Here is a 139,880-nt window from a genome sequence, read left to right as displayed (position 1 = left end):
GTTTCAGTTAAAAAAAAACCCAAATCAACAGCTTCTGAAGAGACCTAAATGTAGCAACGCCTCCAAAAACATCACAAGGTGCAGTGCGAAGCCAAGGGCTTGTTAGATACCAACGAGCTCTTCCTGATGCGGCGCATCAATGGTTTGCCCCCTTTTGGCTATGAAAGGAAGGTTTTTGTTGCACCTCAGTGAGCAGGAAATGAATGCGCTGAAGCAGGATATCTGCTGTTGTGCGCAGTGCTGTTGCAGCTGTGTGGGTCCCGGGATATTAGCGAGACAGGGTGAGCGAGGTCGTATCTGCTATTGGACCAACTTCAGCTGGGGAGAGAGACGAATTTGCGAGTCGAGCTGTCCTGAAGACAAGCTCTGCAGCGCCAAGGCTGGTCTCTCTCCCCAGCAGCAGCTGCTGGTCCAATAAAAGATCTGGCCTCCCCCACGCCATCTCTGAAACATGGTGCTGTTCTCTGCCTAAATCCCAACAAGGCACATTTTGTTAACAATCGTTCTACTAGGAATGTCAAAACTCTTAACAGCCCTGATGCTTCCTTTCATTTTTCCAGGGTAAAAATGGTGACAAGGATGCAGTTTGACTTTAAATCGGCTCCACCAAAGTAAGGTTTTCCACTCTCACATGCTCTCAGGGGTCAACTTCTGGGAAACTGCCTTGTTTCCTGGGAACTTCAGAGAAAGAAGCACAAAGAAACCGGTTAAAAAAAACAAACCCAAATCCACTTCCAAGTGGGAGAGTATTAAAACTACTTTGCACCATACCATATAAGCGTTTGTGGCTGGAGCGAGCCAGCAAGTCCTTTGACTGGCTATACCTAAATCCCATTGCTATGAAACTAGTTAACATCCACTCGCTCCTGGAGTGCGAGCGGCACAGATGGGAGACATCCCAGAGCCTCGGAAGGCATCTTGGTCTGGTTCTGCCAGCCTGACCCACCCTGTGCAAACTGGTTTGGGACCTGCCCAAGGCTCTGGCATTGTCTCTTAATGACCCTTAAGTGGAACCCACTGTTAGAAAGGGCCCCCTCCCTTTAGGCTGGGCTACCACCCAGATGCCCCCCAGGAGGAAACAGCCCGTCTCCATGCATCGAGTTCAGACAGGAATTATTTCAGGCTGGGATCTAGCCTGTGCAGTGCAGGCGGTGAAGAAGGTGATCACAAATCTCTGCCAGCACTGGCAGTGCAATGCCCAGGAGGGCAGAGTGGCAGTCCCCTGGGCTGGGTGATTGATCATCTCCCTGCCCAGCCCCATCTCCAAGGACAGGTGGGTCATGAGAGCTGGGCGTTTGCTGGGTGTTATCTGAGCCGTCAGGCCGAAAGATTTATTCCTCCCGCGCCTGCTGGGGCCAGGCGGTGCTGGGACTGTGTGTGCAATCCAAGTGGCAGAGATCACTCGGGCACATGCTGATGGCACTGCCAGGTTCTGCTCAGGGCCTAGCAACAGTCAGGAACCAGTGGGCTGGGCACCCCATGGGGCACCTCCCACCAACGGTTCAGAGCCAGGGACCCCTTGACTTTGCACATCTGGAGAGTGCCCCAGCCAGCCCAGAAATGCAGCTGCCTCTGGGGTGAGGCACAGCAGCCGTTCACCAGATGCACAGGAGGGGAAAGAGGGGCCTGTATGGAACTGATCCTGCAGGGGGCATTTAGGGAGGCGAAACGGAGGCATGACAGATGGGCTCTCCGGCCCAAACAGGCAGCAAGACAGCCTGGCTGAGACAGACCTGGGGGAGATGCCATGGCCCAGGTGGCTCAGATCTCATCCAAACTCACCGCCTGCAGCACAGGCCCCCATGCAGCGGCCTGGTGTCGAGGCCAGCACTGACTGCCTGGGCACAGCTCCCCCACCCCACAACCGGCAGACTGCCCAGCCAGGGTTGTGGGGCTCCCATGTCCTTACCAGGAAGGGCCTGCCCACAGGGTGTGGGTGAAACTGGGACAGAGAGACAGGAGGGAACTTCCCACAGCCATTCAGTGCACCAGTGGCCACGCTGGGGACAGAACCCAGGAGGCTTGGCTCCCAGCCTCCCAGCTCTAGCTCACAAGGCTCCCCTCCCCAAGTCAGGAAAGGAACCTAAGAGTCCTGGCTCTCAGCCCCCCACTCTGTCTGGTGAACCGTGCTTCCTGTAAGTAAATGATCAAACCTCCCCCCCACCGCCCCGCACCCTGCGAGGGGAGGGAAGGGGCCGGGGAAGGACCCTGGGTCTGAGCGGAAGGAGAGGCGGATGCTTGAGCAATCCCTGCTCCACATCCTTGTCCCAGGTGACCAAGGTGTCCCCGACCACCCCAGCTGCTCTCCTAGGCCTCGCCCAGGTGAAGTGCCCTACCCAGCCCAGGCTGGGAGCTGCCCCCTCCACCAGTCAGCCTGGAGTGGAGGGCAAAGGGGCAGATGGGTGAGGACAGGGATCCTGGGGGACTAGGGAAGGGTCCCGCCTCCTCAATGGGCTGCAGCCATGAGCCAGGCTGAGCCAGCCTGGGGGCAAGGGGAGCAGGGGATGGTGCAGGGCTCTGCCCCACGCTGCCTCCTGCCAGTGCCTGCCTGCCTCCCCCTCTGCCCATGCCCCGTGCCCCTTTCCCGTGCCAGTGCCCTCCCCCACCCCATAATTCTGCCAGTGTCCACCTCCACCCCTTCCTTGCCAATGTCCTCATCACCCTCCCCACTCCTCTGCCGGTGCCCACCCCCACCTCATTCTGGGGGACAGCGCCCTTGGCCCCATAGCTGGCAGACCCTTGGAGTGCCTGGGCAACCCACCCAGCTGCCTGGGCATTGCTGTCTCTATGTCCTGCCCAATAACTCTTTGCAGAATCCCACACTCTGCCTGGGATGCCCTCCTCGGAGGGCGGAATCTGAGGACAAATGCTTCCTGATGCATTTGTGCTCAGCACCTGCCCCGGGCATCTCATCCAGCCATGCCCCGAAGGAGCTCTCTCACACACAGAGGTTTTAAGAAGCCCAGAGCAAAGCTGAATTAATAATATTCCTGATGCACAGAATAGCCTTCCCTTCCCGCCACATGGGCTTCTCTCAGGATCCCCTGCTCTGTGTGAGTTCCTGGCCGCCCCTCAGCAGGCTGGGGGCTGAGATCAGTGGGTGCCCTGAGCTGGGAGAGGCTGCTGCTGATGGCACTGCCTAGGCCAGGGGTCCTCCCAGGTTGCATGGAGCCTTGAGGGGGGGATGTGTTTGGTCAGAGATGGGTGCTCCCAAGGCAGTGACTTGCCAGGAGAGGGAAGGCGGGGGTGGCAGCTGGGCGTCACGTTGGCTTCCAGATTGACCACAGCACCTGGCCTGCCAAAGCCACCGTCTGGCAGGCCACAAGGGCGGGAAACCAGGATCTCGCCCCCGCTCACTGGCCAAACAGCCATCTGACCTCACTGCTCCAGCCCACACTCCCTGAGTCAGGGCCTGGCTCTGGGCCCTGCTCTGTGAGGGGGGCTGGAACAGGGTCGGTCACACCCCCCAGCCTCCTCCAGCCAGGGCTGTGCTGGTGTGGCCTACTCTGCTCCTCCGAGCTGCTGGGAGGGTGGGAAGTACCGGGCAGCCCCTCCTCCACATCACCAGGCAGTGCTCTTTGTGCCCCTTACACTGAGGGGTCCTGTGGTGGTGGATGGGGCAGGACTGTCTTCTGTCCTCTTAGCTGAGGCTGATTTGGGGGAGCAAGACCCCCATAGCCTGCAGGTAGGAGTGGCTTTCAAACTTAGCAGGGCCTGATAAGGGAAAGGGGCCTTCCTCTTGCCCCCCTGCCCAGGGTATGGCAAAATTCCTGGCAAGCTTCATTTCAACCCACCAGACGGAAAAAGAGCTGGGAAAGGCTCTGTAAACACGGTGCCCTTTGAAAACACAAGCTGTAATTCTCCTGTCCGCGGTGACTCACAGTGTTGGGTTTGCATTAAAGCACCAAATCCTCCACACAAAAACGGGGATTTGCCTCTTTAAAACAACGCTGATGGGACTAAAAAACCGGGTCTGGGTCAGCTACTGAAAAGGAGGCACAGTCTGAGTGTGTGTGTGAGTGACATACAGGCAGAGTGGGCGTTGGCTCCAAGCCAAGCAGAAACTGACAAATGGTTTAATTATAAATATCTGGCTACATGTTATTTGCAAGAAGTGCCCTGCAAAGCCCTGACCCCTCTGGGGTGGTCGCTAAATATTGTAATTAACACAGATTGTCCTCTTCCAAAAACACCCTTGAAATAAGCCAACCTGGAGACAGCATAAACCGGAAGTGGGGAGAAAATCCACTCCCCAGGCAGGTTCTGGCACCACAGGTCAGCCTGTCTCGAGCTTTACAAACATATTAAAGATAATTAGACACAACAGTGGCGTCTATAAACAAGCCTATGGTCTGGAAAGACTTTCCCCCTCGGCGGGGAGCTCGATCTGTTCATGAAAAGGCCCTATGGTTGTCAGTGCAGACAAGAACACAGAGCTCTGGGAAATGGAGATTGCAAAGAGCTCATTTGCCATCCAAACCATCTTTCAGCATGGGAGGTGGCTAGAGCAGGTTTTTGATTTTATCTTTGGGCCTTATCAAAGCCATAAAACAGCTAATAGCCCCGATTGCAACATAACCAGCAAAGCCCAGCAGCTGGGCCACTGATTGCCAAAAATCTGGCTTTTCAGGTGGGCAGTTTTGGGGGCTTTGGGTTGGGGAAGTCGGGACAAAGGCTAACCACTTGCGATAGACACTCTTGTCAGACATGAATAGATGGTCTCTCTGTCACCCAGAGGAGAAAGCAGCAATGAAAGTAACCAAACCATTAGTGACTTATTAGTCAAGCAGCAGGATCTTATTATACCAGGTGGAGGGCTATACAAAAGAGTTTGAAGTTCACCTCCTAGAGTATAATGCCAGCCATCTCTTAAACTTGTCTACATGGTGTTTCAGTACAATTCAAACTGATATTGTTACAGGGGTTACACCAATCTGATGGCAGTGATGCCACGGGAACAGCGGGAGACAAGGCGTAAAGCAGCCGCTGCAGAACATTGCTTACTCTGAGTTCTCCAGTTCATTTTGCCTGGCGGCTCTGTCTGCAGAGCAGGGATGCCTGCCCACAGCATTAAGGAATATGCCCTTTTTTGCGTCAACTGATCCTCTCTACAGGTGTTGTGAGCCCTACAGACAGGATCCAGTCACAGGATCAGGCCCAGAAACCTTAGCTGCCCTCTGTTATACTAGTCACAAAAGTGGGGACTTAGGAGTAGACAAAGAATTCAGTGGGCTGGCCGATGCAGCAGATTGAAAGGAATTGCAAACCTGCTTGCAAATTAAGCACATCCAGGAAGGACGGTCCAGCAGTTGGGGCACTAGTCTATGACTTGGATTCAATTCCATGCTCTGCCGCAGACTTCCTGTGTGACCACGGGCAAGTCACTTAGTTATCTGTGCCGCAGTTCCCCATCTGTACAATGGGGACAAGAGTCCTGTCCTACAGGGGTGTGTGAGAACATACACATGAAAGAAGTGCTGTAAGATACTGATGCTATATAAGAGCCGGACGTTATTATTATTTCCCACTAACGTCCAAGTGCATTCATTCCCTCTTTGGGATCACTTTTCGGGACATTTCTAGCCAAGAAACATCTTAGAAACTCTGAATTTTTAACAACTATTTCTGGATATTTGCAATGAGCCAGCTTCCAATGTGTAATCACAAGCTTTTGCACCAGTAAATGGTTCCTAAGAGCGATGCTCAACCAATCAGGAAAGAGAAATAAAGCACCTGTCCAACAAAAACAGCTTGGTCGTTGTCTGCGGAATGGTCTTGGGAACCAGCTCACCAATGAGCTGCAGCCCAAAGATCGCTCATAGAAATGATACAGCAAATCACTAGCTCACGCTAGCTCGTTGTGGGGGGGAGGGGGCATCGTAGACAGGGCTGGCTCTAGGTTTTTTGCCGCGTCAAGCAAAAAAAAAAATTTGACTGCCCCCCACCCCAGACCTGGGTTCTCACCCCCCCCACACCAGTGCCCTCCCCCACCCACACCCACACCCACACCCCCTGCCGTCACAGCCCTGAGCTTCTCCTCCCACTCCACCCGCACTCCTTGCCCCCTCAGCCCTGGGCTCCCCACCACCAGTGTTGACTCTGCCTGCTCCCCCCTCACCTCCAGCCGTTCCAGCGCTGGCAGGGTCGGGATAAGCAGCGGGGCTCTCACACCGCATCTCAGCCCAGGGTCCCTCCAGCCAGGGATCCTGCCTCCAGAACCGGCCAGGACCTGGGAGGGCAGAGCTGGGGGACCGCCCTGGCAGGGGGCTGAGGAGCCGGGGCAGGGCAGCCCTAGAGGGAGCGGAGAGCCAGAGAGTGGGATGAGGACCCTGCATGGCAGTGCCCCACCCTCTATGGCCCCCTGATGTTGCTGCTTCTGGCCGTCCTGCCGCAGTCCCTGGGTGGCTCGGGCCACTTCACCCAGCCCTAGCTGCGGTGCTGGGGGGCAGACACCCTGCGGCACTTGCAGGCAGCTCCCCCCAGCCCAAGTGTCCCCCACTCAGAGCCTGCCTGGCCCAGCCACAAGGTGTGGACACTGCTCCCCTGCAGTGCAAACTGCACCCCCCATGCACGATGCGCTGCTGCTGTCGGGGATGGCTCTAGGCTTTTGCCACCCGAAGCAAAAAAAAAAAAAAAGTGTCTGGAATGCTGCCCTTGAAAATGTGCTGCCCCAAGCATGTGCTTGATTTGCTGGTGCCTAAAGCCGGCCCTGATCGTAAATGAGAACTCCATTGTACTGGGTGCTGTACACACATGGCACAGAAAGAGAGGCCCTCCCGCAAGGATCTTACAATCTAAGGCCCTGTTCCTGCAGATGCCTAGGAGACTACTTACTCATGGGAAAATGAAGCACATGCAGGATCAGGGCAGAACAGGACTATGGGTACAAAAAAGAGGCACAAGGTCTAACTGAAAGGCAGTCATCACAGAGTGGGGCAGGGGCCCTGACCAGGAGCAGATTGTGTGCAGGATACCTATGTAGTAAGGAATAACTGCGAGAAAGTCGTGATCTAATGGCAGACAGAAATTCATCCATTATTCATTAACCACTAACGAGCTAGGCTGGGTAACTCTTCCCGGTCAAGAGCGACACTGGGCCAACGTGTCAGCAGCTGTGTCTCTTTGCATCAAAGAGCTGCCTGGAGCCTGTCATTCCCAGAATGCACTACCCCATTCTGAGCTCTAAAGCAGTGGTGCTTCACCTTTTTGGGCTCAGAACCCATTAATAAATGTTTATGGCCAGTCACAACCCAGGGGTGGAGGCCCTGGGGCGGTTTTGGTTGGATCCCACCTTCTGTGTTGTTAAAATGGCTGGGCTTGGCTCTCCACTCCAAGCTATGCAGCCTCTGGGGTTGCAGCGCTACTCAGCCCCGCCCCCCCGACTGGACCAAATTTGTGTGAGTGGAGTTGTGACCTGGCTCATGGGGTTGCAGTGTCACTCACTTAAATTAGGCCTCCCCAGGCTCTCATCATCATGACAGCTAGGCCAATCATGAGTGGCAGGAGGATCCCAGAGATTGCAGTGCCTGGAAGATATAGGCAAGCCCAGTCTGTCCTTCGGGACAGCAGCTGCCACGCAACCCTTTGAAACGTTCTGTCGACCCATTTTTGGGTCCCGACGCACAGGTGGAGAAACCCTGCTCTAAAATACTACTTTGCTTTGTAGGCTGCTTGGATCAAGATTCAGCACCACTGGCAACCTATGTTCCTGCACCCGCATTTGGATCAAGACAGACCAAGTGTCTCAGGCGCTAAGCATTGTGGGCTGCACAGGGGCCCCCATCCCATTGTCAAGGGGAGCTTTGGTGTTGTAAGAGCGTCACAGTGAGACCTGTCCTGCTTTGCATGGCCCTGCCTGATCTGTGTTAGAGCGACCCATAGAAGCTCAAAGCCCTGCCCTCCATTGCCAGTCCCACCCACTCATGGTTGGAGGGAGGGATAGCTCAGTGGTTTGAGCACTGGCCTGCTAAACCCAGGGTTGTGAGTTCAATCCTTGAGGGGGCCATTTAGGGAACTGGGGTAAAAATCTGTCTGGCGCTTAGTCCTGCTTTGAGCTGGAGGTTGGACTAGATACATCCTGAGGTCCCTTCCAACCCTGCTATTCTATGCACATCATGTTCTGGGCACCCCACAGTGCATGGGCAGGACTGTGGGGCTTGTGCCAAGCCCTAGATTGATCTGTTCCTGTTTCTGGCTGGCAGAGGGTGTGGTGTCCTTTGAGCCAGCTGATGATGTTTACTGGGAATGCAAGTCATGATCCCTCCTAAAACCAGAACAAATAAGTGCAGGGATCATTTAGGAGCCCAGGGTCAGACCCAGTCCCTCCTAGAAGGTTGGGAGAACAAGCTTCCCATGGGAAAACAGGTGAGAGAAATAAACCAAGGGGGTCTTTCCCAGCTCCGGGGGGGGATAGGAGGGAGGGAGGAAACCCAGCAGCTGGTGGGGCTGGGAGCAGACCCTGCATTGGGGCAGACTCAGCCTGCTTGTACCAACCCTCGTTCCCAATCAGCCGGCTCCGGCCCTTCGTTAGGGTCCAGAGTGAACAGCCCCTGGCCCGGGTCGACTGCAGCCGGAGCAGGACCCACCACAGCAGGGGGCGTGGCCAGGATCCCGAGGTGGCGAATGGCCGAGCGGCAGCGAGAAAGGGGGCCGCGTTCTCCCTGCGTCACGCGTCGGATGCGTGCTCGGCCGGGGGGCGGGGCCGGATGGTCACGTGGCCGGCTCAGGCTATAAAATGCGGCCGGCGCCGGCGGCAAGCTGCGTGCGCTGGGAGCTGGTCGGGACGGAGAAGCCGGTTTGAACCAGCTCGATACCTCGGTGAGCGCCGCGCTCGGGCCGGGGGAGTGGCGGGGCCCTGCGCTGCCCGCCGGCGGGAACCGGGGCGGGAAGGGGCGCGCGGCGCGCCCCCTCCCCCCACGTGCGCCCGGCTGCCCGCGCGGCCCTGGAGCCGCCTGAGGCGAGGCGCGCGCGGGAGCAGCCGTTTCCTGCTGCGCGGGAAGGCAAGGCGGCCGCGCGGGAGGGGTGTCGGGGGGGGGGAGCGCAGGGGGGCTGTGCGGCGCTGCGCTGACGCCCCATGTGTAAGGGAGCTGGTGGGGGGGCGGGCGGTGCTGAGGCTGGGCACTGGGGAGGTGGTGCGAGGTGCTCTGGGCACAGCCCCCTCGCGCTGGCAGCAGGGCACGCTCGGGATGCCCACCTGTGCGCCCGGGGTCGCGGCCTGGCCGAGCTCAGGGCTCAGAGGAGCGTGGGGCTGCCCTTGGGCTGGTTGGGAGGGGAGGGCTCTCAGAGCAGCGTTTGAATTCACACGGAGGTGCCATGTGGCTACAGCGGGGCAGGCGAGCTAGGCAGCTCTGGGGCTAATTCACCTGACCTGACTAGTGCAAAATGGAGGGTGAAGGTTGAGTTTGCTGGGATTTTATATTGTGGTGGCTGAGATAAGGCTCGGGTTCTTCACTATTTGTAGCTAGTTTGAGGCCCCCATGTACCTCCCACCTGAGGCTTGATATAGCCAATTGGTGTAAAAACAAGTGACTTGTTCCCTTGAGATTTTGACACTGAGGCCAGGTCTACAATAGGAAACTGGATTGATATAGTTCCACACCCCTGAATAAAGCTGTTAGGTCAGTTTAACTCCCTGTGTAGACTGTGCTGGTCAACGGGTTCCCTTGTCAACCTAGCTAATGCCTCTCAGAGTTAGGGTTCTGGCTACAGCATAGGTAACCTGCATGTCAGTGTGGGTAGTGTCTTCACTGAAGTGCTGCTGGAGCATTTTAAGTGTAGACAAACCCAAAGATGGCTAATTTGATGTAAAAACACTTTTTTTTTTTTTTTTTTTTTTTTTTTGGTGTGAAGACTTAGCCTTAATGGGTGCCTGAAACAGTGAGGGGTTGAGTATCCACAGAGCCTGTTGATTTCCAGGTGAATGGTGGCTATTTGGTTCCTCAAGTGATAAGGCTCACTTACATGTCCCAATGTGGACCTCATAATTTCCTCAGGGGGCAGATGGTGGGCAGTCCCTCTTGAGAGGTTCCATCTTGGAATCTGAGTGCCAGCTGGGTCCCTCACTTGAGATACTGCAGCCACATAGAAAACCCATAGAAAAGTCTTCTGCCTCCATGCAGCAGATGCTGTTTCCCCAGAGTGTGCTTTGTAGGCTTGCCTTTTCAGGCAGATTGTTCTGCCTTTCCTCTCTCCAGTCTAGTAGGGGGATGATCCTTGGCAGTGTTTCAGGGAGTTTCAGTTTAAGTGTGCCTGTTGCTTAGATGAAAGGTGTTGCTGCCTCCATTCCAACTCATGGTCAAGGTATCTGCAGTCCTTCCTCCGACTTGGCAGCAAAGGTGGTAATGGTGTGTGAGGAGGTCTGGGGCTGGTGCAGTGCAAGACCTGATGTTAAATTGGCTGGAAATTAATCTCCTGCCTCTTCTCAGTGTTGTGGTGAAGCATAGCTGCAACACAGATAGAGTATGGGGGGAAATAACTGAGATGTAGGACCTTCTGTTAACATCTGTGATGGGCTCCTTCCTTCCCAAATGCTCTTGGGGAAAGGCAAGAATCTCAATGAACAGTGTCTTTCCTGCTCTAATTCTTGAGTGCTGGGAGAGGGCTTGCTCCCTCTTCTGATGGCCATTTTCAGGGACATCCAGAGCCAGTGCTGTCACCGTGGGGACAGGCAGCAAACAAACCAAGAGTGAGTAATTTCTGCAGCAGCAATAGCCAGGCTAAGCACAAAAGACTGCAGCTTAGGACACAAGGTACTATGGGGAATTCAGCTGAGCTGCCAACATGCCTTACTCAAGTCATTGTTCAGGTAAAGGATTTGCAGACTGACTGGGGCTTTTCCTTATTTTGGTGCTTGTCCACACTAGGTAGAAGTGCTGTTACCTTTCAGATTTTAACATGTTAAAATCCTGGTGTAGATGGGGTAAGTTGCAGTTTTAAAATGTTAGCTGGCCAGGGATGAGCCATGATGTTAGTTGTCTTGCAGCAGGGCTTCAAAGGGAAGCCACTTCCACTCTCCTGCTCCACTGCAGCTTGCATCTGTGGCCTAGCAACAGCCCACTTAGTCCAGGAATCTTTCCTGGTAGGCAGAGCTAGCGATCTTGGGGTTTTGTTATACCCAACGTAGTATCTGAACACCTGCCGTTTAATAGCAGTGGCAGTAGTGAAGTCCCTTAAGGGCTTCATGAAGTCTGACATGTCTCTTTTTGGGGCCAAAACTCTGCTTGGGTAAAGGTGATTTTTGGTAGGGTTTTAAGGATTGAGAGGGCTCTGTGCTGAGTGTCTTATGAAAGAGCTGAAATTGGTAGACCCAGGGCCTGATGTGTCTACCTTCCAGCAGATAATGTTTTCCTTTCTTACTTTTGTGGTTTTGGCTGCACTTCTCCCACCTTCGTGTATATGCACACCCTGTCTGTGGCCCCATAAAGTTGCGGGGCATCATCAACCTCCTCCCAGCAGTGGCCAAAGTGGCAGTCTTTAACACCAGAGAGGAGATGTTGGCTGAATGGGTTCTCTCTGAATGTGGAGCCTGTTTCCAGTCCTCTCTCCACTTACATATCCAGGCAGAGTTCCTCTGTGCAGCAACTGCAGGCTCCTTTGACACCTTTGAGGATCAGTGGGTGTTGTCTGGGGTTCTCTGCTTGGTGTCCCCTTCAGGTTCCCTACTTTTGACCCTCACCTTGACTTTGTTTTCTGTTGTCCCATGTAATCCTGGGCCCTGTGGATCCTCCCCATAGGCTGGGGAAGAGTCCTTTAGTTCCTTCCTGGAACCCAACAAGAGCAGAATGTTTGTAGCCTGTTCAGGAAATACTTGGCCCAGAGTGTGCCTTTCAGGCTAATAGGGATGGTGGCTATGTTTGTCCTAATAGATTTAAGGTAGGGTTCTGTGTTACTGCCTGCTTGCTTTTAGGTCCTTGCTCCACACAGCAGCATGGTGAGTTGGAATTGGCCCCATTCTTCTAGTCCAGAGCTTGTATCTCTCTCCCCAAGAAATAATTGATCTGGTACTTGCCATGGGTCTCATACCCTCTTGTTTTACCATGTTCAGCAACTAGACTCCACTGAAGTGCTCTCTAAAATCACTGGCTCAAATCCTCTTCTCTATAGGCTAGAGAGCAGCTCCATTCCAAATCATGATGGCATTGTCAATGTAGTGGTACTCTTTTAAGCATGCCAGCAGGGGGGAGCTGGCATTCAGCTTGGATTGTGGGAGGGTAGAAATCACAAGGGATCTTGTGTCCCCATCTGCGTTGTGTAACATAGGCAGAAGGCCAGGAATACAGCACTAATGGAGCAGCAGATAGTCACTTAGTTTCCTAATGGGTACCCAGTGTGGCCTCTTGCTGCTAAACAGGGATGTAAGCTTGGCCTTGCTCTAACTATTTGGGGGAAGTCTCGCTATGCTATAGCCTTGTGCTCACTTATCCAGCATCAATGGATCATGGGGACTCAGTTCTCCCTCTCTCATTTCAGGATGAAGAACTTGTGTTCTCTATTTTCTGCACCATGGAATTTTATTCAGCCCTTCTAATTCTCCAGAGCCACAGGAACTCTAGAAAAGAGATTCCCATGCACACCGTATAGCAGTAACTCTCTGGTTCTGAACATATCTTTGTTTAGTTTATTTAATTTTGTAACATTATTTATTATAATATTTTCATACCTCATATTTTGTTTATGTATCAAAGTTGCAAATTCCTGTTAATTTGAAACCACTAAATTAATAACATGGAATCCACAATTGAATCAACAACGGCTCTGATGGATCTGCTAATAGGAAGTAAGGCATCTGGTCCCATGGTAGCTTTCCTCTGGATGCTGATATTGGGCTTCATCATTGCCTTTGTGTTGGCGTTTTCTGTGGGTGCCAATGATGTGGCAAACTCATTTGGAACTGCAGTGGGGTCAGGTGTGGTGACTCTGCGGCAAGCATGTATCCTGGCATCTATCTTTGAAACGGTGGGCTCTGTTCTGCTGGGTGCTAAAGTGAGTGAGACCATCCGGAAGGGGTTGATTGATGTGGAGATGTACAACTCGACACAAGAGCTACTCATGGCTGGCTCAATCAGCGCTATGTTTGGTGAGTAACATTTTAGCTGCAGCAGCAAAGTGATTAAGTACACATGGATTAGTTATCTTGTTGGAGTGTCTGTCCCCAAATCTGCCATATATTGTAATGGTGACTAGTCACTGACACGCAACTTTGTTGCTTTAGGGTCAGCTGTGTGGCAGCTAGCAGCTTCATTCTTGAGGCTTCCCATTTCTGGTACCCATTGTATTGTTGGAGCGACAATTGGCTTTTCGTTGGTGGCCAAAGGACAGAAAGGCGTCCAGTGGTCAGAGCTGCTTAAAATTGGTAAGTAAAGTACAACCCACTAGCTTTTTCATATGGTAAGGTGTGGCATTAATAAACAATCCTAGAATATTAGGGTTGGGAGAGACCTCAGGAGGTATCTAGTCCAATCACCTGCTCAAAGCAGGGGCAACGCCAACTAAATCATCCCAGCCAGGGCTTTGTCAAGCTGGGCCTTAAAAACCTCTAAGGATGGAGATTCCACCACCTCCCTAGGGAACCCATTCCAGTGCTTCACCACCCTTCTAGTGAAAGTGTTTCCTAATATCCAGCCTAGACCTCACCCACTGCAACTTGAGACTATGCTCCTTGTTCTGTCTATGGCCTTGGACAACCTTGGATTAGTATGAAATAATAACTGGGTTTTACTTCTCAGAGCCATCTTCTAGTAGCCAGGATATTAATTGCCTTTTTATCTTCTGTCCTAGTGTTGTCCTGGTTCATCTCTCCCCTGCTTTCTGGCATCATGTCTGCTATCCTGTTCTTCCTTGTCCGTATGTTCATTCTTCGTAAGGTAAGGGTGCCAGATCTCCACAATGTGCATCTGCTGTGTGAAAATTGTTCTGCAGCTGAAATTGTATGAGCTAATAGGAATAACCACTCCCGGTCAGGTCAATCTTAAATGCTTATTACTGAGAACTTCGTGATCTTTAATGTTTTGATCTATACATCTCCCACACTAGCACCCTAGCTGCTGGGCTGCCCTTCATAATTACTGGGTACGTACTTGCCACAGGCTGATATGAACTTTTTGTGGGAAAAGGGAGCATGGAGATCCAGTGCAGTGTTCTGAGAAGCCCTGTCCCCAGCAGTGAGCATGGAAGAAGTTGCTGGGATAGTAACCTGTCATAAGAAATGCTTATGAATACCAGGCCTTGTTTGAATGCTTGTTTCATATCTGTCTCTGGCTAGTGGTTATCTCAGCATTCTGGAGACTTGAAGACAGGAGGAGCTTTCTCTTTTTCCCCTTCTATTCAAAGCTGCCAGTTCAGGGATTAATATTGCACACCTATCTCATGTCCAATCAGATGGAGAACAGAAGCAGGCATAGCTTCTCCAGCAGCAGCAGCATGAAACTGATAAAATGCTGGCTACTTGTGCTGCTGTCCAATGCCTTGTGGGCTGCAAATCAAACTGACCAGTGTCATCTTGGCTTTGTGTTGCCGCTGCTTTACCTAGTGCAGCCAGAATTAACTACTGCTAGACTGGAAAGCATCACTGCAACTGGAAGAGCTAGAAACTTCTCTTTAATAAAACGTAAAGTCTGTAGACACTGGCTTATGCATCAGACTTCAAAGGGCAGGCTAGCTGAGTAGACCAAATAGATTGTGAAATACCTTATCCTCAGACCTATTTCATGTTAATACCATTCTGCCTGCCTCTTATTTATACTGTCCAAGTCTCTCTGCCCCCAGCTTGTACTATGCAGTGTTGTTGTAGCTGTTAGGATTGTAAAGAGAGCTCTTTAGTCTTTCAAAGGCAGGAAGGAATCTGGCACCTTGATTGCCACTTGGCACTCAATGGAACAGTTTGTGGAAGTGCCAATTAGAGCTAGTTGTAACTTGAATGACCTGCCTTAGCATTGAAATGCTTGGGAGAGCTCTGCCCTTGTGATGGAAACTCTGCTTCTCTGCATGACTGAACTGGCAGCTTGCCTACACAGGGAAACTTGGGGCTTGTCTACACTGGCACTTTACAGAGCCAAAACTTGCAGTGCTCAGGGGTATGTTTTTTTCACACCCCTGAGGGTATGGCTACATTTGGAATTTCAAAGCGCTGCCCCAGCAGTGCTGCGGGAGCGCTGCCGCAGCAGTGCTTTGAAGTGTGAGTGTAGTCGAAGCGGCAGCACTGGGAGAGAGCTCTCCCAGCGCTGCATGTAAACCACATCCCTTACGGGTGTAGCGTGCAGCTGCCGCCCTGATTACACTGATGCTTTACAGCGCTGTATCTTGCAGCGCTCAGGGGGGTGTTTTTTCACACCCCTGAGCACGAAAGTTGCAGCGCTGTAAAGTGCCATTGTAGATGGTGCACCAGCGCTGGGAGCTGTTCTCCTTGTGGAGGTAGTTTGTTTGTTTTGTTTTTTTCTCCAAGAGCACTGGGAGAGTGCTCTCCCAGTGCTGTGCTGTGACTACACAAGACACGTTAAAGCATGTGGCAGTGCTTTAACGTAGCCAGTGAAGACATGCCCTTAGCAGCAGAACTGTACTGATACAGATATTTGCCATAGCTCCCCATGTACTTGAATGTGTCAACATAGGTAGTTGTATTGGCATAACTACAGCAATATAGTCTTGCTAATTTCTTGATGTTGGCAAGCCCTGGTGGATCTTGGACTCATGTCTTAAATTAAACCTGCAGACCAGAGGTTCCCAAAACAAGTTCTTGAGATTCCACCAACCTAAACCAGTTGCTTGAACTTCAGGATGGGCTTTGTCTGGGAGGTTTGACTGTATTGGGCTGAACTCTACTCAACCAGACAAATGCTTTCTGTTGTGAGTCTCTTTGGTTTGGAACTCTTTACAAATACTGTTCTCGTAAGTGGAACAAAAGTAGCAGTTGGAAATGGGAGCATGAAATGAAACTTGTTTGAATGATTTAACACAAGCCACTCTCTATACTCCTGCTGTTCAGTATGCTGAGTAGATCAGTAATCTGAACATGAATTAACACTAAGCATGCTGGTAGTATACAGACTAGATTACAATTAAAGCATCTGTTTAACCAGCATAGTCTGGTGTCCAGGATTCAACTTGTGTGTAAACAGTTCACAAATATAAAACATAATACTAGCTCTGGTTTACCAAGTGTATTTTGAGGATGTTATTGAGTAGCTTAAAACGAACTTCAGATCTCAAATCTAACGCTTGTGGATTCTGCTTTGAAAAATGCAGTAATTGTTTTCTCTTAACCTTCCATGGTCATTTGCAACCTGGCAATAGTTCATTTAGCACAGCTGTCAGATTAATATTGTATAACTGGTCTTTCAGAGTTGTACTCACTAATTAACACTTGTTCAGATGCTTTTATAATAGGACAGAGCAAACACTTTTTTCAATACATTAAATTTCACTGAGCATCAGAACACTTGGATTTGGCTCCTGGTCAACAGTCTCAAACAATGCCACTGCCTGGGTGAGGTGTTGCTTTCAGTACATAGGAATGCATTTGTGAATAATCTCTCTGAATCAGTCAAATGACTTGAACAATTTGCCTGACTCACCTGGGGAAATGGAGGAAAAAGCCCTTTTGACAAATGAGACTTTTTTCCAAAAGAGACTTCCTTTAGTGGATTGAAGCAAAGACTTCTAGAAAGTGCTGTTGAAAACTGACAGTTTTAGAGAGCATCTGTTCTGATGGGTAGGCTATTGAATACCTGAGAGCAAAATCCAGAGCCTTACAGAATACAGAGAGCAAACAGTCTTGTGACTAGCTACTTTGATGTCTAAAACCTAAAAAGTAAAATGCTCTTAAGTGAAGAGTTCTCAAGCATCAGATTCCATCCACTCTTTCTGTGGGATGGGCTGTTCAAAAGGCAACATTGCTGTTTCAGGGAATGTGCATTTCTGCTTTGAAACAACAATGGCAACAGGGAGAGGCCCATTTCTGTCTTCAACATCGAAAGTGCTCTGTTCACTAGCAAGGGGAGAGACTAATTGTCAACCCTAAAATCCCACTGGATCTTGTGATGCACAAGTTCTAAGGGTTCTTCAGGCCCAGTTCTCTCCTTGCTGACTCCTATGCAACCCCACTGTGGACAGAGCTTTTGCAGCTGTAATAGATAAGCCTATAATTGGCATTTAGGAAACAATTGTTTGCACAAGAGACTCCCATCTCCCTCTTCTGGAGCTGCCTCTGCTGGGCTAGTAGGAGGGAAGTAGTAAACTTTGAAGTCTAAGTGCACAAAACAGATCTTTGTAAGAAATTACTATTTTTCTACACTCTTCCATGTAGAAGTGTACTTTTAAGTGTCTGCTTTGCTGTTAATTTCAGAGTCTGGGGTCTGGACTTGTATAGCATCAAAACTAATCTGTTTTACAGGCAGATCCAGTTCCAAATGGGTTGCGAGCTTTGCCAATCTTCTATGCCTGTACCATAGGGATCAACCTCTTTTCCATCATGTACAGTGGTGCACCTTGTAAGTACATGTCAGAATACTTCAGCGCTGCTTTTATAATTCTTTATAAAAACCTCCATTAAATGCATGATTTACCCCTTTTGCTTTACAGGGCTGAAATCTCCTAGAAGGCTGCTGGCCTGTGCCGGCTACAGAAGGCTGCAGGCTAGCGTGCGCTGAGTTCTAACCTAGATAGTTACCCAACCAAAGAGGCCTGCTCAAAGTCTAAATCACTACAGAGCTTTCTCCTTAGTCTTCACAGGAACAGCAGATAACATGACTTCCCCTTTCCTCTCTCCTACTTATGCTAGAGCTCTGAATCCAGCTGCTGAAGAGTCTCCTTAAGCTTTTCCTATTCTCCAGTAAGGCTAGTTAGCACTGGAGTCTTGTATTGGATTTGCTCAGTTTGGCCTTTCCAGCATGAGAGCTTGCTTGCTTTTCATCCCTAAGAATATATTAACTGCTCCAAAACTTCCTGACCAAGAAGAACAGGCATGTCCTAGCCGGCACAAGTACTCCGAAGAGGAATTCATGCTTCGGAGTTGAAATCTTTTGGGAGCTCCAGATAAAAATGTTTGTTAACTTTCTGTTGCGGTGGGGGGAGAAACACAACTGACAAATGGAACAGGCAGCTGCCATCATAATCCAATGTAGTTTGGCACAGAAGGGCCTGGAGACGTGCAGAGTTAAAAGGCAAGCTGTAGAAAATCAGTCACAGCTACCTTAACAGTCAATTTCAAAACTCTGTATACTGAACTACTTTATTCAGGGCCTTCTGCCTTGGACTGTGGTGGCAGCTTCAGCTGGGGCTTTCTGCTGTGATGTATTATAAAACAGGTCATCAAGGAACCAGAGCTAGGTAGAGGCTGACAGTGGCAGGTATTCAGTGTCATTCAGACACTTTAGATCTATTTCAGTATTTAGTAGTGAATAGCCTGGTGTGTAGCTATGAAGTAATGACCCCAGCTTTCCTTTCATACATAGGTCCCTTCAAATGCACTTTATGGTCCTGAAATTCTAACAGATGTTGCAGCGCTAGTGGAGTTCAGCCAAAGTGGTGTTTATGCCTGTCAATGACATTGTCTTGTGAAGTAGGGATCTTAACCAGTTAAAGCATAAACAGCATTGCACCATGTGATCCAGTTTATAAGTTTGCACATTACTAGCCAGATTCATGTCATTTACATTCTGTAGACAAGGTTTGGTTAAACTTTGTTCCGCTTTAAGCTGGGGGTTTTGCCAGACTCTGTATTTGTTGTAAGCTGCTATTAGTGTTCCATGTTAACTAAGCCATATGAAATAGATGTGACATTGTGCACTTGACCTCTGCAGTACTTTTTATCTGCCCTCTATGTACTGGGAGTGTTTATAGTTCTTGGCTGCAGCAGAAAATGCAGAAGCATTTTGATGGCCATTTAGCAAACGCCTGATACCTTAGCTTAAGGCTATAGTAAATATAAGTAAGTGTCTATGGAAAAAAGTTCAGCCACTCATTTGTAAATGCTTGTGTAACTAGGTCAGTTAAAACCTTAAAGCCTCTCCTGTTTCAAGAGATGTCGATTTGGTTCTAATTTAAAACTAAGTGCTCTGGAGTGAGATGTAGAAGCTATCATTGTTGCACCATGTGGCTGGAAAAGTCCTATCCTGTCACAAACCTAAAAAGCCACATCACTATAAATCTGTTAGAGATCTCCCTTGGGTACAGCTCTTCTCCCCCTGGCTATTAGCAGACTGGCATGCCAGGGGGAGTAGCACTGTCTGCTGCAGCAGCAGACTTGCTGCAATGTCAAAGCAAAAAAGCAAGTCAGGACATAAGCCTCTGTGTGTATACTATATTGAGAACTAAACTGAGGGAAGGATGGTAGTGCACGTCTAGTCAGTTGCTGCTGGGTCACCAGTTTTCCCCAGGGAGGGGAGAGGTCAGGTGAGTCTCCGAACATGTGAAAGAGATTAGCTGGTGAGAGATTGTAATCTGGTGGGGGCTCCCACGTGGGTTAAACTCTAATTTTTGCGAGGTTAGTATTGGATTTTCTATTACATATTCACATCTCGCAGATTTTCTGCTAATATAGCAAAGCTGGTGCAGGACACTGCAGACTCCTGGGAGGCAGCAGTGAATGTCATGTGCCAAGCATCCCTTGATCCAGTTTTGTGAAGAGGGTAGTCATACATTGAAGGGGCTCTTGCCCTGGGGTTTTCAAGATTCATTGTTTTATTTCCTAGTGCTGGGCTTTGACAAACTTCCTATCTGGGGTATCCTTCTAATTTCGGCGGGGAGTGCTGTTGTCTGTGCTCTCATCGTCTGGTTCTTTGTGTGTCCAAGAATGAAGAAGAAGATAGAACGTAAGTAATACTTTAGAATGACATAAAATCACATGTTCTGCTTAATGAGTTACTTAAATATCCTGTTTTGGCTTATCTTGCTTGTGGGTGGGGGGAGGGGCAGGAGAGTCTTGCAAATCTCACTTTTAACAGTCTATTTTTATTAAAGGATCTTAAGTGGGGGGGGAGTTAGCACTCAGATCTCACTCAGCTGCCTCTGAAAATCTCATGAGTCACTTAAGTGCTGTATTTGTAATCAAGCTTTTGCTGGTTACTATAAAACTAAACTTGCTTATAACAATGGGTGGCTTCTAAGAGGGCCCCTTAAGCATGCTTCTAGCTCAGTAGCCATCCACTGGCAAGAAAGTACTGTTGACAGGCTGCAGCTAACTTCTGTGCCTACTTATCTGTTTCAGATCAAGCTGCATGGAGTAGGCTTTAGGCACACAGCACAGAACAATTACCTGGAGTGGATATACTCCTAAACAGCACTATTTCATCATTAATCTTAAAGGGTGCCCAGGGTAGAGAATGCAGGAGGTAGTGTGCCTAATTGTGGTGTATAACCTTTAATACCATATGTACCTAATGAGCAATCTGACCTTGCTGATGCAGATTAGTTTTAAGTTGGTGATCTCATAACATCCCTGCCTTGTAGCAAAGAATACCTGTTGAAAGGCACTCAGATAGCATTCCTCAGCTTTACCTTCCTAATGTTCTGAGGGGCACCTCTATAAATTACATGCGAGACTTGGGAGAGGCATCCTAAGCAATAAGTAAGAGAAAATATCTATTCACAAGTACCCATGTCAGGTTTGCATAAGTGATGAGACTAATAGCTTGTTAAATACTTTCTGGTTGCCTTTGGAAATTTGTCTGTCTAGAGACAGCTCATGCTTGTGGCTGTTAAAGGAGTTTATTCTCTTGCCGGTAATTCAATTTCCCCCCCTTGCTGATGTAACTTAGCAAGTCTGTTTGCAGCTGGTGTGTGTGGAGGGGGGCGGTTCAGCATAGCCTATTCCTAAGCAGAACCCCGGTGACGCACATACTGCAGAATTTTGAGCAACCCCACACAGCGCTGCAGCAGAACTAGGGAACTACACAGAGGTTTCATGCTATTAGTATCTGACCTGACCAGCCAGGCTTAAAGTTCTGACCAAGTGCTTGCAGTGAGCTAGAGTTCTGAAATCAATGGTCTCTGCTTTCATATAGTGCAGATTGGGAAGATTTTAACTGACTTCTAGTGTTCTTGTTCTGAAGACTTCAAGCATTGGTTAGCTTTGCCCTCCCTCCTGTAAGGTAGAAGTCTTTCCATTTTATGGCCTGGAGAAACAGGCAGATATTAAAGCCAATTTTCAGTCCTGGCTATGCAGTTAGGCTCTTTAAATACCAGGCCATGCTTTCTCAGAGAAGAGCTGAGAACCCACAGCTCCTTTGGGAGTCATTGGAGACCTATGTTCAGATCCTCTGGAAAATGCTACTTGTATTTAGGTGTTTGCTTAGGCAGCCAAAAGTGAATTTAGGCCAAGGTTGTGCAGTCAGTCAGGATCACTCCAGAGTCCCTGTTCTGCCCTAATTAGTAGACTATCTTTCAAACGTGAACAGAAACCAAGTCCCACCATCAAGGCTCTAGATTAGAGCTGAGTGAATAATACACTTTTTGGTTTAGGGGCCAAACAGAACCTCATTTTTCAATTTGAAACTAGCCAGTGTTTCTCCCTGGAATGAGAACCAAAAATTTTTTTATGGGGTTTGGCCCAGACAAACTGTGGTGTGTTTGGTTATTTAGGTGGCTTTTACTTTTTTGGGTTTTTTATAACTAAATTTCAAAACAAATCACTGTTTTGAAAGTTAAAACATACAACATGAAACATTGTTTTGCAATGGCCAGAATGAACCATTTCAACAGAGTGGATGAGGTAATCTTTTTTTTTTTGCAGTGTTTCTCAACCTTTTTTGATACCAGAGACCAGATTTCTGCCTTCCTAAACTGTCAAGGAGATCTCAGGAACCGGTGTTGGTCCACAGATGGGTTGTTGAGAAGCACTATTTTATTAGTCCAACTTCTGTTGTGGGGGCAGGCGGGAAGGGAATCTGATCCAATAAAAGTACCTCACTCACCTTGTCTCTAATATCCTAAACCAACACCACTATAACATTATTTCCCCATTACTTTTTTAGCAGACTTATTGTTTGCTGAATTTTTTTGCCTGCCTCTGCTCCAGATGTTTAAAGTTGTGAGAGCTTTAAAGCTGAGCTTGGTTCATTTTTCCAAAACACTCCTTTCAGTGGAAACCCTAGTGTTGTCATGGCTCATCACCATGTGAAAAAGGTACCTTCCTGCCCAGTGCAGTCTCTGTATTGTCACATGCTTTAACCCAATGAAAGGCACAGATGAGTCACCTGTATACTCCTATGGCTCATGCATGACAAAGTGCAAATTGCAGCACTTCATTACTGATAACCTGGTGAGAGATTTGCTGCTTAACACTGCTCCCAAGAAGAGTGGCTCTGTCATCTGTATTTAAAATCTTAACTCGTAATCAAATAAGTTTTCTTTTGCACCATTGTAGTGTGGTGCAAGTCTTGGCCATATCATGGGCCAGCTTTCAACCATGTAACTTCTCTGGGCTGCTATTTGTGCAATACTAGGAATGTATCTTTAGCTTTTCCTAACACTAAAGTGGAAGCAAAGTATTGGCACCATCTGTTCAGTCAGTTCCTGGTGGCCCACCACTATTCTCATTGTGGAGTGAAGAACCAGTGCTCTGGGAGTAACAAACACAGAGCTCTGCTATGCCATTAGTCACTCTGCCAGTTATAACCATGCCTATACTGGGTGCCAAGAGGGGGCCTGAAATAGTAAAAAAGCACAGTTCAGACTAGTGAGTTCCGTCTTTAGGTCTGGCTGTCAGATGCACAGCACATGTGTAACACATCTAAGCATGTGAGTAGTTAGTTGGTTACTAACTTGAGCTGTAAACTGAAATCCAGCATGCATAAATCTGGGTTCTGACAGGTGCGAGCGTTGCTCAGGTCTCAGTGGATGCAGAGTAGGTTGGAATCAGGTGCTAATGGCTGAATGGGCTTTAAATGGCAGTAGCCTTTGGGAAAGGGGACTACTAAGTCATTGCTCCTTTCCACAGGAGAGGTCAAGTCAAGTCCTTCTGAGAGCCCCTTGATGGAGAAAAAAAACAGCCAGAAGGAAGACCAAGATGAGTATAAAGTGCCACTAGGCAACGGCGTGGGTGACAAGAGCTCTGTCACTGATGTGTCTGCTGTGCATCACAGGGCAGCTGTGGAGGAGAGAACAGTCTCCTTCAATCTGGGAGGCGTGGAGGAAGCCGCAGAGCGGGAAAGGCTCCCTAGTGTTGACCTGAAGGAAACCAACATTGATAGTGGTGAGTTGGGGTTAGCACCTGCCTTGACTCAAGGCCTTATGGCTGTAGGTTGAGATGGCCCTGGCAAGTCCAGATTTAGTGGGAATCCCTTAAGCATGCCAGGTGAATCATGACAAAGCACGAGGTCTGTAGTGTTTTTAGTTTGGCTCCTGTTTGAGGCGTGTTCCTCACTCCTGGACCATGTGGATGTGGGTTAAACTCAAGTTCCATTTGCAGGAGCTGTGCGGTTACCCAGTGGCAACCTTGTTCAGTTCAACCAAGCTGTCAGCAATCAGATCAATTCCAATGGCCACTACCAGTACCACACTGTACACAAGGATTCGGGCCTGTACAAAGAGCTGCTGCACAAGCTTCACCTGGCCAAAGTGGGTGATTGCATGGGGGACTCTGGCGACAAGCCCCTGAGACGCAACAACAGCTACACATCGTACACTATGGCCATCTGTGGCATGCCGCTGGATTCATTCCGTGCCAAAGAGGGTGAGCCCAAGGGGGAGGAGATGGAAAAGCTGACTTGGCCTGGAACAGACACTAAGAAGAGGATCCGTATGGACAGCTACACTAGCTACTGCAATGCTGTGGCAGATACCCACCCAGCTGCTGATGTGGATATGGATGTAGGCAAGGTGGAGATAGGCAGTGGTGACAGGAAGTGCAGCACTGGTTCTCTGGAGGAGTGGCATGACCAGGATAGACCAGAAGTGTCCCTGCTCTTCCAGTTCCTGCAGATTCTCACCGCCTGCTTTGGTTCCTTTGCTCATGGTGGCAACGATGTCAGGTCAGTAGACCTAATCTACGTGACAGGTTTTAGCTGGTTATGCTCACTGCAAATGTTAATGCAATATGTTCACTGATTCTCTAGAGCATGTATGTCTAGCTTGCTGGTGTGAAAGCTGCTTATTGTGAGGGCTCTTCTGGCAAATACTTGCTCCCCACTAACCTGGTCATCCAGAAAATGTTGCAAGTTAGGGTTTATAGCAAGATTGGAGTTCATCACTTCTCAAGTCAGCAGCATGGAAAGATTCCTTGATTGTTTCTGACTGGAATGCGTCTTTGTTTCCTTCCAGCAATGCCATTGGCCCTCTAGTGGCTCTGTACCTGGTCTATCAGACAGGTGACGTGGCTGCCAAAGTGGCAACTCCCATCTGGCTGCTGCTGTATGGAGGTGCTGGAATCTGCATTGGTCTGTGGGTCTGGGGGAGAAGAGTCATTCAGACCATGGGGAAGGATCTGACTCCTATCACACCATCTAGGTAAGCTGCTTCATGGGGGACACAGGAGGATGCTTATGGTATTTTCAGTACACTGTGTCCTCTGTACTCACCACTGTGTACCTAACACATTACTCAGAGGCTGGGTGAGCATGTAATTATACAATGTGGAGTCTGCAGCCTACTGAAATTGAAAGGTTCATTTAATTCTTTCCAGCTTGTTTGCTCACGTTCCAAACTTCCTAGTGCTCTGAGGTACAATAGCTTTGATAGTCATGACGTGGTGGGTTACCATCAGGAAGACCACTCCACAAATATCACCCCTAACTGATGTTTCCATTGGTATGGTTCTAATATGTGAATTTGAACAGATGGCTGTGGGATCAGGTGCTTGTACTAAACACACATGCCTTCCTCTCTAGGTCAAAAGCCATAAGAGCTGAACCTTCCACTGTACCTTATAGCTCCACCCTCTAGAACTGGGGGGTGGACTGTAAAGATCATCCACTGAATTCCCTGCCACCATCTCCAGGTGGCTATCCTAAAGGGGACTATCTCTGATATCCAGGTCCAAGATCATATCAGGGCAATACAGATCAAAGCAAATGCCTTGAGGAATTGGATGCAAATAACTAGAGCTCAGTGAGTGGCAGTGTGAAATCTGCTTAGTCTCCATTGTGTAAAGGGGGTTGCCCTAGAGTTATTTGACTTATCTAGATTCCTGCAGAGATGCATGTATCCACTAGAAATGGAAGGAAAAATGAAGCTCTGATTAAAGATCTCTAGTCTTGCTTCTGGCCTCCAGCTAGGAGCTGTCAAGAAGTCCCAGGTGCACTCTCCATACAAAGCAGAAGTGTGTGTAAACAAAAAAAATCTAATGCCTTAACAATTAAACTAGTTAATGAGGGAGACCTGGAACCCTGCATAGAACAGGAGCCATAAGCCAAAGTTCTATATGTGCCATGCCATGGACTGTCTGGTGTGCAGGAATCCCTTGCTAACGTTGTGTGGCCCATATCAGCCTCTGATTTTACTATCTTTGTGTGTACACAGTGGCTTCAGCATTGAACTGGCATCTGCTCTGACTGTGGTGATTGCATCAAATGTTGGTCTTCCTATCAGTACAACACACTGCAAAGTAAGTGAAATGCTTGTCTGTATGTTAAATGGCTCCTGTGGTGACCTCCTATTAGTTCTGCAGGAAGTGTCACTATTGTCTCAGGAGATGGAGTTAGTGGTGTAGGACCAGAAGTAATGGTCTGGTCTACTGAATGAGAATCCAATAGTCTCCCAAGTACTGGTTCTTGCCTTTTTTCCTCCTCAATCTCAGATCTGGTTTGTATTGACTTTTAGTAGAATAGTTTCCAAAATATACCAAGCATTGGTCTTGAGTTTGACAGGTCTACAATTTTGCGTGCAGATCTGTCCATTTGTGGATAATGAACATAGAGTAAATGTAGGAAGTGGTGGAAGGAGAAGCTGAAGGGAAAGACGTTGAGGAAAAGTACTGAACTACTTTTCTCCACAGAGGGCTGGTCACCTCCTCCCCATGCTGTGCTGCCAGTGCAGTAGTCTGGGAGTTGACCTTGTTCGTGAAGACAGAGGCAAAAAAAAAAAGCATTGAGTACATTAGCTTTTTCCACATCCTGTCAGTTGGTTGCCTCCCTCATAGAGTAAGTGGCCCACACTTTCCTTGACTTTCTTCTTGTTCCTAACATACCTGAAGAAACCCTTCTTGTTACACTTAACATCTCTTGCTAGCTGCAACTCCAAATGTGATTTGGCCTTTCTGGTTTCACTCCTGCATGCCTGAGCAATATTTTTATACTCCTTCCTGGTCATTTGTCCATCTTGTAAGCTTCTTTTTTGTTTAAGATCAGCAAGGATTTCACTGTTGAGCCAAGCTGGTTGCTTGCCATATTTACTATTCTTTCTACACATTGGTATAGTTTGGTCCTGCAACCTCAATAAAGATTCTTTAAAATACAGCCAGCTCTCCTGGACTCCTTTCCTTCTCATGTTGTTCTCCCAGGGGATCCTGCCCATCAGTTCCTTGAAGGAGTCAGTCTGCTTTTCTTAAGTCCAGGGTCTGTGTTCTGCTCTCCTTTCTTCCTGTGTCAGGATCCTGAACTCTACCATCTCATGGCCACTGCCTCCCAGGTTCCCATCCACTTTTCCTTTCCCTACTAATTCTTCCCTGTTGGTGAGCAGCAGGTCAAGAAGAGCTCTGCCCCTAGCTGGTTCCTCCAGCACCTGCACCAGAAAATTGTCCCCTACACTTACTGGATTATCTGTGCACCGCTTTATTGCTCTCCTAGCAGATATCAGGGTGATTGAAGTCTCCCATGAGAACCAGGGCCTGCAGTCTAGTAATTTCTAGTTGCTGGAAGAAAGCCTTGTCCACCTCATCACCATGGTCTATAGCAGATTCCCATCATGACATCACCCTTGTTGCTCTCACTTCTAAACTTAATCCAGGGACTCAAGTTTTTCTGCAGTTTCATACTGGAGCTCTGAGCAGCCATACTGCTCATACATACAGTGCAACTCCCCCACCTTTTCTGCCCTGCCTGTCCTTCCTGAACAGTTTATATCCATCCATGACAGTGCTCCAGTCATATGAGTTATCCCACCAGGTCTGTTATTCCAATCACATCATAGTTCCTTGACAGCCAGGATGTCCAGTTCTCCCTGCTTGTTTCTCAGGCTTCTTGCATTTGTGTATAGGTACTTAAGATTGTCCTGCTTTCTCAGTATGAGGCAGGAATCCTCCCCTCTTGTGCTCTCCTGCTCATGCTTCCTCCTGGTATCCCATTTCCCCACTTACGTCAGGGCTTTGGTCTCCTTCCCCGATGAACCTAGTTTAAAGCCCTCCTCACTAGGTTAGCCAGCCTGCTTGCGAAGATGCTTTTCCCTCTCTTTGTTAGGTGGAGCCCATCTCTGCCTAGCAGTCCTCCTTCTTGAAGCATCATCTCATGGTCAAAGAATCTAAAGCCTTCTCTCCGACACCACCTGCGTAGCCATTCGTTGACTTCCACTATTCAATGGTCTCTACCCAGGCCTTTTCCTTCCACAGGAAGGATGGATGAGAACACCACTTGCACCTCAAACTCCTTTATCCTTCTTCCCAGAGCCACGTAGTCTGTGGTGATCTGCTCAAGGTCATTCCTGGCAGTATCCTTGGTGCCCATGTGGAGAAGCAGGAAGCGTAGTGATCCAAGGTCTTGAGTCTTGGCAGTCTCTCTGTCACATTGTGAATCTTAGCTCCTGGCAAGCAGCAGACCTCTTGGTTTTCCTGGTTGGGGCAGCAGATGACTCAGTCCCCCTAAGGAGGGAGTCCCCAACCACCACCCCCACCTGCTGCCTTCTCTTGGGAGCAGTGGTCATGGAAACCCCATCGCTAGGACAGTGCATATCAAGCCTTCCAATCAGTGGAGTCTCCTTCTGCTCCCTTCCGTCAGATGTATCATCTGGTCCACTCTTTGCATTAGTATCTGTGGAGGGAACATGAAAACAATTGCTCACCTGTATCTCCATTGCTGGTACATGGACACTCCTCCTTCTGGAGGTCACATGCTGCCAAATTTCTTCACCGTCCTTCTGTTCCCACTGCACAGCCTGCTCTGATTCTTCAGAATGTTGTACCCATAGAAGCATATCCAGACATCTGTCCAGGAAATCTTCATTTTCTCTTATGCCATGCAGGGTTGATACTTGTTTCTCCAGACCTCGAACCTTGTCTTCCAATATGGAGACCAGCTTGCACTTTGTGCAAAGTCGCGTCTGTCCTGCGAAAGAGACAAACATGGCACATCTGTGCAGGTAACAGCTGAACACTCACCATCCATATTACCTTCATTCAAAGAGCTTCCTCAGCTGTTGCAGTAACTACTCACAGAAGCCTGCAAGATGAGAGCCTCAGTGCACTCTCCCCAGGTGAACTCCGAGGCAAACTCCTCCTGTTAGCCTCTGCTGTTAGCTGCTCAGCTTGTTCGCTGCTGACTGCCTTTTTAGAACAGTCAGGCCCACTAAAGGCACTCCCAATTCACACTTTTCAAACAATCAAGCGCATGGTCAAACTGACAAACTGGCCCTGAAACAGACACTCAATGCAGCATGTAGTGTACCTCCTCAGAGGCGGAGTTAGCGGGTGTGATTGCAGAGCCATTGGCCATTATCTCTGAAAACTCATGGTGATCTGGGGGAGGTCCTGGATAACTGGAAAAAGGCTAATGTAGTGCCCATCTTAAAGGAGGAGGATCGGGGGAACTACAGACCAGTCAGCCTCACCTCAGTCCCTGGAAATATCATGGAGCAGGTCCTCAAGGAATCAATTCTGAAGCCCTTAGAGGAGAGGAAAGTGATCAAGAACAGTCAGCATGGATTCACCAAGGGCAAGTCATGCCTGACTAACCTAATTGCCTTCTATGATGAGAACTGTCTCCATGAATGAGGGGAAAGCAGTGGATGTGTTGTTCCTTGACTTTAGCAAAGATTTTGATACGGTCTCCTACAGTATTCTTGCCAGGAAGCCAAGGAAGTACAGGCTGGATGAATGGACTAAAGGTGGATAGAAAGCTGGCTGGATCGTCTGGCTCAACGGATAGTGATCAATGGCTCCATGTCTAGTTGGCAGCCAGTATCAAGCAGAGTGCCCCAAGGGTCGGTCCTGGGGCCAGTTTTGTTCAGAAGATCTTCATTACTGATCTGGAGGATGGTGTGGACTGCACCCTCAGCAAGTTTGCAGATGACACTAAACTGGGAGGAGTGGTAGATATGCTGGAGGGTAGGGATAGGATACAGAGGGACCTAGACAAATTAGAGGATTGGTCCAAAAGAAATCTGAGGTTCAACAAGGACAAATGCAGAGTCCTGCTCTTAAGACAGAAGAAGCCCATGCACTGCTACAGACTAGGGACCGAATGGCTTGGCAGCAGTTCTGCAGAAAAGGACCTAGGGATTATAGTGGACAAGAAGCTGGATATGAGTCAGCAGTGTGCCCATGTCGCCAAGAAGGCTAAGAGCATTCTGGGCTGTATAAGTAGGAGCATTGCCAGCAGATCGAGGGACATGATTTCCCTCTATTCGACATTGGTGAGGCCTCATCTGGAGTACTGTGTCCAGTTTTGGGCCCCACATTACAAGAAGTATGTGGAAAAATTGGAAAGAGTCCAGTGGAGGGCAATGAAAATGATTAGGAGGCTGGAGCACATGACTTAAGAGAAGAGGCTGAGGGAACTGGGATTGTTTAGTCTGCAGAAGATAAGAATGAGGGGGGCTTTGATAGCTGCTTTCAACTACTGGAAAGGAGATTCCAAAGAGGATGGATCTAGACTTCTCAGTGGTAGCAGATGACAGAACAAGGAGTAATGGTCTCAAGTTGCAGTGGGAGAGGTGTACGTTTGGATATTAGGAAACACTATTTCACTAGGAAGGTGGTAAAGCACTGGAATGGGTTACCTAAGGAGGTGGTGGAATCTCCTTCCTTAGAGGTTTTTAAGATCAGGCTTGACAAAGCCCTGCTGGGATGATTTAGTTGGGGATTTGTCCTGCTTTGAGCAGGGGTTTGGACTAGATGACCTCCTGAGATCCCTTCCAACCCTGACATTCTTTGATTCAATGATACTTAGGCACCATACTGTGGTAGAACAAAAAACAGTTGTCAAACAGACCCATTACAAAGCTGCCTAGCTCCCTGGGCCACTCAGGTCATGGGGAAACTTCATTCCTATAAGCCTTGCACTTGTGCATCATATACCTGTAATCTCAATTGTGAAACTCTTCTCTGCTGGCCCCTTGCTGCCTGTCTTCATGCTGTGCTGGCTGTGCACCACAGTTCCAACAGGGAGACTGCTCTCCATAATGTGCACAAGGCACTTTGCCACATTTCAGCATGACTTGGGCTTTCTTTGGGCAGGTCTCATTGGATTCAGGCTTGTCTTGTATCTGAACCTAGTCAATGCTGCTGTCTTCTTAGTAAGGCCATATTGGAAACTGAGTTTGCCTGTGGAGGGGCAGTATGTTGGGATGCTGACAGATTGGAGAGGATACCTGAAGAGCTACAAGAATTACCTGAAGTCTAGAAAACCTGCCTTAGATTGAGCTTTTAGTCTAACTATCTTATTTAGAGAAGGCTGAGGTAAACTTTGAGAAGCATGCCCCCTGTTCTAGCAGATAAAGGCAGAATAAGATCAGTATCTGGAAGCTGAAGGTAGTACATTGGTTTTCAAACTTGGGGGTGCCCCCCAGGCACCATGAGATTACTGGGTGTGCAAGGACCTGACTGGTTATGGATTTTTTTAAGATTATCAAGTAGGTACTAATCTTATTCCCTGGGGATCCTATCCAACCCTAGTGTGCCTTGGTGCAGGGTGGTTGGGAGGAGGCTGGGCCCCATTAGCCATGGGAACTGCACAACCTTTGGAGAACTCATTCCCCTGTGGCTTCACTGGGAATCAACATGGCAGCTGTGCTAAACAGGTGTCCTGGCCCCATTGCAGAGACATCACGCCTGGTGCATGTGCAGGTAGGGGGTGGAGCAGCCATGCATGAGTTCCAACTCTAGGCAGCTGGGATTTGGGTGGGGTGTACAAGCTGCCTCCTGGTATGTGCTGCTCAGTCTCTAAAAATTTGCAATGTCTTTCTAAGATACTCTAGCTGACTAGAAGCTGTTGGGTTTGATGCTGGAAGCACTAGGTGGTGGTCTCTGGCCTGCTATGCAGGAGCTGAGACCCTAGTGGTCTCCTAATCTTTAAATTGGTCCCTTGGTGTATCTTCCATAGGTAGGCTCCGTGGTCTCAGTGGGCTGGCTCCGTTCCAGGAAGGCTGTGGACTGGCGTCTCTTCCGTAACATCTTCCTGGCATGGTTTGTCACTGTTCCGATTTCTGGCCTCATCAGTGCAGCTATCATGGCACTGTTCAAGTATGCCATCCTGGGAGTGTGAGACCAGCTCGAGTGAAATCCATATCATCTCACTGCTCTGAGCAACTGAAACAGTGCTAGGATGACTCGCCTGGGGAGGAGATGGGAATATTGCATTTATGCTGTAACTGCTTTCAGGCTAAGTGACTCATCTCTAAAATAGCTGCAAAATAACCAGTGTCCCTGACCTCAGGTCAGTTTCCTGTTTGGGCTGTGAATTACTGTACATATTTCTATATTCTTTTGTATCAAGCTTACCTTCCATTATGTGTGTTTGTCACTGAGGTATCCTTTTTTTTTAAATTTGTTTTTCCTTGGCGCTAAATCTTAGAACTGGCAGGCACAGTAAATTCTGGTGTGACCAGCTTGGAGGGGTGACTATTCCACTGACACATTTGCTCCAGGTTAGCAGTAATGGGCACTATAGCCAGAGGCCACACTTATTTTTTTAAAAATAAAACTTTTAAACTAAACATACCTATTGGCTGACTCCCTGTGGAGCAATACTTATTACACACCATTTCCTGACTATCCCCCCTCCTCTGCAGCTCACATGGTACCTGTGCAACATGTTGCCACCTCCCCAAGAGCTATGAAAGATGCTGGGGGTGGTTCTTGCTAGGAAGCATGTTGTATGTCTAGCTTTGCTTCCATTTCAGTACTTACAGGTGCGAACAAGAGAAACCTGCAGTACCCTGATGCTCCGGTCTTGTGTTGTCTTTTCATTTTGTGCAACTGCACCTGAAGCTCGGGCAGAGGAATTTTTGTTTTGAATCTAAGATGGGCTAAACTCTTAATAGGGTTGATTTAAATGTTGAGATCATGGACTGCTCCCACCCCCACTAGCCAAGAACTTAGCTCTCTCCAGTGACCCTGACACTACAGGACTCTGCTCCCCATTGCTACCTCTAACTAAATAAAAGCTTAATTTTTAAAACAAAAATCTTCTTTGGGATTTTCAATCCAGTGAAGTGTTAACATTGATTCCACAAGCAGTGTGCTCCATCTCATGATCTTAGCATGACTAGCTACAGCTGGAGGAACATGATCCCCTTCCAAAACTATAGCAGCTGGCAGGATTTGAGTGTGCTGGAAGAGCATGTACAAAGAAACTACAAGCAGCAGGAAAGGTGAACTAAGGTTGAGATCAGGGGAGGATCCTCTGTGGTCTAAACTCTATTGTTTGCCTGAGGAAAGCAGTAGGTGCCTAACTGCAGAGTCATTAGAAGCTGCCCTTGGCTACTGCTAGAACAGCTGCATTGCTGTATCCAACCTCTCATTTTCTTAGCTGATGTACTGTTAAAAGAGGCTTCTCAAGGCACACATTCTTGGTTTAAATCAACCCCTGATTTTGGCACACCCTCTAATCCAGTGCTCAGTCTGTTTTGTCAATTGGGGATTAAAAACCTAGCCTGAATGCTCATATTGGTGCAGTGTACTTAGGTTAGGGCAATCCTAGCTGGTGCTGTCACTGTAACAGCTAGGCCCATATCAAATACTGATGTTCCCCAGCTTATGCAAGCATTCTGTTCTGGAACATCTTGTAACTCTCACTCCTGACTTATGCAAAATTTATCTCCAACCGTTACATGGAAACCCTCACTCCTCCTATTTCTAGCTCACAGAACTTTTTCCATAAGCTTGGATGTGTATATGTTGGCTTTACCTAACTCAGGGAGTATCTGTAGGCTAGAGTGGGAACATTCCTCCCTCCAGCAGGAAGTATGGGTACAGACCTGCTTTGGAGCCAGGCTGAACCATACTGTTTGAACAGTCCCATTTTGCTACTGCCATAGTGGCAGAAGGCAGCATAGCATTCAAACAGTGGGGCCCTTTGTGCTGCAGCTTCCTGTCTTAAAGCATAAAGGAGCTGCCATGGTAGACTGAGAAGGGGTTTGGAAAGAAGGAGTTAATACCTGGCACTTTCCGTCAGTACCTCCCAAATGAGATTAGTGTTGTCTCCATTTTACAGGTTGAGAAACAAATCCACATCAGAGCTGGAGTGAGCTAGTCCCACTCAGCAGCCCTAGCCACTAGGTGGCACAGTCTCAGCCTGTTGCTGTGGAACAAGCCCTCCACCCCAATGGTCCAGCCTAGCACGAGGAATGGAGGAGTAATTTGAAGGTGCCCCCCACAGGGAGACAGTGCTCTTGCTCAGTATAGAGATGGGCATGGGCCTTCTGTTCTCAATTCTCCCTCCTGCTTCACTGGAGAATGAAAACATAGATGGGGTCAGGGCAGGCACAGTGGCAACTTTCTCAGCATGTCATGGTGGGGTTGAGGGTTGGTTTCCCCTATGCACTCCCAGACAGCTGACCCCTGTTTACAGCATTGCTCTTACCAGGCAGGGGTGATGGTGCAGTGACACAGCTGGCACTGACACAGAATGGTTCCTCAAGTGGTTGGGTTCAGGAGGTAGTAGGGGGGAGGGGTTAAGGAAGTGGCTTCTAGTACTCCATTTGCTGCTTGCAGTCTTGGGGATCTCCTAATGTAAAGTATCCTCCAGCAACCTGCCTGTGCTTGTGTTAAAGACTGCTGCAAACCCTCTTTCCTCTCTGCTGCTCTTAGCAGTAGATCTCCAAGCACTTGGTCAAGGCTTGTCCTGGCCTGTTTCACAGGAAGTGAAATGAAGGTGCAGAAAGTGGGAGTGGTTTGCCTGAGGCTGCAGAATCCTATGCTGTGCTCTGGCCCAACCTGCTACTCCTAGAAAAGAGAGAGGACATAAAGATGAGCTTTGCCCTTGGGGCAGGTGCTATGATAGCACCAGAGGAAGAGGTGAGAAGCAGAACAGCTTGGTGCAGGGGCAGAGGGAACTAGGGTGGGAAGAGGAAGCTGCTGGAGGGCTTTGTACAAGAGGGTGGGGTCCTTGATGCTTCCTCTGAACTCCTCTGCCTGGGGCTAGGGTGGAAACTCACTGAACCAGTTCCAGAATAGCGCACTGGCCCCTAGGATGGGCCTCTGCAGTGTGGGTGCCCAAGTGGAGCTGTGTAGGGCCTGAGTGAGTGCCCAATCCCTTCTAGTGCTGTTGCTGCCTGGAACTTCTCTGAATCCAGCATGATGGGCACCCATGTTACACGGTTGCTCTGGGAACACTGGCCTTCCTGATGCTGTGACCTAGCAAACCCACTGCACCCAGCCAGCCAGGTGACCTCAAACCATCCCCACTCTAGGGCAGATGCTGGACTTGGCATCCCAGCTTCTTCACTGGCCCAGCCATCCCTCCCCAGGAAGGGTGGGGGTGGACAACCCAAAGGAAAGAAGTTACAAGGCCATGCTTCTCTCCACCCTGACCCCCCACGTTTAGACCAGGGTAGAAGCCTGTTGGACCTCTGAGCTGCAGTTCCATGGAGGGGAGGGGTGTTCTTCCCATTGTGGGCCCCCAACCACTTTAGGGGTCACAGGTAACCACAACAGGTCATGCTGGGAGCCTGCTGCATGGCTTGGGTATGTGCTGGGTCCAGTAGACTAGGAGTGGGGGAAAGGGTGCACATGCCACTTCTGCTCTGGGGGGCAGCTCTGGCCAGACCAGCCTCACGTTAGCATGAGGTGATCCAGGGCTTTACCTCTTCCTGGGCGCATGAGCAATAGTGCTCCCCGCATGCCTGTCCCTGTGCAGTTTAAGACCCACCTGTGCTGCTTAGCCCTTTAATTGCCTGGCCGGGGCTGGCCTGGCACACAGAGCCCTCGTGTTCATCCTGATCCCCAGTGTCTCCTGCTTTGCAGGCTGCAGTCTGTAATTAGAGCATTACGTTAATTGATATACACCCCATGTCATGGGGGCAGCATAAATTAGCAGGAAACGTAGGTGTGGAAGATAACGGAGGCAGTGACTCTGAGTGAGCCCCTGGGTGCTTTCCCAGGCCTGTATCAGTGGGCTGAGGGGCACGTGCTCCCTCTGTTCTGTTGAGCAGTTCTAGGGTTAATAATGTGTCTGAATAAATCCTGCAGATGTGGCTCTCCTGGCTGCAATGGGTGAGGAGGAAGGTGTGTGCCTCCATTACAGAAGCTATTCCCTTGTTCACAGATGCCACCTGCAGAGGGTGCTCTGTGCTGCCCTGCCATGGATGTGGCATCCCCACAGAAACCCAGTCTGCTGCTTCCGTGTCCCTCCAGCTCGCTGCGCTGCAGGAGTAGTTCCAGCCTTGTCCTATGGATCCCGTCCGCCAAGCAGGCCGAATTCCCTGCAGCAGGCACCGTTCTGACTCCTGCTGCTGAGAAGCTCTCCACCTGCCCCAGCAGGGCCGGCTGCGGCCACAGCCTGGTGGATCTCCAACCCTTGTACCTCATCCTCAGTGAATTGGGTGACATCTCCCCATGGTCTAGTGTAGTATTTTCAGGCACCCCAGACTGCTGTGTGGAAACTAAAAGGCACAACCCAAGCAACGCCTTCCCCTCCAGCAGATGTGCAGACCACAGCCAGGGGCCTAGACGTTGCTGTATAGCAAACCCTGGCAGCTAGTAGCAGAGGGCTGCGTGGGGACCTCTCCTGGGCTGGATCCTGCTGCTGTGGGCAGGCCCTTTGGCAGGAGGAATTCCTGTACAGAGATGTCCCAGCCCGTACTTGGATACAGCCTGAAAAGCTATGCCGGAGGTGGGGGAAGGAGTTGGTTCCTGCTCTGGGTTGTGATGAGCTCTGTAGAATAGGAGGAATGAGAGGTGGAAATGCTGGTGTCTCCCATCCAAGGTCAGCCCCCTCAGGAGGCGGGTTGGTGCCACCTTGACCCCAGTGCCTGTCTGCCATCACTCATCTGGCTTTGCAAAGAGGCATGAGACTTCTTCCTGGATTACAGATGGGGAAACTGAGGAAGTAGAAAAGTCAGGGCTAGAATCCAGCAGTGGTGGTTGCTAGTCCTGTGCTTTAACCAATAGACTCTGCTGCTCCAATCTCGGGGGATCTGATAGCATGCTCTCTGTCACAGGGGGTGGTTTGATCTGCTACCCCAGGGCTGGTAGCAGGGACGGAATGGGGAGAGGTGGGTGATTCCTCAGCCTGCAGCAGCTCTGGGCTTTCCCACACACTGGCTGCTGGGATCTAGCATGTTGCTGTGCAGAGGTGAAACACTGAATCCAGCCTAGAACTGGGGGCAGGTAGCAGCCCTGATTTGTGCTGGCTCTAGGAAGGAACCCCTGGCCCCTCCACCTGCTGCTTGGCTATGGGCACCTTCCACCAAGCTCCAGCCCAATGTCAGTGCAAGGTCACTGGCAGCTGTCACAGTCAGATGTCACCAACTCATTTAGATCAACTCGCCTCTCGCCTGCTCCCGGCGCTGCTCTGCCAGACTGCAGCTCTGCAATCCCCAGTGTGCCAGATGCATGTGCGTGGAGGCGCTGGGCCCCCAGACTGATTTACCCACAGCATCTGCCATGCCCCAGCGGTGCTAGGAGACAGGGGCCTCCAGAGATTTATGTGAAAGGCAAGAGACAGGGTACTGCAGGCTGGGGGTGGCTGACAGTCCCCTGGGAGCTCACTGGACTCAGGGGCCATGTGGGGATGCTGCTTCTCAAGCAGAGCCGTGCAGTATCTCATCCCTGCAGGAGACAGCCCTGCACCCGTGAAGGGTGTCCCAGAGAATTAGCTCCTGGGGTTCCACTCCGAACTGTGCCACTGGTTCACTGCATGATGTGTTAATCTGTGATTTGGTTTCCCCATCTATGCAACAGGAGTGGTATTTATTTCCAGCGGGGGGGAGGGGGGGATTCTCTGAGCCCCCCACACGGCAGACGTGCCCTCCATCCCCACCCCGGTTTTCAGAGGGCAGCTCGGATCCCTCTGGCTCAGCTGCAGGCTGGATCCCGGGTGTCTGCACGGTGGTTGGAGGAGGATGGAGCCCTTGTGGGATCGGCTGTGTCTGGCCCTGGAGCTAAAGCCCCATCTTCTGCCCTGTGAATCATCCCCAGGGTGAGAGCCTGCAGCCAGGTGGGAGAATCCAGGGGACCAGTCAGTGGGTCTAAGCCCTTCCCCTGGGAGTGAACCTGTCGGGGGAAGAGAGGGGCTGTGAGACCACAGCAGGGACCATGCTGCGGGAGGGGTTCCCATGCATGTGAGGGGACGGGGAGAGGGCTGCGTGGGCCTAGCAGGCACAGCCACACCCTGGCCTGGCCCGCTGAGTTCTCATGTGCTTGTTTCCCATGGGGACAGGAGGTCCCCAGGCTGCACTGCCAGGGGCCATGACTCACTGGGTGTTCCCTTTGGATGCATGGAAGGGCCTAGGACCCCCCGCTGAGTGGAAGCAGCCCCCGCAAAGAACGGATTAGTGTCACCCCCTGATCACACCCCTCGGCTATCTGAGACACACAGGGAGGACACAGTCTCACATAGGATGCACACACACGGGATGCACACAGCTGGGATACATGTGTGCATGCACACAGGACATACAGAGATGGGTAACCCATGTGTATGCAGAGGATACACACACACAGATGGGATATGTGTGTGCACACGAGATAGGCACACAGAACACACACCAGACACACACATGGAATATGCACATGCACACTGATGGGATACACACGTGTACACATGTATGCATTCACACACGCAGGATGTGTATACACAACACCCCTGCCTGAGCTCAGAGCATTCCCCAGAGCACCCCATTCCCAGCCCCCATCCCAAATGGGCACGTGGAGCAGCCTGAGATTAGGCTCCAAGATTAGGCTGCCCTGCCCTGTTGCCCTGAGCTCTGTGGTTGGCTGCAGGGATGGGAAAACCCTGCCCAGTGCTGGCAACATTCCCATCCACGATCCTCCTGGGTGCAAGCAACACTGCACTACTACTGCGTAACCCGCCCGGGATCCAGTTGGCAGAACTGGGCAGCATCATGGGTTCTGCTAATCAGTTGGCACCATTGAGGTCAACAGTTTTTGGGGCCAAAATCTATTGACATTGGCTTTGGGTGAGGTCAAATGGAACTTCGATGCTGGGAAGGGCAAAAATTATTTCTGAAGCCAGCGCACGGGTTGGGAGAATTTCCCAGATGCTTCCATGATTTAACGGATGCTGGCCACACACAGGGGCTCTCTGGCCTGCACGTTTGCCTTTCGATATCAGCGGGAGAGAGGATTTGCCTGCACTTCCTGTCCTAGCCCTTGCCAGAAGCTGTGGTCTGGCATTGCTACATGCTGGTAGACAACGGCAATGCTCCACCCCAGAGATGGCTGCATTTCAGCGAGACTTGAAAGGTTCATGCTGCAATATGAAATGGCTCAAGGTCTTGTGGGATTCAAATGGCTAATAAATATGAACTGCTAATAAAGAGCGACACCTCATATGTGTGATTTAATTAGCAAGTGGTGTCATTATCCACACTGGAACAGAGTGCCGAATGGAATGGAGGCAATTGGTGGTTGTGCCGGGTGCTGCCCAGACCCCAACTGAAATTGGGGCCCAGTTGTGCCAGGTGCTGCACAGACAATTCCTGTTCCAAAGAGCTCAAAAAAGACATGACAGTCGAAGGGTGGGAGGGGAAACAAAGGCAGAGAAGAAGTGACTTACTGAAGCTCACACATAAGCCTAGCAGCAGATCTGGGGAGAGAACTGAGCTCTCATGCCTCCTGTGCAGCCCTCTCCACACCACTAGACCCCGCTGGCCTTGGGCAAGCTGAATGCAGATGTTCCTATTGTCTCACAGGCCCCTGAGGATACACCATTTGGGAGAATGGACAGCATCAGTTGCCCTTCCACACACATCAGGGATGGGCCAGGCGAGAGCAACAGTTGGAAGATAGAAGAAAAACACAAGATGCGCTTTAAAAACAAAAATATTCCATGTTTTTTGAGCCAATCTCCTGATGTTTTGGGGTCTGACTCGTGTTTTTTGCTCTCTTGAGGTTGGCAACAGCGGGACCTGCTCACGGGAGCCTGTGGTGCAGTGTTCGGAACCCCCTGGAGCTCTCCAAGGGCTTCATGCCCAGATCTATGGCAGTGCCGGAGCCCAGGTGGGAGGAGATGCTGGCCGGTAGCACCACTGCCAGGGCATTGCCTGCCAGGTGGGACGCAGTCTCCGAGCCAGCCAGAGATGGTGAAAGCAGTACCTGCGAGAGTTGAGCATCAGCGAGGAACCTAGGAAACCAAAACCCACAGACTGTACTTACCAGTGTTATGGGGGAAACTGAGGCATGGGGTGGGGAAAGGGACTGCCCTGAGGTCACACAATGAGAACAGAACACAGGAGGCCTGGCTCTCAGGCCTGTGGCCTATTCTCGCATGCTGGCAGCTGGCAGCTTTTGGTCACAGCATGAAATCCTGGAAGAAGCAGCCCTTGCCTGACACGGCTGAAAGACTTTGCCCCCAGAGCTTGGCAGCAGTGCAGGGTCCCAGTTGGCCCTGAGCTGTGGGCACCATGGGGTTATGGCAGAAATCAGCCCAGCCTTGCAGCCCCCAACCCATGGGATGCTATGGGAAAGCCAGGCTGCTGCTCCCACAGAAATGCCAGCTATGGAAGGTGACGGGCTTGGGAGGTAGGGGCCAGCAGGGCCCAGTTGAGCACGGGAGCCTTCCCCCCCCCCACCGCCTGGCACAGAGCATGGGCAGGACCCTGACATCTGGTGTGGGCTCTGTTATATAAGCTGCTCCTTGGGCAGTGGGCGCAGGGCCTGGTCCTGGGAAGGTTGCTCAGTGCTTTCACTACTCACGGGAGCCATGCCAGGGCAGGTTGGGGGGGCATTGGACTCTTCACCCGGGAACCAGAAACCCCAGCGGAAGCTCATTCAGAGCCCTGGCTGGCAGCACCATGGATGCCACAGGGGCTGAATACAAATGGGCTGTCCCTGCAGGCTGGGCACAGGATCACCAGGAGGCAGCAGCTTTCACAGGATTGCCAGTGCAGGGACCACAGGCAGCAGGGGTCTGCTCAGGGAGGGGCATGGGGGTTACAACAGCGGGACTGGGCGTCAGGCCTCCTCTGATATCAACACAGAGCAGCATGGGCTTTAAAACCAACCCTACCAAAACACACACACACCCCTGCTCCCCACGCACTATCCCCTGTGAGAGAACAAGCCACACGTGATAGGTGCTTCATGCATGACTGCAAGGAGCCCAGATATCATGGTGATGGGGTGGGATAAGAACTTATAAGAATTCCTACCTAGCACGTTTCATCCGTAGATCTAGAGCACTTTACCAAGGAGCTGAGTATCATTCCCCTGGAGCATCAGAACTGGTAGCACTGCCTGGAGTTAGCATTCCCTGGCATGTCCTAGGATAAGATCTTGCTTGTCACTTGACCATAATTGAACCGGTTTGGGCTGGTTCCAGCCTCCAGCTGCATATTTTGGAAAAGCTTCAGCTAAAAGGCTCAGCTGTTTCCAAGCAGGAGATATGGGGTCTTGGTTGGCCCACGCTAGGGCCACAGCAGCGACCTGAGGGCTTGAGTTAAACCCTCCCCCAGCTGCTGCAGGGGAGGTGGGAAGGGGGCAAACAGTGGATGGAGCTGGGTTGGGACAGCTCTGTGCTCTGGGTGATGGTGGGGGGGGGAGGGGGAGCAGGAAACAGCTGAGGCAACTAAAACAACCAGCAGCTGCATTGGCTAGGACCACACAGTAACCAAGTACCAGGGCTAGGCATGGCCGACAGGATCAGAGCAGGGAGGACTGGGGGTGGTTGGGGAATCTAGCTCCATACACCCCCATCTAGGTTTTCTTTCTTTTTTTCTTTCTCATGCTCAACATTAGGGGACCGAGGACTCTACACTCTAATAATAGCTAATAATCATCCTTCACTCTCTTTAGCCCCTTCCAGGTTGGGATCCCAAAGTACTTTTCAAACATCAGCAAACACTGCCCTCGACACCTCCTGCTCCTGTCTTCCTGCGGCTGTCAGGATTATCCACACTGGACAGCTGGGTAAACTGAGGCACAGCACCAGGGCATGACTTGCCCTGAGGTCACATGCTGGGTCTTCTGATTGCCAGCGCTACACTGACCACGCCCTGCGATAAGAATCCCAAGGGCAGAATGTCACAGAGGGTGGGGGAGACAAGGCCCTGCACCCCCGGCTTCCTGCGATTCACCATGACTCTCAGTCAGCCAGTAAAGCAGGTTTATTTAGACGACAGGAACACAGTCCAAGAAAGGTCTTGCAGGCACAGACAACAGGACCCCCTCAGTTAGGTCCCTCTTGGAGGTGGGGGGGCAGGGAGACCAGAGCCCCATCTAGGCTCCCCTCCATTTTCCCAGCCAGCTCCAAACTGAAACTCCCTCCTGCCAACTTACTCAGCCTCCTCGTGGCTCCTCCCCCAGCCTTTGTCCAGTTTCCCGGGCAGAGGTGTCACCTGGCCCCAACCTCCTTTCTGGGTTCTCATGTTCCCTGCTCAGGTATCTTCCCTCAAGGAAAGCCTCCCATCCCCCAACGCAGACAGTCCCAGCCACACTCCCCTGCAACCTTCCCAGGTCAATACTCCCCACTCAGTCTTCAAAGAACACATTAAGAACAGTCCCACTTCGTCACACACAGCTTTCCGTGGAGATAGGTTCGGGCTGGGGCCGTTCAGAAGCTTGTCTCTAGCAGTGAGCAGGGAAAGGCCCTGCCTGATTCCTGGCTCCGTGCCCGTACCCTGGATGATGCTCCGATGAGGGACAGATCCTGTCCCTACCCATGCAGCTGCCCATGGCCCCAGCCGGCCGACTGGTGGGTGTTTAACAAGCATTCCTGGGCTGTTTCTCCCACCTAGAATCTTGCCAGCCCATTTTGGAGGGTGTTGCCCAGAACCATGCAGCTGATAATGCCGGCATGCAGCTCAGCCTGTGTCAGGACGGAGAACTCCAGAGTGTCTGAGAAAAACAGCCCCTTCAAGGCTGCCATCTGCCCCCCGCCTCGCCCCCACCGATCTTGGCTTGGTGTGTAAGGTGGCGGGGGAGGGAGGGCCTGGAACCCCTGCTTCCTCCTGCAGCCTGTCCCTGGGGGAGAGAGAAGGCAGCAGGCGGCTGTGCTGACACCATCCTTATCAGGGCAGAGCAGCAAGGGATAGGCCCCACTGTCAGCACAGGGCCTTTCTCGTGCCTTATCAGTCAGGCCAGGCGAGGGCTGGCCAGCAGCTGGGGCGGGCTGGCAGGTCTTGCTCCACGGGACAGGGCTCCCTGCCAGGGAGGACAGAGCCCGAGGCAGGCTGTGCTACTGTTGCCAGGGCCAGCCTTAGAGAAAATGGTACTCTGGGAGAACTTGCATTTTGGTGCCCTTGGCCCCTAGGGTTGTGGCACTCCCCATTCCCCCCAGCCCCTTCACTGTGCCCCCTTCATCCCTGCCTGCTCCCACTCCCCTAATCCCTACACCCCCTTTGCTCCCAACCTCTGCCCCCCTCCTGTGCCATAATCCCTACACTGTGCCACTTCACCCCTAATCCCTGCACCTCCCTCCTTAGCCCCTAACCCCTGCACTGTGCCCCCTCATCCCAACCCCTGCTCCCTCCTGAGCCCCTAACCCCTGCCCTGTGCCCCCTCATCGCAATCCCCTGACCCCTCCTGTGCCCCCTCATCCCAACCCCTGCCCTCTGTTGCCCTGCGCAGCCCTAGGGGGCTGTGAGGGGGGAGGAAGAAGCCATGACAGGGCTTCCTGCATCCAGATCACTTTCCCTGCGGGCTGTTTAAGGGAAGGGCAGGAGAGCAGCAGCCTCTGCATGGGCCAGGTGGGGAAGTGACCTGGATCCAGGCAGCCCTGGGGTGTGTGAAGGAGGAGGAGTGTGTGACAGTGTGTGTGTCTGAGTGAGTGTAGGAGCACTCAGGGGCAGGAGCCTGAGCTAGGCTTGTGCAGACAGAAGCAGCCGCCAACAGCTCCGGCCCCAGAGAGGAGCAGCACTGACGGACTCCCTCTGTCCTGTCACCCCAGCTCAGTAGGAATTGGGGACACCACGCAGCACCATCAGCCCCCCCTGCAGAGCAGACAGGAGGAGGCTCCCAGTCTGGGGTGGCCAGGGGCGACTCTAGGGATGTATGGGGGGAGGGGGGACAGGAACAGCAGTGGCTGAGCACATGGAGCAGGGCGGGGAGGTACCCGAGGGCTGGGGGGGGGCACTCCAGCTCCTGTTTGCCCACCTACTCCCTGCAGCTCAGGTTTCTCCCCCTCTCAGATGGCTCTGAGCACAGGTCAGGTGGGAATCCAAACCCACCTTGGGCGGGAGCCTGTACACCCAGCCCAGAGGGAGGCCCTGTTACATTTCCCGCACACACCCCACCGCCCCAGGTTTTCCTGAGCCTCCCTGGCAGAACGCTGAGCCCCTAGGCACCTTTCCAGGCTCTGGGCAGCCGCTCCAGTCCCAGATCTGCTATGGAACTGAGGCCTGTGAGAGGGCTGCACCCCTCCTTACTCATGGCAGGCCATGGGGGTTCTGGTTTATAAGAGTGCGGGGGGTGGGGGGAAAGGGAGCCCTGTATAAATCCAGCAGGCTGATCGGGCACTTCATGTCCTGCCCGCCGGGAGCTTTCTTTCCTTCTGCAGTAGCCGGGGGTGCGGTCCTGGCCGCCCCCACTCAAAGGAGGTGCTCCATAGTGGTACTGGGGTATTTCTGGGTTGAGGGTCCTTGGCTCACGCTCACACCCTTGCTGCCTTAGCTGCTTCCCCACCATTCCCAACTGGGGGGGGAGAGAGTGAGGCACCCTGCAGCCCGCTTAGAGAGAGGGGCCCCAGGGAGTTTCCACGCAGTGTCTGGGCAGCCGGGAGGGCACAGCCGCTGGCTGGCACCTGGGGTAGGTGAAGGCCAGAGGTGAAAGTAAGCCAGTCCAGTCCGGTACAGGGTACTGGCAAGAACCGGTACGCCATGCCAGACTGGACCGGCTTCCTGGCAGTGATTTAAAGGGTCCTGGAGCTCCAGCCCCTGGGAAGCCCCACGCCCTTTAAAGCACCATCCGAGCCCTGCTGCCAGAAATCCAGCAGCAATTTAAAGGGCCTGGGGCTCCCCACAGTGGCAGGAATGCTGGGCCCTCTAAATCACTGCTGGAGCCCTGCTGCTGCTACCCCAGCCCTAACCTGAGTCCTGCTGCCCCAGGGTAGCAGCGGCAGGGCTCCCATGGTGATTTAAAGGGCCCGGACCTCTGCAGAGGCCAGTGTCCTGAGTCCTTTAATTCGATCATGAGCGCTGGGGCTCCCAGCTGCCTCTGGGGTGATTGAAAGGCCCCACCTCTTCCGGCTGAGGCCATGCCCCACTCAGGACTCCGGCATACTGGTAAGTCCTTTAAGTTACTTTCATCCCGGTGAAGGCTGCTCTCCATGAGGCCCTGCTGAGCAGGCACAGACCACCTGTGTGGTCACATGGCTACTATACAGGGTGGACTAGTGGCTATAGTGGGGGATTGAAGTCAGGACTCCTGGGCTCTGTTCCTGGGGAAGCTCGCAGCGCCATGATAGAATCACTGTGCCATTGCTCCTGGGGAAGCTCACAGCGCTGCACTGAACTGCAGTCTTCTCAAACAGAAGGTCCTGCAGCCAAGGCCCAGCCACCCCACTCCTTTGCCTACCATTCCCCCTATTGGTGACTCATCTGTTAGGGAGGCAGGGCCCTGACACATAGTCAGCATCCTGCATCCTTGCTGGCTGGCTCTGTGCCCCCTGGTTAGGGGAATCTCTGGCATTCAAGAACAGGCTGGCATCATGGAGTGAGACAGAGAGCCTGACCTGCGGTGGCTGGAGCCCAGCTGATCTCATCGTGTCACAACAAACACAGGGGGTTGTGGAGTTACTCTGCCATGAGAACTCTGCCAGAACTGAGGGGTGTGGGGCTGGTGTACCCTTCTTGGGAAATGCCTGGGCACTGGGGGGCTCTATGCCACCCCTAGAGGGGACCCCGATGCAAGAGTCATTCCAAAGGGGGTGGATTGGGAGCAAGAGCTGGTGGCTGAGCTGGGCTGTCCTGCACAACAGGGAGGGCAGCGTGGGGAATCCCCTCCCCACTATGGTACCAGCTACCTTCTCTCAGTCCTTGGGCTGGCCCTAGTGTCAGCACAGCAGACGATTCAGTGGCTAGTATTCGCAGGGCACTGTTCTGAGGAAGCTCACAGCTCTGGGAATCACACAGCACACCCTGAGCCAGGGCATCTGTGAAGGTGGCTGGATTAGCAGAGCTGTCCAGAGTGACTGAAGGGGGACAGAGGGGAGGGGGCAGACTCAGCTCCTGGGGCAGACTGGCTTCACAGCTCCCACCACCCTGGGCACCTGCCAATCAGGCCAGGGGACTGGGCAGCAAAGGGTGGGGTGTAGGACCCTAGCTTTCCCACCAGCTGCTGAGTGAGGTGTGGGGGCAGACGCCTCGAGCCCTGGGTTGGATTTGGACTCTGCAGCTTGGAAGTGGCTGAGCAGGACATGAGGATTGGGGTCAGGGCAGCTTCACCTGGGGCCCCCTTCCAGTGCCCTGCAGGGTCACTTCAGTGTGACCACGTTGACCCCAGTGCAGTCACTCCTCATAGACCTTGGTGAGAGTAAAGGCCAGGTCTGGCCTGGGGCACGGGCCGGAGGGATGGTGAAAGGGGGAAATGGAGCTGTGGGGCAGAGAAAGCAAATGCAGAATCTCCTCCTCCCTCCCCCTCCAGCTCGGCATGGCACAGTTCGCACAGCGGAAGGGAACCTGGGAGCTGAACTCAGCAGGCGAATCCACCACCAGGGGGCGCCTGGGCACCAAAAAACTGGGGACCCGAAGCCCACTGGAACTCAGCCTTCCAATGCAGGAGCACATCGATCTATCCCCAGACCTCCACCCCGCAATTAATCCAGCTCCAGGCCCCCCTGCAATCTCTCTATCCCCACACATCTATCTATCTATTTATGTTGTGCTGATCACCCGGCACATGAGCTCCTGGCACTCAAAATGCTGATGGACAAGGTGCTGGAACTAGGGGTGCTGGGGGTGTGGCACCCTCTAGTTTGAAGTGGTTTCCATCATATCCAGGATTTAAAGTTTGGTTCAATGACTCTCAGTGCCCCCACTATAACCCTCTGCTAACGGGTGCGCTGGGAATACTGGGTTGGGAGCTGCTCACACTGGCCCACTGGGCAGGTGCTGAAAGCCATGGAGAGCTGGAGAGCACAGTGCATTGTGGGGAGTGTTGGGGGTCATTGTGCTGTGTCCTGGACCTGTGCCCCCAGGTTCGGAGCTGGGGTCTTGGTGAGTGGGCTGACTGCCAGGACATGACTCACCCCATAGCCAAACACCTCTGAGAGGGGAGTGGGGTCTAGTGATTTGAGGACAAGGGCTGGGAGCCAGGACTCTTGGGTTCTCTCCCTGGCTCGGGAAGGGGGCTGGCTGATGCCCAGAAATGAGGCTGAAATCCAGATGGGAGGAGAGGGGTCTGATTACCTCTCCGGCTGTTGTCCTACTCCATCTCCCAGGGAGAATCAGTTCCTAAGATGGACAGTGGGTCCCTTTTTGGCCTCCTTGGTGCGTTCCCATGCTTAAGAGTGGAATGAAGCATATGTCAAAGAGTTCTGTGGCAGATGTATTGGATTAGTCTATAAGGTGCCACAGGACTCTTTGTCGCTTTTTACAGATCCAGTCTAACACGGCTACCCCTCTGATACATGAAGTGTGTGTGTGTGTATTTCTGCATGCCCACCCCTCATGCTAACTACTATGGACCACTTCCCTCCCACAGCCAGGGAGAGAACCCAGGAGTCCTGGCTCCCAGCCCTAACCACTAGATATCACTCCTTCCCCAGAGCTGGGAAGAAAACCCAGATATAACCATAGGTGCTGGAACTAGGGGTGCAGCACCCCCTGGCTTGAAGTGGTTTCAATCATATACAGGGTTTATAGTTTGGTTCAGTGGCTCTTGGTACCCCCACTATACAAATGGTTCCAGAGCTCCGGACATAATGCTGAGCTTGATAAGTTTAAGGAGGGGATGGTGTGATGGGGCTGCCTACAATGGCATGGAGCCGATCTGCAACTGCTAGCAGCAAATACCCACACTGTCTGGAGATAGGACACTAGATGGGGAGGGTTCTCTGAGTTACTACAGAGAATCCTTTCCCAGGGGTCTGCCTGGTGGTCCTGCCCATATGCTCAGGGTCAAACTGATCGCTAGATTTGGGATCAGGAAGGAATTTTCCCCAAGGTCAGATTGGCAGAGACCCTGGGGCGGGGGGTTTGCCTCCCTCTGCAGCATGGGGCCTGAGTCACTTGCAGGTTTAAACTAGTGGGAAATGGTGGAGTCTCTGTAACTTGGGGTCTTTAAACCATGAGTTGAGGACATCAATCACTCAGCAGAGGTTCAAGGTCTGTTACAGGAGGGGGTGGGTGCGGTTCTGTGGCCTGCCATGTGCAGAAGGTGAGACTAGAGGATCAAGATGGTCCCTTCTGACCTTACAGTCTGTGAGTCTGAGCTATAGGCTTGCATGCATTCCCAAGAGCGTGCAAGCTGGTACAGCTGTTCACACTGACTGTGCTTGTCAGTCTGTGTGCAGGTATCTTGGTGGCTGTTGCTGGGTTCCTTACAGCCCTGGGGGACATGCTACGAGGGCAGGGATCAGCCCTGTGGTGACCCTCCCTGTGAAGGAAGAGGAGCTGCTGGTTCCCCAGGTGTCAGTCCTTCCCCTAAATAGACAGTCTGGTTTGTTGCTTCCCTGGTGCATCTGGAGGAGAGCAGCCTGCAGCCCTCAGCCCTGGAGCAGCGGCTTGTCTCTCCTTGCAGGAGTTTGTAAAGGTTGCAGGCAGGAGGCAACCCTTAACTGGATCATAGAATCATAGAATGCTAGGACTGGAAGGGACCTCGAGAGGTCATCTAGTCTAGTCCCCTGCACTCATGGCAGGACTATGTATTATCTAACCTATCCCTGACAGGTGTATGTCCAACCTGCTCTTAAAAATCCCCAATGATGGAGATTCCACAACCTCCTAGACAATTTATTCCAGGGCTTAACCACCCTGACAGTTCTGAAGTCTTTTCTAATGTCCAGTATAAACCTCCCTTGCTGCAATTTAAGCCCATTGCTTCTTGTCCTGTCCTCAGAGGTTAAGAACAATTTTTCTCCCTCTTCCTTGTAACGACCTTTTATGTACTTGAAAACTGTTATCATGTCACCTCTTAGTCTTCTCTTCTCCAGACTAAACAAACCCAATTTTGTCAATCTTCCCTCATAGGTCATGTTTTCTAGAACTTCCATCATTTTTGTTGCTCTTCTCTGGACTTTCTCTAATTTGTCCACATCTTTCCTGGAATGTGGCACCCAGAACTGGACACAATGCTCCAGTTGAGGCCTAGTCAGTGTGGAGTAGAGCAGAAGAATTGTTTCTTGTGTCTTGCTTACAACACTCCTGCTAATCCAGCCCAGAATGATGTTTGCTTTTTTTGCAGCAGCGTTACACTATTGACTCATATTTAGCTTGTGATCCACTATGACCCCCAGATCCCTTTCCGCAGGACTCCTTCCTAGGCAGTCATTGCCCAGGGATCCGGGGTCCCTAGCTGACCTGAGGTAACCCCTTCTTAGCTTATAGGGGAAAGGGGCCAATATAGGCGCTGACTCCGTGGCTGCTCCATGGTTGGAGCACCCACAGAAAAAAAATAGTGGATGCTGAGCACCCACCGGCAGGCCCCTCCTCCCCCTGTGGTAACAATCGGGCAAAGTACTAACAAACTTCAACAGGACTTTATTTTTAAAGTGGAAACCTCTTTACCAAGCTGCTGCTGCACCCTCTGTAACTCTTACTCTGCCTCTTCAACTCCTCCTTCCTCCTTCCTCTTTCCTGTCCTTTCAGACTCCCAACAGCCAGTGCTCCCAGTTCTAATAATTACAAGCAACATCTAAACGCCACACCACCACAGCGACGATCAGCTCATCCCTCTCCCCCACAGTGCCTCCCACCAGCCGCCATCAGCTGTTTGGCAGCATGCTGGGAGAGGAACAGGGGGTGGGCCTGGGCGACACATGGCCCAGATGCAGAAAGTGGAAGGAGTGGGACCAGCCCCTTCCAGCCACTGAGACCCTCGGCGGTTGCCTGAGAGAGCAGGGCTAGAGAGGTGACTCCCGCTGCCTGCCCGGGCTCGGGTGCTGGGGTCCCTGGCAGCTGAGCCAGGTGGGGAGCGGAAGCCAGGCTCTCTCAGGCAGTTGCAGGGCAGGGCTGCAGAGCAGCGACCGGGAGGGGCCGGCAGGGCCGGCTTTAGAACCTGTGGGGCCCGATTCCACGGTCCAGGTCTTCGGCGGCACTTCGGCAGGGGTCCACTCCATGTTTTCCGCTGCCGAAATGCTGCCAAAGACCCCAGAGAGAACCCCTGCCCGCCGCCAAAATGCCACCGGAGTGCACCGCCGCTGGGTGAGCCTAAGGCGAGGGGCCTTCTTAGGTGTGGGCGTGGGGCCCGATTTCGGGGAATTGGTGGAATCGGCCTAAAGCTGGGTGCCAGCGTTAAAAGTGGCTCCCTCCTGCTCCCTGTCTGGGCTCCTGGGGGGCAGGGAGAGTAGCAGAACGTGCCAGGAGGGCAGGCGCAGCGGGAGGACAAAGTGCCCCCCCACAGGTAACACAGGGCGGGGAGAGTGTGGTGGCCCCAGAGCTGAGCATGGGGACACACACACGTGACCTGCCCTTTTGCTTGTCCCCCTCCCCCATTATGGGGAGGGATGAGTTGAATAGGGGGCACCCTTGGGGGAGGGGTCGGAGTAGGGGCGGGAAGACGTGGGGTAGGGGTGGGGCATTGGGGGAAGGGATGGAGTGGGGACGGGGCCTGGGATGGAGCAGGGTGTCGAGCATCCTCTGGGAAATCTGGAAGTTGGTGCCTATGACTGGCCTTCCACCATCTCAAAACCATCCAGTCTGACTGTCACAAATCCCCTCCTGCTCAACACCCTGCGGCTGCGCCGTGGGCTGAGAACCAGGGCACCCTTGACAGGCCGTGCCTAATCCGTGCCCTGCATGGCTCTCTGAAGCAGAAGGATTGAAGCAACAGGAACCGTTGCGTTCCCTGGCACGTCTGTCCTTGTTCCGGTGCATCCATTTCTGGGGGTCTGTGATGAGGGCCCGAGTAGGTAGTGCCGGAGGGTTTGAATGGCCTGTTTTACTGCCAAGCATTCCTTCTTCACCACGGCATACTTTGGCTCTCTGGGAGCTTCCTACTAAGGTACAAGACCAGGGGTTCTTCCTCTCTGACCAGGTGGGGAAATCCAGCTCTTAACTGGACCTCGGAGGCATCCCTCTGTAGTATAAACTCCTGCTCAAAGTTTGGGACCACCAGTATCGGGTTACTGCAGAGGGCTGTCCTCAGCTCTGCACAGGCCTCTTTAGCCGCACAGCTCCATACCATGACGTCTGGGCCTCAGGCCTTGATCAGGTCTGTCAAAGGCTATGGTGTGTGATGCTGTAAGATTGATATTACTGTGGTTCTACAATTGCAATGACTCTGGTACAAAGTAAGGTGTCAATGGAACAGCTATGAATTACTAAGTGTGATTATCCGGTTTATAAGCACGTATTGTTGTATCTCCAATTATGAATACTAGCCATAGACTTGTGTATCATACATATGTTGTACTCCTGGGTGACACCCTCCCATAATTGACATTAGGTACATGCGGAGGGCCCATTCACGACACTCCACTCTAACAATGGGCCATAGAAGAAATTCACTCCACCCTGTAACCCTTCCTGCGATCGCCTCGGTAAGGATATGGGCAATGGGTGCCCCTGTGGGTCATCAGAGCATGTAAAGACATGTGCTATGCCCATGTGAGCCTGGACTCCATCTTGGGCCAGTAACTTTCCACAAACGGGCTGTGAGCTGTGTTTGGGCCAGTAAAATTCCAGGCACATGGCAGAGAATATAAAAGACCCTTGAGATAGCTCCATTTTGCCTCTTCCGGGCTCTGATTCTCTGGATTGTGGATTTACAACTAAAAGGAACATTTTGAACTATGGACTGAGAACCTTCTAATCTTCTGGCAGTTCCCAGAGAGACTTTACAAGCCAGCCATCTATACCATTGCTGCTACAAACCTGCTATAAGGACATTGCAATTATGTGTATGCATTTCACCTATTAGCCATTATTAAGTCTCTTCTTTTCTTCTATTATTAAACCTTTAGATTTTAGTCATTAAAGGATTGGCAGCAGAGTGATCACTGGGGAGAGCTGAATTATAGATTGACCTGGCTAAGTGGTTGATCTCTGGGATCGGAAGGACCCTATATTCGATGAAATTGATTTTCAATAACCACTCCACACAGAGTCCAGTGCCTGGGTGGTGAGCCACGGGCTATGGTGCCTAAGGAGCCTGCATTTTTGGCTTCTTGTTAACCAGTGTGGTGAGACAGATGGTCACTTTTGTTACTGGCCTGATGCAGGACCGGCACTAGGGGTTTGAGTGCCCTAGGCGGATGGCAATTTCACTGCCCCGCGCGCTGGTCCCGCGGCTGCGCTGGAGCTGCCGCAGTGGTGCCCGTGGAGGGTCCAGCGCTCCGCGACTCCGATGGAGCTGCCGCAGTGGTGCCTGCGGGAGGTCCACTGGAGCCGTGCGGGGGTCCACCAGAGCCGCGGAGCACCAGACCCTCCGCAGGCACCACTGCGGCAGCTCCACCGGAGCCGCCTGCCGCCCCCTCTGGCAAAACGGTGCCCACTATTTATTCTGGCACCCTAGGCGATTGCCTAGGCTGCCTAAATGGTAGCGCCGGCCCTGGCCTGATGTAATCTAATGATAGAAGAACCACCAGTTTCGGTGAGTCTGTCCCATTTCTTAGCAGTGTATCCTGAATTTGGCATCCTCAGCTGTGTCCCACTGAGGCCCAGTGACACCTTGGTAGCAAAGTGGGGAATGAATTGCCCGTAGTACCCCATAATCTCCAGAAATGCTCTGATCTGTTTCTTCTGGATCAGTCACAGCCAACTTTGTATCATTCAAGTTTGTGTGGATGGTGTTTCATGACGCCTCTTCCCGCGGTACCTGAGGTATTTGACTTTTGCTTGCACTTTTGGAGGGATTCGCAGTGAAACCTGCTTTCCTTGGGGTATCTAGTGCTGCATCCACCTTTTCCGAGTGTGTCCCAGTCATAACATTTCTTCCCAGATCTGGACCTTAGCGTCCAAAATATGGGTGTTGAAAACCTCCAAGCTTAGTTACCAGCTTGGAGCTGGTATCGCTGCCACCAGCTAAGAATTATACAGTGCCTAGCTCACTGTGGTCTCCCCAAAACCTTTGTTGGGGGACCCCCAGACTCAGATGCCTTGAGTCTTACAACAAAGGGAAATAACCCCCTCCCCTTGTTTCCTTGTTACTTCCTCCCAGGCTCCCCTCCCTGGACCACCCTAGGAGATTCCCTGCTTCCAGTCCTGGAAACACAAGTACCGAGAGATCTAATCTCTCCCACTCACCCAGAGGGTATGCAAAGTCAGGCTTAGTAAATCTAACACAAAGAGATTTTCCCCTTGACTTTTTCCTTCCACCAATTCCCTGGTGAGCTGCAGACTCAATTCCCTGGAGTCCTCACTAAAGAAAAACTCCAACAGGTCTTAAAAAGAAAGCTTTATATAAAAAAAGAAAGAAAAAGACATTAAAAATAGTCTCTGTAATAAGATGACAATATACAGGGTCAATTGCTTAAAGGAAAAAAATGAATAAACAGCCTTATCCAAAAAGAATACAATTTAACACATTCCAGCAACTACACACATGTAAATACAAAAGAAAACAATATAAACCTATTGTCTTACTATCCTTGTACTTACAACTTGGAAACAGAAGATTAGAAAGGCAGGAGACAGAAAAATCACTCTCAGAGCCGAGAGGGCACAGACACAAGACAAAGAACAACAAACTCACCCCCAAAACTTCCCTCCACCCAGATTTGAAAAAGTCTTGTTTCTTGATTGGTCCTCTGGTCAGGTGTTTGGTTCCCTGTGTTAACCCTTTACAGGTAAAAGAACATTAACCCTTAGCTATCTGTTTATGACAGTCCCACAATCTGGGCTGTGTATGACCACATCTCCCAGGTGAGCAGCAGCATACTTGCGGTGTGGACCTAATAGTTTATCAATGAGCTATTGGAAGGTTGCTGGAGGAGGACGGTGTACTGGCACAACCTTTCTGGGGTAGAAAAGGCTTTGGCTTCTGTCAAGGTATGTTTCCCACTTTGAACTTTAGTGTCCAGAAAGTGGGGACCTGCATGTAGCCTTCTAAGCTTAATTCCTAGCTTAGATCTGATAGCGCTGCCACCAACCAGAAATTCCAGTGTCTGGTACAATCCCTGTCCCCAAAACCTTCCCTGGGGGACCCAAGACCCAAACCCTTCGGTCCTAAAACAAGGAGAAATAAACCAGTTCCCCTCCTTTCCCTCTCCCAGACTTTCCCCTCCCTGGGTTACCCTGAGAGACTACTGTTACCCAAACTCCTTGGATTTTAAAACAGAGAGGAATTAACCTTTCCCCCCCGCTCCTTTCCCCCCACCAATCCCTGGTGAGTTCAGACCCAATCCCCTTGGGTCTTAAACAAGGAAAAAAACCAATCAGGTTCTTAAAAAAGAAAGCTTTTAATTATAGAAAGAAAGAAGTAAAAATTATCTCTGTAAAATCAAGATGGAAAATGTTTACAGGGGACAGGAGAGCAAAGCCCACAGGTAAGTGGGGAACAAGACCTGGGAGATGGGTTGGAAACAGGAGGGAGCACGGGCTATAATGGCAGAGAGAAAGGAGGGTCAGGGCAAAGCTGGGAGGCAAGATCAAACCAGTATCTTAGATGCCTATATACAAATGCAAGAAGTATGGGTAATAAGCAGGAAGAACTGGAAGTGCTAATAAATAAATACAACTATGACATTGTTGGCATTACTGAAACTTGGTGGGATAATACACACGACTGGAATGTTGGTGTGGATGGGTATAGTTTGCTCAGGAAGGATAGACAGGGGAAAAAGGGAGGAGGTGTTGCCTTATATATTAAAAATGTACACACTTGGACTGAGGTAGAGATGGACATAGGAGATGGGAGTGTTGAGAGTCTCTGGGTTAGGGCTAAAAGGGGTAAAAAACACGGGTGATGTCGTGCTGGGAGTCTACTACAGGCCACCTAACCAGGTGGAAGAGGTGGATGAGGCTTTTTTCAAACAACTAACAAAATCATCCAAAGCCCAAGATTTGGTGGTGACGGGGGACTTCAACTATCCAGATATATGTTGGGAAAATAACACCGCGGGGCACAGACTATCCGATAAGTTCCTGGACTGCATTGCAGACAACTTTTTATTTCAGAAAGTTGAAAAAGCTACTAGAGGGGAAGCTGTTCTAGACTTGATTTTAACAAATAGGGAAGAACTCATTGAGAATTTGAAAGTAGAAGGAAGCTTCGGTGAAAGTGATCATGAAATCATAGAGTTTGCAATTCTAAGGAAGGGTAGAAGGGAGTACAGCAAAATAGAGACAATGGATTTCAGGAAGGCGGATTTTGGTAAGCTCAGGGAGCTGATAGCTAAGGTCCCATGGGAATCAAGACTGAGGGGAAAAACAACTGAGGAGAGTTGGCAGTTTTTCAAAGGGACACTATTAAGAGCCCAAAAGCAAGCTATTCCGATGGTTAGGAAAGATAGAAAATGTGGCAAAAGACCCCCTTGGCTTAACCACGAGATCTTGCATGACCTACAAAATAAAAAGGCGTCATACAAAAAATGGAAACTAGGTCAGATCACGAAGGATGAATATAGGCAAATAACACAGGAATGCAGAGGCAAGATTAGAAAGGCAAAGGCACAAAATGAGCTCAAACTAGCTATGGGAATAAAGGGAAACAAGAAGACTTTTTATCAATACATTAGAAGCAAGAGGAAGACCAAGGACAGGGTAGGCCCACTGCTCAGTGAGGAGGGGGAAACAGTAATGGGAGACTTGGAAATGGCAGAGATGCTTAATAACTTCTTCGTTTCGGTCTTCACTGAGAAGTCTGAAGGAATGTCTAATATAGTGAATGCTTACGGGAAGAAGGTAGGTTTAGAAGTTAAAACAAAAAAAGAGCAAGTAAAAAATCACTTAGAAAAGTTAGATGCCTGCAAGTCACCAGGGCCTGATGAAATGCATCCTAGAATACTCAAGGAGTTAATAGAGGAGGTATCTGAGCCTCTAGCTATTATCTTTGGGAAATCATGGGAGACGGGGGAGATTCCAGAAGACTGGAAGGGGGCAAATATAGTGCCCATCTATAAAAAGGGAAATAAAAACAACCCAGGAAACTACAGACCAGTTAGTTTAACTTCTGTGCCAGGGAAGATAATGGAGCAGATAATTAAAGAAATCATCTGCAAACACTTGGAAGGTGGTAAGGTAATAGGGAATAGCCAGCATGGATTTGTAAAGAACAAATCGTGTCAAATTAATCTGATAGCATTCTTTGATAGGATAACGAGCCTTGTGGATAAGGGAGAAGCGGTGGATGTGATATACCTAGACTTTAGTAAGGCATTTGATACGGTCTCGCATGATATTCTTATAGACAAACTAGGAAAGTACAATTTAGATGGGGCTACTATAAGGTGGGTGCATAACTGGCTGGATAACCGTACTCAGAGAGTAGTTATTAATGGCTCCCAATCCTGCTGGAAAGGTATAACAAGTGGGGTTCCGCAGGGGTCTGTTTTGGGACCGGCTCTGTTCAATATCTTCATCAACGATTTAGATGTTGGCATAGAAAGTACGCTTACTAAGTTTGCGGACGATACCAAACTGGGAGGGATTGCAACTGCTTTGGAGGACAGGGTCAACATTCAAAACGATCTGGACAAGTTGGAGAAATGGTCTGAGGTAAACAGGATGAAGTTCAATAAAGATAAATGCAAAGTGCTCCATTTAGGAAGGAACAATCAGTTTCACACATACAGAATGGGAGGAGACTGTCTAGGAAGGAGTATGGCAGAAAGAGATCTAGGGGTCATAGTGGACCACAAGCTTAATATGAGTCAACAGTGTGACACTGTTACAAAAAAAGCAAATGTGATTCTGGGATGCATTAACAGGTGTGTTGTAAACAAGACACGAGAAGTCATTCTTACGCTTTACTCTGCGCTGGTTAGGCCTCAACTGGAGTATTGTGTCCAGTTCTGGGCACCGCATTTCAAGAAAGATGTGGAGAAACTGGAGAGGGTCCAGAGAAGAGCAACGAGAATGATTAAAGGTCTTGAGAACATGAGCTATGAAGGAAGGCTGAAAGAATTGGGTTTGTTTAGTTTGGAAAAGAGAAGACTGAGAGGGGACATGATAGCAGTTTTCAGGTATCTAAAAGGGTGTCATCAGGAGGAGGGAGAAAACTTGTTCACCTTAGCCTCCGATGATAGAACAAGAAGCAATGGGCTTAAACTGCAGCAAGAGAGATTTAGGTTGGACATTAGGAAAAAGTTCCTAACTGTCAGGGTAGTTAAACACTGGAATAAATTGCCTAGGGAAGTTGTGGAATCTCCATCTCTGGAGATATTTAAGAGTAGGTTAGATAAATGTCTGTTAGGGATGGTCTAGACAGTATTTGGTCCTGCCATGAGGGCAGGGGACTGGACTCGATGACGTCTCGAGGTCCCTTCCAGTCCTAGAGTCTATGAGTCTTCAGCTTATATAGACTAGAGGGACTCCCTCCCCCCAGCCTAAGATACAAGTTACAGCAAACAGAGGTAAAAATATCCTTCCAGCAAAATACACATTCACAAGTTAAGAAAACAAACATAAGCCTAATCCGCCTTTTCTAGCTAGTACTTACTATTTTGAATGTGAGAGACTGTTTTAGAAAGATTGGAGAAAGACCTGGTTGCACGTCTGGTCCCTCTTAGCCCCAAGAGCGAACAAAGAACAAAACAAACTGCACAAACAAAGACTTCTCTCCACCAAGATTTGAAAGTATCTTGTCCCCCCATTGGTCCTCTGGTCAGGTGTCAGCCAGGTTCACTGAGCTTCTTAACCATTTACAGGTAAAAGAGACATTAACCCTTAACCATCTGTTTATGACAGCTTCCTTGGCCAGAGGGATTGGCCAATAACCTGTGGTCAGGTTGATGTGGACAAGAATCGTGCTTCTCCCAGTTGGTCAATTAGCTCGTCTATCTGATGTATGGGGCAGGCATCGAACTGGACCACCTGGTTTAATTTCTGAAAGTCATTGCAGAATCTCCTGGTGCCATCTGGCTTAAGGCACTGGAATGACTGGACGAGAGCATTGACTATGGCACTCCTCAGTGACTCCCAGCTCTAGCAGCCTCTTGACTTTGGTCCTGATCTCTCTCTTTTTGCCTCTTGGATCTGGTCTGGTTTCTGCCCCCAGCAAATTACATAAAGCAGCTTTTCCAGCCAGGCAGCCTCCCACATCCCCCCACAACCTGCTCCTGCGGCTGTCTCTACCTTCCAGCCCCCCAGCCTTGACCTGCACTATCCCAGCCCCAGAACTAAGAGTTGGCTGTTGTTTGGAGCCTGCAGCCAGTGGGAGACATGACAAGCTTTTCTTAGGGGGGCACATGCTTGTTTGCTCCATCAGCACTACCCTGGGGATCAGGACACTTGGGTTCTGGCCCTGGCTCTCAGAGTGGTGTGTTGGGTAACAGTCAGAGCTGGGCTGATCAGCACATGTAGATTGGGTGCATTTCCGGCTGCTATGCTGGAGACCTGGACAGCCAGCCTGCTGGCCCGCTTTGTAAAATTAGGGGGGTGTCCTAATCAGTGCTAGCCTACCCGGGGACGCTTTGCTCATTGCTGAAATACAAACACAGACAGCAGGGCTCAGACTCCAGCTCCCACCATGCGCCTTGTTCTCAGTGCAGAGCATCTCCCCTGGGCAGCAGCGGGTTGGCTTTGGGGGATGGGGGGATCCAGTGGGAAATGCCCTCCCAGGCAGAGTGGCCTGGCAGAATCTGGTGCCCATAGGAGGGCTGCCCCCCCCTCGCCACTGGGACGGAAGGAGACCTTGAACTTTGCTTGTTTGCCATTTGCAGGGAATTCGTTCACCCTCACCCGATGCACACCCCCAGGATGGATCCTCCTCCAACCCACCTCCTTCCCCCATCCTCGAGGTCCCATTGCCGAGCGCTCTGCTGCTGATGCAGTGCTGGCTATTTGAACAGGAGCGATAAGGGAGCCAGGGCCACTGGGGGTCAGCCAGGCTGGGGGAGTGTGAGGAGGGATGAAAGATCAGCTGTGAGAAGAGAGACTGCTGCAGATGGGCTGGTGGGGGATGAATGGTGCTGGCGGCACTGACTCATGGGGGCAATTCAGCCCTCCTGCTCCCCACCCAGGGCAGGGAATGCACTAGCCCCTCTCCCCTGCTGGGAGTCTTCTGTGTTTTAAATGGTTTAGAGGCAATTTGGTGTCCATGAAAGCAAGGGCCTGAGAGTACAGTGTGATGTGGGGGTATGGACTAGCCCCCTCCACTGCCAGTGCCCCTCAATCCTGACCTGCAGCCTTTCTGCTATCCCAGCCCTGGGCTCCCCACAAACAGCTCTGCTGGTGCCCCTCACTTCTGACTGCAGCCCCCTCCTCCATGCTATATCAGCTGATTAATTCAAAGGACTCTCCCCTGCAAATGGGCTTGGCTGTAGATTTGTCAGTAACATTTCTGAGCAATAATAAACATACATGACACCCCCTGTAGCCTGGCACTGCTGCCCCACGGCACAGTCCTGAGTCCCAGACTCACTGTTCACAGCCAGCACAGACACATCTAACACAATCATGATACAAATGGCAAACTGTGGGGCATGGACCCATATAATGGCATGATGGGAGCTGTGAACGAGTCACTCAGCCCGGGGCACTCTCCCCTTGCAGTCAGTGCAGGCCCCAATGCCCAAGGCCAGCACTAGGGGGCACTGTGCTGCGGGCAGTGAGGTGGGGGCTCAGTGGGGGGGATTGCCCCACACACTCAGTGCTGTTCCCAGTGCCCCAGAGTGGTGCTGAAGGATCCTGACAGGCTGTTCTGGGGTGTAAGGCCTCCACCCCAGCACTTTCCGCAGGAGCTGGGGTTCGGATCCCATGCAGCAATTTGCGGCCAGCATGCCCCTCCAGGGATGCTGGATTCTCCTTCTCAGTGGCTGGGCTGTGTTACTGTCAGCAGCAGCCACGCTCCAGCCCAGCACTGGCTGCCTTCCAGCAGGGCGTACAGTGATCTCTGAGCGCACACAGCCCACACTCTGTGTACACATGTGCACCTACATATGAAGCGCTGCAGACAACACACACCCAGCTGCACACACACAGGCAGTTGCACGCACCCTCCCAGAGTCTGTTTCCAAGCATGGAAGGGCTGGTGCTGACTATGGGGCTCAGAGCCCACTCCCCCGCACCCAGTCCAGCTCCTATTGGGTTCTGTCAGGGGAGGGGCAAGCCAGGCCTCCTGGGGTCTGGCCTTGGGGCTCTGGGGTGTCATAAACTACAGGCAGGCGACCCAGGAGGTCTGTTATCTAGGACTGCCAGGTGGGTATGGCTCCCGCAATCTCCTCCATGCACGTCACAGGGTCACAGCCCTGCTGGCTCCATGACTTAGCACCCGGCCCCACCCTGCCCCCAGAGCCCTGCCCAGGGAGTTTGGTCCAACACATGGGACCACAGAGCCCTGGCGTCAGCTTATGCCGTGATTGGCCTGCCCCTCAGGCCCAGCCCTCCGCCGCCAAGCAGACGTCAGCGGCAATGGGCAAGAGCAGAGTCTGATGTGCTTTGGAGGGAGGGGCTCTCCCCAAACCACTGGTCAGTGTACTTGAGTGGCTTAACAGCGCACCAGACTGGGATATGGCCAGGACTCTTGGGTTCTCTCCCCAGCCCAGGGAGGGGAGTGGGTCTGGTGGGTTAGAGCCATGGCCGGCTCCAGGCACCAGATGAGAAAGCACGTGCCTGGGGCGGCACGTTGTAAGGGGTGATGTTCTGGCCAATCTTGGGGTGGCACATTCTGGCCGCCCTGCCGTGGTTCTCTTTTTTTTTGCTTTGGCAGCCCAGTCCACAGCTCCAGATCCCCCGGCCGGCTCCCCGCGCTCTGCCAGTCCCAGCCGAGCCCTGCAGGGGCACAGACCCCAGCCTGGAGGGGAAGGAACTAGCGATCCTTGCTGCTCACCGTGCTGCTGGGCTCCTTGGGACATGCCACTCCCTGCCATCTGCACCGGCCTCTGCCTCCTGCGCCACTCAGAGCCTGGCCCGGCTGAGCCGCCTTTAAAGGAGTAGCTGAGCCAGCACCCCCTGCAGCCCCTGGGGGGCTCCACCCGCCTGGCTGGGAGAGACACCCCAAGGCCAGATGGGGGAGCCCCTCTCACCCATCTGCGAATGGGCTGCGGTGCCTGGCTGCCCATAGGCGGAGGGAGCAGGCGGGTGCCGCCCTTCATCCCCCTGTGAGCCACCTTGACCGCCCTCCACGCACTCCCTGTGGCTGGTTTTTTTTTTTCTTTTGCTTGGGCAGTCCAGACGCCCTTTATTTTATTTTATTTTATTTTTTGGCTTGGGGCACCAAAAAAGCTAGAGCCAGCCCTGGTTAGAGCAGTGGGGCTGGGAGCCAGGAGTCCTGGGTTCTCTCCTCAGCTCTGAAAGGGGAGTGGGGCCTAGTGGTTAGGGCAGGGGGGCTGGGAGCCAGGACTCCTGGGTTCTCTCCTCAGCTCTGAAAGGGGAGTGGGGCCTAGTGGTTAGGGCAGGGGGGCTGGGAGCCAGGACTCCTGGGTTCTATCCCAGGCTCTGGAAGGGGAGTGGTGTCTAATGGTTAGAGTGGGGGTGGGGCTGGGAGCCAGGACTCCTGTGTTCTATCCCAGGCTCTGGGAGGAGAGTGGGATGTAGTAGTTAGAGCTGAGGGAGGGGGAGTCAGATCTCCTGGGTTCTAGTTCTGGCTGTTGAAGGGTGGGGGCCTTAGGAAAGCCCTGTCACTGCTGTGTGCCTCAGTTTCCCCCTATGGTCTAGCTCCTGCATGGGGGTTATAAGGCTGGAAGGGACCCTGCAGTCTCCTGGCTGATCTGGGACAGCCCCTGAGATGCATCTGGGGTTCTGCTGGTAAAGCTGAGTTCTCCTCAGGGGAGGCCTATGTGCTAATGAGACCTAGTGAGCACGCAGCTTCTCTGCCTCTGCAAGGAAAGGGCCAGGTGCTCACCAGCGGTGGGGGCACCACTGAGTAGCCCCCAGGGAGGTGCGCGTGCAACTTGAATGGACACAGGGATGCAAGTCACACAGACTGCAGCACAAGTGGGGCCACTGAGTGGGGGAGTTCTAACTAAAACAAGTTGCACCTTAAACTTGTTCATAAAGCATTTGAACAGTATCTGGAGCTCAGCCCTGCAGAGTCACCGCTCCAAACCTAGGCTGGGTTAAGGGCCTTACAGGAATAGCAGCCTCAACAGACTGGATCAGACCGAGGTCCCCAAGCCCAATCTCCTGTCTGCGCCGGGGGGAGGGAGCTGTCGGGTAACCGCCTGTGATGAAGTGAGAATGTTAATGTTTCCTCTGAATACTGTATGGGTGCCTCAGTTTCTGGCCGACATTGTCTCCGTGGCAACTAATGGCCCGGCCATTCCTCCCTGCAAGGGGATGCTAAAGGTGTGGGAGAACAAAGAGGACAGGTGACCTGGCCCCAGGAAAGGAACTCAGCAGAGAAGGAGGGGCTAGAAGGGGTTTCAGTTTGGAGCTGGCTGGGGACTAGGAGTGAGGGCAGATGGGGGTGTCTGCCTCACTGGGCCCCAGAATGGACCCAGCTGAGGGGTCCCGTTCTCTGTACCTACAAGCTCTGCTTTAGATCATGTTCCTGTTATTTAATAAACCTCTGTTTTACTGGCTGGCTGAGAGTCACATCTGACTGGGAAGTGGGGGTGCAGGACCCTGTGGCTTCCCCAGGACCCCGCCTAGGCAGACTCGCTGTGGGAAGCGCATGGAGGGGCATATACTGAATGCTCCAAGGGCAGACCCAGGAGATGAAGCTGTGTGAGCTTCTTGCCCTGAAGACTGTTTGCTCCATGGGAGAGGAGGCTCCCCAAAGTCCTGACTGGCTTTGTGAGGAGCAGTTCCAGAGCATTGCCCAGGGACTCCGTGACACCGCCACCCTGTGTCGTTAGGTCTCCTGGCCCGTTAGACTGGAGCAGTGAGTGGAAAGCAGGGGGATGAGTTTACCTCTGTACACAGCATTGGTGAGCCCTACGGCCTCCGGTTCTGATGCCACATTTCAAAATGTTATTCTGTGGTCTTGCCTGGAGAGCAGGGACCAGAGCAGACGACCGCTCATGGCCCCTTCCAGGTCTAGGCTTCTAGGAAGAAGGGGGTTAAACATTGGAGATGGGCCAGCAAAGAGCCCCCAAAGACTTGGATGGCTGGAGGAAATGCCTGAGTGCGGGAGACTTGGTCCATCTGATTAATAAATCCAGAACAGGCTAAACGTCACCTGAATTACAGCACAGGCTGCTAAAGTCACCTAATGGAGCATGGGAGAACAAGAGTCAGCGGCCGGAAGCTGAACCAAATTGAAATTAGAAATAAGGGATATGCACAGCGTCCGAAAGGAGGTGATGGATTCTCCATGGCTTTGGCCAATGCCTGGAGCCTTATCTGGAAGACGCTTTAGTCATTCCCAACTTTTTCCCGGCCTTCACATTTATGAACCGAGGAGTGTGAGATGGCCAGGGGAATGCCAGGGGAGCGTGGACTATAGTAATGGGCTTGGCTGGGACTACGGGGGGACCTGGGTCAGTACTGTAAGGACAGGGAAACCAGAGACTATAGCAAAGCAGCCCCCGCTGGAGGGGAGAGAGGGGCTGCCTGGCCCCACCTGAGATCAAGAACTGCTAGAACTACACTGTGCCGGGGAGCGGAGCACGCAGGGTTGGCAGGTGGGCATGGATGGTGGCAGCAGGGCACGGGATGAGAGGCACCCCAGGCTAGCAGGTGGGCATGGGATGGGGGGCACGGGCTGATGAGTGCATGTGAGATGGGTGAGGGGACATCAGGTGGGCACAGGGTGGGCAGCGGGGAGGGCAAGTGGGGGGCAGTGCCAGAGGGTGGTGAGCTTGGCTCCGTCACGGAGACCCTGGGGAGACAGGTTTATGCTGGGCACGGGGTTGGGGAGGGCACCCTAGGGACACGTGGAGGGGGGCGATCGGGCACGGGCCGGGGAACACTGGGGGGGAGCCTTCCCCGCTGGGATGGGACCAAGCCCCGCAGTCTCCTGCAGGAAGCCCCCCGCGGACGGGCCGGGCCGGGCCGGGGCGGGGCGGCTGGCGCGGCCCGATAGCCGGGCAGGTGATAAAAGGCTCCACTTCCAGCCGGCCGCTCGCTCGCTGCCTTGGCCAGGGTGCACCGCAGCGCTCATGGGCAGCCTCCCCGGGGAGCCGGACGCCGCGCTGGCCCCGCCCCAGGACGGGCCCCGGAGCGCCAAGGGGCCGGGGGGCGCCCCCAAGAGGGCCTGTCAGCACCGGTAAGGGGCAGCGCGGAGCCGGGCGCCCCGAGCCGACGGGGATGGGCCGCTCCACGCCTGCGGCTCCGCTCGCCAGCTCGGGGGCAGCCCGGCAGGGGCGCTTGGCCCCATCCGACTCCTCCGCGGCGCCCCGGCTAACCGAGAGCCGTGCGCGGGGCTCCCGTGGGGAAGGGGGAAGGCGCTGGAGCCTGGCACCCCCCGGTGCAGAGCGCCCCCCCCCGGGGCTGGCTAGCGACTCCCCAGCAAACCTGCCCCCCTCCCCCGCCGGCTTCATTCAAACAAGTCTTAAAAACCAAAGGAGCAGAGCAGGGTGGCACTGCCAGGCCTGCCTGTGCCCTGCGCCCCTCCTGCCTGTGCCTGGCCGGTCTAGCTGGTCTGTCTCTTGCTGTCCCTGATCTCAGCTGGTCTCTAGGTGCTGCTGTAATGTCCAGGACTCTCCGAGCTGGATCTAGGTAACCTGACCTGAGCACCCAAGGGAGCGTGTGGATTGCGAGCAGTAGCTCTCCGAACACCCTGGAGGGGGTGCTGCGGTCGGGAGCTGTGTCTGGCTTGGGTAGGGGATGAACTCCTGCCAGGCACAACGGAGGTCACTATAGTTATCCCTGTTGTGCTGGTGGGGAAACTGAGGCCCCATGAGGGAAAGTGATTGCAGGAGGCTGTTGGCAGAGCTGGGAATAAAACCCAGGTTACCTGGGCCTCAGGCCACCTGGGCCCCAGGCCAGCGCTCTCTCCACTATGCCATTCTGCCTGCCTTATTGCTAATGATTTTAACCTCCCTTGGCCCAGGTGTAAGTGATGACACAAGGTGCGGCGTGAGAGCATTCAGCTCGGGCTTCCAGTCAGGACAGCTCAGTGAGAACAAGTCTCTCCATTCTTTAAAGCGCCCATCAGTGTGGTATCTAGGTACCAGACCTGCTGTAGAAGCCACTGTATCTAGATGCTTCCCAATCTGTGACCTCTTGAGACCTGTGAATTCCTCTAGCCCCTAGATCGCCAAGGCCTTTAAAGTAGGGTCAGTATCTCTGTTTAATTGATGGGGAAACTGAGGCACAGAGTCACAGGATTTGCCCTAGGTTGGCTGGTGAGTCAATGGCAGAGCTGGGCCTGCCCACCCCAGGTACAAAGTGTTGCCTCTGAGGGCAGCAAAGAAGGGTTAAAATGCCCCAGACCCACAATCTGATCTGAGGACAGAGCAGATGCACCTGGTGCAGCTGAGCCTACCAGGTAGAGATCTGGGAGGGGGCAGATCTTGGCAGCAGGGGTAGAGGGGCTGGAGACCATTCCAAGAAGCGGGGGCCGAGAACAACCCAGCCTCTGGGCCCATGGACAGTTCTGTGACTGTCACCAGGGGGATCCAATCCTTCCCTCCCCGGGGATTCAGCTCCCCAAGGGCATCCTGAGACATAGGGCCTGCTTTGGCTCCTGCTGAGTCACTAGGAGCTCAGCCATGGGCATCAGCTGGTGCTGGTGGGTGCTGATCTCCCAGAAATTCCCTTGGGCATCCTGGATGCCAAGGCAGCCATTGCCTGAGCTCTCTGGGGCATCTCTATGGTGCATGCCCCATTTCCACATCAAAAGGCATTTTTCTGCTCTAATAATTTGTATTGTCTCACACTGTGTGTGTGTGTCCAAAGCACCAGAGCAAAAGGGAATGTCCTGAGGGGATAGAGGGCTCAGACAGATGCCAAAGGGTTCCACATGCCCGGCAGGGCTCACCATGGCAAGGTCTGAGGAGCTGTCAGCCTAGCAGCCCCCAGCTCAGGGGCACAATGTAGGCCAGTGGCTCATCTGTGTGCCTGAGGCATGGGAGACCTGGGTTTCCATTCCCGGCTCTGCTCGGGCTGCCGCTGCTCTGTGCCTCAGTTTCCCCATCTGTAAAATGGGAGTAGGGGTGCTATTCCAACCCACTACAAGATCTGTGATTGAAAAGCACTGTAGGATGGAAGTGGGGTGTGCAGAAAAGCAGGGATTCAGCCTGGTTCTGTGTGCGAGGCACAGTGTTTCCTCCTCATAGTGACAGCACCTCCTCCTTGGAAACAGAATTCTCCTGTTCCCCTCTGCCTCCTGACTGCATGGGAGGCTGCCCTCTCTGAGCGCAACCTGGCTTCGCTCCTCTGGGGAGTGTGGGGAGGTAGGGGCTGTTTGAAAGAGGGCGATTCTCTGGGAGTTTTGCTGAAAGTTTTCTGCCCCCATCTCTGCTGACAGCTACATTTTCAGCTAATAAAAAAGGACAGCAAAATCCAACCAGTAATCCTAAATATTTCTCTTCCACAGCTACCTATTGCAGCAAATCTCGGGGGGGGGGGGGAACAAAGGGGTTCAGGGGAATATAGTGAATGAAAGAAGGAAGGGGAACACACACGTGCAGGGCAGCGTAGGGAGGTGTAAATGGGAGAGGGAATTTGGGGTGGAAACTCCAGCAGTTTTGCCCTGTGCTGGTGAAACAAAGCCACTGGAGACCTCTTTGAACTGTTCTGTGTTCTGTCTCCTCTGTGCTGGCCTGCAGCACCGTGTGGGTGAATCCAGCCATTAAAAGATGTATTTAAGAAAATGGTTTAAGGTTGATGCTTCTTTCTTCAAATCCTCCAAAATATCCCACAGTAATGGTCAGGTTGGGTTTCTCGTTCAGTGTTTGTGTGTGAAACTATCAGTGAAAAACGCTGAGTGCTTCAGTGCAGGGACCGTTCTTCATTGCTAGGTACAGAGCCTAGCATGGTGGGGTCTCCGTTTTAGTGGCAGCCTCTAGGGCAGGGGTGGGCAAACTACAGCCCTGTGGGCCACATCCGGCCCACCAGCTGATTTAATCCAGCCCGCCAGCTCCTCCTGGGGAGCAGGGTCTGAGGCTTTCCCCGCTCCAGCTGGGGAGTGGGGTCGGGGGCCACTCCATGCACCGCTGCTTCCATAAACAACAGCATGTCCTCCCTCCAGCTCCTATGTTCAGGGGCAGCCAGGGGGCTCTGCGTGCTGCCCCATCCACAGGTGCCACGCCTGCAGCTCTTATTGGCCAGAGATTGCAGCCAATGGGAGCTGCCTGTGCACAGGGCGGCACACAGAGCTCCCTGGCCATGCCAGAGCTGGAGTGGGGACATGCTGCTGCTTCTGGGAGCTGCTTGAGGTAAACGCTGCCCAGAGCCTGCACCCCTGACCCCTTCCCGTGCCCCTGCCCCAGATTGATCCCCCCTCCAGCCCTCTGAACCCCTCAATCCCAGCCCGGAGTACCCTCCTGCACCCCAAGCCCCTCATCCCCAGCCCCAACCCAGAACCTGCACCCCCAGCTGAAGCCTTCACCCCCCACTGCACCCCAACCCTCTGCCTCAGCCCGAGCCCCCTCCCACACCTTGAACTCCTCTTTTTTGGCCCCACCCCAGAGCCCTCACCCTCTCCTGAACCCCAACCCCAATTTTGTGAGCATTCATGGCCCACCATATGATTTCCATACCCAGATGTGGTCCTCGGGCCAAAAAGTTCACCTACCCCTGCTCTAGGGGCTACAGAGAGTGAGAGGGGCATGGGTTCTTCACAAGAAACCAGCAGCCAGGCAGGACAGTGGAGGATCATGTTACAGAGCTATGTAATAGAGCTAAACTAAGTGGAATGGCCCAGTCAGCAGGTTGACTAATGAGACCAAATTATCCAAGGCATAAGTGATAACCAGGTCAAAGCAAAGTTATCGGGAGAGATTGAGTTAAGGTGGCAAAGACTGGTGAAAAAGTATGTCCCCCAAAGCAAAGCATTTGGGTGGAAAAGAACTGAATTGCTTCTCCTTCCAAACACTTCCCAAGGCCAAAAGACAGACCAGGGAAGGGCAGAAACCAGCTTGATTTGCAATCCATGCAGAGGAGATTGTAATGCAATGCAGAGGTCTCCAGAAGAAGCCAAGTGTTTGTGCTCGCAACAAAAGCAAACATGTTGCAAGTGCATATTGCGCTCTGTCCATATTGCAAAGAGAGAAAATCAAAGTGTGTTAATGATTGGGCAGCCGGCAGCTGGTGCGAAAGCAACGTGAAGGTTCTGCAGCACGTTGGCTTGTGATGGAGGAAAGACGTGGACAAAGAATGCATTCCAAACCAGTTACCAGAACTGAGTCTGCATATACTAACTCCTCAGTGAATGCCCTGTAGAAATAAAAACCTCAGCTAGCTGGTGGGGGGACCTTCCCCAGTGTGTAGCTAATGGGAGATATGTTGGGATGTCTCCAGTACTGCCAATGCAAAACGGACAAAAATCATGACATCAGCCCCCCGAAAACTGAGATTCTTAAAAAATCATGAGATCGTGTGATTTTTTTTTCTTTGCCTTCTGGCCTTTTAGCCTTTAGAGTGTGCTTGGTTTGCATTCCCCAGCTCTTCCTTGCAGTGGCGAGAGTTGGAAATTTTTTAAAAATGTAAGCTGAAAGTCTTGTGATTCTGGGATCAGGGGCTTTCAGACAAACACTAAAGACTGTGAGGTTGAATCCTGCATCTTCTCTGCCGGTTGGCGTGGGTGGTTGGGATACATAGGGGATCCTGAGCAGGCGGGGGTCTGTGCCCCTGTGCCAAGGAAATGCTGCTCTGAAGCACTATGCAATCGTTTCATCACCTTGGCTTTGCTGCACTGGCTGCTGGGTGAGGTTGATAAGCGAGTTCAATGAATCACATGTCCCAGCTGTTTGCAGAGAGAGCCCTGGAGATTGCACAAGGCTCTGACGCATGTTTGGGCTGTGGGGTGTCTCCCCTTGGCTTGGGGGTGGGGCTGCTGGGAGTGGGTCACGTGATCTTTGAGTATGTTCTTTTTCTCAGCATGCGGAGGGTGGCATGGGACCCCGTCTGCAGCAGGAGCCAGGTTGGACGATCCTTGTCGAACGGGGCACTGGCTCGGCACCTCCAAGCTGTGCTGCAGTGTATCCTCAAATGCTACTGAAGCCAGTGGGTGTTTCACCACCCTCTGTCCCCTCACCAACATCTGTGGCCTTGTGTGAGCTGGCTGGGTGGGGATGAGTTTCATGGCAGGATTCTGCCTCCCTGCAATGCCCGTGGCAGCCCCTCATGGCATAGGTGGGTGTCTCGCTGCTCAGGACTGTGAGAAGAGTGACCTCACACACCCTGTGGTCTCACACGGCCCTCCCTGGCTTTCATTGGGCTGCAGGTCCCTATTTGCTCCTCCAGTCCCAGCGCTGCCCACGGAGAGCCTTGCTCAGCAACAGCATCACCCCGCTTCTATGCGAGTGTTCATCCTGAGGGTCCTGGAGCATGCACCACCCAGTTCAGGTCTTGTTTGGTGGGCCCCAGTTCAGTATTCGGCCCACTGCAAGTGATGGTTGCACTGCCGTGCCAGGGCCCCTTCTCAGGCCCAGGGAATTGTTGGGTCTCAGTGGCCAGCTCAGACCTCGGTCTCAGGCAGAGGCTGCTGATGGGGGAGCAGGCGATCACTGGGATTTGTACAGTTTTGTGTCCTCAGCCAATGGAATCCACTTTAAAAACAATGAACATTTGTAACAATGAAATGTTTCCTTTTGTTCTGTCTGCACAGCACCTGGCGCAGTGGGGCCATGGTGCATAACCAGGGCTTATGGGCGCTACCAGAATATAAACAATGCTAATAAGTGACAGCAAGGATAAGCCGCACCTTTCTTCTCCATAAGCCTCACTGCTTGAGCTCAAGGAGAATCTCTGGGAGCAGTTAACAGTATTGGGCCTATGCTACGTAGGTGAGCAAGTTACTGCCTCTTACTTACACATGCCAGTCCTCTGTCAAGCCAGCCATCGAGAGATGAATGCTGCAGCTCGTCTTCTGCACATCCAGAAGGATCATAGGCAGAGAAGAGGCGAGGTCTGTGCTCTGCGTTCCCACAGCTATGACACCAATCTGCCCAGAAGAGCAACCGTGACAATTTGTAGAGTTTTAGGACCAGAGTCTGGCCTCTTGCATAACCTAGGCCAGAGAACCTTGCACAAGGAAATAACTGCCAGACTGGGTCAGACCAAGGGTCCATTTAGCCCAGTATCCTGTCTGCTTACAGTGGCCAATGGCAGGTGCCCCAGAGGGAATGAACAGAACAGGGAATCATCAAGTGATTCATCCCCTGTTGCCCAGGGGAGGGATAGCTCAGTGGTTTGAGCATTGGCCTGTTAAACCCTCCATGAAATCACACAATGATTCCTGCCTCAAACCTATTACTTCTGTCTGAACTAGAGCATATCTTTAGACAGAGACTTCAAGTGATGGAGAATGCACCCAGGCAAGTTGTTAAAAACTTGTGCCTTTTCTAGTCTGAATTAATCTAGCTTCAGCTTCCAGCTCTTAAATCTCATTAGGACGTTTTCTGCTAGATTAAAGAGCTGTCTTCTATCAGATCTTTTTCTCATGGAGGCATTTAGAGTGGGATTAAATCGCCTTGTAACCTTGCAAACTGATGGAATGCAGTGACCCTGAAAAGGACGTAGGAGTCCTGGGAGATAATCAGTTGGACTTGGGTTCTTGTTCAGAGGTGCGTGACCTTGCATTGACTATATTAAAACCAAGGTTATTCAAAGGAGCCTATTTTATTAAGTGACCCAGTACAGTCTGTTTTCTGAGTGGTAGCTGTGTTAGTCTGTATCAGCAAAAAGAATGAGGAGTACCTGTGGCGCCTTAGAGACTAACACATTTATTTGAGCATAAGCTTTTGTGGGCTAAAACCCACTTCATGCCTGTATAATCTATATACAGTCTGTTTAATCTGTCCCCATAATTATTTACTGATCCACCAGTTTGTGTCCTCTGCAAACTTTACAAGCCATGATTGTCTTCTTCCGGAACATTGATAAAGATTTTGAATTGCAGTGGGCCAAGAGCAGATGCCTATGGCATCCCCATTAGACAATTTCCCATTTACAATTACTTTTGAGATCTATCAGTAAGCCAGTTTTTACTCTATTTAACATGGGCTGCATTGGTTCTCTCTGGTGCTAAAATGTTTATATCAGAATGTCAAGTGGGACTTGGTTAAATATCTTACAAATGTAATCTATTCTAGCGATACAGTGACCTTTATCAACCAAACCTGTGAACTCGTTTAAAAAATAGAAAAGCCCCCAAGACTTATTTCTCATAAACCCATGTTGATTGGCATTGTGTGCCTAATCTTTGATTGTATCCCTTAATAAACTTTCTATGATTTTGCCAAGAATTGATGTCTGGCCATAAAAGGCATCAGCAGCATTCACCCTGCCCTCCATGGCGCAGACATGTTCCTTCACACTACTCACCAGCTCTCCGTCTGATCCTTTGCCCTGCAGATCAGAGCCAAATGCGAAGTGAACACCTCCTCCACGTGCCGGGGGGAGGGGGGAAGAGAGGGGAAATCTGCAGAGTGAGCAGGAAGCCTCCCCCAACCTCTGTTTTCCTTCAATGCTCAGCGCAGTTCGGCTCCTGTTGTGCTGGCAAGGAGGGCGGTGTGAGGGTTCATGGCCGCCGGATGTGCAATGCTCCTGTGGCAGCAGCCATCGAAAGCTGGGATCTGACAACAGCTTCCAGCTATGCTGCCTTGGTCGCCTCTCACCCCTGGACCTGTCCTCATGCTGCTGCTTCTGGGGCGGGGCTTGTCTTCTGAAGACCTTGTAGTGCAGGAGGCTCTGATATAGAGGGCCCCCCCTCCTTTCTCCTATGAGCGGCCTGATTCTTGCCTCTTCACGCCCCCCCTGCTCCCCATGAACACGCTGGTTGATTCCCTTCAACTCTGCTGGGAGCCAGAGACTGGGAACAGGGCTGGGAGCTGCTGGGTTTAAGGCACTTCCACTCTCCGTGACTGGCCAGTGTTTATCACCTCAGGAATTTTTGGTGGGAACGCCTGCCCATGGGCTACCTGAAAATCATTTGATGCCAGAATGGCGCCCCTATGAGGGGCACAGACCCCAGGGCTGCCTCATGTCCCTCTGCTGGGGTCAGGGCGGGAGCTGGGCCCCTCCCTCAGAGGCAGCAGACTGCTAGGGGCTCAGCACATTTGCTTTCATTGCCCCTCCTCGTGGAATTCCTGCTCCCCCCGATTTATTAGGCTGTTGCTGGGCTAGACATGGCCTGTCCCACTGCTGAGTGGGTCCACTCTGCCTGGCTACAGAGCACAAGGCTATTCCAGCCCTGGCTCATTAGCTCAAGCTGTAGTTGCCCCGGCTGCTCACTCCAGAAGACCCAGGTCCATCAGCCCCCTGGCCCTGGGCTTCTCTGAGTTTCTAGGGCAGGTTCCAACTACCCACCCAGCTCCTTTACGCTGTCCTAAGGAAATCCGCCCCCGTGCAGCTGCTCCCCCTACATCTCCTTGCGAGGGCAGTGGCTAGGGTGGCAGCTGCTCTAGTTGGATGTAGGGTCCCTGATCCCTGGTCCGTCCCTCTGTACCGGGGCCCTGATGCTGCGTTTCTGAAGGGACTGAAGAGTAAAGGCTGCACTTGCCCTCCAAAGTCCATTAGCTGTTTTGGAAATCTCATGCCTCAGTAACAATGCCCAGCTCTTATTGCCAGCAGTAGCATTCCCACCCTACAGATGGGGAAACTGAAGGAAGGGGCAGTGACAGGATTTGCCCAAGGTCACCCAGCAGGCCCATGGCAGAGCCAAGAATAATATCTAGGTTTCCTGAGCCCCAGTCTAGTGCTGTACCCACTAGGCTAAACTGCCCAGCCCTCCTGCCAGGTGCAGGGCGGGCTCCAGCCCTGGGGTTAGGTGACCCTTCTGTGGTGAGTTTGACCCTTGATGTCTCTGCCGGACTCATTCAGTCGCTCCTCCCCAGATGATAGCTTTGGAGTGTTGCACCCTGCTGAGGTTCCTGGACACCAGCATTCCCCAATGGGTCTGTGCTCCCCCTCCACAGTGCCAGTCCTGGCTCCCCCTGGCTGGTGGCACCCCTGGCCAGCTCTTGTTCCTTCCCAAGAGCAGATCCTGTTTGTACTGCAAGAGCTGTGGGAAGGGCTGGCTGCTCATGAGGCTAGGGGAGCCATGGCAGCAAATCTGTGTGCACAGGGTGGGTCTGAGTGGGGCATGGCCGTGTTACCAGCCCCAGCATCCTGGCAGGCTGTGGGCAGATGGGTGCAGAGAGGAGACTGTTTGTCTCTGTCAGTCACCAACAGCTAAATCCCCCTGGCCTGGAGGTGAGGGAAGGACAAATGCAGATCCCAGCTAATGTCCCTGTGATGGCAGCATGCCTGGAGCAGCGCTGGTGTGACCAGGCGCTCACCAGCATTCCCCTTCAAAGCCTCGGCCCAGCTCCCCTCCAGAGATACAGCCCAGTGGGATGAGTGGTGAACTTGGGGCAGGGGGCAGGAACTGGGGGTGGCAAACTGTGGTTCTCACGGGCTGCTTGAACAAAGGAGGAGTGAGCTGGAGGGGGTGCCAGGTGAGGGGCATTGGTATTAAAGGGGGGCAGTGCCAGCTGGAGAGCGAGAGCCCTGGGGAAGCAGGGCTGCCCCCCATTCACCCTCTGCTGTCATTTTCCTTCCAGGATCTTTGTGAACCGCAGCCTTGCTCTGGAGAAGATCAGGTGCTTTGGCTTCGATATGGACTATACACTGGCGAGTGAGTTCTGGGCCAGGAGGAGGGGTGGGGTTACTATAGGGCAGGGCCCACCTCTGGCCTGGCCCGTGAGGAGCTGGGTGGCACCATGGAATCCAGTCAATGGGCCCAGGAAGAATTTTGGGTAGGCACCAAGCTAACCTGCCTGGTCTGTGGTTTGGTCTGTGAGGTTCTGGCCTGTATCTGGGGTCCCAACAGTTTGGCCTGGTGGCTTCGCCACTGGTTTGGGGGTTCTGCTGGCTTCCCCTCGTTTCTCCTGGCTTTCCCCCGGGGCCCAGGACTGTCTGTGGTGGCTGCCTGCTGAGCCCCGCCCCCGTCTTGTTCTCAGAAATCCAGAGTAACCCTCCCCTCGGCCCTGGCGCAGCTCTGGATTCACACCAGGTTCTGGCCATCAGCTTGGATGGGAGCAGGGGCTAGATCCTAGTTAGTTCTAAGGCTGCCTCTCGCATATACCGGCTAGCTGGCCCCATATGGGCCATGGCCCAGTGGGGATGGGGTGCAAGTGCCAGGGGCTCCCCATATTCCAAAGGCAGGTTCCATTTGCCTGCCCCAGCGGGGCTCATGCTGGTTACGCTGTCTGCAGCATACCAGTGCCAATGGGCGAACTGGGATCCCTGCTGTAACCTCCTGCCCCTCCCCCGGGTGTCCCTACAGCCTGGGGTCTTTACAGGAGGCACCCCTGGACCCTATTCCCTTGGGGGAAGGGTTCCCCCCGCTGGCTGCTGGAGCTCTGGCTTGTGCTCCTTTTCTCTTCCCTCCCCCTGCCTGCAGTGTACAAGTCCCCAGATTACGAGGAGTTGGCCTTCGAGCTGCTGCTGGACCGGCTAGTCTCCATTGGGTACCCCCACGAAATTCTGAAGTACCAGTATGACCCGACCTTCCCCACCAGGTGAGCGCTGCCCCCACAGCCGTTCTGGGCTGTCCCCTAGCGAGCCCCACCGACTGCTTGGGGGTGGGGTGGGGAAGTGATGCTTTAAAGTGCCCCTCCTTCCCCAGTGCACCAGACTCGTGGTGTCTGAACACCCCCAGGTCAAAGGGGTTTGGTTTACACCACTAAGTGGCTATTTGCCCCCTTCAATCTGAGAGTCAAGCTGGGCTCCCTGGATATCATCCTCTGGAGTGAATGGCCAGAGGCTGCGTTGCTCAGCACCTAGGAGCTCCAGCTGGGGGGGGGGTTCCCTTGTTCGTCATGGGGAGGGGGAGATGGGGGAACCTCCATTGTTCCCAGGGGTCTTGGGCCTTGTCCGTTGCCACCGTGCCTTGTCACTTACCCCCATGCCAAGCAGTTGCTCGTTGCTGCCATTCCAAGTTGACACTCCATACCCAGGTGTAAACACAAGGCACAGGACACGATGGGTTGGGCCCTGGAAGCCCAATTGGTCCCAGATGTAAACCCAGTGACACTAGCGGGGTGACACCAAGGTGGACAGAAGATGCTGTTTTGGTGGTGCAGTTCAGCCAAGGGCCTGAGTGGTTTCCTGAGGCCTGTGGAGTCAGTCAAGCCACCAGGTGACAAGGGATGGGCAAGGGGGGGCTGGCATTGCTCCCCCCCCAGGTCACAGTGCTTCAGAACCCAAGACCCTGCCGCTCATATACTGCCACGCCAGTGGAGCCCAGCCCCCTGCTTCGGACACAGCTCTGTTGCTGGGACTGAATTCCCCTGTGTGGAGGGTCGGCGGGCTGGTGCTGGAGGTTATAGCAGCTCCTAGAGCTGGTTGCTCTCTGAACGGGGCTCCCCCCGTCCCCGGACACTCTCCTCTCCCCCCTGCAGGGGCTTGGTGTTTGATGCTCAGTACGGGAACCTTCTGAAGGTTGACTCCCATGGGAACCTGCTGGTCTGCGCCCACGGCTTCCGCTTCCTCAAGGGGTAGGTGCCTTTGCTGCTCCTTTTGCCAGCTCAGCAGGCTGGCTGGTGCGGGCACGGCCCTGGGGTGGGGTGGGGTGGGGCAGGAGCCCCGGGAGACTCTGGAGCAACCCCCCGCACCCAGGGGCTGGCGGAGCTCTTCCCGTGCTGAGTCCATGGGCTCCCGAGTGCAGATACGTGGCAGTGTTTCTCTCCTGTGTCTCCCTATCCCATCGGGACCCCGGGCTCCTCTGACCTCCTCCCTCCCCTTGAGTCCAGTGGAAGCAGCAGACTGAGCCCTGATCCTGCTGAGGGCTGAGTGCCCGCTGGGTGTAGTGACCTGTGGGGTGGTAAGGGCATTCGGCCCCTTGGCATTGCCAGTGCAGCCTCAGGCTCTGCATATCCTCCACTGCCACCCACCAACCCCCTCCCCACGACCCCTGCACTGTCCAGAGGCATCTGCCTTGCAATGGCCCCTATTAGATTTCCTCCTATTGTGGACACTTGATCCCAGGGCTGAATTGTCCTGCTGCGCTGGGCCAGGCCCCTGCTGGATAAGAGCTATTCCTGGCCAGGCTCCTAAGGCAGCTGCTCGGTCCTGCCACCCGCTCTGCCCGCGGGTTTTGAGGGATTAGCGCGCATGCCCTGCAGTTAAGGGAAGGCTGGGGGGCAGGAGAGGGCAATGAGAGACGACCCAGCACTCAGCTGCATGTCTAGGAGCTGGAGTGAGACCAGGGGCACTGTCAAGACAGTAGCATTTGGCCTCCTCTCCCCTCCCAGGAGCCGCATGATGGAGGCTGCTGGGCACAGACAGGCCTTTGGGTTCCTACTTGGGCTCTCTTGCTCTCAGCCTGCACTGCCCAGTGTCTGCTGGTGGGTACCTGGCCTGGCTGCCCAGCAGGGCCCTATGAGTGCCAGGAATCAGCCCTGCCCAGGGAGGGGGCTGGGAACCAAATGCACCTGTTGCCCCCGGGTGGTTTGTTTGCTCCTTGCCCTTGTCTCTGTCGCTCCTGCGTCAGAGAGGGTGGGGGACAGCAGGGCAGGTGGCATTGGGGAGAGCATGGAGGACCCTGGAGCTGGCTCCCTGGTTTGCTGCTTTGGGGGAGAGGAGAAAGGGCCTTGCAGGAGTCGGTCTCCAAGTTGCCCTTGAGTCACGGAGTGGGGCTTGCCCCTGCATCTGGCATTGACCATGCTGGAAGGGTCTGACTCAGGCACTGTGGGCTGCAATGGATCATGTCCCTGACAAACCCGCCTGCTCTGACCTCTCCAGAGATGCTAGGCCCACCCCCATGTCCTTCCCCTTGCAGGGCAACTGGAGGGGGACCGTGCTGTACAAAACCTAGTGAAGGTATTTCTGGGGCCCTTGTCACCTTGGCCTCTGAACACCCCAGTCTTTAATGCATTTATCCTCACCCAGCCCTGGGAGGCAGGGCAGGGCTGGTCTCCCAATGGACAGAGGGAAAACGGAGGCACAGAGCACCTAAGTGACTTTGCCTCGTCTCCCAGGCCAGCCCCTAACCAGTGGGCCATCCTTGCGCTCCTGGGATTGCTGCCAGTGCTCTGATCCTGGGCATAACAACAGGCTGGCAGCCTATAAATTGCTCCTGGGAGGTAGGGGAGGATCCATGTTGGGGTGGAGGGATTATCTCCAGCCTGCTGTCATGGTTCTAAATAAAGCACAACAACAACAGCCTGCTGCCGGCCCAGCACTTCATCTTTATAAACATGGCCTTGTCCAGTGTCCCGGGGCTGCGCCTCCCCTGCAGCCTGGCACTCATCCCTGGAGGAGCTGTCCCTGAACCACAAGGGGAGGTAGGGCAGGCTGGGGTTACTCGCAAAGGGGCAAATGCACCCCAGTGCTGAGGCTGGCACCGGGGGCGCATCAGGGCATAGGGCTGGCCCCAGTCCACCCTTGCTCCCCTGCCCCAGAACCCCTCTTGCACTGGAGAGAGGAGATCTGAGGGGCCTGGCTCTGTCCTGCCCTTGGTCACAGCTTTGAGCAGGGGCCTAGATATCTCCTGAGGGCACTTCCAACCCTGAGATTCTAGGATTCTTTGCCTTTTGCCTGGCATGGCCGTCTCTGCTTCCGTGGGGAAATGGCTGTGCCATCAGCTCCCTTGTGGCTGCGTTGGGAAGCACTGGGGCAGAGCCGCATGCTCCCAGATAGGGGGCTGTGCCCCACAAGGAGCTGTCTCTGCCCAGGCGGGGCCTGAGGCGGTGCAGCAGCTAGGCACAACGGGACCAGCAGTTCCATTGCATGCCAGGCAGGGGATATTTTTAGCCAGCGTGTTTTCTTTCCACTCAGACGCAGGGCCAGGGGTGATTGTTACCTTCCATCCCCATGGCCTGAGTGACTGGGCAGCTGTGAGCACAGCTGAGCCACCGGCTTTGGGGGGCAGTGGAAACATGCAGGAGATTTAGGGAAACGTAGGAATGTGGTGTATATCCCCCGCCCGGGCGCTCTGGGGAGACATTCCAGGGAAGGGCATGGGGAAGGTCATCTCCTTCCTGGAAAGGAAGGAAGCCTCATGCTGAGAGACTCAAGTTGTGCTGGGTTTATCTGGAAAACTTCTGAGGTTTGGGCAGTGCAGCTCGGGACAAAAGGCCCACCCGGGGAGCATCATCTCAGGGGCCTGTCTGAGCCCGGACGGCCATGGGGCTAGATCTCTGGATGGGGGCAGAAGTACTGGTTCCCCATGGGGCAGGAAGCAGGTTGAGAATCAGACCAGATGCAAGTAGGATTCAGGGCGGGGGTGGGGTGTTTGGTGGGAAAGTGGCCAGCGAATGCCCTGCATTGTAGCGTATAAATAGTGCAGCCCTGTGTGCCCTCGCTGATCATCCTGAGGCATCCCATCAGCTGGTGGGGGGCATGGTGTCAGTGTCAATAGGGCAGGGGGGAATGCTGTCAGCGTTGATTGGGGTGCAGGAGGATATCCCATTCTCATACTTTATAGCAGGGGTGGGCAAACTTTTTGGCCCGAGGGCCACACCTGGGTATGGAAATTGTATGGCGGGCCATGAATGCTCACAAAATTGGGGTTGGGGTTCAGGAGGGGGTGAGGGCTCTGGGGTGGGGCCAGAAAAGAGGAGTTCAGGGTGCAGGCTGGGGCTCCGGGCTGGGGCAGAGGGTTGGGGTGTGGTGAGGGCTTCAGCTGGGGGTGCAGGTTCTGGGGTGGGGCTGAGGAGTTTAGGGTGGAGGGGAGGATCAGGGCAGGGGCACAGGAGGGGGTCAGGGGTGCAGGCTGTGGGCGGCACTTACCTCAAGCAGCTCCCGGAAGCGGCAGCATGTCCTCCCTCCAGCTCTGGCATGGCCAGGCGGCTCTGCGTGCAGCCCCGTGCACAAGTGCTGCCCCTGCAGCTCCCATTTGCCGCAGTTCCTGGCCAATGGGAGCTGCGGGGATGGTTCCTGCAGATGGGGCAGCGCACGGAGCCTCCTGGCTGCCCCTAAACGTAGGAGCCATAGGGGTAACCTACCGCTGCTTCTGGGAGCCGCAGTGCATGGAGTGGCCCCCGACCCTGCTCCCCAACAAGAGCTCCAGGGCTGGGTTAAATTGGCTAGCGAGCCGGATGTGGCCTGCTAGCCCACAGTTTGCCGGCCCCTGCTTTATAACATAGTGTTTGTTCTCTTTGCCACGCAGCAGCAGCCAATCAGTGCTCTTGGCCTGGGACCGCTGAGCTGCTTGCAGGGAGCTGGGTGGGCATTGCAGACTGGCTGGCTCCCTGCTGTGGATGCTTCTGGGATGTTGCATGGGGCCAGGCAGACAAGCGTGTGGCGCAGGGAGATGCAGCTCGCTCTTCGGGGTGCTGTGTGTGTGCAGAGCACACCTGCTCCAGCCACCCGGGAGCTCGCCTATGCAGGGCAGGAGGCCTGGACTTAGGGTGCCAGCTTGTGGTAACACTGGGTATTGTAGGCTGGAAGCTAGAGAGAACCCCAGAGTCGTCTGGGTCCAGCAGCCTCTGTGGGAAAATCCCTGTAGGATTCATCACAGCTGAGCTCTGCCTCTGCGCTTCCCTCTCTGGCAGCTCCACCCTGGCCCTCACTCAGCCAGTGCCCCCCAACCCCTCACACGGGTTTGTCTCCCCCTCCAGGCCTGAGATCTGGAATTATTACCCCAACAAGTTCATTCAGCGGGACGATATGAAGCGATTTCACATTCTCAACACGCTCTTCAACCTCACAGGTATGCAGGCCTATGGCCTCCCCCTCATGTGCAGGGGGCATCCCTGCTTTAAAATTCACCCCCCCCCCATTTCCCCTGGGGCCCGCCTCACTCACCAGGATCCTTGCCTCTCTCTGGTATCTGTCTGCCCTCCAGTATCTGAGCATCTCACCTGAATGTGTTTACCACCCCCCCGATTGTGCCAGCGCCATGCAGGTGACAGCTGGGATCGGAGGCCCAGAGAGGCTAAGTGACTGGCCCAGGGGGGTCTGTGGCAGAGCAGACCTTGAACCCATGTCCTAGCTAGTGGCTGTACACCTGGGCCGCACCCACAGCTCCCGGGGCCCCTCTCCCAGAGCCTGTTGTCTCTGAGCCAGCTGCCTTGCTGACCTGCCCTCCCCTTCCCTTGGCAGAGACCTATCTCTACGCCTGCCTGGTGGATTTCTTTACCAACTGCTCCAGATACGTCAAGTGAGAGCCCCTGCCTTGCGGCATGCTGAGGATTTGAGGCGTGTGTGGGGGCATCCTGCTGATCCCTGCACTCAGCAGCCCGGCTGGGTCCTGCCATCTCTGCAGCAGGCTAGGAAAGCTCCAGACACTCTGCCAAAGACCGGCTGGGTTTGGCTCTGAGCAGAGTTTTCCTTGGGACTCAGGAGGGGGTCCCTGGAGCCAGGGAGACTGGCAGGTTTGGGAGGTTCAACGTCCCTGCTGATTGCCAGAGCGAGAGCCCTGGGGCCTGGCAGTAGCAGATGCCAGGTGGCCAGTGGGCAAGCTGTCACGCCACCCTGCTTCCCCCTTGCCTGACAGGCAGCCCAATCTTCTGCCACTGAGACTCCAGCCCGCCTGGGTGCCTGTGTCTGAGACGAGCCCCCAAAACTCCCAACCCCTGGGGCTGCTCTGGGAAGTGCCTAGCTGCTCTGGGGCTTGGCAGGGGAAAACACCAGCCCTGGGTTTCCCTTTGCTGGGTGTGGTGGGGAAAAAGCATTCTGATCGCAGGGGAACTGTCTGTCTGGGGGGCCTGGGGCAGCAATTCCCCCCTTCCCTGGGGCATCTAGGAGTGCCTTGGCTGCCATCTCAGCTGCACCTCCCCCTGCCCCACTCACAGTCCCCCAGCCCAGTGCCCCTCTCCTTTCCCCACTGACCATTTTCTCTCCTCGCTTTCCCAGCTGTGACACGGGCTACAAACACGGCAACCTCTTCATGTCATTCCGCAGCATCTTCCAGGACGTGCGCGAGGCCATGGACCACGTGCATCTCTCGGTCGGTCGCTGCCTGGGAACCCCTTGGTGGGCTGGGAGGCCTGGTCTGCACTGGGAAGCTTGCACTGGAATCAGTTTAAAATCCTAGTGTAAACCCACCAAAACCAGTTCCAAGCAGGCTTAGCCAATGTGACATGGCAAGTTACTGCTGTGGGCTACACCTGCTTGCTCCCATCTGTAGCTGGGGTGTGTGGGGGTGACATGGTCTCCAGTCCAGACAGTGCCCCAGGCAGCATGGGGCTTGCCGATGTTTGTGCAGAGGATATTGGAGCGCACGTGAGGGTGGGGACTCCCGATTGGCTCTTTGAGCCAAGTCAGAGGCACTGCGTGCCCGCATGGGAGGCTGACGCCCAGCCCAGGAAAGCTGGCAGCTCAGCTGTGTGATCTCACCCCTAATGGACAGGTTGGGCCCCGGGATGCACAGACCCCACCAGCAGCACCCTCCCCAGGAGACACTGCTCCCTGTGCAGATGGGACAGGTTCGAGGGGGCTCCCAGTGGCTTTGCCAGGGGAGGTGATTCCCTGATGGGACTGGCTCAGCCACGGGGAGGTGCCCGTCTGGCTCACCTGGCTGGGCTGCTGCCTCTGGCCTGTGGGCTCCAGCTGTGGGTTTGAGCGTAGCCCGGTTCAGCCCGTTGCCCTGCACCATGTGTCCTGAGTGGCAAGTGTGGAGTCCCGGCCCCAAATGAGCAAGGTGAGTTACCGCATCAGATCCAGGGCTTTATTTGTGGCAGTCCGGAGTCCCGGCCCCGCTTTCATTCCAAACAAAGCGCTGACTGGAAGGGACTAGCTGGGTGATCAGATGCCGGCTGGGAGCACATGCCTGCCCCAGTGAGGGGGCTCCGGGTGCTGTCCTCTCTCCCGTGAAGTTGTGCTCCTCCTGAGGGCACAGACCTGCACCGTACAATGGGGGCTGGCTCTGTCCTGCAGCAGAGGGCACTGGGCAGTGCCCCGGGCGTGGAGGGAGGGTCTAACACTCCCTGGGCCTCAGCGCCCGTGCTGCGACCCACAGTGTGTGATGGGCTGGGATGTGGCCCGGCCAGGCGTGGCTCCAGGGCACTGCCATCCGGGTGTTGCTGTGAGGGCACTGGGGGGGGAAGGGGGGACACGAAGTTGGAGTTGGGGCCTCGGTCCATTTCCTGGCATAAGAAGAGTCCCCCATGGCAGGGGAAGGGGGCAAACACCCCATGGGGGCAGATGGCAGCTATTTTGACCTGCCCCCTCTCCCCACGCTTGCCCAGGGCTGTCTGAAGGAGAAGACGCTGGAGAACTTGGAGAAGTTCGTAGTGAAAGACGTGAGTGTTGCATCCCCAGCTTGGAATGGCTGCTCCCCCACCCCCCAAACGGGGCTAGAGGGGCATCACACCCATGCCCTGCAGGGTTGACACGGCCCCCATGCATCCTTCCTGGGCATCCCCTCCCCTGGTCTCTGTGGCCGCATGGTTTCCAAACTTGTCTGCTCCCCCAACCCCCTGGGACCAGACTGACTCCCTCCCTTCTCGCACTGAGATATCTCTCAGGCTTCCTTCCTGCAGCATGTGTGTGTGGGGGAGATGAGCAAAACCATCCCCCTACTGTGTGAGTGGGGGCACCCCTGGCCGATGGCTCCCCGCCCAACCCAGCTGCCCTTCCCAGGTTACTGCATTACCCAGTGATGAGTGAGCCGGGCCAGGAACCCTGCTTCTCCAGCTCTGTGGACACACTCCCCCAGCTAGTGCTGGTCCTAGGACCCAGCCCCCCTTGCCCCGGCCCGCAAAGCCAGCCCCTTGCATGGATCTCATTCTGCGCAGCCCCGTGTGCCCCTGCTGCTGAGCCGCATGAAAGAAGTGGGGAAGGTTTTCCTGGCCACCAACAGCGATTACAACTACACAGATGTGAGTACCCAGTCCTCCCCCGGGGCCCCGGCATGGCCTGTGCTCTCAGCTGGAGCCAAAGCCCTGTTTGCCCCAGCCTCCTTGCCCCACCTGTGGGTCTGCGGCACTCTGCTGGTGGGGGGCACCTTGAGCACCCAAGCTGAAATACATGTGTGGGGAGAGCGCCTGACAAAGGTGGTTCCCCTGGGGATGTGTTGGGGGGCTGCATCGTCTCCCTTGTCAGATAGCATCAGGGCTCGCCTGCAACAAATAGAAAGGGAATGGGGCCCTGCGGTTGTCTCTGGGTCACTAGTCCCAGCCTATGGGGCCCAGTTTTGCCATGGGGGGTGCTCTGGGGCTTGGCCTGGCCCGAATTAAGAGCCACGCTGCTTAAAATAATTAGAAAGTGGCTCCCAGCAGCCATGTCTGTCTCTGAGTCAGAGTGGAAGGGACAAGCCAGACCCTCTGTATAGCACAGACCCGTCTTCAAGCCAGTGACCAGCATTAACCCAAAGCGTTTCAGGAGAGCCAGCTGTGGAGAGCCACCAGCAGACAACAGGAGGGACCAAGGGTCCCCGAGTGCGAGATGCTCAGTGCTCCCAGCAAAGGTTCTGCACCCCATGCTCCCTTGGGTGCTGTTCATCCGCTGCCCCTAAGCAGAGCGTCTTGTGCCAGCGCAGCTAATGCCAACTTCACGCTTGTGTCTTTGGCAGGCGATAATGACGTACCTGTTCACCTTTGACCCGAGAGACAAGGTGAGTCTGGACGAAGCCCAAGGGGGAACTGCGGGGAAGGGGGGATGGCTCCTGGGCTGTGGCTCTCAAGGTGGACTGGGAGATCTGGCCATCACCATGGTATCTGACCGCTGCTCCTGGACACTGGTTGCAAGGCTGGGATTGGTTGCAAGAAAACTGAGTGCTAGCGATTTGGGGAGGGAAGTCTGTCTCTGGCCTAGTGGGCCCAGACCTGGGAGCAGCGTGAGCTGTGACTTTGAAGGGTGCGTCCGCCGGGCCCCTGACCTGGTGTCTCCCTGCAGGTCCAGCGCCCATGGCGCTCCTACTTTGACCTGATTGTCGTGGACACACGCAAGCCGCTCTTCTTCGCCGAGGGGACAGTCTTGCGGCAGGTCAACACGGTAGGGCCCCCACTGCAGTGACTTCCCCGGAAAGCCAGCCAGGCCTGCTGGCAGTGCAAGACTGGAGCAGAGCACAGGTCTGGTTACCCCACAATCCTGGTTCTGCTGCTCCAGAGGCAAAGAGACCACCCTACTGAGCACTGTGGGAAGTGAGCGGCATTTCCTGACCTCTGCAAGGAGTCAGTTTCTGTGCCCTGAAGCATGAGATTAGCTGGCATAGCTGCTAATGTTAGTCATGCCCATGGATTAGCCAGCTGGGCATTGGAGCTGGAATTCCATGTGCTGGCTGGTTAGGCTGGGGCATTGGATGGGTTTGAAATGGCTTGTGCTCTGCTGTGGGAGCTTCCAGCCCTCGCCTTAGTGCCCTTCCTGCACTACCTGGCTTCTGCCATGCGTGGGGTGCAGCAAAGGCCTCTGTCTCCATCCTGGCCCCTCCAACCACTCCCTGAGGGCTGCTTTCCCTGTCCCTTCCACCCAGCAGCCATTGTCTGAGTCACTGAGTGGCATCGGACTGGATCCCACGCAGCATGCTCCTCACCCGCTCCCTGGATCAGCCAGCAGGGTGCATGGCTCTTACCCTCCCTCATCTGGGGACCCCCGGGCCTGCCAAGTGGGCCCCTTGTGCTAAGAATCCAGCCCCCTGTGCATGGCTCCTCGCTGTCTGCCCAGTGTAACACCCTGCGTTTACTTCCAGGACACGGGGAAGCTGCGTATCGGGACCTACACCGGACCCCTCCAGCACTGCACTGTCTATTCTGGAGGTAATGCCTGGTGCCCCACCCGCCCCCTGGCCCAGGGCCTCTAGCTGCTCTGCCAGCCCCCAGGAATCCTGCTGGGACCTTCCCACAGCACATGGTCTCCTGGGGGCAGAGTGTGCCCTCAGGCCACAGGTGCTGATCTCCGGTCCTCTCACCCCAGGCTCCTCGGACATGGTGTGCGACCTCCTGGGGGTGAAGGGCAAGGACATCCTCTACATCGGGGACCACATCTTCGGGGACATCCTCAAGTCCAAGAAGAGGCAGGGCTGGCGCACCTTCCTGGTGGTGCCCGAGCTGGCCCGAGAGCTGCACGTGTGGACAGAGAAGAGCGGTGAGGAGTGCCCTGGCCTGGGCGCTGGGCGGGGGAGCATGGGGCAGGGGTGTGTGCCCAGGGCTGGGGGGGGGTGGCGGCGGCAAAGTGCTGGGGATCCCTACAGCCAGTGCCCAGGCCGAGGGAAGCATTAGAGCCATGCCTGGTTCCCCCCTGCTCCCCCTGCGATGGGGAGCCTCTTCCCCCCTGCCTCCTGGGGCTGCGTACCCCCCTGAGCAGATACAGACTAACAGCAAAGCACCTCTCTGAAGCTTCATGCCATGGGCCAGCCCAGAGAAGGCCTGAGCTGAGGTTGATCCTGTCACCATGGGCTCCTGGGAGTGCTGCATCCAGCTGTGGGTCTGGCTCTGGGGTCTGGGCCAGCTGTCCTTGGCCTATGCTGGGGTGCAATCCCCCCCCACAATTCCACTGATCCTAAGCTGTGCTGAGCTTCATGCAGGTGGGGAAAGGATCTGCGTCTGACCCCCAGGCGGGCCGGGGCTTTCGGGAGCCAGGACTGACAGAGAATGTCACTCCCAGCTAACCCCCCGTGCCTGCCCCCTCGCCCACTTCTGTTTGCAGAGATCTTTGAGGAGCTGCAGAGCCTGGACGTGCTGCTGGCGGAGCTGTACCAGTAAGTGGAAGGAGAGAAGCTGAGCTCTGGCTGCGTGGCGGAGCCTGAGTGCAGAGAGGTGGGGGAAGGTCACTTGGTGCTTGACTGGGGGCTCAGACCCCAGAGCCAGACCCACAGTTTGGTTCCTCCCTGCCACAGAGCCCACAGCTGCAGGGAACATTTCAGCTTCTCTCTCTGCAGCTGGAACAGGGCAAACCTGTGGCTGTCTGACTGAATAACCAAGGGGACGGGCAGCAGCAACACCCCCTGGTGCGGAGCCTATGCCGGGAGCTGACCAGACCCCTCTGTGTCTGGGGCAGTGTAGGGAAAGCAGAGTTGGAGAGGGAGCACTGGTAGGTTGTAAGCTCCCTGGGGCCAGGCCCTGTGTTCTGTGCCCATACAGCACCTTGCACGAGGAATGAGAAATATGGATCAAAACCAGGATTGGGAGCCAGGGCTCCTGGGTTCTATTCCCAGCTCTGGGAGGGGAGTGGGGTCTAATGGGTTAGAGCAGGACTTCTGGGTTCTATTCTTAGATCTGCCACTGAATCACCATGTAGCCCCTTCCTCTCTGGCTGCCTCAGTTTCCCCATCTGTGCAACAGGGATAGTGCTCCTCTGTTGGCCTATGTCACTGTGTCCGCAAAGTGCTTGGACCTCCTTAGGCAATGAGCTAGCGCTTCCCTGGAGTGCCCTGTCTGGATCACTTCAAAGTGGCCCCTCCTGCCCCCTTGTCCATCATCTATTGTTTGTGCGGTGCTAGTGCCTGGGAACCCCAGGCATGGACCAGGGCCCCACTGTGCCAGGCTCTGTGCAGACACAGATCAGCTATTGCTCTCTGGCCAGTGAGTCAGAGAGCAACAAGCCTGTCACGCTGCCAGCTTTGGAACGAAAGAGAAGCAGCCACACCCCATCTCCCCATGAAAGAGTAAAGGCGAGCGGCCGCCTTGCATGCCAGCCAGCAGTGGGGGAAGGTGCCAGACGCTCTGTGGGCCAACTTGCCCCTGGAGTGAGCTCAGAGTGACTCAATGGCAGCAGGTTGAGGCCTCTCTGTGCGCCTGTGCTGTTCTCTGCATTGCTGGTGTCGGAGAGTCACCATCTCCGCGGCTGAATTTGCTGGGCCCGTTGTGTACGTGAAGTTTTGTTGCTAGTGAATCCAGCTGGAGGGGGAGAGTGTGAATTCCAGACTGGCCTGGATGCGAATACTGCAGGGAAGGTTGCGAAATGGTGGGGTTAGACCCCACCCCTTAGTACACGCTCACTCATTCCTCTTGGGCTAGTGCTCTCCAGCCAGAGCTGGTTCCTCTATCCCAGGGGCAGCCCCACTGCTTTCATCCAAGGCTGACCTGACTTAGGCCTGGTCTCCACTCCAGAGTTAGGGCAGCATAAGGCAGCTTATGTCTACACTACAACGTTGCTCCCACCAATGTAAGTCACCCACTGCACCAAACTAATAACTCCACCTCCATGAGAGATGTAGCACTTAGGTCGCTGGAGTTAGGGCAACACACTGGCAGTGTAGACACTGCATTATTGTCATCGCCTGCTGGCTGTAAGCCCCAAGCCAGGCTCATCGCTGGAGCCCGCTGCCCTCGGGTGGGGCTGACAGCTCGGGTGAGAGGGCTCCAGCGGTGAGCCTGGCACAGGGCTGACAGCTCAGGCTGTCAGCCCCACATGCTGCCCCATTTGTCAGTGCACGCACTCCTGGTGAGGACGGGCACTCCTGGTAGAAGGAGGACAGTGTGGACATGACAAACTGCAGTAATTACAGCGGTGCCTGTAGGTCTTAATTTTGTAGTCTAGACAAGGCCTTAACTTGGTGGGACTAGAAGGAGAACCTGCCTTTGGCTCTGTCCCCAAGGGTCATGTAGCTGGGGAAGGTGTTGGGAAATCTGGTTTTTGAGCTGTGACTGGGAAACCCCACAAGCACCCCCACCGCCGCACGTGAGGAGCGATGGTCACCGAGCCGGCTAGCCCCCAAGGCTCCCAAGACTCTGCAATGCCCTGGGCAGGCAGCCCAGCGGGCACCTTCCCAGCAGTGACCTCGCCCGTTCCACACTGCTCCCCTTACATAGAGATGCAGCTACAAGTTAGACTGTGTGGCTCTGTGAGGGGTGGGGTACACTCAAATGGGTGTGGCTCTGCAAAACCCTCTCTAGGCATATTCTGTAGCTGGGGGCCGGCAGAAAGGGGTTGGGAACACTCAGCGTTCTGGATGTTTGGACTTGCGCATGAGGCCCTTTCAGGGAACATCCCCATGGCGGAGGGCCTGAGCTCCGGCACTTGAGGCACAAGAGGGGAGGGGTGTCAGGGGGCTTTAACCCCCTTTGGAGCTCCCTGAGTTCTCGGGCCATGCACGGTAAGCAAGAGACGCTCTGGGGCTGCTCTAACATACACGCTGGGATGCAGAGAATACCCATAATGCCATGCACTGTGTACAGCTGCTCTCTGCCAGCCAGGCAGGCCCCTGCAATGGGGCTATTCCTTGGGGACCCTTTCTCCCCCTCCTAAGGCCTCCAACTGTTGCTGGAGTGTCCCTGAAGGTCCCAGGGCTGGGAGAGGTGCTCGCTGTGCCAGGCCGGCCCTCTGACGCCTGCTCATTGCCGTCACCTGTGCCAATCTGTCAGGGGCCTGATGCTTTCCCTTGCAGAGCCTCGGAAACTAACAACCCCTTGTTAGCACCGAGCGAGGGCTGCGCCATGACCCGTCCTGGAGTCGGGGAGCACAAAGGGGCAGGGCCTCAGTCCTGTCCCTCATGTCAGTTACACCCAGGCGGGGTGGGGTGGGATGCCCTCCTGGCATGAGGAGGGCTCTGGGGCATCTGACACGCACCAGCTCAGGTCTGGATGTTAACTGGGCCGCCTTGTGAGCGTGTAGCAATGGCCCCTTCTGGCTCTTGTTCAGTCCAGAGCACTGTGCAGGGAGCGACTGGGAGGCTGGAGGGGCTGGGACTGCCCCCTCCAGCAGCACTCACCCGGGTGCCAATGCTGTGCTCTCCTCAGGCCCTTGGACAGCGGCAGCAGCGAGTGTCCGGACATCAGCTCCATCAAGCGCCAGATCCAGGTACCCAGCCCTCGTGGCTCAGGTAGGGGCTATGGGGCCCTGCCACTTGTTTTAAGAGCTGGGGCAGTGAGAGAGCAGAAACTTGCTTCCTGTTCCCTCCGTGCCTCTGGCAAGGAGTGAGGAGAGGGAAGGCAGATGTGAGGGGAAGATTGTCAGCTGGTGCTCCTGGATCATCCTGCTCCCCCCACCAGGGCAGTGAGCAGCAGCCCAGCCCAGCCCCCAGGGCCTGGCTTCCTGACCCACAGCAGGTCCCAGCTGGGTCACAGAATGGTCTCTGCTTCCTTGTGTCTAGTTATAGCTGCCGTTCGGGGGGGTCAAGCCTGGTGCTGGGGTCCCTGAGTTCACCTCCTGATCCCTTTCCCACATCAGAAAGGCTTGGGTGCCTTCTTCTGCTGTTTGCTGGTGCTGTGGCGCTGCTCTGCAGAAGCAGACACCCAAATCCTCTGCTGCCGGAGCTGATCTCTGCATGGAGGGGCACCAGGAATGAACACTGTAGGTGCCAGGCGGGTGCCAAAGGGGCAGCAAAATCTGAGCTAGCTCTGCCAGGCAGAAGAGCGACTCTCTGCTGTGGTGGTGATTGAGCTTCCTGGCCAGGAGGGGCTAGCACTGGAGGAAGCAGGCAGGGACTGACACAGTAGGGTCTTGGGGGTCCCTGGCAAGGATTCCCTAGACTTTGTTGGGTCTTGTGGTACATAGCCCTGAGCGTTGGCCAGTCCCCTGGAGCATGCACCTGTGCTGGTTTTGATGTCTCTGTTGCGGTGTCTGTCCTATATCTGAGTCTCCATTTAAAAAAGGGTCCTACACTGACAGGCCCCCATCTTCTCCCTGGGGAGCCAGGGCAGGGCTGGGCCTCAGGCCATGCTGACTCACTTGCTGTCTCCTGCAGAATGTCACCCACAAGATGGACATGTGCTACGGGAAGATGGGCAGCCTTTTCCGCTGTGGTTCCCGCCAGACGCTCTTTGCCAACCAGCTGATGCGCTATGCAGACCTCTATGCCGCCTCCTTCCTCAACTTCCTCTACTACCCCTTCAGCTACCTGTTCCGTGCACCACCTGTGCTGGTATGCACTTGGCCAGGGCAAAGCCGGGGCAAGGAGATGGGCTGGGTCCACAGGGAGCCTGGGTTAGAGAGGGAGATGATGGCCAGGACTCTGCCCTGGGTCAGTCCGGCTGGCCTGTTCTGGGAGCTTGGCCATTGTCCAGAGGGCAACTCAACAGGGCCATCCAATGGGATCAGGTTCGCCCTAGGGCAGGATGCAGCTGGCGCTGCTGAGGGCAAGAAAGGCCTTGTGGTTCAGGCACTGAGCTGGAAGCCAGAAGAGCTGGGCTCTATTCCCAGCCCTGCCAGGGACTCTCTGGGCCTCAGTTTCTTCAGCGGGCATGCTGCTATTGACCCCTCTTGTGAGGCTTCATTAATATGGGGGAGGTGCTTTTGAAGCCCTCTATGGAAGGAGATGTATAAAGGCTGGGAGGTGCCTCTAGGCATGGTGGGGAGATACCACTGGGTCCATCCATTTGCTGCTTCCCTAGATCTACCCTGGTACAGCTCACGAGGTGGGGCCCCAACCCAGGGCAGTGTAGAGCTGGAGAAGCTTGGGCTCACTCCTGGGAAACAAAGTTCAGGGCCCAAAATCTGTGTGCAAATGCTCTCCCTGCTCCCACAGATGCCGCATGAATCAACTGTAGAGCACATGCACCTGGAGCTCAGGGAGTCAGGCTTGTTAATGGGGCATCGGCTGCACCAGCTCAGCTTCCACAGCCACCAGGTGGGTGGGTGTCGGTAACACTGCCAGGTGCCTCTGGGGCCTCTCTTCTCCCTGCCCGGGGGTGGCTGCACTGTTGACCTTGTGCTCTTTCACATCTGACTGTTCCACCTTCTATGTTCATTGCACCTGGCTTCTCTCTCCTCTCACCCTCTGGGCTGATCTGCTTCACTCTCCCAGCTTCCCCCACCCTCTCCCCACCACTAGAGGACATCAGCCTTTGTACTGGGCTCCTGCTGCCCCTCACTGCCCACCTTGTCTGCCCAGCCGCCCTGCATCCAGCCCACGGGCTACTCCTTGACCGTGTTCTAGCCACCAAGCAGCCCCTGCCATGTCATCAGCACCATGACGCTGGGGCTGCTCCAGCTTTTTCCAAAGGCCTCCCACCATTGCAGCTCCATGGATGGTAGCAGCTGTTGGAGTGGGCATGAGCCTTCTTCCCCTGCCCAGAGTGGGTAAAGCCTGTGCCAGTCTACACTAGCGCTGCTGCTAACCCTGGTGGGAGTGCAATGGGGGTGGATTTCCTGACCAGTGCTGGCTAGTCCAGCACTCTCCGCCCTTCTCTCTGACCTACGAGGGCTGCGGTAGCCCTTGCGGGGCAGTGCCAAGCACACCTCAGCCACAGTGTGAAGAGTAGACACGTCCAACAAAACTCAATACAGCCCCAGAGCGGGAACTGCTCTCTGGGCTGATCAGATGTGTTTGGATCTTGGCTCTTGGACCTCTCTGAGTTGGGCTTTTGCACAGCACTTGGCCGGTAATGATGCCTGCGACTGTTCTGCCCTGGTAGCCCTGCTGGGCCTGTTCTCTGGCAATAGATTCTGCAGCATAGTGAGGCCATGGCAGCTGTCAGGGAGCAAACAAGTCATTGAGCAAAGTTAGACCCTTACACACTCACAGCTTTCAGCCCTCACCCCTTCCAGCTGTGCTGTGTGTGTCTCCTAACAGGCGGCACCAACCTCCCAGCACAATGGCGGCTCCCAGGTGCAGGCTGGCCCAGCAACCAAAGACAGGGCCATGCTGGGCTTCCTTAAAGCCATGGCGCCAGCCAGCTTGCAGCCATCCCACTCAGACTGCTGGGGATGGCCTGGGTGCTGGGTTCCTTTGAGCCATCTGCGTGACAGGGGCCTCAAACTGCCTTAATCTCTCTCCTGGTGCGGAAAAGCAGCCAGAGCAGGAAATATCCCTGTTTTCATGCAAATATCCCACCTAATTAAACCCCAGGGGATGGTGCACTGAAGCCAGCCTGCTCCTAATCAGAATGGGTTGCAGTGTCACTCCAACCTGCCCTCACAAGCCAAGATGATTTGGGGCTTCAGGCCAGGTCATGTGATGGGATCCAGGGGCTGCTAAGGCTGTGATGCACCTAAAGAAATGCCCCCCGCCCACACACGCTCCCACAGCCTGTGGGAAATGCTTGTGCCTCCACCTTTGCAGAAATTCTGCTTCACAGCCAGTAAAGTGAGATCTATGGGGCAGCGGAGTAGGAGGAGATCAGCCAAGTAATTGCCTGTAGTACTCAGGTCAGGCTGTCTTTGGATTAGACAGGAAGCTACAATTCTCTTTGGGCTCTTTAGTATCCATAAAAGCTTTGAGCTGAGCACTGCAGGGCTTAGCGACCCAGGCCTTGTACTGCCTCCCTGATCTCCTTTTTGACTTGGTGCATCATACACACAAATCAAATCAGGTTAGCCAGATGCTGCTGGGTCAGCTTACCCAGGCCCAGGATCATGGTTTGGGGAGATGCTGCAACCCAGCTCAGATTTGCTGTCTTCTGTCCTTTAAATGTTTAGTAACTCAGAAAACTTGAAGCTCTCCCCCCAGATTTGAGGGGCAAATATAGCACATTGCCGTGGACCCAGTGTGGCTGTGGGCTAGAGCCCTGCAGCAGGCCTGGGATCCCACAGGACCCACTTCCATAAGAGTGGGAGTGAGTAAAATGTTGCTGGTGGGATTGGGTGGGGGGAAAAAAACAAACTGGGAATTTGCAGGAAAACACTAAATATCTCATCAGTTTGTCATGAACAGAATTTCAGCAATACAGAGCCACTTTACCTTTAAAAAATAAGGTTTTAATAAATGTAAGTGAGGAGTGGCATTAAAAATATAGTCCTGTGCAGGGCTCCACTCGGGGCTGTGTCTCCAGCAGCAGCCTCCAGCCCAGCATTCCCACAGAGCAGCCTGTATCTCTGGCTTGCTGTGTCACCTTGAAAAGCGCAGCTGAGAGGTTTGGAGGCCCTTGCCTACTGCCGAGTAAGGAGACTCAGGCACAGCAGGGAAGTGGTGGCTCTGGAGTTTGGTAAACCGGAACTAGCAGTTGGGCAGGATCAGACTCCTACTCCATGAGAATGGGTTTTGGAGCAGCAGTGACATGGACACAGCTCTCAGGTAATACCAACCGTCTCTCATTTCAGAACCTCAGAGGCATTTTTCAGGACACTGACGAGGCTGAGGATGATGATGACTGAGCCGGGCCACAGGCTGATTGCTGACTGGACGGCAGCCGCCAAACCCAGAACAAAGCATTTTTCTGAGGCATCAAAATCCTGTAAAACGGGAGAGTGTTCTGAAAAGAAACACTGCACACCAACTATCCCTGCCCATCTGGCCTTAGCTGCCAGTGCCTAAGGGGGCCCTTTGGAATCCAGCAGTTGTTTGCATTTTCCTCCAGGGATTGAGTCAGTGGAGACAGTTCATGGCCAGGTATCCCCTCAACTGCCTCTGAGGCAGAAAGGCTTGCAGCAGCCAGGGAAGGGTAAGAGGCCGCAGCTGGTACACCAGGAGAATCTGTGGTACACTATCAGAGGGGTAGCCGTGTTAGTCTGGATCTGTAAAAGCAGCAAAGAATCCTGTGGCACCTTATAGACTAACAGACGTTTTGGAGCATGAGCTTTCGTGGGTGAATACATGCATCTGAGGAAGTGGGTATTCACCCACGAAAGCTCATGCTCCAAAACGTCTGTTAGTCTATAAGGTGCCACAGGATTCTTTGCTGCTGTGGTACACTAGTTTCTCTGTCCACTCCCCACTCTGATTTCTCCTTTGTTAGGTTGATTCACGTAGCTGTTGTTGCTTTGTGAGAATCTACTACAGTGCTGGGGTTCCTGGCGTCAGATACTTACCCCTTACAAGCCAGGAGCTAGTGACCCTGACGGCTCCCACTGTTCTTACGTGGGATGGGAAAAGAAAGCTCTGATTCTCTGGGGATTGTGGCTGAACCTGGATTCTGGGGCTTGAAGCAGGCAGTGCTGGTCTGTGCCCTCTGCCTCCACTCCCCTGCCACCCCCCCAGGCAATGTGAACTCTCATTCAATATAAATTGACTAGCTAGATTTCTTTTGAGCTGGGATCTCAGCTCCTCCTTCAGGAAATACTCTGCAGCACCACTGCATTTATATCAGCAGGGATGCTTGATAGTGCCCAACCCCCTGCCACAAACTGAGTACCGTTTTTAAAGGCTTGTGCATGAAGGTTGTCCTAGGTCTGTTAGGGAATAAAAGAATCCACGCTGTCCCAATAGGGCTCAAACCTGACTGAACTTTCAAGTCACAAGCTCCATACTTCTTCCCTTTGGTGCTAAATGATGGATCCACTGGAAATGCAGTTGTGCCCTAGCACTGCAGCCTTCCAGAGCAGGGCAGAGAAAGTTCCTGATTGTAAATTTAAATCAAGTTGGCTACCAGAGTGGTGCAAAGACTATCCCACAGAATGAACAAGCATCCAGATCACAGCAGCATCCAAGTATATATATCATCTACCCTTGCAACAGTGCTGAGAGGGCCCTGCATCCATAGGTAGAAGGAGATGGAGAATACAGTGTGTGTGTGATTGGAGGGTGGGGGAGGGAGAGGGAAGGGAAGGGAGGTTCCATTGGGTCTGAGCACCCTAGACTGTGTGCAGAGCTGCTCCTGCATTGACTTTCATGGCTCAAAGCACACAGGCAGCTCTTTGAGAATGCAGGAGTTTGACTAGGGTGGGAGAATTTTTAAGGCTATTGCATACATTTTTTAAAATTTAGTTTATGAATAAAGACACTACAAAATAAGACCACTGGGTACTGTCTTTGGGGGGAGAGGGTCTGTGTGTCCCCCAACTCAGTGTGGAGACTGGGACCATGCATGACACCCTCTAGGCATTGAGCAGACAAGCTGCTTTAGAAATACTTAGGGTATGGCTACACTTGCAGCTGTACCGCGCTGGGAGTTAAACCTGTCTTCGTACAGCTCTGTAGGGAAAGCGCTGCAGTCTGGCCATGCCGACAGCTACCAGTGCACTGTCATGGCCACATCTGCAGCGGTGTTGGGAGTAGTGCATTATGGGCAGCTATCCCACAGAGCACCTCTTCCCATTCTGGTGCTGTGGGTTGTGGGAAGGAGGTGGAGGGTGCAGGGCATTCTGGTTCCTGGCCCAATGCCCCGTAATGCATCGCTTCACATCCCAGCAATCCCTGTGTTTCCGTCCACATTTGGCACCATCTTTCAATGGTTTCTGTGCCACACGAGTCTGTGTTCTGTTTCGGTTTGTGGGAAATGGAGCCCAAACTGCTGAGGAGTATGCTGACGAGTCTTGCCAGCACATCACGTTTGGCAGTTGAGCTATTCCTTAAGAGCCAAAGTGACAGTGAGGTGTCCGACAATGATAGCGAGTCGCGTAATGCATACAACACGAAATTGCTTGTGGCATTCACAGACATGCTCAGCACCATAGAACGCCGCTTTTGGGCTTGGGAAAAAAGCAGTGGTGGGATCACATCATCATGCAAGTCTGGTATGTTGAGCAGTGGCTGCAGAACTTTTGGATGAGAAAAGCCACTTTCATGGGACTGTGTGAGGCGCTCGCCCCCACCCTGCGGCGCAAAGACACAAGATTGAGAGCTGCCCTGCCGGTGGAGAAGCGTGTTGACTATTGCAATCTGGAAGCTGGCAACTCCAGACAGCTACCGTCTAGTCGCGAACATGTTTGGAGTGGGAAAGTTGACCATTGGAATCGTGTTGATGCAAGTTTGCAGGGCCACTAATCGCATCCTGCTAAGAACCGTGACTCTGGGGAACGTGCAGTAAATTGTGGATGGCTTTGCACAAATGGGTTTCCCTAACTGTGGAGGGGCAATAGATGGGACACATATTCCTATTCTGGCACCACCCCACCTAGCATCCAAGTACATTAATCGGAAGGCGTATTTCTCATAGTTCTCCAGGTGCTTGTGGATCACTGTGGGCATTCCATTGACATTAACGCAGGCTGGCCCAGAAAGGTGCATGATGCACGCATCTTTTGGAACACTGGCCTCTTCAGGAAGCTGCAGGCAGGGACTTTTTTCCCAGAGCGGAAGATCACAGTAGGGGATGTCAAAATGCCCATTGTGATCCTTGGAGACCCCGCTTACTCGTTAATGCTGTGGTTCATGAAACTGTAGACAGGGAACCTTGACAGCAGTAAGGAACAGTTCAACTACAGGCTGAGCCGGTGCCGAATGACTGTGGAGTATGCTTTTGGCTGCTTAAAGGGCCGCTGGCAATCTCTGTATGGGAAGCTGGACTTGGGCGAAAACAGCATCCCCGCGGTTATATCCGTGTGCTGTACCCTCCATAATATTTGTGAAGGGAAGGATGAAAGATTCAGTCAGACATGGACCTCCGAGATTCAATGCCTGGAGGCTGAATTTGCACAGCCAGAGAGCAGGGCTATTAGAGGGGCCCAGCACACGGCTGCAAGGATTAGGGATGCCTTGAGGTAGGAATCTGAGGCTGAAAACCAACAGTAATGTTTGGTGCCCTGCACAGGAGTGAAGTGCAGTGGTTACAATGTTTGTAGGAATCTCTGTTTGCTAAGCTGATTTGCAGTGCCTGTTTCTTTCCTGGGCTAAGGTATCTTTAACTTTATGCAATAATAAAGACTGTTTTCAAAGGCAAAAATTCATTTATTGAAAAGAAAATTACTTTATTGAAAGAAACACAACTTTTTGGGAATCTGAAAGGGCAAGGGGGTGGGTTGGGGAACTATACAATCACAGATTTGCATATGTTCTCTCTGGAGTGCTGTGCAATGACTGCTGCACTTCAGGATGGCTATACTGCATGGTGATAGGGGTTGAGTGCAGAGGGTAAGGGTCGTAGTTCTCAGGGCTGGTTGGTGAACATACAGGAGTTGGAGGAAGCTGGTGGTGGTAAGAACCCGGATGTTGGGGAAGGGGAGGTTGGAGCTGACATGGGGGCACAAGGGAAAGAGCTTTGGGACAAGGGGTGCAGGGGAGAGCGGGGGCGGTAGTGCTTCACCTGCATGGCTATGAGCGCCTGGATAGAGTCCACTTGGCGCTCCATGATGCTTATCAGCCGCTCTGTGCTTTGCTTCCGGTGCACTGCGTTTTCCTTGCGGATCCTGCTTTCCCTCTCCCTCCACTCCTGCGCTTTTTGATTCTCTGTCAGAGATGATGCATCACTTTGTGCAGTATGTCGTCTTTGCTTTCTCGCGGTCTCTTCCGGAGGCTTTGCAGTCTCTCAGCTGGTGATAACACAGACAGCCGAGATCTCAAGTTTACATCTGTAAAGGCAAAATGCAACACTTAACAGAGGCAGCACTGTTTATAGCAGACAGAGTAATTCCCCTGCACTTAAGGAGGGCACATACAATCTTCACAATAGCATAATTTCCCCATCCCAAAGAGAGTGCACATAACCCATGGGAGCCCTGAAATGGTGAGTAAGGGGAACTGATTGTTTCAGGGCTGTACTGTCCTCTGGATTTCTGTGCATTGGGGAGAGCCAACAGCTGCAGATGGCACCTACACTGAATACTATCCCAACATTTTCCACAGGAGTTTATCCTGGAAGATACCTCGCTGCTGAGGGTCACCTGGGAAGCAAGGAAGGGTCTTCTACAGCAATGCGGATTCCGCCCTGGCCCCTATGGAGCTTGCCTGTGTGCTGCAATGGTCCCCCCACCCCTCGCGGCACAGTGGCGTGGACGTGTTAGCCTGACTGGGACAAGGACCATAGTGGCTCTCTCAATAAACCTGCGCAAGCGCATTGCCCACGTTCTGGATGAGACTTTCGAAGAGATTACCGAGGCCGATTACTGCGATGTGATAGACCACATCAATGCGCTATTCCACATCTAGGCATGCATGCATGCAGCCCTAACCCTCCCTCCTCTCCCGAAACATTTCCATCCTGAAAATAAAAGCCGCTTACCGGGAACCTACTCCTCTGTTTGTACTCAACCAAGTACCGGCTGCTGCGACTGGCTACCTTCCTCCTGGCTTGAGAAGAGCTCCTGGCTGCATGCCTCCAGGGAGTCTCCCCCTACCCCAGTACTCTCATTCTCACTTTCCTCCTCCTCCCCCAGCTCTGAAGTGTCCATGGTGGTCCTCAGAGTGGAGGTGGGGTCACCCCAAGTATCACGTCCAGCTCTTTGAAGAAATGGCAGGTCGTGGGGGCAGCACCGGAGCGGCGGTTTCCCTCGCGAGCTTTGCAGTAGGCACTCCGCAGCTCCTTCACTTTAACCCTGCACTGCAGTGCGTCCCGGTCATGGCCCCTTTCCATCATGGCCCTTGATATCTGCCCATAGGTATCGTAATTCCTATGGCTGGAGTGCAGCTGGGACTGCACAGCATCCTCCCCCCAAACACTGATGAGGTCCAGCAACTCGCCATTGCTCCATGCTGGGGCTCGTTTGCCGCATGGAGGCATGGTCACCTGGAAAGATTCACTGATTGCACTCCACACCTGGCTGAGCAAACAGGAAGGGGATTTTTAAAATTCCCGGGGAATTTAAAGGGAGGGTCTGATGCTTGGTCACCTGAGGCCAGGGCAGTAGAGTTCAAATTGATGAGCAGGGTGGCTAGAACTGGCATTCTGGGATACTGCCGAATACTTCTGGAGGCCAATAATAGCACTTTTGGTGGCCACACTGGCGGGGCAGCACCGCATCAGCAGCGCCATAGTCTTTATTCCTCTTGTAGAAGTGGAGTACAACCAGCGCTGTAGCCAGGGAGATACAGCGCTGTATGTGCCTTGCCAGTGTGGACGGTGAGTGAGTTACAGCGCTATAAAGCCACTACCAGCGCTGTAACTCTCAAGTGTAGCCAAGGCCTTAGTCACCACAAGTTTGGAAGAAGTTCCTCACTGGACACTGAAATACTGCACTGCTGTGGCAGTGGGAGGTCCTGCAGCCAAACCAGCTGCTCTCAGTCAATCCTGAGAGTTTTCCTGCACCATTTTAAGAGGCACAAGGCTATTGGAGGTGCTAACATTAGTTGTGCTGAGAAGCCCTGCCCATGTGGTGGGATTAGAGCCCAGGGCCTCTTTGCAAGGTCTTTGCTTTGCTCTGGTGTCCCCTCTTGGCTCATCAGGACCCTGCTATTCTGCTACTGAATGGCTCAAAGTATTCAGCATTAGTTTGTTCATCACAGTACCACCACCTCGGGCTTACACAGTGCTCTTCCATCCATTGATCTCACAGCACTTTACAAAGGAGGTCAGCATTATTCTCCCCCATTTTATAGATGGGGAATCTGAGGCACAGACAGGTGAAGTGACTTGTTCAAGGTCACCCAGCAGGCCAGGAGTAGAGCCAAAAACAGCTCCCTTGTGTCCCAGGCCAGTAGGCAATGCATTAGGTTATACTGTGTCACAGGGTATGTACATTTATTAAGAGTAGTAACACTGTAAAAAGGCAATTACACATTTCCCCCAGTATGTTTACAGGCCTCTCCTTTAGTCAGGCAGAGGAAACCATAACAGAAGGCCATGAAGCTTGTGGACACCACCAGCCTAAAGTTCCAGCTCCTCCTCTTCCAGCAGGGCCTCATTTTTACGAAACACAACCTGGCTCACATCCTCCATGGCTATTACTTCATCAAGGGAAGACACTACGGTGTCATGATCCCTCAGCATCTCTGGGTAACGGGATATGGCATGCTCTATCCGCAGAGAACGCCGCACCGGGGTTAAGAATTTCAAGTCTTGCATATCAGTCAAGCCCTTCATTCTGCAAAGAGTAGAAGAGAAAGAGCCACTTAGCTGAAGCTTGGCTGGTTGAAGAGTCTCATTGCCCTGGTCTGGTCTCCCACACGTAGACCTTGGACAAAGACACAGCACTATAAAGCAGGAGAGGTTTGGGGAGCTACTAGATTCCTACCATCCAGGCTGGGATTTCCCCTACCCACAACGAAAGGCCCATGCCCATCTGAAAGGCTACAACATGGATCCCTTCACTGAGGCTTCCTTCAGATCAGTCTCCCCCTTAAAAAAAATCACTACTCAGGGCTACCACAGCTCTGCAGGGCTCACTGAGCTGATGGCCACTCTGCCTACCCCTGTCCATCATCCTGTGAAGGTCTTCCCCACATTTTGCTGACCTAGAAACAAGCAAGCAAGACCTCAGGGCTGATGTAGTTGCAGCCATAATCAGGACACTGCAGGACCAACGCTCTGCAAAGCTCAGGAGCAAGACAGGAAGCCAAACACTCACCCCATGACCCCACACACTGATGGCAGAGGCATGGCAGATCTCTTGGCTAATGACATGCTGGCTGATGGCAACAGGTAGAAAGGTTTGATCACTGGAAGTGAGGAACAATATACAACAGCAGGGATAAGAGCAGCTTGAACTGCAGGTTACAGGTTCTTACCTGGGCACTGGGACAACTTGTAACTTGACCAAGGAGACTGGCTTGCTAGTCAAGAACCTTAAACTGGATTGTGGAGTTGCCACAACCTGCTCTCTCATGCCAGGGCAAGGAGTTCTGGGACCCTGAAGCACTGGCTGTTCAGCTGCATCCTCCACTATATGACAGCTGACTTCAGCAGAAGGGTGTGCAGAGACCCCTGGAGAGGAAGAAAAAGGGTATGTCAATTCCAAGTTTTGTGGCCGCAACTTGGCTTAAAGAGGGAAGGAAGGAAGCTGCAAGCTCGAGTAGGGTTACGGTAATGCAACACTTTGGAAGAAGCCAGTTTTCAATCTGTTATAGCAAACAGTGACTTGCAAAAGAAGAGAACTGGCCATGGGTCCTTCTCTGTGATGGAGTGAGGCTCTGCTAAGGAAGGTTTTTCTGTTTTTAGAAATACTAGATGCTGATTACTGAAAAATTCACCTTGGAAAAAAAGCATATGTTGAACAGGGATGGAAATTAACCCCCAGAACTGCTTTCCAGGGGATGGGATAAATTCATCAGCATTTGAGTCTTTAAATCCAGATTGGAAATCTTTTTCTACAAAGATACCTTGTAATGCAACCACAAATTATTGGACTTGACAGTGAAATCAAAGGGTGATAATTTCCTGCCTGGATCACAATGGCCCTTTCTGGCCATGACATCTATATAGTATGTATCTTCTCTACACTGGAAAGCACTATGGATCTTTGGAGAAATTGATATATTATAGAAAACACCAAGAAAGTGACAGCTGATTAGCTGAGAGGGAAAATGGAATTTTATTCCTACTGTAACCTCTATTTAACCCAAACAACCTAAAAACAAATGGGAGAAAAGAGTTCTCTATTAAGATTTAGCAACACTGCCCCATGCCTGGAAAGCTCTTAACTCACATCTGAGACCTCCAGAAAAAAACAGGTTTGATGGTTCTGATACTAAGATAACAAACAAGCATGAAAAATATTTAAAGACCTGAGGCCTTCTTTATCTCAAAGCAGCAAAAAGACAGACCTCTATTTATTTTTCCTTGGCAAGTCACCTTTACAGAGCATTTTCAGTTAGTGACTCATTTAGTTATGAGCACTAAGCACATTCATGTCCCTCAGAAGGATGAACAGATTAGAAAGTGGGTGCCAAGATACCAGATATACTGCTGGGGCTGGCTGTTTGATTAGAAGACCAGCAGAGGCTTGAGGGTGGGACGGGACAAGAGATATTATCTTTTCTTAACTTCTTGATAATGGTCATCACTGCTTCGCTCCCCCATTGCATTGAGAAACCTGCACTTCCTCTCTTAACGATCACAGGAAACTAAATGTACAAGTCCAGGATTCCCTGGCATACCTTTCTGCTGCCCATAGGTGGAGAAAAGCTGAAATCTTTGCTGTCCTGCCCTGTAACGCCTGATCTTGCATTTTTTACCCTTCCACATAGGGCCTATTCCAGCCCCATATGCAAGTACATGTTGCATGGTCAGGCTTAAGGGAGCACTGTATTCAATAGACTGTATTGTTAGTTTCTATCCCCTTGCCTATAGCATGACCTTCCATAGACACTGACTTTTTTTTCCAGGTGGCTGCTCCACCTCCACTCCACAGCAAAGTCCTGCCCCACTGCACCCCCTCCCTCGAGGTCCCACCCGCACTCTGATTCTTCTTGTCCCTGCTCCGCCCTCTCTCTCTCTCAAGGTCTCGCCCTCATTCCATCTCTTCCTGCCCCCGCTCCACCCTCTCCCCCCACCCGAGACCCCATATGCAGGTGCCGAACAGCAGCACAGCTGAGGCTGGCAGATGTTGACCACCCCCACTATTTTTTTGCATGGGTATTGAGCCCTGGAGCACCCACAGAGCTGGTGCCTATGCTTGATTCTCTCCTCACCTGTAGCAATGTAAATCAGGAGCAATCCCAATGAAATCAGTGGAGTTGCACTGATATAAAATGAATGAACCGCAGTTGGTTCACCAGCCTGGGAAGCAGTCTAACGAGGCGCTGTGGTTCACCAGCAGATATAAACCCAATCTGACAAGCCAGAGAAGGCATGTCAGACTGGCAGTGCCAGCAGGAATCTGAAACACATTTCTTGAGTTGAAGAGGCTACTAAGCAGGGGTGAGTCTAGCTGGCAGAGCAATACTGGCAAAGGCACTGTAGTGTAAACAAGACCTGTATTAACCATGTTTTTGGGCAGTTAATTTCCCTTGTTTCTTGAGGAAGAGGTGTTAGTGAGGGGGCATGACTGGAGGGCACCTATGGGAGGGGAATGATCTGCTACCAGCTCTGCCCTCCTCCTGGTCCCACCATTCCCCCGGTAGAGCTGGAAGGGCCATGGGAAGAAAGGAGGATGATAACTGATGGGCTGTGAGGAGCACATCCACCAGCTGGAAGCAGCAAAAAGAATAGCAGGAACCTCCAGGAGCTTCCCTACTTCAGTGAGCTAGTGTAAAGGAAGGGGCTCTGCACAGCCCTCTGCAGTACAGGAATGTGGAATGGCCCATTCAGTGGGGGTGCTCAGATGAATTAGGATGCTCCAAAGAGATGAATAGTCTAATGCAATAGCTTTGGGTGGTGAGTTCCCCTCTACCTCAGTTTCAGTTGTGGAATACCATTGTTCAAGATAATCTCACTATGCATGTCAAGTTTTAGAGCAACTGGAATATTATAAATTTTCTTATTGGGGGTGACAGTATCTGAGGAACGCCTGACCCAAATTATTCCAAACTTGCACCATTGCCCCTGTTGTGGCATACCAATATCCTAGATAATCTCATTGTGCATGAGGAATTTAGAGTATTTTGAAAAAGAAGCTCATAATGCAGAGGGAAGACATATATTGGGAACCTCTTGATCAAATGACCTAAATTTGCACCATAAATTCTACCCTAGTCCCTGAATAGCTTTTTAATTATTGCTTCCCCAAAATGGGAATGGATGGTGGAAATTATCCACAATTGATCCTGAGAGTGTAATATCAGGACCAGAGCCATAGTCTGAGTCCTACGTACGTGTAAAAAAAATCAAGTTATAAGAAGTGTAAAATTTGAATGTTACATGATTATTTTAGTGGGACTGTACCTCACTTAAACAACCACAAAAATCTTGACTACTAAACCAACCCTGTGGCAATTTTCAAAGACAAGATTTTTTTTGAGGGCCAATTTCCCTTTATCAGCTCTCTCTTACCCTAACCTATTCTGTTGTGCTCCCAGCACTCTGTTCTATATGTATTTGCAACGGTGGAAAGGGAGAAATTTTCAGACCCAGATCCAGTCTTTCAGCCCCACAAAGTCAGCAGTTACCCTGATTTCCAGAAATTAGGATTTCAAAGGCTAATTTCATTTTTAAAGGTGATCTGTAAAAGAGCAATAACTGAGACTGTGCCTTCGTTTGTTTTTCTTCCAATGTGTAAAGAAGGCATGAAGATTTGAGGGCCTAGGCGGTTTTTTTTTTTGTTTGCATGTTTGTTTGTTTTTGTTTGTTTTGGGGAGGGAAAATACATTTATGTTGCCTCCTTTTATGTTAAAGATCCAGGTCCTGCCTAGCCTAGGGGACTCATGCTTTGGCTTTGTTTAGACTAGAGCTGGTGGTCCTGTTATAATTTGAGCTAACTGATCTTAAATGCTAATTGTGCTGAAAACTGAGGTTCTCCACAAATGTTTGTTTTGGGGCACAAAGTTTTGTGGTTTGCCTGAGGCATGTCCTGATACTTAACAAGCAGTTGGCAATCTGACTGTAAATGCTAATCAATTACAAAAGACGGACAAATGCTAGTCCAGACAAAGCCTATGATACCAGGAGAACTAGTGAAATGATATTCACAAGAGTCAAAAGACAGAAAATTGAGCAAAGGAGAGGGGAAGGGATTTTAAAATCAGATTCTGAAAAACTGTTTTGTCTGATTTTGTTAACACCTATTTAACTTCAGTGCCAAATGAGTATTTTGGATAACGAATGCATGGGTGCAAGGGAGGATGAGAGAGACAAATTTGCCCCCAGATTTTTACTATCCTGGGGGGGCCAGGGCAGTCCCCCTCCCCCCCCCCCACCCCCAATGACACCCCTGAGGACAGACACTTCCTGACCTAGGCAGAGCAGAGCAGCTCAGTACTGGTAGCAATGGGGGAAGGCAGTGGCAGTGACTCTGCAGGCTCCCCCACCCCCAAACTGCGCCCATGGTGGACTCCCCTCCCCCTCACCTGACACTGCAGCCCTCCCACTCCAGCCAGGCTCCCTCTGCCTGAAACAGGACTCACCTAATGTTGCCTGCAGCTGGAGCTGGCTGGGAGCTGGAGCTTATCCAGGAGATCTAGGTAGGAGGCAGGGAGACCCAGGTGAGCAGGGTCTCACTGCTGCTGATCAGGCTGGGCTTCTGCTGAGCAGAAGGAGCCCTGCACTCCCCTCTCGCCCACTCCTAACCCCGGCAGGAGCAGCTCCCTGAGGCTGCTGGAGGAGGCCCGCCCCACCACCAAGGGCTGAAGCAGGGTTGGGTCAGCCTCTGCTGCAGCAAGCCCAGGAGCTACAAAAGTTGAACAGCTCATAGGTGATTAACGCAGCTGTCTACTAACTGGTTGGTGGGGGCGGGACTGCCTAGGAATTACTGATCCCTGGCAACAGAGCACCCATGGAGCCTGCGCCTATGTGACTTACATCATCAAGATGTAACAAGCTAGCTTGGCTTTCAGGGGGTAGCGGGGGTTCCTCAGTGCCTATGAAAGTCAGAGCACTTTGGTGCCCAAATTTAGGCAGCCAGGTCAGAAAGCTGTGACCCTTATCCTCCACTCCTAAGGAAACATCATACCTCTTCAGAGGACCTTTTCCCATTCCTGCGTTCTTCCAGTTTCACCCAGCTAACCATTTTCCCAGCCCTGTCAAGGCTTAAGTTCCATTTAGTACGTGTTACCTTGGTATACGTTGTCTGTATTTTTCAAAAACTCAACAACAACTTCTCTCAGCTCCTGGATTGGCTGCAGGAAAAACAATTGAGAACTTTAAGGTCAGAGCACACTTGACTCAGGAAAATGTGAGCACCCGAACCAAGACTTTGGGTCCCAAAGAGTGTAGTGTGTTTGGAACTCACTATTCCATTAAATAACAACTCATCTCCTCACACCAGGCAGCCAAACAAAGGTGAATCAATGATAATAAAGAGGAGGGGAAATATCTGTAAGCAGACTGAAGTCTGTTCCTGAACAAGCAAGCAGAGGATTGCTAGATGCTGTCAGCAGGAAGAGAAACATTCCACTCCCTCCACACTTGGTCTGTGTCCTTACAGTTCTGGTGTCCACAGTATGTTCCTGTCTTCTGGGGAAGCCTGTCACACACCTTTCTAAAATAAAGGTTAACTGTCACCATCCCGTGCTCCTGTGAGGGCTACAAGCCAGGGTCAGCAGGGACACCAGGTGGAAATGGGCTGGGCTTGAGTACATGGAATATGACAAGTGCATAAGAGACCTACATATTATGGCTGCAAATGACAGCTGTGCAGAGTCTGCCCATAACTCCTCCCATAGCCTCTCCTACCAAACTATGCTGCCTTCAAGCCATGGCAACTTCCAAACTCTGGTTGAAAGGAAAACTTAACATTGCCCTCTTTCCTACACTGTAATGGGGAGCAGGTGTCTCAGTAACTCCTGTGTGTTTGGAGAAAGGAACACGATTACACAGTTGACCAACCATCCTCACCTAAAATTAGAGCTAGACTGTAGCCATTTCAGTATGTCTATTCACCCCCATATAAGCAGCTTTAAAGAGACATTCAACTAATATGTTTAGCCACAAACACCCTCTAGCCAAATCTGGCTATTGAGCTCCAGAAAATTTGTTTAGCTTATTGGAGAGGATGGGTAACCATCACTGTTTTCCCCAGCCTCCTGGGACAGGAAATATCTGAATGAGGTTTGCTGATGTCGAGGCCACCAGAACTAGCTGGGACATTTGCGAATTCAGAGGAAGTTCCGATGAGAAGTTTGTGGAGCAATCATTTACCGCAGCACCAGCACAGACCGCTGCTTCATACAACCCAGTCATGTCAATGGTGCCATTACGAGCCAGCAGCTTTGCCTTGCAGATCCAGAACTTGGCAAACTTCTCTGCCTCTGGGATACTGGACAGTGTGGTGAGGAGCTCCTCTGAAGAAAAACCCTGCAAAAACAGCCATATCATGAAGAGAGGTGCAGGTTAGAATGGAGGAAAACCATTGACAAGGTTAACGGTTAACATCCCTCAAGGAGAGGAAGGATGGTCTTATATTTGAGGCACCTGACTGGAACTCAGTTAAATACCCAGTTCTGACATATACTTACTGTGGTGACTTTCTGCAAATCAATCACTTTCTCTGTGCCTCAGTTTCTCATCAGCAAAATGAGGATAATGTTGTGACAGAGGCCTATTGGTGGTTCACAGCTGTGTATCAAGAACTCATTAGGCCTGACATACTCCCTACACCTACTACACTGTTGTCAGGATATATACCCCAAAAGTGTCATGTAATATGTCATTGAAAAACTAACAACTTACTAATCATTAATATTCTTGAATGCTGTATGTATGATCAACCCACAAAGGATTATACAGATGTGCTGGAATTATGATTAAAATGTATTTAAACCAGACAGGTATGGGGGAGTTGATAAACAGGTATTTTCCAGACAAAGGATGCAGTTCCGCCTGCTTAAATGTGTCTGCTATATAAATTAAGCAAGGTGTGACAAAAGACAAAGATAAGCATATCTGCATGCCAGGCAATGAAAGCCATTGGCAGAGCAAGTGGAGGAAAAAGTGATCACTTAATCTCACCGGGGGATGGAGACTGTGCCCCCAGGAAACCTTCCTGCCTCTTAAAGTTTGAGAGAGAGGCTTTTCAAAGGTTTACTGGACTACAGAGAAAAGGGCAGAGAATCTCCAAGTTATCCTTCACCTGAGGAGGCAAAGAAAACAAGCACCTTGGACTCTGTAGGGATTCTGAATAAGAGCTAGTCAACCACTGCTGGAAAAGAAAGATTGTTCAAAGTAGTTCTCACCTAAGACTGTAACTTGTAAAATTAGGTCTTACGTCATTAGAAAGCATATTTTTACATTTGTTTGTAATCCTTTCTATCTTTATTTCTTATACCTGCTATCACTTAATGCTATGTCCTTTTGTTAAATAAACTTGTTTTACTTTTACTATAAACCAGTACAGTGCTGTGATTGAAATGTCTGTCAAATCCCAGTTAAATTAATGAGTTGTAGTGTATTGTCTCTTTAAAAGGAGCAACAAACTTAACCTCTGCAAGTGCTTCAGGAGAGGGCTGGACACTGCAGGGTGACAGCTTTGGGGAAAATAGGGACTGGATGAATGTTGATCACTGGACAGTGGAAGACAGGATGTGACCTGCACGATTATGTGTGGGCTGTTGGTGTCAGAGCTGTGAGCCACAGCAGCATAACATTTAAGGCACCTAGGGTTGTGGGGCAGGCAATGACACAATCCCTTCCTGGTCTGGGTTGAACCCCAAAGTGTCACAGATGTATTACAGGGGTGTTGCAATGATACATTTAGTTTTTGAGCTGATATTGTGGAATGGGGACTATATAAATACCTATACAGATCATGTAAAGTCATTGGCATTTCCAGCAATGAAATTCAGCAGCAGTGAGGTTCTTCAAGAATGTACAACTTTAGACACAAGTTAAGGTATGATGCTGGACTTGGAAGTTTCTGGGGCCAAATGCACTGCGAGCAGCAAGAAAAAATTTGTGACAAGATATTTTAAATCATGGGTAACACTCGTATCAATTATTTTGTCATCTATTAATGATGTAAAATTCCCATTTTAGCACAGATTTCAGTGCTGCTCTGCTGCGTAACTTAAATCTACACAGTATCCCAATTATCTCTCTTACTGCAGTGGGCTATGGAATCCTTCAAGGAAAGCTGAGCAACAGATTTTCATTCAATCTTAAGTATGACATTAATATTTCATTGGTAGGAAAGAAACTAGCTCAGTATGGACATTAATACTGCCTCCAAGATCATGGATACTGCAATTTTGCCTTAGATCTGTCCTGGCATTTTGCTCCAACCCAGATGGCTACACCTAATTTAGGCGTCAAAGAGCAAATTGCAATGGTCTTCATCTTGACTACAGAGGCACTGCAGAATGGGGCTGCTTGATAAAAACTATAAGAATGGCCAGACTGATGGTCCATCTAGCCCAGTATCCTGTCTTTCGACAGTGGTCAATGCCAGTTGCTTAACAGGGAATGAAAAGAACAGGGCAACTATTAAGTGATCCATTCTGTTATCCAATGGCAGCATCTGGCAGGCCAGATCCAAGCAGTAAGGCCACTGAGCCCAAAGAATGCTGCGTGCTGGGGCAGGCAGTCTTCACAAACCATGCCCCTGTATTACAAGTTAGGGTTGCCTCAAGCTACCTCTGCCTAACAGTCTCCCAAAACACATTAAGAGGAGCAGGTTGTTAAAGCCACTCCTGCTCGGTCCTCACCTTCTCAGCAAGTTCCAGACACTCTGCCAACATGCCATTGATCTTGTCTGTCACGCAGAGCTGCTTTCTCTTCTCCTCCTCCTCCTCCATGCCATTCCAGAAGGACAGGTTCACCATCTCCTTGGTTGGCTTTTTAGCAGGCAGTGTCATGGGTGGACGTTTATACGATTTCCCTTTGGATGCCAACCACTGCTCCAGTTGCTTCCTATTAAAGGGCAAAGAGATCATAGGCCATCAACATCAGATTACCAGTTCTCATCGATCCCCTGGGCTACAGCTCTGATTTTTGTTTGTCATACGTCGAGTCCACTGTGTTGTTCATAAAGAGCTAATAGAAATGACAAACATTCCAAGATCTATTGAAGGCTAGGAAAGAACTCTCTTTTTTAAAATTAAAGAGTCAGTTGCACCTCTTCTTCCCTACTCAATGATATGGTGAGGTCACTGGCGTTTCCAGTCAGACCGTAGCTACAGTGCTTGACTGATATATCATACCTTTAGTCCCAGATTTGGACCTTAGTGTCCAAAATATGGGGGTTAGCATGAAAACCTCCAAGCTTAGTTACCAGCTTGGACCTGGTACTTGCTGCCACCACCCAAAAAATTAGAGTGTTTTGGGGCACTCTGGTCCCCCTGAAAAACCTTCCCAGGGGACCCCAAGACCCAAATCCCTTGAGTCTCACAACAAAGGGAAATAATCCTTTTTCCCTTCCCCCCTCCAGGTGCTCCTGGAGAGATACACAGACACAAGCTCTGTGAATCCAAACAGAGTGACTCCCCCTCTCCGTTCCCAGTCCTGGAAACAAAAGCACTTTCCTCTTCACCCAGAGGGAATGCAAAATCAGGCTAGCAAATCCAACACACACAGATCTCCCCCTGATTTCTTCCTCTCACCAATTCCCTGGTGAGTACAGACTCAATTTCCCTGAAATTTCCCAGTAAAGAAAACTTTAACAGGTTTTAAAAAGAAAGCTTTATATAAAAAAGAAAGAAAAATACATGCAAATGGTCTCTCTGTATTAAGGTGACAAATACAGGGTTAATTGCTTAAAAGAAATATGAATAAACAGCCTTATTCAAAAAGAATACAAATCAAAGCACTCCAGCACTTATATTCATGCAAATACCAAAGAAAAGAAACGATATAACTTACTATCTGATCTCTTTGTCCTTACACTTAGAAACAGAAGATTAGAAAGCAGAAACTACTTCTCCAAAGCTCAGAGACAGCAGGCAGGCAGACAAAGACCCCAGACACAAAATTCCCTCCACCCAAAGTTGAAAAAATCCGGTTTACTGATTGGTCCTCTGGTCAGGTGCTTCAAGTGAAAGAGACATTAACCCTTAGCTATCTGTTTATGACACGCCCCCCAAATTGCAGACAGTGGGGAAGCTCACTGGTGGCGATTTCCTTCTAGAACTTTAAAATAAACAGATTACTACAACACATGCACCTTTACATATACTACTAAGTATATAACTAACAGACTTCTACATTTTAAGAACACTTTTTAACTACTGAAATCTGGGAAACTCTCACGGGAGAGTGCATCAGCAACTTTGTTAGAAGCTCCTGTGATGTGTTGAATTTCAAAATCAAAATCTTGGAGAGCTAAACGCCAACGAAGAAGTTTCTTGTTGTTCCCCTTGGCAGTATGAAGCCACTTTAGTGCAGCACGGTCAGTTTGTAGTTGGAACCGCCGTCCCCAAACATATGGGTGTAGCTTTTCCAGGGCGTACACAATGGCATAGCATTCCTTTTCACTGACTGACCAGTGACTTTCCCTCTCAGACAGTTTCTTGCTGAGAAACACGACAGGATGGAAGTTGTGATCTGTTGCTTCCTGCATGAGCACTGCTCCTATACCACGCTCAGATGCATCTGTGGTTACTAGGAACGGCTTGTCAAAGTCCGGGGCCCCGAGTACAGGGTCAGACATGAGCATTGCCTTAAGTTGGGTAAAGGCCTTTTGACACTCATCAGTCCACTTAACTGCATTTGGCTGGGTCTTTTTGGTCAGGTCGGTCAGTGGGGCAGCGATTTGGCTGTAGTGTGGTACAAATCGCCTGTAGTATCCGGCCAAGCCTAAGAAGGATTGGACCTGCTTCTTGGACCGTGGGACAGGCCACTTTTGGATAGCATCCACCTTGGCCTGTAGGGGGTTTATGGTTCCTCGACCCACCTGGTGCCCCAGGTAAGTCACTCTGTTTTGGCCTATTTGACACTTTTTGGCCTTAACAGTTAGTCCGGCCTGCCTGATGCGCTCAAAGACCTTTTCCAGGTGTAGTAGGTGTTCGGGCCAGGAGTCTGAAAAAATGGCCACATCATCGAGGTAGGCAACTGCAAATTCTCCCAGTCCAGCTAGTAGACCATCTACCAGCCTCTGGAAGGTGGCGGGTGCATTTCGAAGGCCGAAAGGAAGGACATTGAATTCATACACCCCCGCATGGGTGACGAATGCTGACCTCTCCTTGGCAGGTTCATCTAGCGGTACTTGCCAGTACCCTTTGGTTAAGTCTATTGTAGAGATGAACTGGGCACGTCCCAACTTCTCCAATAGCTCATCGGTACATGGCATTGGATAGTTGTCCGGACGAGTTACCGCATTTAGCTTACGGTAGTCCACGCAAAAGCGTATTTCCCCATCTGGTTTGGGTACCAGAACCACTGGAGATGCCCATGCACTGGTAGATGGGCGGATTATACCCATCTGTAGCATGTTCTGGATCTCCTGCTCTATAGCAGCTTGGGCATGAGGAGACACCCGGTAGGGTGGGGTTCTGATTGGGTGAGCATTACCTGTGTCAATGGAGTGGTATGCCCGTTCAGTCCGTCCTGGGATGGCGGAGAACAATGGGGCGAAGCTAGTGCACAGCTCCTTGATTTGTCGCCGCTGCAGACGTTCCAGGGTGGTTGAGAGGTTCACCTCTTCCACACCACCGTCTTTTTTCCCGTCGTAGTAGACACCGTCAGGCCACTCAGCATCATCTCCCTGGACTGTAAACTGACAAACCTGTAAGTCTCTGGAATAGAAAGGCTTGAGAGAATTAACATGGTAAACTCTAGGTTTTAGTGAGGAATTGGGAAATGCTATGAGGTAATTCACAGTTCCCAGGCGCTCTTGGACCGTGAATGGCCCTTCCCATGATGCTTCCATCTTATGGGCCTGTTGCGCCTTCAAGACCATAACCTGGTCTCCTACCTTGAAGGAACGTTCTCTGGCATGTCTGTCATACCAGGCCTTTTGCTCTTCCTGAGCATTCTTTAGGTTCTCTCTAGCAAGGGCTAAAGAGTGTCGGAGGGTGCTTTGTAGGTTGCTTACAAAGTCCAGAATGTTAGTTCCTGGAGAAGGCGTAAACCCCTCCCATTGCTGCTTCACCAACTGTAATAGTCCCTTAACCTCGTGACCATACACAAGTTCAAATGGTGAAAACCCTAAACTGGGATGTGGTACAGCCCTGTAGGCAAACAGCAACTGCTGCAACACTAGGTCCCAATTATTGGAGAATTCGTTGATGAATTTTCGTATCATGGCCCCCAAAGTTCCATTGAACCTTTCCACCAGGCCATTGGTTTGATGGTGGTACGGGGTGGCAACCAAGTGATTCACCCCATGAGTTTCCCACAGTTTTTCCATGGTCCCCGCCAGGAAATTAGACCCTGAATCTGTAAGGATGTCGGAGGGCCAACCTACCCTGGCAAAGATGTCTGTTAGGGCCAGGCACACAGTGTTAGCCCTGGTGTTGCCTAGAGCTACTGCTTCCGGCCATCAGGTAGCAAAGTCCACTAAAGTCAGTACGTAATGCTTTCCTCTGGGTGTTTTTTTTGGGAAAGGACCCAGAATATCCACAGCTACTCGCTGAAATGGGACCTCAATTATGGGGAGTGGCTGGAGAGAGGCCTTGACCTGGTCTTGAGGCTTTCCCACTCTTTGGCATACCTCACAAGACCGAACATACTTGGCAACGTCCTTGCCCATCCCCTCCCAGTGGAAGGACTTCCCCAACCGGTCCTTGGTTCTGTTCACCCCAGCATGGCCACTGGGATGATCATGGGCTAAGCTTAAAAGCTTCCCCCGGTACTTAGTTGGAACCACCAACTGTTTTTGCGGCTGCCATTCTTCCCGGTGTCCACCAGAAAGAATTTCCTTGTATAAAAGTCCTTTGTCTATAATAAACCGGGATCGATTAGAAGAGCTGAGAGGCGGTGGTGTGCTCCGTGCCGCCGCCCAAGCTTTCTGAAGGCTGTCATCTGCTTCCTGCTCAGTCTGGAACTGTTCCCTTGAGGCTGGGGTCACCAGTTCTTCCTCAGACTGTGGACTTGGGCTTGGTCCCTCTGGAAGCAATGCAGGTGATGGGGTTGTTTCCGCTGCTGGTGAACCGCTCTCCGCTGGTGCACCTGAGGTTATTTCAGGCTCTGGCTGAGCCTTTTGGGTATGGCTGTCTGTTGCTTCTGCCAGTTTTGGCTCGCTGGCGCCTTCTGGCTTTGAGTTTGAAGATGTGGTTGCACTTGCTGGTGCTGGTTGCTGTTCCAGTTCCGGGCCTGGGACTGGAGGTGTTGTGGCTGTTTCAGTGGTTGGCATGGAATCCGGGTCCACTACCTCTGTCTGGGTCTCTGGTAACCCAGACGGGGCGTCTGTGGACGGTTCAGGAACAGGAATGGGTCTGGAAGCTTGCCTGGTTTGGCTACGGGTAACCATTCCCACTCGCTTGGCCCGCTTCACCTGGTTGGCCAAGTCTTCTCCCAGTAGCATGGGGATAGGATAATTGTCATAGACTGCAAAAGTCCACATTCCTGACCAGCCTTTGTACTGGACAGGCAGTTGAGCTGTAGGCAAGTCTACAGCTTGTGACATGAAGGGGTAAATTGTAACTTTGGCCTTTGGGTTGATGAATTTGGGGTCAACGAAGGATTGGTGGATAGCTGACACTTGTGCCCCCGTGTCTCTCCACGCAGTAACCTTCTTTCCGTCCACTCTCAAATTTTCCCTTCGCTCCAAGAGTATTTGAGAGGCATCTGGGCCTGGGGATCTTTGGTGTGATGGTGGTGTAATGAATTGCACTCGCATGGTGTTCTTTGGACAGTTGGCCTTGATATGTCCCAGTTCATTACACTTAAAGCATCTTTCATCTGATGGGTCACTGGGCCGAGGTGAGTTACTGGAGACTGGTGAGGTGGAAGAGTAGGGTGTCTGTGGCTTTACTTGGGTGGTATGTGGGGTCTTTGGCTGTCCTCGGTTTTAGGGTTTATGGTCGGTGTGCCCCCTGGGGTAATCGTTCCCCTTGACAGTAGCTTTCTTGCTTTCTGCCACTTCCATCCATTTGGCTCCAATCTCCCCCACCTCAGCGAGATCTTTGGGTTTTCCATCTTGTATGTACTGTGTGATGTCTTCAGGAACACCATCCAAGAACTGCTCCATTTGTATGAGGAGGTGCAGTTCTTCCAAGGTTTGAACGTTGTTTCCTGTTATCCAGGCCTCATAGTTTTTTGCAATGTAGTAGGCGTGTTTGGGAAATGACACCTCTGGTTTCCACTTTTGGGTTCTGAAGCGCCGACGGGCATGATCTGGGGTTATCCCCATCCTGTATCTGGCCTTGGTTTGGAAAAGTTTATAGTCATTCATTTGCTGCTTAGGCATTTCAGCTGCCACCCCTGCTAAAGGTCCACTGAGCTGTGATCTCAATTCTACCATGTACTGGTCTTCGGGGATGCTGTACCCAAGACAGGCTCTTCCAAAATTTTCCAAGGCGGCCTTGGTGTCATCACCTGCCTTGTAGGTGGGAAATTTCCTGTGCTGTGGAGCAATAATTGGCGCCGGGTTGTTAGGGTTGGCTGGCACATGCAGCCCAGCTTGCGCCAAGTCCAGTTCATGTTTTCTCTGTTTTTCCTTCTCTTCATTCTCTTTTTGTTGTTTTTCCATGTGTCGGCGGTGGGCCGCCTCTTCTTCTAGTTTTCTTCTGTGGGCCACCTCTTTGGCTGCCTGTTCTCTTTGGTAGGCTGTCTCTCTGATCTGGTCTTCTCTTTCTCTCAGTTCCATCTCTTTTTGTTTTATTTCCAGTTGTCGCCTGTGTTCAGCTTCTCTGAATTGTTCTTCGGCCTCAATTTTTGCCTTAGAAGTCATGGTTCCTGTTTTCTTGTGTTGGGGTGCCCTCCGGTGTTTATCTTCTGAACTGCAGGCTCTGTTGCCTCCTGGGGTCTGCCTAGCAACAATGCTTTTTTCCCTTTCTCTCTCTAGCTAATGTTCAATGAAAGGAAACCAGAAAAACCACTTTATTTGCATTTATATAGTGCTGGTACTTGCCTCCTAATGGGAGGGCTATTGTGTGACAAAAGACCCTTAACAGTCTGGTAATGGCTTCTTGCTTAACATGCAAGCCACAAACTGCCAGAGAGAGCAGAAAAAAAAAATCTCTTTTAAACCCAAACTGTTTCTCTCTGCTAAAAAGCCCTTAGCAGAGAAGAGAAAAAAATAATATTCCTACTGGCTTCTGGATTTTGTCTATCCCGTAACCGCTGCCACCATATCATACCTTTAGTCCCAGATTTGGACCTTAGCGTCCAAAATATGGGGGTTAGCATGAAAACCTCCAAGCTTAGTTACCAGCTTGGACCTGGTACCTTGCTGCCACCACCCAAAAAATTAGAGTGTTTTGGGGCACTCTGGTCCCCCTGAAAAACCTTCCCTGGGGACCCCAAGACCGAAATCCCTTGAGTCTCACAACAAAGGGAAATAATCCTTTTTCCCTTCCCCCCTCCAGGTGCTCCTGGAGAGATACACAGACACACAGACACAAGCTCTGTGAATCCAAACAGAGTGACTCCCCCTCTCCGTTCCCAGTCCTGGAAACAAAAGCACTTTCCTCTCCACCCAGAGGGAATGCAAAATCAGGCTAACAAATCCAACACACACAGATCTCCCCCGATTTCTTCCTCCCACCAATTCCCTGGTGAGTACAGACTCAATTTCCCTGAAATTTCCCAGTAAAGAAAACTTTTAACAGGTTTTAAAAAGAAAGCTTTATATAAAAAAGAAAGAAAAATACATACAAATGGTCTCTCTGTATTAAGGTGATAAATACAGGGTTAATTGCTTAAAAGAAATATGAATAAACAGCCTTATTCAAAAAGAATACAAATCAAAGCACTCCAGCCCTTATATTCATGCAAATACCAAAGAAAAGAAACCATATAACTTACTATCTGATCTCTTTGTCCTTACACTTAGAAACAGAAGATTTGAAAGCAGAAACTACTTCTCCAAAGCTCAGAGACAGCAGGCAGACAGACAAAGACCCCAGACACAAAATTCCCTCCACCCAAAGTTGAAAAAATCCGGTTTCCTGATTGGTCCTCTGGTCAGGTGCTTCAGGTGAAAGAGACATTAACCCTTAGCTATCTGTTTATGACAGTTGCACCTCTTCTTCCCTACTCAATGATATGGTGAGGTCACTGGCGTTTCCAGTCAGACCGTAGCTACGGTGCTTGACTGATTTATAAACAAGTTACTACATTTTGAATAGAGCATTCTGCTTATTCAGCATTAAACCAAAGCCACACGCTTCAACACTTGTCCTATAGTGTGGGAAATTTCAGAGAACCCGTCTTGGTGCATCTGAACTTACAATCCCCTTCTATTGAAAGTGCATCATTAGCACCATCTCATTGCACTCTCAGGCCCACTGCAAAGTGAAAATGACCCTGTTCTAGCAAGTTTCACTTTACTGTTTTTGCTGGGGGTAAGTAGAGGGGAGGGGTAAGATATGCACAGGAGAAAGGGAATTGCAGAAAGGGTAGGAAGAGCTCCAAGTTTAGCAGGGACCTACTTGCCAGGTTGATATGAAAGAAGCTGCCCAGTGAGTTCCAGAGACAACACTCTGATGGGAGGAGAAAGGAGCCCAGAGCCCCTTCTCCTTACCCTTGAATTTCAGGAGGACCCCCTCTCCATTCTTGAACAGGTACATTTTTGAAGCTCAGACTAGAAGATATGATGACCTGTCAGATTTAGGCCCTACTAATGGGCAGCTCTAAGCAAACCCATCCAGTTTAAAATTATCATATTCAGGACCAAATGTGTTAATTCATAAGATCTTTCAGGTACTTTCAAATACATTAGAAGCATTAGATTCTGTGCTTTCCAATGAGCCCAGACAGCAGCTTGAAATGAGCATGAGAGAGAGTAATTCAATATGTAGCAAAGTTGTAGGGTTTTTCTGGAGGCAAGGAGCAGTGATTTGAGTAAAAGAATGGGCCCACCACCCAAAATGATTGCTTTTTGAAGCAGCCTGTTTGCGTAGTCTACAGGACAGAGGGAAAAAGTAAGGTCCTTTACCTTTTAAATGTTCTGGTCAGAAACAGGCCAGAGCTTGATTGTAACCTGGATGGTGAGGCAGACTCATGCCTTAGAAATCTCATCTATTTCTCATCCATGTGTTTTTTCAGTCTCTGGACATTAATACCAGTCAGAATGGAGAACACCTCAATAGCCCCAAACACTAAAAAGGACAGACTATTACTAACAGAACTTCCAGGTCAATTTAAGAAGATATTCCCTCTCCTTTCAGGTTGACATAATCCTGAATATCTGGTAAACTATTTCTGAAGGAATAGAACACCTATTGAAATGTTACAGATATCTTGGTGCAGCTTAGCAGCATGTCTACTTGGCACTAGGTAATAAACATTTCACTTCCCCAGACCGGATCTGTCCATATCCCAGGCAATAGGATTTACCCTAGCCTGCTTTCAGCAGATCACATCAAACAATGAACTGAATACAATTCAAAGAGCTGCATTTCCTGCATATGTTTTAGATATTGCTTGTTGCCTGGGAAATACTGAGCCCTTATCTCCTATTCACAGCATTGTTTAGAAAGGTACTGACAGAATACTGCAGTTTAATACATATCCAAATTTTGGACGCAATCTGGCGGAAAGCATCCATCTGTGAGGTGGAAGAACACTGGGATCCTGGTGAACAAGTGAACCTTGAGCATCTCACTCTGCCTCAGGATGGCTGTATCTAATTTAGCAATAAGCAAGCTTTCCCTTGAAGAGATACTTCCTTCAAGGGTATCAGTAGCTGAATTAGACACAGCTACTGCACCAGTGAGGTAGGGGAGGAGGTAGATGCCCAGCCAGGGCATTTGACCCCCTCATGGAGAGGGAGGCAGCAGAAAGGTAAAGCAGAGCCCTTGCCACCATGAGGCAGGAGCTCATCTCCTGTGGGTTGACTCTGAAGAGGCATTACCTCCTGTCTCTCCATGAGGACAACTTGTCTTGGTGAAGGGGTGAGGAAACAGGTTAGCTGCCATGTTCAGGGTTACAGGCAGGAGGGAAAAGAGGAGAGAACCAGAAAGGAAGTTACTTACTTGCGATTCTCAGCAGCTGGGGTCTTGGAATCCTGATTACGCAGGACCTCTTTTACCCTTAACAGCTGTCGCTTGGGTGTTTCTCTCACATTCCTAAGCATGCCAACACTGGCTTGGTCTCTGGACATGCATGTGCTTGCAGTACAGTTTCTGGGGATAGTACTTTTGGATTTTGTATCGCAAGTCTGAGAAGCTTTCTTCAAGTCTTTAATGCGCTGCTTCCCTTTTGTTGCATTCATTTGCCAGTTGGTTGTGCCACTTGTTTTTGAATTGGGTCTCTCTGACATGCGTTTTGATTTTGCTTTTGGTTCCATCACAGAGGGCCTTTTGGAGACATGAGAATTTATGGGAGACCTTGTCAGTTTCAGGTCTTTTCCAGCTCTAGCCTGTTGTTTGGACCTTCTAACTTCCAGAGCACCAGGAGTTTTACATGTTCTTGAGTGCTTCACATATTGCTTTTGTGTGGGCTGTCTTGCAAGATCGAGCATTCCAACTGCCTGTAGTTTCACTGTGTTTTGCCTCACGACACTGGGATGTAGACACTGTTTTTCTGCACCTGATTTCTTGGATAGCCGAGTACTAGAAACAGCAAATATCTGGGAAGGAGGCACTGACCCCTGGGCTTTGCTGCTGGGTCTTTGAGGACACACGACTTTACAGCCAGGTGGAGATTTTGCTAGTTTATTCCAAATTAGTTCCTTACTGGTCTGACAGCCAGTAACTCTGTCTTTCAGACTCACATTGTTCCTTGGAGCTGTGCCCAAGGTATGCCTGTGAACCAAATCTCTTTTGCTCTCTGGCTTGTTTAAACCAGTCCTAGATTGTACTTTGATGTCCAGTCCAGACTCTGTCCTGTTCTCAGAAGATTCTAGAACGGTTTTACTAGGAAGATTTACTTTATCACAGTCTGCCATTTCTTGCAAATTCTCAGTTACTGAGTGGTGCTCCCCACACTGGGGATCATTTCCAGTCTGGGTCAACATTACAGCCCTTTGATCGGTGACTGAGCCTGGATTTTCAGATTTCACAGTCTCTTGTATTTGATTTAACTGATGACAGGTAGATGATGATGCCATTCTGTTCAGATGCACGCAATGGCTTTTGTTTGGTAGAAGGTTGGCAGGTGGCCCTGTACTCTTTCCCAGAAGGTTGGGAGGTATACTCTTTGGCCTCTGGGACCCAGGGGCATTTGAGGACCTGTGCTGAAGAGCACGACGTGCACTTTTTGTGTTTTTGACAGGAGGTGCATGATCCTTTGGTATGCATTTGGACACTTTTGAGAGAACATCCTTCTGGGGCTGGACAACCTGAGGAGAGAGAAGATAAACATCAGCCTTAAAAATAAGAGAAAAGAACAGAATCACCACCAGATTCTAAATTAGACAGGAGTTCATACTTCATATACATTTGAGAGACAGTTTTCTTGTTTGCAATCACTAGGGCCCTCTTTCCACACCCATTCTCAATCACAGAGGCCCTGTCATAGCTGTCTACATGAAAGAGTAATGGACACAGCTGTCCTAAAGTTTTCAATATCAGAGGCCACATGCATGGACCTCTCTATAAGGTGCATCCTGAAATGAGACTCAACTTCTGAGTACACTTAGAGAAGTCTGTGATGTGCCCATCTTCTAAGCAAATGAGGCACTGAATGTGGCAACATTATTAACAGGCACAAGAGCCTTGCAAACAGGGTAGTTCTTAAAGCTTGGGGATTTATGCATTGTACGAGTATTATCCCAATACATACATGCACCATTCCAGTGGGTACTGCTGACCAAAAGTCTCCATCTCAAGTGCACTAGGCATGCACATACCAACAGTGGAATATACATGTTGACAATCATTCAAAGGAGAACAAAACACATTTAAAAATAGTAATTTAAGGTGGTTTAGTTTTGTTTGGATGTAGTACACACTTCCAGTTCTGAACTTCTGTGCAGTGTTGCTGCCCTGGTAGACAGCTGGTGTTTCACCCCAGAGATAACTCTGTTTTAGTAGTGGCTGAAACATCAAGCATATTGGCACGTTTCAAAGTCTGAATTTAATGCTTAGTGACTAGAGGTCTTCAGCATTTTTAATATATTTAGTAAGAAAAGATTTGTATTTGTTTCTTATGCCAAGCTAGCTAACACTCCATTGACACTAATCTCTTTAGGGCAAGGAACCCATTTTATTGTGTCAGGTTTCAGAGTGGTAGCTGTGTTAGTCTGTATCAGCAAAAACAACCGGGAGTCCTTGTGGCACCTTAGAGACTAACACATTTATTTGGGCATACACTTTCATGGACTAAAACCCACTTCATCAGATGCATGGAGTGAAAAAGACAATAAGTATATACAGTATATATATTACAGCACATGAAAAGATGGGAGTTGCCTTACCAAGTGGGGATCAATGCTAATCAGGCCAATTCAATCAAGATGGACGTCGCCCCTTCCCAACAGTTGACAAGAAGGTGTGAGTAACAACAGAAGGAAAATTACTTTTTGTAGTGATCCAGCCACTCCCAGTCTTTATTTAGGTCTAATTTGATGGTTTCCAGTTTGCAAATTAATTCCAGTTCTGCAGTTTCTCATTGAAATCTATTTTTGAAGGTTTTCTGTTGGAGAATTGCCACTTTTAAGTCTGTTATTGAGTGTCCAGGGAGACTGAAGTGCTCTCCTACTGATTTTTGAATGTTACAATTCTCGATGTTTGATTTGTGTCCATTTATTCTTTTGCATAGAGACTGTCCGGTATGGCCAATGCGCATAGCAGTGGGGCATTGCTGGCATATATCACATTGGTAGACATGCAGGTGAATGAGCCCCTGATGGTGTGGCTCTTATTATGGGTTTCTAAAGAGCCCCTAACCATGCCTAGGCTGATTCCAGCATAGAGTACAAAACTAGATCATCATAAGAGAAAGGTCTTTTCTACTTACAGGCCCTGATTTAGAAAGTCGTGGTAACTGTGGATTTGGCTGATTGGTCCGGTCCTTTAAATAGGGTCTATAGAAATCAAACAAAATATCAATGTACCAAACAGGATGTTGAATGAAGGATTAAACATTAGGCAACAATTCAAAAGTAGTTTTAGTGTTAGTAGTTTTTGAGAAGCTGTTTAATAGTAGAAACCAGTTAGTTAACTGTGTGACACTGGCAGACCAGATGCCGGCTTATGCCAGAGCCCCAGGTCAATTCACTTGTGTATTATCAGGCCTGCACAACACGCGGCCCGTGGGCAAGCGGCGAGGGGGGCGGGAGCTGCCAGGTTCACCCCGTCGGGGGTGAGAGGGACCTGACAGCCCCGTGCGCCATGCTCCGACCGCCCTGATCGTCAGAAGCGTGGCTGCTGGGTTTGCCCCCTGCCCGGGGAGGAGCCGGGGGGGAAAAAGAGAGAGCACACAGCCCCACTCTCCTGACCATCTGGGCAGTCGGTGCGTGGGGCTGTGAGCACAGGGTGAACTGGCTGGTCTCACAGCCCTGTGTGCGTGCGCACTGCGCTCTGACCACCCAAACGGTCAGAAGCGTGGCACACACGTCTCCGTCTCCTGCTCTCCTTGGCTGGCATACAGCGGGTATGTCACTTCCAGGGCTGCTGAGGCAGGAAGCGCAGGGCACGAGGCAGAGCCGGTAAGTGCGAGCGAGGGGAGGGGCACCCGGCCTAGGCTCGAGCCGCAGCTCACGGGGGCTGGGGTCAGGGGGGTGTCCGGCTCAGAGGGGCTGAGCTCGGAGCTGGTGGGGGATGGGGTCATGGGAGTGCTCGGCTCAGAGGGGCTGGGATTGGAGCTAGGGGTCAGGGCTGCAGAGGAATGGGGAAAGAAGGGTGTCCAGCTCAGAGGGGCTGGGCTCGGAGCTGGGGGTCAGGGCTGGGGGGGATGCCCGGCTCAGAGAGGCTTACCATGCTGCTTGCCCCCGCCTCCCCCCTCTCCCGGAGCCTCAGCGCACCGCGTCCAGGAGCGGCCCTGGACAGCGCTGCAGTGGCCTGGCTCCAGGGGGGCATGAGCTCCCGCCGCTCGGCTGCAGCTTGCAGCCCTGCCCCCTTACCACGTGGCTCTGAGCGGGTGGAGCTCAGGACTCGCTGGAGCAATGCTGCTGCAGCGTTGTCCAGGGCTGCTCCTGGAGGTAGCGCGCTGAGGTGCCGGGGGATGAGGGAAGCCAAAGGCAGAGGTAGGGTGGAGCCTCCGACATTCTAGCGGGGGCCCTATGGGGCCTGGGGCAAATTGCCCCACTTGCCCCCCCTCTGGGCAGCCCTGCATGTGTGTATGTGTTGCACCTGCCCTGCCCTGACTGCTGCCCCCTTCCCTGGTCCAGGGACCTTACCCCTCCCCAGCACCTATCACACTGCGCCCTGCCTTGCTCAGGCTCCCTGCGGCCCATGTTTGTGTGTTGAACAGTCACATCCAATCTCTTCACACTGCCCCCCTTTCCCCTCCCTGGCCTGATTCATAGCCCCAGAAAATCCCTTCAAACTGTCCCCCTTTTCCCCTCCCCTTATTTCATGGGATGACGGACTGAGAGGGTGGGTGGGCAGGTAGTGGTGGTGAGGCTTTATACTTGTGGTGGGGGGGTTTCAGCGCAGCCGGGGGGGTTTGGCCCTCAGCTATTTTCTTTGGAGTAACATGGCCCTCGCCGCTACGAGTTGTGCAGGCCTGGTATAGATCTAAGTGATTGTTAAATGTATGTGTGACACTCTGTACCCTAAAGCAACACCCTGACACCTCCATATTTACCATGGTGATATGACTATGATAGGTTTTGTACAAAACAGTCCTTGTAAGGTATCATTTTAAAAGTCTTAATCTGATGAACATTAATATCCTGTGGAACTGTATGTGCTATCATTGTACGTGGAGTTATGGAGTTTTGCTGTGTGTGTTACTGAAAACTGTTGCGAAGTTGGAAACACCCACATCCAGCCTTTCAGGTATAACAGTGGAGGAGCCCAAGTGTGCTAATGACCCATTAAAGGGAATACATACTCATGAGGACTATCCCAGGAACCATATACAATGGAGACTTCTCAGAGATAGCACCTATGGAGACTGCTTGCCTCACATCATAGCAAAGGATCTTTCCAGCAAGCTGAAAGAAGCTATAAATGGGGCAAGTGACATCATTGCTTGTCCTCACTCCCCTCACAACTCAACACCTGGAAACACATCTGTAGAACAAAGACTGAACTAGGGAGGCGGTCCAAGGCTGAAAAGAGGAATCCCAACCCCTGTGTATGAAGGAATTATACCATCAGGGTGAGATAATGCTTGATTTAAATATTTCTGTAGTTAATGAATCTGTTTTATATTTTACTTAAAACTGTGCGTTTTGGCACAAAGTGCTTGGGAAATCTGTTCAGGAACGAGAGCTGGTGCATGTCCTGTCCCCATTGAGGGAATGGGTGGACAGGGTTATAAACGTACACTGGTCAGGCTTCTGACCAGGGCAAGATGGTACAGTTCTGGGGTTCTAGACTGGGGAGCTGTGGGGAATTGGCTGGAGCCTCTTTATTGTTAGTTCATGAGTAGTTAGCAAAAGTATTCATGTATCACAGCTGGGTGTGTCCCTGCCTATGGATTTTTATTTTTTTTTTAAACTGAAGTGAAGATATTTACCATTGAAATAAACTGACATTGGAAACTAGGGCATAGGCAGTTGTGAGCCAAATCTAATGCTGCAGCAGCCAGCATGAATGCTGGACACAAACCCCAGGAAAGGCACAGCAAGTCCAGGGCAGTTCTCCCTACTTCTCATGAGGCTTGGAACAGCCAAGCACCCATGTGGGGTGCAGGAGGTGCGAACCACAGCAGCCATCTAACCGTGGAGGGTTATTCCATCTCCCCTTCTGCTGTTCGTTTCTCACCCACGGTACCGGCTCTGGCACATGTGGGTCATAAGTCCATTTAAGGAAGGCGCGCTTGTACAGATTCAGCATCACCATGTCCTGGGATTTCAGCTGCCTATCAAAATAACACTTCATGTGATCATGACTCCCTAGCAGCTCTGTGATGTGTCCTCTGTGGCCCTACTTGGTCCTCAGCTCCATCGGCTTAAACCATAGCACATATTCTCTGTTAAAGAACAGCCGTCTTGCTGAAGATTTTGAAAGGGTGACCACTGAGCACCAGCCGCTTGATGATGTGTTAAATGCAGAGCTTTGCAGTTTGTGACAGCATCACAGTGTGAGAGGGAGCCCAGGCTGGTAATCCAGAGGGCTCAGCGGTACCCCAGTTCCAGGTTGCACCCCGGGGAACCCATCACAGTATGAGAGTGTATTTGGTGTTTAAACTTCATGAGAACTAACGGGACGTTACTTGCATTGTTTTCACTTATCTGTATCCTGTTCTAATATAGTAGCAAACATTTACATCGTGTATATCCCTGTAACAAAATACATCAAAGGACAAGGACAACTTGTGAAATGCAAATGAAGAACTTTTACAAAAAAGTACTAATTTCAAAGCAAGTGGTCACTGTGTGAGATGACTGAGGTCAAAGACCTAAAATGCATTCCTCGCTCTCTGTCAAAGGAAAAGCCTATGTGGGTACTGACACTGTCAGCTTGTTTTCTGTTAGAAGGAGCTATAAGTATGGATTCAAGGAAAGATCCTTCATCTCTGGATTGTTTGAACTATTACAGGGAAGTGTACCAGATGCAAAGCAGAAATCCCCAGAGAGAATCTGATTACCCTGAAAAGACTTTTGGGAAACTGGCAGTTTATTACATCACATCCACCATTTGGAATTACAAACTGTGACTTATCTGTCGATATATTTTACCTGCTTTAATCTCTGAATAACTCTTACTTCCTTTTCTTAGCTAATAAAACTTAGTTTACTATAGAATTGACTACCAGCGTTGTCTTGGGTGTATGATATAGAGTACCAGTTGATTTAGGGTAAGTGACTAGTCTCTTGGGACTGGAAGCAACCAAAATGAGATGTGATTTTTGGTGTAAATAACCATTTTATCACAAAGTCCAATTTTGTCTGGGTGGCAAGATACACTGGAGAGTCTAAGGCCTGGTCTACACTTGCAAGTTTTTGCACTAAAAGTCAGCTTTTTGTGCTGAAACAACAGTGGCATCCACACTGACAAGTCACTTTTTGTGCCAAAACTCCTTAGTTGCAGCTCTGTAATAAAACCACCACTGACAATAGTCATAAAGCTTTTTGCACTGAGGCTTTAATGCAGTAGTGCCAGTATGAATGCCTTGATTGCTTTTATCACTGCAATTGGCCTCCAGAAGTGTCCCACAGTGCCTGCAGTGACCACTCTGCTTATTGTTTTGAACTCAGCAGCCCTTCAGGCATGCATGCTTCCCTTTTCAAAGCTCCTTTCTGATGTTCTGACAGCCTGGGCTGCTGTGCTGCTCTGAGACAAAGTAAATCATTAATGAGGAATGCTCCTGCTATCTCCCACAACAGCAACAGAGGCAGGCATGTGTGTGTGACAGTGAGAGAGACTGTGCTGTGCACAGTCGTGGAGGGAGGCGGGGGCCGAGGTTGGGGTCTCCCCCTCTGTGTTTCAGGACTGGTTACTTCCAGCAGTTGTTTGAATTTATGAGACAGCATGCCAACACTCTCCCCCAACACACAGTGTCTTCTCTCCCCCCCACACACTCTCCCCACCACACTTCAGTTGAAAAGCAGCTGGCAATGGGATTGAGAAACCTACATCATGTGAGGCTGTACCTGCCCCATGAGGCATTGCAAACCCTTCCCAAGGTACCCTACAGCCAGTTGCATAGTGGAATAGCTACCACAGCTGCTCCAGCAACGCAAGGAGCTAGTGTGGACACGTAATAGTGCTTTTAATTAAAGCACTTTAATAAAAGTGGTATAAATTTTGGTGCAAAAACTTGCCAATGTAGGCACACTGTAAGGCCGGGGTGGGGAACCTCCAGCCCACGGGGCGAATCCAGCCCCCTACTTAATTTTATCTGGCCCACAGCAAGTCTCTGTGCTGCTGGCTGGAAGCCCTGAGACTCGGTGCCCACCCCACCCCCCCTCCCCAGGGCTGGAACTGTGAGTGCTGGCTCGCCCCACTGCGGGGGGAAGCTAGGGTGCCAGGACTGTCAGGCAACTGTCCCTGCAGTCCCTTCTAGGCACAGGAGTGATCAGGGAAGCTCCAAGTCCATGTGCGCCTACCCCCACCATAGAGAGCTGCCTGGCCACATCATGGCCGCTTCCAGGAGTGGCACGGGGCTAGGGCAGAGAGAGGAGTCCGCTGCGCTGTCAACTGAGGTAAGCGGTGCCCAGCCGGAGCCACACCCCTCATCCCCTCTTGCATCTCAAGCCACTCCCAGAGAATGCACCCCCACTCTGAACCCCCTGCCCCAGCCCTGAGCCCCCTCCCAAGGCCTGCACCCCAATCCCCTACCCCAGCCCGTTCCCTGAACCCCTAATTTCTGGGCCCACCCTGGAGCCTAGGGGGAAGCCCTGAGGTCCCCCCACCCCAAAAAACGGGGCTGTGTGTGGCCCACGACTGATTTTTCTGTGGGTCAGTGGCTCCCAACAGAAAAAAGGTTCCCCACTCCTGCCCTAGGGGACTCTTTGTGATTCCATAATAAGACTCGTATAGTGATCCAGGAGTTCACAGTTGTTACTGGCTTGGTGAAATCTAATTATAGAACACAGCACCAGGCAGGGATTCAGGGTTGGGAGCCACTCCAGACAGCATAACAAACTGCAGTGCAATATTAATAAAGATTAGCAGCACAATAGGAATTTCTATAGAGATTAATTTTTGCTTAGTTAGGTGCTCAGATACTACTTGGATGGTGAGATACAAGGGCCTAGATAGAGAATATATATCTGATCATAACTGTGCACTGACTAAGTGACTGAGAGATTATGCATTTTCTCCCCTTCCTACTAAGCTGTATTTCTGATCTTTAGAAACCACCAAGCCATGTAGCCCTCTTGAGGCCCTGCACTACCACAGGCAACATATGGATTCAATTTGGCCATTATTTGAAGGGCAGGGAGCCAGTTTTCTAACCCTGGCTCCCAGCCCTTATTCCTCATCACCCCACAAACATATATGAAGTTCTTTTGTTTTTGTTTTTTTTTTAAAAAAAGAGGGCTCCCCTTTGCCATAGTACCAGTACTTGTCAACTGAATATTAGGTCAGAATTAAAGAGTCAAGACTATCACCTCACCCTATCTGAGCTATTTACCTCCTCTCCTTGGGAGCATGACTTCAAATTTATTAGCATCAAATCTCCCCATATCACCTGCAAATTCCCCTGCTCTATTCTGCTCCCCAATATTTTTACTACCTCTCTAATGTTGGCATCAGCCACAAAATGCAATCGTCGTGCAATTTACAAACTTCAATTAAAGACAGACAAAGCACTTACACAGAATATAGTTTAAAGTCAACTATAAATCTAGTCAATTAAAAAAAAGTGAATTAAGAACAATATCAGGTTCCACATCTGCTCCCATCCACACAAATCTATCTGCCAATTTGTAGCTTTATAACCTCATTTTTTAAAAATGAAATGTTTTTCTGTGAGAGACCCTCACAGAAACAAGGGAAACTGACCAAGGCCTCTGTCCTCCAAAAGGATTTCCTTGAGCATAAGAGTCTATCCTCAGAAATCCTGCTCCAAGATTGGGGCCTAACTGACAATGCATAAGATTTTTTTGTCAAATACACAGGGTAATTAATTTTTCAGTTACAGTAATCTTAGATCTAACTATAGTCAACATATTCTGACCAGTGTAATCTGAGTCAACTATATCCCTTTAATTGGACAAAAAGACAAAAAAAAAATACGTGAATAGGCTATAACTAAGAAGAGATGATTCTGTTTTGTGACAGCAACTCTGTGGGGACCACAACTTGAGAACCAGGGTACTAAAATATGTTCCTTTTGTCATTATAGGGGCAGCTATGCACAGGGAAGCAGAAATTCTCAGCTAATCATTAACTGAGAATTTTGAAGTTAAGTATTAGCAAGCAAGGCAGGATTCAATTAGAAATTTGTTTAAACTCACTTTGTATTTGGACACTTCAGCTTTCCTTTAGTTGCTAAATACTCCTGAAGCTTCTTCTGCCGCTCTTCTGCAATGAGATCACAGTAAAGTATAATATACAATTTTTAATAAAATCACAGGACTTAATATTTCTATCATATTAATGAGAGTGGCTGATTTGTTTTAATTCACAATTAAATTATTTTACCCTAAAACAAATCTCTTGGGCTCCCTTCTCTGCTGACTGCACTAGGTGACACTATTCCTAGAAATATGTCACTGAAATTGGTGTACCATAAAACTAGTTCATATTTGTGGTGTTAATATTAAAGCTAACATCTGAAAGTAAGACTTGAGATCTATAAGACATAAAGTGGGTTCTCATCTTTCATATGAAGGTTTGTTTTGTTTGAGGTGACTTTGGGAGTACAGGGCAGGATGGTGCTGGGCTGAATCTTTTAAAGGTTAACTAAAAAGGAGAATCGATGCTATGGCTACATTATGGACCTTACAGAGCCAAAGGTCTGTTGTGTAGCAGCTCTAATTAAACCACCCCCAGTGAGTGGCAGTAGCTATGTCAGCAGGAGACACTCTCCCTCCCACATAGCGGTGTCCATCCCAATGCTTTTGTCGGTGAAACTTACGTTAGCCAGGGGGGGTGTTTTTTTCATACTCTGACCAACAAAATTTTGCCAACAAAAGTGCAAGTGTAGACAAAGCCTAACATGACGTTTGCTGTCATCACATAGTTTACTCTGCTTCTGTGTTATACCCCTTGCCACATCTTGTGTTCGTCCTATTTATTTAGATTGCAAGCTTTTGGGGGCAGAAACCATCTATGACTGTTTGTACAGTGCCTAGCACAATGAGGCTGACCCCAGGCACTAGCATAATAAACATGTTAAATAAAATGAGTTAATAAAGATGCTTCCTGCTCCCCAAGTGAGTGACGTTTCCCTCTGGTGTTATCCAGACCGGTGATCTGCTAGGTCACTCCAATCCTTGATTCCGGGAGCCAGTCTTACCCTGCACCACTGTGAGAACCCCCACTCCTAGGCTGTTCACGCACAGCCTCTGGCATGTAAGCTGCTGCCTAAATTGTGCAACCGAATGACACTAGCCAATATCCCTGGTCCCAGACACAACCCTAGGAACTTCTGTCTTACACTGCCCAGTTATGTTTGCTGGACACTGCAAGCTTATATGAGTTCGTCAATTTAACAAAGGAATTTAAATGTACCAGGCTTGTTATCCCAAAGGGAGTCTCTGACACACTGCAAACCAAATGTACTGCTTCAGGTAGAACAAACAAACGTGTAAGACTGAATTACAATCATTTAAAATCTAAGCATAGCAAGTCAGATTTGGTCAAATGAAATAAAAGAAAAAAGCATTCTAAGCTGATCTTAACACTTCCAGTACCCTTACAAACTTAAGATGCTTCTCACCACAGCCTGGCTAGTTTGCCCTTCAGCCAGGCTCTCCCCTTTGATCAGTGCTTCAATGGTTTTGTGTGCTGTCAGCAGATGCAGGTGGAAGAGAGAGAACATGGCAAATGTCTCTCCCTTTTATCATGTCCTTTCTTCCCTTTGCTTCCATCCCTTCAGAGTCAGGCGAGTATTACTCCATCACCGTCCCAAACTGACCAAAGGAAGGGGGATGGTGACTCACTGAAGAGTCCAACAAATCCTTTTGTTGCTGCCTACACCAGTGTCCTTTGTTCCTGTGTGGCTGGGCTGGGTTTGTCCCATACACGCCCTGATGAGGTATGAACTGTCTCTTTGCTTTTGGAGAGTTTTTGCCTGGGCTTATTTTAAGCCACAAAGACACATTTTCAGCCTCAATGATATACATGAGATTATAACCTATAACATTACTATAACAATGCTCAGTGCATCATGAGCCTTCCGAAGACACCCGACATGCAAACTTTGCATTAAATACCGCACAATTATTTTACAAGGATGAACATGGGGGTGCTTGGTGTTACCCCAAGGTAACCTAAAAAAACCAGAGTTTTGCCTAAAATTTCTTCTTCCTCAGTTATTTAATTTTCATCTTCTTAAATCATAAGTCACTAGCTCTCTAGTCATCCAGAGTCTTCTACTAAAAATGGGCTAGACAAGACCTGATATGTCTAACATTAAAAAGACAACAAGAAAAAATATATAACTCCTAACCTTTATTTATACAAACTACCCAAAAAGAGCACAATTTTCTCTTCTTTGTAGGCTAACGCTTAATTTCAAACTCTTTAGACAAACCTCAGTGAGGACTATTGAGTACTTCACTAGCCCTGATATAATTTCAACCTTTTCCCTAGTATTTACACAGATTAACACCTTGATCTCAATGTAGCTCACCCCAAGGTTTCAACTCGACCATCTAGCACATTAAAAGAATACACTGCCTTGTACACACTGGATTTCTAGAACTGTTTAAATCCTAGTCAAGACAAACTCTATGGCTTTGTCTAGATTAGGATTTGGAAGGTGTTAGCTTCCATGTTATATGCTAGCCTCAACCATTGACAAACTGGTCCCCAAACAGCCCCAAACTTCTCATCAGCCACACAGATCTCCTTGGTTTTCCTGACACCTTGCACCAAATGGAGAGAGATGGTTAGAAACTTGAGCATTGACAGAGGAAAACAAAGGCTGAGAAAGCTTGGAATAAAGACTTTCTTCCAGCCTATACAAGCTATATTTCAGGCAAAGAGAAACTTCCTATCAGCCTCCACTCAAGCTGCCAAATCTCACCCCAAGGAGCTATCCAGGGTGGCAACCACTTCATAACAGAACGCAGCACCAAGCTCTGCAAAGAATTACCAATGTACCTCACTGAAAAGATCAAACATATTTGGGAAGGCTTCTCTGGATCCACCCTGCCTATACTTGCTAACAAACAGCTCACCTGTATTCCCAAGTTCAGTACATTCACTCATTAAGTAATACAAGACTCCATCAGGATGTCCAGATCCAAGACCTGTGAATTTGTCCCACACCCTTCCTGACTAGCAAAAAGGAGCCATGAGCGGTGTCATTCATGACCAAAATAGCCAATGCTTTTAGGAAAAGAAGTTCTCTTCCTCCTCCTCCTCTCACACTTACTAGCCTGACCAACAGAAGCAACCCAGATAACCCCTTCCAAATCCTAGGCCTAGTCTATACCTAAAACTAAGTTGACCTAGCTAAATTGTTCAGGGTTGTGAAAAATTTCACACTCTGTGCAACCTCGTTAGGTCAACTTAACCTACTATTGCCTCTCAGATGGGTGGATTTACTACAGGGACAGAAAACCCTGTTCCGTCACTGTAGTAAGTGTCCATGCTACAGCTGTGCTGCTGTAGTGTAGACATACCCCTACTCTAGATCAGGCCTATGGAATTCTAGAACAAAGGTTTGCAGCCTGGGAGCTATGAACATGTGTCATGGAGTCATAACCACCTCGCTCTTCCCAAGTTGCTAATGGGAACAAGAGTTGAGAACCACTGCTCTAGTAATGCATAAGTTCTGTCTTCACTAGACTTTCTGTCTCTTGACTCAAAGTAGTTAACACATTTGTAAAAGCTAGTGTGGACGCTCCCCAAATGAAATGTAGACATGTGGCTCTCCAGTATGCTCTGAAACTCTGCACATGGAAAATAAGGACGTCTTGTCTACACTTGAAATGCAACAGCAGCACAGCCACAGCACTGCAACTGCACCATTGTAGTGCTTCAGTCTAGAGACTACCTACGTCGATGGGGGAGGTTCCCCCATTGGTGTGGGTAATCCAACTCTACAAGAGGTGGCCTGCACTAGCTGTACAGAAACTTGGGTCAGCTTAACTACATCATTCATGGTGCGGATTTTTAACACCCCTCAGCAATGTAGCTGGGACAATTTAATTTTCTAGTGTAGACTACCCCAAAGATGTCTGCCGTTGAAGTATATAGCTATTTCTATTTGTATTACCATAGTGCCTAGGAACCCCCAGTATCCTGTTGTGTCAAGTGCTGTACAAATAGAACTAAAAAGATAATCCCTGACCCAAAGAATTTACAACCTACTATAAGACTAGAGACAACAGGTGAGACAGACAGACAGATGGGGCAAAACACAAGGAAATAGAGACATCCTTAATTTGAGCCCCATAAAATAAAGAGGCAAGACCATTCTGGAAACAATGCCCTAGTGCAGCAGTTTGGGTGCCTGACTGTGAATATAGGGGAAGGTATTACAGTCCAGCACAGCACACACAAATGCTTCTACAGCAAAAAACAAAAACAAAAAAAACAACAGTTCAGTGCTCAGGCCTTTGGCATAAAGGGAATTCAAGGCAGAAACAGAATGAAGCATTAGACTAGAGCAGTGGTTCTGAACCAGGGGTATGTGTACCCAATGGGGATACATGAGGTCTTCTAGGGAGCACATCAACTCATCTAGCTATTAGCTTAGTTTTACAACAGGCTACATAAAAAACACTAGCAAAGTCAGTACAAACTAGGCATGTAAGTAATGTGTAAAAACAGTAACAGTGTAACCGATTAAAATTCAGTTACATGGTTAAGTTTACCCAGGGAACTAGGCGTCCCAGCTGCTGGCCCCACACCCGGGGTCCCATAGCCTGGAGACTCTCCGGAGGCACCAGGATGCCAGGCAGCAGCAGTGCTGGCAGCCTAGAGGGACCCTGGGCATGTGGGGCCAGCAGCCTCAAGCAACCAGAGTTTAACCATTAACAGAAACCTGTGGGAGAGGGATAGCTCAGTAGTTTGAGCATCGGCCTGCTAAACCCAGGGTTGCGAGTTCAATCCTTGAGGGGGCCACCTAGGGATCTGGGGCAAAAATCAGTACTTGGTCCTGCTAGCAGAAGCAGGGGGCTGGACTCGATGACCTTTCAAGGTCCCTTCCACTTCTAGGAGATAGGATATTTCCAATAAGCATCAAGCTTATTGGAAATATCCTATCAGTTAACCTCCTACATCCCTAGTACAAACTAAAATTTCATATAGACAATGACTTATTCACATTGCTCTATATCCTATACACTAAAATGTAAGTAAAATATTTATATTCCAATTGATTTATTTTATAATTATATGGTAGAAATGAGAAAGTCAGCAATTTTCAGTAATAGTGGGGCTGAGGCAGCTTTATATTCTTTGTGTGATTTTGCAAACAAGTAGTTTTTAAGTGAGGTAAAATTTGGGGGTACACAGACAAATCAAACTTTAGAAAGGGGTACAGTAGTGTGCCGCAGCATCTCCTATACCAGGGATCTCAAACACGCGACCCGCAGGGTCATTTTCTGCGGCCCGCAAGCTCCTCGCAGCCTCCCCCCCAGTGTTTACCTAGAGCAGCTCTGGACCGACGTGCACCAGGGGGCAGGGCAGGCTCCCTGCCTGCCTGCCCGCCCTGCGCCGGGAAGCAGCCGGAACCTGGGGGACAAGGGGTGGCGGTTGCTTCAGGCACCGGCCCCAGCAGCTCCCATTGGCCGCAGTTCACATTCCTGGCCAATGGGAGCTGCTAGGGGCGGTGCCTGAAGCAACAGCCACACACACCCCTGCACCCCTTGTCCCCCAGGTTTGGCCACTTGTCAGCACGGTGCAGGGGAAAGGCAGGCAGCCTGCTCTGCCACCGATGCACGTCGGTCCGGAGCCCGCCCCCCGAACACCTCCTGCACCCCAACCCCATGCCCTGAAACCCCTGCCGCACCCACACCCTGCACCCCCTGCCGCACCCCGACTCCCTGCCCCAAGTCCCCTGCCACACCCTGCACCTGCCTGCCACACCCTGACCCCCTGCCACACCCATCCCCCACTGCAACCCAAGCCCCTGCCCTGAGTCCCCTGCTGCACCCCAACTCCCTGAGCCCCTGCCACACACCACACACCCGCTGGGGGCAGGGAGGGGGCGGAGCTGGGGCGGGCATTTTGGGGAAGGGGTTGCAATGGGGGCAGGGGAAGGGGGGGCAGAGGCGGGGCCTCATGGAACGGGCGGACTGGGGGCAGGGCCGTGGGGGGGGGCAGTAAACGCGGCCCTCGGGCCAAGGTACTAGTCCTCATGTGGCCCTGGAGCTCGGTTGAGTCCGAGACCCGCTGTCCTATACGCACCAAGGGAAGCGCTGCTTCCCCGCTCCCCGCACAGAGCCTGGCCCCGCTCCCAGAGGAGGGGGCGGGGGCACAACACCCCGGCCACGAGAGGCGGGGGCCACCCGCGCAGGACCCCGAGGAGGGAGGGGCTCGTGCCCCCCGCACCCCAACCCGAAGCCCCCCCCTTCTCCCCACACCCCCCGCCGGGCGGGGTCCCACCCGCACTCACCCTGGGCGGCCGCGGCCCTCGCGCGCCCCATGACACCCTCACGTTCTCCGCCGGCGCCCAGCACAGCGGCCCGCTCTGCGCCGCCCTTCCCGCAGCCAGCCGTTCCTGCGCGCGCATTGGCCGTCGCCGCATTCGAAGCAGCCAATAGAAGAGAAGACGAGGCGGCGCAGGCGATTAGCTAGCGAGGCCGGGCGGGCGGGACCGCGGGATGTCAATCATGGGGGCCGCGCTCCGTTCCCGCATCTTTTGAGAGGGAGAGGGGGAGAAGGGCCACTCCCTGGCTGGGGCGGGGCTGGGTGTGGGGCCTCCAAGCTCGGGGCAGGGTGCTCGGCGCTGTACACTACACCCAAGTTTCTAATAAAAAGAACAAGAGTCCTTGTTGCACCTTACAGACTAACACATTTATTTGAGCATGCTCAGGGAGGACTTCAATGGCACCTAAAAGACTAACAGATCTATTTAGTGTTTAAGGTGCTACCGGACTCCTCGTTGTTTTTGTGGATACAGAGGAACACAGCTACCCCCTGATACTTGTCAACTTTCTAATACGGGGTGGCCAACCTGAGCCTGAGAAGGAGCCAGAATTTGCCAATGTACATTGCCAAAGAGCCACAGTAATACATCAGCAGCCGCCCATTAGCTCCCCGCTCCCAATACCTCCTACCAACCGGCAGCCCCACTGATTAGCACCTCCTTCACCTTCCATCCCCACACCTCCGGATCAGCTGTTTCATGGTGTACAGGAGGCTCTGGGGTGTGTGTGAGAGGAATGAGGGCACAGCAGGCTCAAGGGAGGGGACGGGAAGGGATGGAGTGGTGGCAGGGCCTGTGGCAGAGTCAGGGGTTGAGCGGTGAGCAGTTCCCAGCACACTGAAAAGTTGGCGCCTGTAGCTTCATCCAGCCCCAGAGTCAGTGCCTATACAAGGAGCCGCATATTAACTTCTGAAGAGCCACATGTGGCTCCAGAGCCACAGGTTGTCCACCTCTGTCCTAATAGCACAAAACCAAACACTCTTGCCCCACCCCTTCTCTGAGGGCCCGCCCCTGCTCACTCCATCCCTCCTCCCTCGCTCTCCCCCCACCCTCACTCACTTTCCCAGTTCTGAGGTGTGGGAGGGGACAGGCTCTGGATGGGGTTGGGGCCAGGGATGAGGGGTTTGGGGGGTGTAGGAGAGGGCACTGGGGTGGTGCAGGGGGTTGGAGTGCAGGGGGGTTGAGGGCTTCAGCTGGGGGTACAGGCTCTGGGGTGCAGCCAGGGATCATAGAATCATAGAATATGAGGGTTGGAAGGGACCTCAGGAGGTATCTAGTCCAGCCCCCTGCTCAAGGCAGGATCAACACCAACTAAATCATCCCAGCCAGGGCTTTGCCAAGCCGGGCCTTAAAAACCGCTATGGATGGAGATTCCACGAGCTCCCTAGGTAACCCATTCCAGTGCTTCACCACCCTCCTAGTGAAATAGTGTTTCCTAATATTCAACCTAGACCTCCCACACTGCAACTTGAGACCATTGCTCCTTGTTCTGTCATCTGCCACCACTGAGAACAGTCTAGCTCATGGGTTGGCAACCTTTCAGAAGTGGTGTGCCGAGTCTTCATTTATTCACTCTGATTTAAGGTTTTGTGTGCCAGTAATACATTTTAACATTTTTAGAAGGTGTCTCTCTATAAGTCTATATTATATAACTAAATGATTGTTGTATGTAAAGTAAATAAGGTTTTTAAAATGTTTAAGAAACTTCATATAAAATGAAATTAAAATGCAGAGCCCCCTGGACCGGTGGCCAGGAGCCAGGCAGCGTGAGTGCCATTGAAAATCAGCTTGCGTGCCGCGTTTGGCACGCATGCCATAGGTTGCCTACCCCTGGTCTAGATCCATCCTCTGTAGAACCTCCTTTCAGGTATTTGAAAGCAGCTATCAAATCTCCCCTCATTCTTCTCTTCTGCAGACTAAATAATCCCAGTTCTCTCAGCCTCTCCTCATAAGTCATGTGCTTCAGGCCAGTAATCATTTTTGTTGCCCTAGCTAGACTCTTTCCAATTTTTCCACATCCTTCTTGTAATGTGGGGCCCAAAACTGGACACAGTTCTCCAGATGAGGCCTCACCAATGTCGAATAGAGGGGAATGATCACGTCCCTCTATCTGCTGGCAATGCCCCTACTTATACAGCCCAAAATGTTGTTAGCCTTCTTGGCAACAAGGGCACACTGTTGACTCACATCCAGCTTCTCATCCACTGTAACCCCTAGGTCCTTTTCTGCAGAACTGCTGCCATGCATGGGATTCTTCTGTCCTAAGTGCAGGACTCTGCACTTTTCCTTGTTGAACCTCATCAGGTATCTTTTGGTCCAATCCCCTAATTTGTCTAGGTACCCCTGTATCCTATCCCTACCATCCAGCATATCTACCACTCCTTCCAGTTTAGTGTCATCTGAAAACTTGCCAAAGGTGCAGTCCACGCCATCCTCCAGACCATTAATGAAGATATTCAACAAAACTGGCCCCAGGACCGACCCTTGGGGCACTCTGCTAGATACCAGCTGCCACTGACATGGAGCCATTGATCAGTACCCTTTGAGCCTGATGATCTAGCCAGCTTTCTATCCACTTTATAGTCCATTCATCCAGCCCATAGTTCTTTAACTTGCTGGCAAGAATACTGTGGGAGACCGTATCAAAAGCTCTGCTAAAGTCAAGGAATAACATGTCCACTGCTTTCCCCTCATGCACAGAGCCAGTTATATCAACACTGAAGACAATTAGTTTAGTCAGGCATGACTTGCCCTTGATGAATCCATGCTGACTGTTCCTGATCACTTTCCTCTCCTCTAAGTGCTTCAGGATTGATTCCTTGAGGACCTGCTCCATGATTTTTCCAGGGACTGAGGTGAGGCTGACTGGCCTGTAGTTCCCGAGATCCCCCTTCTTCTCTTTTTTAAAGATGGGTACTACATTAGTCTTTTTCCAGTCATCCAGGACCTCCCTTGATCGCCATGAGTTTTCAATGATAATGACTAATGGCTCTGCAATCACATCCGCCAACCCCTTCAGCACCCTCAGATGCAGTGCATCCGGCCCCATGGACTTGTGCTCATTCAGCTTTTCAAAATAGTCCCAAACCACTTCTTTCTCCACAGAGGGCTGGTCACCTCCTCCCCATACTGTGCTGCCCAGTGCAATAGTCTGGGAGTTGACCTTGTTCGTGAAGACTGAGGCAAAAAAAGCATTGAGTACATTAGCTTTTTACACATTCTCTGTCACTAGTTTGTTTCCCACATTGAGTAAGCAGCCCACACTTTCCCTGACCTTCTTCTTGTTGCTAACATACCTGTAGAAACCCTTCTTGTTACTCTTAACATCCCTTGCTAGCTGCAACTCCAAGTGTGATTTGGCCTTCCTGATTTCACTCCTGCATGCCTGAGCAATATTTTTATCCTCCTTCCTGGTCATTTGTCCAATCTTCCACTTCTTGTAAGCTTCTTTTTTGTGTTTAAGCTCAGCAAGGATTTCACTGTTAAGCCAAGCTGGTTGCCTGCCATATTTACTATTCTTTCTACACATCAGGATGGTTTGTTCCTGCAACCTCAATAAAGATTCCTTAAAATATAGCCAACTCTCCTGGACTCCTTTCCTCCTTTTTGTTATTCTCCAGGGGGAATCTGCCCATCAGTTCCTTGAGAGAGTCAAAGTCTGCTTTTCTTAAGTCCAGGTTCTGTATTCTGCTGCTCTCCTTTCTTCCTTGTGTCAGGATCCTGAACTCAACCATCTCATGGTCACTACCTCCCAGGTTCCCATCCACATTTGCTTCCCCTATTAATTCTTCCCTGTTGGTGAGCAGCTGGTCAAGAAGAGCTCTGCCCCTAGTTGGTTCATCCAGCACTTGCACCAGAAAATTGTCCCCTACACTTTCCAAAAACTTCCTGGATTTTCTGTGTTGCCCTTCCAGCAGATATCGGAGTGATTGAAGTGCCCCATGAGAACCAGGGCCTGTGATCTAGTAACTTCTGTTAGTTGCCTGAAGGAAGCCTTGTTCATCTCATCCCCTTTGTCTGGTGGTCTGTAGCAGACTCCCATCACCCTTGTTGCTCACACTTCTAATACTTAATCCAAAGACTCTTAGGTTTTTCTGCAGTTTCATACTGGAGCTCTGAGCAGCCATACTGCTCTCCTACATATAATGCAATTCCCGCACCTTTTCTGCCCTGCTTGTCCTTCCTAAACAGTTTATATCCATCCATGACAGTGCTCCAGTCATGTGAGTTATCCCGCCAAGTCTCTCTTATTCCAATCACATCATAATTCTTTGACTGTGCCAGGACTTCCAGTTCTCCCTGCTTGTTTCCCAGGCTTCTTGCATTTGTGTATAGGCACTTAAGATAACTCGCTGATTGTCCTGCTTTCCTAGTATGAGGCAAGAGTCCTTCCTTCTTGAGCTCTCCTTCTCATACTTCCTCCCAGTGTCCCACTTCCCCACTTACCTTAGGGCTTCAGTCTCCTTCCCCCGGTGAACCTAGTTTAAAGCCCTCCTCACTAGGTTAGCCAGTCTGTTTGCGAAGATGCTTTTTCCTCTCTTCGTTAGTTGGAGTCCGTGTAGAAAAATCTCTGCTTTAAGCATCTTCACCTAACTTTCATATTACTTTGTATTATACTTCTATTTTCATACAACTTTGTATCAGATCCATATATAGAAAACTTTGTATTGAGACTTGGTATAATGTTAAAAAGATGTCTTTTTGCTAGGAGTAGAATAAAATCTTCCCCCGGCCCCCTTTTAATCTCTCCCTGCTGAATGAACGAGGTGTGAATGAGCACCTCCAGACAGTTGCAAGGGTTGGAGAGGGGATGGAAGCCAGACCCAAAAACAATAAAACTTGTCAAGTGGGCTCACTAAAGAAGAGCAGACATATTGATAGCCTTGGGGTTTAGAAGCGAGCACCTTCTTTTGAAAACATCCTCTTTGAACAGCATTGGGACAGCACCCAGAAGGAAGCAGCACAAAGGACCAATGGATACAGATACAGATTTTGAATCTGGTACCGATTTGCATGAGAGGGAAGCTGCTATAAATGTGAGATGTCTTGCAGAGGACCCCGGGTCTCATCTTGTCAACATGGGAGCATCGATCTGGATCAGCAGAAGCCCAGCTCCACGCCTCCCCCATCTAACTCACCTGGCCAGTGAAGTTAAGGGGAGCAGCTAATTGGTAACAACAACAAGACAGATTGTGCTTGTGTGTGTGTGAGTTCATGAGTGTAATATATATCATATGCAAATGATACAGTGTTGATTGACACATGTATTACCAATAAATGTGGCTCTTTGCCTTATTCCCCCTGAAAAAAGCCTGTGCAGTACTCTAAGTACAACACCTGTTCCATTCTTGGAACACCATCCCATGGTCAAAGAATCCAAAGCCTTCTCTCCAGCACCACCTGCATAGCCATTCGTTGAGCTCCATGATTCGATGGTCTCTACCTGGGCCTTTCCTTCCACAAGGAGGATGGACAACACCACCACTTGCACCCTAAACTCCTTTATCCTTCTTCTCAGAACCAGATATCTACCTCTTCCCTAAGCTTAGTGTCATCTGTGAACTTGCCGAGGATGCAATTAATCCCACCATCCAGATCATTAATAAAGATGTTGTACAAAACCAGCCCCAGGACTGACTCCTGGGGCATTCCGCTTGATACTGGCTGCCAACTATACATCGAGCCATTGATCACTACCCATTGAGCCCAACAATCTAGCCAGCTTTCTGTCCACCTTATAGTCGATTCATCCAATCCATACTTCCTTAACTTGCTGGCAAGAATAACGTGGGAGACCATATCAAAAGCTTTCCCCATATCCACAGAGCCAATTATCTACTCATAGAAGGCAATCAGGTTAGTCAGGCATGACTTGCCCTGGGTGAATCCATGTTGACTGTTCCTGATCACTTTCCTCTCCTCCAAGGGCTTCAAAATGGTTTCCTTGAGGACCTGCTCCATGATTTTGCCTGGGACTGACATGAGGCTGACCGGTCTGTAGTTCCCCAGGTTCTCTTTCTTCCCTTTCTAAAATATGTGCACTATATTTGCCTTTTTCCAGTCATCCCCTGATCACCATGAATTTTCAGTGATAATGGCCAATGGCTTTGCAATCACATCAGCCAAGTCCCTCAGCATCCTTGGATGCATTAGATCTGGACCCACAGACTTGTGCATGCCCAGCTTTTCTGAATA

The 139,880-nt window shown here is 51.4% G+C and overlaps 3 protein-coding genes and 3 long non-coding RNA genes across 17 annotated transcripts; 2 read left to right on the top strand and 4 right to left on the bottom strand.

The window, feature by feature from the left end:
- The first annotated feature begins 8,287 nt into the window (after positions 1-8,287).
- Positions 8,288-32,235, top strand: SLC20A1 (solute carrier family 20 member 1). 2 transcript variants are annotated; one of them, XM_030551775.1, is made up of 11 exons: positions 8,288-8,364; positions 12,469-13,075; positions 13,211-13,351; positions 13,777-13,862; positions 17,387-17,483; positions 19,686-19,805; positions 22,931-23,185; positions 23,402-23,963; positions 24,253-24,438; positions 25,450-25,534; positions 31,179-32,235. In XM_030551775.1, exons 2-11 carry the CDS (start codon positions 12,724-12,726, stop codon positions 31,338-31,340), a joined length of 2,046 nt encoding a protein of 681 aa, XP_030407635.1. In that variant the 5' UTR covers positions 8,288-8,364; positions 12,469-12,723; the 3' UTR covers positions 31,341-32,235. The 2 variants fall into 2 exon arrangements, with proteins under 2 accessions (XP_030407635.1, XP_030407634.1); XM_030551774.1 differs by lacking the exon at positions 8,288-8,364 and adding an exon at positions 8,726-8,817.
- Positions 32,236-38,573: 6,338 nt separating this feature from the next.
- Positions 38,574-41,308, bottom strand: LOC115646202. The gene is made up of 2 exons (XR_003998970.1): positions 40,411-41,308; positions 38,574-39,383 (listed from the first exon to the last, which is right to left on the bottom strand). It is a non-coding gene; the product is annotated as an uncharacterized LOC115646202 (long non-coding RNA).
- Positions 41,309-48,890: 7,582 nt separating this feature from the next.
- On the bottom strand, positions 48,891-58,851 carry LOC115645102. The gene is made up of 3 exons (XR_003998646.1): positions 58,840-58,851; positions 57,567-57,572; positions 48,891-49,230 (listed from the first exon to the last, which is right to left on the bottom strand). It is a non-coding gene; the product is annotated as an uncharacterized LOC115645102 (long non-coding RNA).
- Positions 58,852-59,309: 458 nt separating this feature from the next.
- Positions 59,310-82,942, bottom strand: LOC115646200. Its single transcript, XR_003998969.1, has 3 exons — positions 82,853-82,942; positions 71,815-71,821; positions 59,310-59,322 (listed from the first exon to the last, which is right to left on the bottom strand). It is a non-coding gene; the product is annotated as an uncharacterized LOC115646200 (long non-coding RNA).
- LOC115646198 (cytosolic purine 5'-nucleotidase-like) lies at positions 63,483-92,752 on the top strand. 11 transcript variants are annotated; one of them, XM_030551773.1, is made up of 19 exons: positions 63,729-64,056; positions 68,383-68,637; positions 73,050-73,123; positions 73,892-74,009; positions 74,892-74,987; positions 79,053-79,144; positions 79,537-79,594; positions 80,290-80,383; positions 81,624-81,677; positions 82,173-82,256; positions 82,949-82,990; positions 83,272-83,370; positions 84,065-84,131; positions 84,289-84,459; positions 85,021-85,072; positions 88,053-88,113; positions 89,000-89,176; positions 89,780-89,881; positions 92,293-92,443. In XM_030551773.1, exons 3-19 carry the CDS (start codon positions 73,105-73,107, stop codon positions 92,344-92,346), a joined length of 1,440 nt encoding a protein of 479 aa, XP_030407633.1. In that variant the 5' UTR covers positions 63,729-64,056; positions 68,383-68,637; positions 73,050-73,104; the 3' UTR covers positions 92,347-92,443. The 11 variants fall into 11 exon arrangements, with proteins under 11 accessions (XP_030407624.1, XP_030407628.1, XP_030407623.1 ...); XM_030551772.1 differs by lacking the exon at positions 63,729-64,056 and adding an exon at positions 70,834-70,934 and having other exon boundaries at positions 68,403-68,483; XM_030551764.1 differs by lacking the exons at positions 63,729-64,056; positions 68,383-68,637 and adding an exon at positions 63,483-63,604.
- A 5,753-nt stretch (positions 92,753-98,505) lies between these two features.
- CKAP2L (cytoskeleton associated protein 2 like) lies at positions 98,506-133,731 on the bottom strand. The gene is made up of 9 exons (XM_030551761.1): positions 133,653-133,731; positions 127,372-127,438; positions 120,309-120,375; positions 117,383-118,689; positions 108,014-108,218; positions 105,513-105,668; positions 104,428-104,491; positions 99,509-99,704; positions 98,506-98,865 (listed from the first exon to the last, which is right to left on the bottom strand). The coding sequence occupies exons 1-9, from the start codon at positions 133,681-133,683 to the stop codon at positions 98,649-98,651; spliced, it is 2,310 nt and encodes a 769-aa protein (XP_030407621.1). The 5' UTR covers positions 133,684-133,731; the 3' UTR covers positions 98,506-98,648.
- Between the last annotated feature and the right edge of the window lie 6,149 nt (positions 133,732-139,880).

This window comes from Gopherus evgoodei, chromosome 2 (genome assembly GCF_007399415.2).
Source record: "Gopherus evgoodei ecotype Sinaloan lineage chromosome 2, rGopEvg1_v1.p, whole genome shotgun sequence".
In the NCBI taxonomy this organism is placed as follows: domain Eukaryota; kingdom Metazoa; phylum Chordata; order Testudines; family Testudinidae; genus Gopherus; species Gopherus evgoodei.
This window is presented reverse-complemented; position numbering and strand designations above follow the sequence as displayed.

What these genes read in the sequence shown, in the direction of transcription:
- SLC20A1 (XM_030551775.1), top strand. Translation starts at nt 12,724, where the DNA reads ATGGAATCCACAATTGAATCAACAACGGCTCTGATGGATCTGCTAATA. An exon ending in GTATGTTCATTCTTCGTAAG is followed by an intron (nt 13,863 to 17,386) that starts GTAAGGGTGCCA and finishes TCTGTTTTACAG; the next exon opens with GCAGATCCAGTTCCAAATGG. An exon ending in CATGTACAGTGGTGCACCTT is followed by an intron (nt 17,484 to 19,685) that starts GTAAGTACATGT and finishes TTTATTTCCTAG; the next exon opens with TGCTGGGCTTTGACAAACTT.
- LOC115646198 (XM_030551762.1), top strand. Translation starts at nt 66,490, where the DNA reads ATGCACCGCTGCTTCCATAAACAACAGCATGTCCTCCCTCCAGCTCCT. An exon ending in CCTTTGACCCGAGAGACAAG is followed by an intron (nt 82,991 to 83,271) that starts GTGAGTCTGGAC and finishes GTCTCCCTGCAG; the next exon opens with GTCCAGCGCCCATGGCGCTC. An exon ending in CGTGTGGACAGAGAAGAGCG is followed by an intron (nt 84,460 to 85,020) that starts GTGAGGAGTGCC and finishes TTCTGTTTGCAG; the next exon opens with AGATCTTTGAGGAGCTGCAG.
- CKAP2L (XM_030551761.1), bottom strand. Translation starts at nt 133,683, where the DNA reads ATGGGGCGCGCGAGGGCCGCGGCCGCCCAGG. An exon ending in GTCTGGAACTTGCTGAGAAG is followed by an intron (nt 105,669 to 108,013) that starts GTGAGGACCGAG and finishes CTGTTTTTGCAG; the next exon opens with GGTTTTTCTTCAGAGGAGCT. An exon ending in CAAGTTGTCCCAGTGCCCAG is followed by an intron (nt 98,866 to 99,508) that starts GTAAGAACCTGT and finishes TACTCTTTGCAG; the next exon opens with AATGAAGGGCTTGACTGATA.